This window comes from Saccopteryx leptura, chromosome 6, assembly GCF_036850995.1.
Source record: "Saccopteryx leptura isolate mSacLep1 chromosome 6, mSacLep1_pri_phased_curated, whole genome shotgun sequence".
In the NCBI taxonomy this organism is placed as follows: domain Eukaryota; kingdom Metazoa; phylum Chordata; class Mammalia; order Chiroptera; family Emballonuridae; genus Saccopteryx; species Saccopteryx leptura.
In genome coordinates this window covers 55,798,216-55,928,557 of record NC_089508.1, presented here as the reverse complement: position 1 = coordinate 55,928,557, position 130,342 = coordinate 55,798,216, and the positions used below count along the sequence as shown (strand labels likewise).

General features: G+C 44.8%; 2 protein-coding genes and 1 pseudogene across 3 annotated transcripts; 1 reads left to right on the top strand and 2 right to left on the bottom strand.

Moving 5' to 3' along the window:
* Positions 1 to 4,292: 4,292 nt before the first annotated feature.
* APH1B (aph-1 homolog B, gamma-secretase subunit) lies at positions 4,293 to 31,648 on the top strand. Of its 2 annotated transcripts, XM_066342019.1 has the most exons (6): positions 4,293 to 4,536; positions 6,220 to 6,390; positions 11,892 to 11,962; positions 13,151 to 13,273; positions 25,239 to 25,366; positions 28,425 to 31,648. In XM_066342019.1, the coding sequence occupies exons 1-6, from the start codon at positions 4,424 to 4,426 to the stop codon at positions 28,590 to 28,592; spliced, it is 774 nt and encodes a 257-aa protein (XP_066198116.1). In that variant the 5' UTR covers positions 4,293 to 4,423; the 3' UTR covers positions 28,593 to 31,648. The 2 variants fall into 2 exon arrangements, with proteins under 2 accessions (XP_066198116.1, XP_066198117.1); XM_066342020.1 differs by lacking the exon at positions 6,220 to 6,390.
* Positions 31,649 to 46,369: 14,721 nt separating this feature from the next.
* Positions 46,370 to 112,353, bottom strand: CA12 (carbonic anhydrase 12). The gene is made up of 11 exons (XM_066344296.1): positions 111,987 to 112,353; positions 105,419 to 105,439; positions 69,065 to 69,244; positions 68,093 to 68,235; positions 63,906 to 64,001; positions 61,548 to 61,611; positions 61,163 to 61,320; positions 59,854 to 59,980; positions 50,802 to 50,834; positions 49,868 to 49,955; positions 46,370 to 48,802 (listed from the first exon to the last, which is right to left on the bottom strand). Exons 1-11 carry the CDS (start codon positions 112,069 to 112,071, stop codon positions 48,730 to 48,732), a joined length of 1,068 nt encoding a protein of 355 aa, XP_066200393.1. The 5' UTR covers positions 112,072 to 112,353; the 3' UTR covers positions 46,370 to 48,729.
* Positions 112,354 to 129,380: 17,027 nt separating this feature from the next.
* LOC136376836 (glutathione S-transferase P pseudogene) lies at positions 129,381 to 129,998 on the bottom strand (annotated as a pseudogene).
* Positions 129,999 to 130,342: the final 344 nt, after the last annotated feature.

Below are 130,342 nucleotides of genomic sequence, written 5' to 3'. Positions count from 1 at the left end.
AGGAGAAGCGCCCATTTGCTTCTCCACCCCTCCCCCCTCCTTCCTCTCTGTCTCTCTCTTCCCCTCCTGCAGCCGAGGCTCCACTGGAGCAAAGATGGCCCGGGCGCTGGGGATGGCTCCTTGGCCTCTGCCCCAGGTGCTAGAGTGGCTCTGGTCTCGGCAGAGTGATGCCCCGGAGGGGCAGAGCATCGCCCCCTGGTAGGCGTGCTGGGTGGATCCAGGTCGGGTGCATGCGGGAGTCTGTCTGACTGTCTCCCGGTTTCTAGCTTCAGAAAAATACAAAAAAAAAAAAAAAAAAAGAAAGAAAGGAACAAAGAACTACAAAAACAATTGGAAACCAATTAATAAAATAGCAATAACTACATACTTATCAATAATTACTTTAAAGCTCCAATCAAAAGATGAATGGATAGCTCTTGGTTCTGCTGCCATTTTGGTTCCACATTTGTTAACCACACAAAACACCTGGTATAATCACCACCATACTAATATTACATGAAATGTTAAAGGGATATCTTGAAAAAACAAAAAGAAAAAAACATGAATAATAAAATGACAATAACTACATACCAATCAATAATTACTATCTATGTAAATAGATTAAATGCTCCAATCAAAAGACATAAGGTGGCTGAATGGAGAAGAAAACAAGACCCTTACATATGCTGCCTACAAGAGACCCACTTCATATCAAAAGATACAGACTAAAATTAAAGGGATGGAAAAAGATATTTCATGCAAATGCAAAAGAAAACAAAGCTAGGGAAGCATAGTTATATTAGACAAAATACACTTTAAAGCAGAAGCTATACCAACAGACAAAGAAGGCCATTTAATATATACTATAGTCAAGATATGGAAGCAACCCAGGTGTCTATCAATAGACAATCGGATAAAGATGATATGGTACATATATACAATGGAATATTACTAGGCTATAAAAAAAATAAAATCATATCATCTGCAACAACACAGATGGACCTAGAGGGTATTATGCTCAGTGAAATAAGTCAGACAGAAAAAGACAAATACCATGATTTCACTTATATGTGGAGTCTAAATAACAAAATAAATATAATAGTGAATGTCAATTATAATTGAAAAAATAAAAAATTTAATTTTATATATATACACATTTCCTTGACTTCCCCTTTCCCTCAATTTGTGTAGCTCTCACTAAATTCTGTTTGCAGAAACTCTAAATTTGTCTGCCATTCTTCAGATTCCTCCTATTTCCCCGACTCCGGCCACCATCATCTCATGCCTGCAAGTATGCTAAAGATGATCTACCTGGAATCCCATTTTCCATGTTTGTATCCCTCGCCTAGATAAACTCAGGACTTGAGGGAAACTCTAACCTGCTGGACTTCCCAGTCTTTTGTTCCTTTTCTCACATTCCTAGGACATCATGAACTATTTTCTTTTACTTGGAGGCCTTTTCACTTGTTCTTCCATTTCTTTCCTACTTCCTAGCTTTACTAACTTTGAAGATGAGACCTGAATGGGTGGGTGTTATTGTTAGCAAAACCTCACAAGTCTTGATTGGGTCCCCTTCCTGCATATTTTCATAGCACTCTTTGCTTGCCTGTCAGGCTTCCCCACTAGACTGTAAACTCCGTGGAGACAAGAGCACATCTGTTTCATTGGTGTATTCCCAATGTCTTGTATTGTGTCTGATACTTAGTAGGCATTCAACATGCATTCTGAATTAATGAATTAATTAATTAATGGTTGAGTAGATATACATCTCTCAGCATTGCCAGAAATAAAGCTCAAGTGAATTCATTAGTACATTGTGAATTACTAGTAGCTAGTCAAAGCCTTACTTGATAAATTGCTAAAAATTTATGGTATTGCTTTTTGCCCCCTCTCCCCCCAACACACACCCAGTTCTGAGGCTTTCTCAGCAGACTATATTTGTAGCTATAGTGTGTGTTTGCCTCCTTCTCCCAGTCACCTTTTAGGGATTTTGCTGCCAACTTCACTTAGTAAGTACCCTTATGTTTTTAGGTCTTGGGGGAAAACTAATAGTAAGTTCATAAAAATTTAAGGAGTCAATAACACCACTACTTAGCCTCAAATTCCTCACTTGTAAACACAATTGTTGACATCAGTGTAAAGTGGTTTTTAAACAGCAAGGTGCCATTATTCAGAGAAAACTTGCAGTAAGTTTTATTAGTAAATAACCATGAATGCTGAAGATAACTATTTTATTGGTTATTTTGCCAGTTTGGTCTAGTTGCTTTCTTCTTTTCTATTCCAACAGACATCAGTTAAAGATGTTTTCACAGATGGGGATGGGGGCAGACTCATTACATTTTGCATTGCCTTCCCATTTTTTAACTGGATTTGGGGACCAAGATTGAACTGAAATATGGTCAAGGTAGCATGAATACACATTCTCATGACAGCTCTGCGTGTTGAATTGCTAGAGATAGTGAACAATGATAGTGAATCAGTTTTATAAAATATGCAAGAAGAAATGTAGATGACTGTTTCTTGTATAAAAATCTTCATTTATGCCAAGGACACAAGCATATTATGCTTCTGTGAAGGTATTTCTGCATGGAACTGATATAATGGAATTGCATTTGATAACTTTGATTCAGGATAGAACCAAAAGAATGGTGAGACACTCCACCACTCTGAACTGTTGTTTCAACCTCAGTTCCAATAGGTGCTGGATATTTCAAAATAAAGAAATCTGTGGAATAAATGGAAAATATACATGTCTGTTTTAGATGGGCAAAGGTGATGTTTTACCATAAAAATTAAATACCATATTTTCTTGTATATAAGATGCACATTTCCCCCCAGAAAATTTGGGGTCTAAAAACTGGGTGCCTCTTATCCAGTGGTTGTAGATTTTTTTACTTACATTTTCCGTTTTTTCCTGCTTGTTTTTGCACTCATTGTTGAAGACAGTGATTCATCTGTCATCAGACACAGATGAGGACAGCTAATGGATGGGAGTTTTGACACTGATGAGTTGTATGAATTTTATGATGAATATAAAACTTGAGTTCAATAACTTTATGTAATATTTTTTTCTCAAATTTCGTGCCCCCAAATTAAGGTGCACCTTATACATGGGGAAATACGGTACCTGGACCTGGCCAACTGGCTCAGTGGTAGATCGCTGGCCAGGCATGTGGATATCATGGGTTTGATTCCCCAATTCCCCATAGGGCACACAGGAGAAACACCAGTCTGCTTCTCCATCCCTCCCCCTCTAGCTTCTCTCTCTCTCTCTCTCCCTCCTATGCAGCCATGGCTCGACTGGAACCAGTTGGCCTGTTCAAGGCACATACTGCAGAAGCCACTACAAGTTGATACTTCCTGCTCTTCCCCCACCTTTCTCTCTCTCTCCTTTCCCTAAAAAAATTTAAAAATCAATAATCAAAAAAATAAATAAATAAAAGGAATGCATAGGAATGGTTAACACTTATATAGCACTTATTGTGCAGGCACAATCCTCAAAATAACCCGTGAATTTATTGGATTAATATTATTACTAATAATATTATTATTATTCCCACTAAACAAGGAGAAAAATCTTAGATGTGAATTGATCAGAAAACTTAATTTGGTTTTAAATCTCTCATAAATTATTAAATTAATATAAAATAGCAAATGTTGATGAGTTCCATTTTTCAAATCATTTCATTAATTGAACAGATATAGTGTTTACCTTCTAGGTACTGAGGAAACCATAAAAGTCAACCATAAAGCCCCTGCCCTCCAAGTTTGCTTTTAATGGGGTAGACAAATGAGCAAGTAAAAACAGAGCAAGGAGATATCACTATTGTTACAGGGTGATCACAGAATGCCTTCAAAACTTTTTGAAGACTTGCCCAGCTCGCCAATACAACCCTGAGAAGGACAGCTTGTTCCACCGCTATTTCATTCTTTAACTGTCTCTGTGAGTTATCCTCTGGGTAACTTCGCCATATGGCAGCCAAGGCAGCCCGCACCGCTGGCCCGATCTCTGTGTAAGTGCAGTGAGATGTAAGGGGGGAGGTGCGGGTGGCGACTAAAGTCGCCAGCTAACGCCGCCCCTGGATCAGGAACTGCAGCTCCGCCCGGATGGCCTCAGACGCCGGGTGAAACCGAAGTCGGGCGGTGAAGCCTGATGCCCGCCCCGCCCTCAGCCCCGCCCCCGCCCCCGCCCCGTCGCCGCGCCCCGCTCCCGCCCCGCCCCGCCCTTAGCACAGCACGGCCCCGCCCCGTCGCCGCGCCCCGCTCCTCGCCCCACCTCCCTGCTCGCTCAGCTCCCGCCCCGCCCCGCCCCGCGCCCCACCTTCACTCCGCCGCGCCGGTCCCGCGGCGCCCCGCTCTCGGCTCGGCCTACGCTCAGCTGTATTTGCGTCCGGAGTACCTCCCGCCCCTGCGAGGCTCCCCCCGGCCGGCTTCAGCGCTCGCCATGACGGCGGCCGTGTTCTTCGGCTGTGCTTTCATTGCCTTCGGGCCTGCGCTCGCCCTCTACATCCTAACCATCGCCACAGAGCCGTTGCGCATCATCTTTCTCATCGTCGGGTGAGGCGGTTGGGCTGGGAAACCCGGACCCAGAGCTCCACTCCCCCGCCGGGAGTACCGGCGACCCCTGGCGTCCCCACCGCACGGCTCTACTTTGTTGGGCTGTGGAGAGGAGAAGGGTTGAGATGGGGAGAGCCGACACCTCGCTCCTCTGGGTGCCCGGCCCGCCTGCGAGGCTCAGCGTGTCAAGAACAGGAGTCCCGCGACCCCCGAGGGCGGGCCCTGGGAAAGGCGCTCACCCTGTAGATCTCAAAAACCCTGCTACTTGGCTCCGAGTTTTTGCCTAGGGACCGTGGGTGGGTTATAGTGAGTCGTGAAACCACTTAAATTGTGTGAAAAAAAAAGTGTGGATAAGTTCAAATATGCATCTTACATTTTTCTGGAGACGGGGGTCCCCAATTAACTTCAGATTCTCGCAAATGCAGCAATCCCAAAGGGTTTAAGAGCCATAGCACCTGGGCATCCGGCGCTTTAAAACATACCGATGCCCCAACCCTTATCCCAGACCAGCTGAATCGGAATGTAGGGGGTGGGATTCAGGCTAAGGATTTTTTTTTTAAGTTCCTAGGTGAGTCAGGTGTGCAGCCCAAGAGTGGGAGTCTGTACAAACACAGAAGCACCTGTCAGTGGGTTTTCTTGCAGGAGCTTGGTAAATACCGAACTCTGGTGGTGAATATGGTCATAATCCTCAGTTTTCCTCTGTCCGGCAGCTCCTACTGAGGCTTCCCACGTACCCCTAACACCCTTGAGTCCCACTTGGCACCGAGGGAAACAGCCAGGCTAGGCCAGTGATGCTCACTTTTTCCGAGTTTCTTCACCTCTTGCAACCATGTAGAAAGTGCTGCATCACAGTATCACTTAAAAAGCTATGGAGGTTTGGGCAAAAGGTTTGTAAAGCTTGTTATAATCACTTAAATCCACAGGAATGTTGTAAAAACCAGGCCTGGAAAATTGAGCTAGATCAGAGTGTAAATTTTCAACTTCTGGATTTTATACCAACTTCCTGTTATTAGAGAGGTCAACATTTTTCCTGGAAAATACACTTATATTTGCACATCAGTGAGCAAAGCATTAATTAGGAAGAGTAGTAAATAAAGTTTCCAGCTAGATAGCCCTTGGCAGATAGTCTGCAGATGTGCTTAATAAGTAGCAGGGTCACTGAAGAAGAGTGATTGTTAGGAAAATTCCCAAATTCCTTTTGGATTACACGTTCATTTCACCAGAGAAAATTCACCACTGATTAAGAACAATGGGTCCAGAGCATTGCTTTACAAGCACTTTTGTGTGTGTGTGTGTGACAAGAGACAGAGAGAGAGGGGGACAGAGAGAAAAACAGATAGGGACAGACAGACAGGAAGGGAGAGAGATGAGAAGCATCAAGTCTTTATTGCAGTACCTTAGTTCATTGATTGCTTTCTCATATGTGCCTTGACCAGGGGGCTACAGCAGACCGAGTGACCCTTTGCTCAAGCCAGCGACCTTGGGTTCAAGCTAGTGAGCCTTGCTCAAACCAGATGAGCCCGTGCTTAAGCCAGTGACCTCAGGGTTTCGAACCTGGGTCCTCCACGTCCCAGTCTGACGCTCTATCCACTGCACCACTGCCTGGTCAGGCCACTTACTTTTTTTTTTAATACTTCTTGTACTTATGTTTACTTGTGACCCCCCCCCCCCCCTAAATTTCAGAGCTTTCTTCTGGTTGATATCTCTACTGCTTTCCTCCGTTGTCTGGTTCATGGCAAGAACCATTACTGGCAACCAAGATGGACCAACACAGAAATATCTGCTGATCTTTGGAGTGTTAATCTCAGTCCTTATCCAAGAAATGTTTCGGTTTGCATATTATAGACTTTTAAAGTAAGTTAAATATTTGTTTACCTTTTCTGCAGTTAATCTGAGTTATGGATTTAGTAATTTGAAACATTAACATAGTGTGGTATTTGAGGGTCCATGCCTTCCAACATAGTTTGAAGTCAAGGGATTAGAACATTTCCAATGTGAAAATATTGAGTATTTTAGCTTGTAGATATTCCTTCATTCATTCATTCATTCAAAAAAATTTTTTTGAAAATTTACTCAATACCAGGCATTGTTTTAGGCACTGGGGATAGGTCATGATTAAAAGTGTCTGTCCTCATTGAGGTTATATTACATTGGAAAGCGACAGACAACAAAGGAATGAATAAGAAAACACATTGTATATTAGAAGATAATAAGTGCCAAGAAGAAAAATAAGCTAGAGAAATAGGCATTGAAACAACCCAACCATTCCACCTTAGAATATATATCAGCTTCCCTTTGCCACCGAATAAAATAAATAATTCTTATGAAGATTATGCCTGCCATTATTTTGGTTGTATTAGGGAAGATAGGGGTTAATTTTGAGATATTTCATGTGATTTCATATCTGTAATAGAAAAACACATATTTAAAAAGCCATGGGCATGAGTTCCCTTTAGGGAGCTTTAGGCCAGAAAGTATGTCATCTAGGATTCATGAGGACCTCACATGAAACCACTAATTTGAAACACAGCTTGAATTTAGAACCGTACTATCTTTCAGGCAGTCATGAGATTGACTTTGATTATGTGGTGAGATTTAGTAGAAGGATAAGTGAGCTTTCTTTTTCCCTTTTGGCAAATGAGATAGTTAGGCCACTCCATTCATTTCATGGATATAACCAAGACAGGTCCTCAACAATATCTCTTATAATAACTTCTGCTAATTTCTTCTTGCTGGTATGCTAGGCTTTCTGTATTTTTTAGTTGCTTTTATTTTACTTTTTTATTTAAATTGAATTTATTGAGGTGACACTGGTTAAAAAATTGCAGGTTTCAGGTGAACAGTTCTAGAACACATCTCTGTACCACTTGTTGCTTTCATTTATTTATTTATTTATTTTTCACTTGTTGCTTTTAATAAGAGATATTGAAATTTAATAATGAAGCAATTTAAATTACAAATCAAAAACCCTGAAGCCATTGCTTATAAGCAAAAATAATATCTTAGAAAAGGTTTAAAAATGAAATTTCTATTAGTTCTTGGAAATATTAAAAAGCAGCCCACAAATAGCAGAGATAAAAGGTAAGTTTCCACAGGGATATAATATCCTTAAGAGACGGGCAGTTGTCTGTGGTTGAAAGTCTCTGATATGCAGCAGTTTTTACCATTCCAAAATTTAATTTTAACTTTAGAATATTATTAAGGTAATCAAAATCTCCCTTTTTCTGACCTCTGCCCCACTAAAGAACCACATAGTCGAATGAAATCTCTGCCATGTAGTAGTTATCTTCTCTCTCACAGCTAAACGTTCCTCATTTCTTTACCTGGCCCTTAAAAGACACGTCTGTGGTTTCCAAACCTATTGCAGTCTTTGTTCTTTTATGTCAGTAGGCATGCGGCTTTTTGTCAGTGCCCTGAGTCTGCCTGTGCCGGGAGCCTGCAGAGTACCCTGCTGTGGTGGTGCTGGTGCCCAGGGCAGTGGCCCTTCCCGCCCTTGACTGGGCCCTGGACTCTTACGACCTCAGCTCAGGTTGCACTGGGTTTTCCTGTCAGCAGCATCTTTGGCTCGTTGCTTTTGTATTTTCACATACGGTAGTTCTAATCTTGAAGCAAAATTCTTACTAGATTTTCACAGGCTAGGACATGGATTTAGGACTTGAGATTCTAAAACCTGACTTACCTAGAGTGGCTAAATGGACATCTGCTTGTTTCTTCATAGTTCCCCCCTGAAATGCAACTCTTGATTGGCACTAACCTGTGGTTCCAAAGGGCTGCACACTGAACATTGGTTGACTTTTTTAATGAGGGCAGTGAGGGACTAGGGCCACATGCAGAAGGAATTATGACTGTCAGGCTATAAGCTTCTATGCTAGCAAGCTCAGAGAAGCCTCTCTGGCCTTCTGGAAGAACATGTTTACTGCTCCAAAAGGAACTTTGGAAATTTGCAAAAAGGTATTAGGAAAAGCCTGTATTAACAGGTACCTTTGGTTGCTTTTGCGAAATGCATCTTTAGCAAGCCTTGGGATATTGTACAATATCTTCCTAGCAGATTTCAGAAATGTTGGTTGTTACATAGTCATATTTTAAAAGAAGTTTGAGAATTATTTTTATACTTTATTCATGGCTAACATTTATATAAATACATTTAATTTTCTCATTTTACATTGCATTCAAATATAGGAACTTTGGTTTAATCAGTAGTTTAAGTATTCCACTGCCAAAGTACATTTTGAACATTTAAATTTAAATTACAGCTACATCAAATTTTTGCTATCTGAATTTGATGCCAAGATGAAAATGTGTACAGTTTGCACCAGTATTTTTTACATATATGGACTTGACTCAAAATATTTATAGTTGCAGTCTAATATACGTTTATTTTATGAGTCAAGGTTAGGAATAGTACTTTTTCTTGAATGAGTGAATTTAATTTAATTTCTGCCTAGCAATGAGTTGTGCTGAGAGAAATTGCCTTGTGGCCATAAGTGATAGCCTTTTCTACCTTAATTTCTTTTAAAAAATCCAAGTTATGGTCCTGTACATTGCCTAAAACATACATTAGAATTTTGGGGGCTTGTATCGAAGCCTTGCAGTTTAATTTAATTTTGTCTTCTAATGCTATTACCATAAATATTTGGTAACTTGGGGAAATCTTTCATTTATAAAAAAAGTTAAGATAATCATTGCTATAATTTCTTGAGAGGAATAAGTATATTTAATTTTTTTATTGATTTGAGAGAACAAGGAAGGGAGAGACAAATAGAAACATTGATCTGTTTCTGTATGTACCCTGACTGGAGATTGAACCCGCAACCTTTTTAAAATTTCTAAAACCATGTATTTAACTTATATGCATATTCTTTGGTACTGTGTCTCTCTGTTACACACATGTACAAAAAGAATCATAACAAATGGGAAAAGATAGAATGATTTATTAGTAGTTTTTAAAGTTTATATTTGAAAAGTTGAGGTTTTTATTTTTTGTTCTTGGAAACTATAATAAATGAAAACAAAGAATTTTCCACTTCAGTACAATAGTCATGTTACGAACACTGTCCCTTACATCCTCAGTCATGTGGTCTGTCAGGAACATGGAAGTTGATGGTGTTTTGTACTTTTTCACTTCCTGATCCTAACATGGAGAACTATTAGTGCCATAAAGCTTTCCTCTCACAAACTTGTAATGTAGAATGAGGAAGTTTACTAATTTTTAAAAGATTTTATTTATTGATTTTACAGAGAGGAGAGAGAGGGGTGGGGGAACAAGAAGTATCAACTCATAGCTGCTTCACTTTAGTTGTTCACTGATTGCTTGTCATATGTGCCTTGACCAGGTAAGCCCAGGTCTTTGAACCAGCAACCTCAGCATTACAGGTCGATGCTTAGCCACTGTACCACCACAGGCCAGGTGGAAGTTTACTAATTTTTGAATTTATATATTTAATACATTTTTGGTAGCAGTACTTTGCTATATACCAAATAGCAATAATCTTTTATTCATTCTAAGCAATTTATATAAAAAAAATCCTCCAAAATTTATTGACTCTATTATACCATTATATTCATGTGTTGATGGAGATTATTACTACTATGTTTCTAAGTTTTTGTTTGTATGTTTGTTTTACAGAGACAGAGAGAGAGTCAGAGAGAGGGATAGACAGGGACAGACAGACAGGAACGGAGAGATGAGAAGCATCAATCAGTTTTTCGTTGCACATTACAACACCTTAATTGTTCATTGATTGCCTTCTCATACGTGCCTTGACCGGGAGCCTTCAGCAGACTGAGTAACCCTTTGCTTGAGCCAGCGACCTTGGGCTCAAACTGGTGAGCTTTTGCTCAAACCAGATGAGCCCTCGCTCAAGCTGGCGACCTCGGGGCCTCGAACCTGGGTTCTCTGAATCCCAGTCCGATGCTCTATCAACTGTGCCACTGCCCGGTCAGGCTGTTTCTAAGTTTTAATTAACCTTTAACAACATTGTTGTGACAGATAAGTTTGTTGTTTTAGTAAAGTTGGACATTTTATTTGGTTACTGCTCCAGGGAAAGAAGTTGACAGTCATTGGTTCATGTCCTTTCTACCAAATGATCCTACCGAGTGAAGAACACTGAAGTAGCAAATTGTTCCTTTTTTTTTTTTGATTGATATTTGGAAAGGGGGAGAGAGAACAAGTGAGGGAGAGTGAGAAAGATGGAGGAGAAGCGGGAAGCATCTACTCATAGTATTAATAGTTGCTTCCTGTATGTGCCTTGACCGAGCAAGCCCAGGGATTCAAACTAGCGACCTCAGTGTTCCAGGTTGATGCTTTATCCACTGTGCTACCACAGGCCAGGCCGTTAATTGTTTCTTTTGCATTTAGAAAAATAAAAAACCTTTTTTCATTCTGATTATTACTGTTTTGGTTGAACTCTGCATTGCTTTTAATTTAATGATATTTATATTTATAGTAAATATAAGTTAAATATCCTTTGAATCAAGGATTGTTGCAGAGTTTCTAGCCAGTGAGGGTTAGTAATAATGACGATAGTGGAACCTGCCAGCCACACCTCACATTACTAACACATCAGTGCTGGGGACAGGGACTCGGTAAGTTGGTCAGTTGTCCACAACGGAAGCACAGATATGATCGATCACTCTGAGGATCATTTCTTATTAAGCAGTATTCTAATTTTTCATTCAGGTAACTCCTTTTCTGAGGGTAGCATTTTATTCTCCCCTGAAACCTATTTCATGGGGGGGATATAAAACAAATATGTAAAATATTTTAGAATCAGACGACCATATGATTAAATACCCATATAGGAGTTCAGACCATCAGTATTATAGGATTTAAGAGAAAGAAATAATGATCTCCAGTCGTTGGTAAAGGTGGTTTCTTTAAAAAATTGCTGCCTGGACTAGACCTTGAAGGTTGAGTACAGTTGAGGTTCTGAGGAGTGGAAGCCAGAAGGGAGGGTTTCACAATAAGTATAGTCCAGGTAGAAGTTAAAACAGTGTCATCACAGTGGGCTTGAAGCTGTATTTCTTTGGGAAAAGGGAGAAATTCAGAGTGGTAGATGCCATAAATTATTGGATTAAGTGTTTACTAAGTTCAAAAAGTATTGCTTCTTTTCTGATGGCTTGCTTACTTGTGTATTTTTTTATTTTCCTCTTTTATATGAAAGTCCAGTAAAAGGCAACAGTGCATTGGAAATTTTGGTTGATTTTAGGAAAATTTGCTGGGTTTTTGTTTAAATGGATTTCAGATTTAGAGTATAACTTTATCAAAAGCCTCAATAAGTATCTGAATTTTGAAGTATCTTGTGTATTTTCCTGATATACTATATTTTAAAAAAAATTGTGTGGTTTTATTTTAGAAAAGCCAATGAGGGTTTGAAGACTATAAACCCAGATGAGACAGCACCTTCTATTCAATTGCTGGCCTATGGTAAGTTAGAACTACATGTTGTCATTAAGAAAAAAAGTCAAATTTGGCATAAAAACCAGTTTTATATTTTATATCTTTGTGGATATCAGATAGTATTTTATTACTGTCTTGGTCTGTTGGTGTACATTGTTTCTTTTTCTAGGTTTTCAGGGTCCTTATGTAAAGGAAAGTGATTGCAGGCGACATTTATCTGTGTGCCCGTTAAATACTAGCCTGGTTTAAAAGTTAGGTTGTTTTTTTTTTTATCATTTTTCTGAAGCTGGAAACAGGGAGAGACAGTCAGACAGACTCCCGCATGCGCCCGACCGGGATCCACCCGGCACGCCCACCAGGGGTGACGCTCTGCCCACCAGGGGGCGATGCTCTGCCCATCCTGGGCGTCGCCATATTGCAACCAGAGCCACTCTAGCGCCTGAGGCAGAGGCCACAGAGCCATCCCTAGCGCCCGGGCCATCTTTGCTCCAATGGAGCCTTGGCTGCAGGAGGGGAAGAGAGAGACAGAAAGGAAAGCGCGGCGGAGGGGTGGAGAAGCAAATGGGCGCTTCTCCCATGTGCCCTGGCCGGGAATCGAACCCGGGTCCTCCGCATGCTAGGCCGACGCTCTACCGCTGAGCCAACCGGCCAGGGCCCAAAAGTTAGGTTTTTAACACTCTAATTAACAATTTCCAAGTGAGGTTACTGTTGCCTTCTCTGGGTGGTTACCATGACTTTGGCTGTAATCATTAGAATTGTGTTTTAAAGATTGGAGCTAGGTCTCTAGGTTGCATCACCCAGTTTGGCCCAGGGATCACTCCTTACAATGCACAGTCACCCTTACGTGCAGTTCCCAGTTCTAAGCCATCAAACTTAATTCTGCAGACTCTGTTATCAGAAACTAAAGCCAGAGCTTCAGCATCGTGTCCTTCTTTATCTCACCTATTGCTTCTCTGCCAGGCTAGATCTTTTTCTCTATTTTTTCATTTCTCTGCTACATTCCACTATCCATTTCCTGTTTTCTACCCCCTTCTCACTTGATTTATCATTTAGCCAAGCACCGGTCTTTTCTGAGCCAGCTTTCCACTCTTCCCCAATAGCATGTGCACCCTTTCAAAACCCTTCAACAAAATAGTATTTCCTAATCCTTGGAAATGTGCTTTGAAGACGAGTTATAGCAGGAAGGGGTTTAACAGTGTTTTTCTTCCTCTTTAGTTTCTGGCCTGGGCTTTGGAATCATGAGTGGAGTATTTTCCTTTGTAAACACCCTGTCTGACTCCTTGGGGCCAGGCACAGTGGGCATTCATGGAGACTCTCCTCAGTTCTTCCTGAACTCAGGTATGTGCTTGGTAGCTCTGAATGTTCAGACTTCTGGTCTAAATGCTCATCCTATCGGAATTTCCTGGCTTAGGAATTCAAATAAATAGAAATTTATGTTATACTTTTAAAGGCAAAACACTGTTACACACCCCAAAGAAAAGGCTTAGGAAAATAAAAAGTTAGGTTAGAGTATTTTGGAATTTTAGAGTGGAATTTAACTGGTATAAAGTTTATTTTTATTTTAATATATTAAGAATGTTGCTGTATAATTGATATACTACCAGTGAATTTTTATAGGCTATATGCTCTTTTTTGTTTTTATTAGTTTATCTTTAGTATAAGCCCTCATCTTTAATTAATTTATGTTGGCCCCTTTTTTGGGATAGGCAGTGTAATTTAATCTTGAAATTGAAAGGGAAAAAATGGTTCTTGTTTGATGTGAAGTAATGTCATATATCTAAAAGTGTATACTTAGCCTGATCTGTGCTGATGCAGTCAAGTGCTAACCTGGAATGCTGAGGTTGCCAGTTCCTAACCCGGGCTTGCCTGCTCAAGGCACACATGAGAAGCAACTACTATGAGTTGATGCTTTCTGCTCCTCTCTCACTGCCTCTCTCTCCCTCTCTCAAATCAATAAATTTAAAAAGAAATCTTAAAAGTGTATACTTAAACATATATGTATTGTTTAAAGAATAATGACCCATATTCCCTGTTCCTTAAGAACTAGAACATTAGTGGGAACTCCAAGTCCCTGTTCCTCATTATTCTTCCCTCACAGGTAACCATTGTCCTAATTTTGAGTTATTAATTCCCTAGGTTAATAGGGTTTGAAAATTAAGTTTTGTTTTTTTTAAAGATTTCTTTTTTTAAAATTTTTATTTATTTATTCATTTTAGAGAGGAGAGAGAAAGGGGGAGAGAGAGAGAGAGAGGGAGAGAGAGAGAAGAGAGAGACAGAGAGAGAAGGTGGGGAGGAGCTGGAAGCATCAACTCCCATATGTGCCTTGACCAGGCAAGTCCAGGGTTTTGAACCGGCGACCTCAGCATTTCCAGGTCGACACTTTATCCGCTGCGCCACCACAGGTCAGGCTGAAAATTAAGTTTTTAACATTTATACGTATTTTGTTTTGAAAGAAAATTAATACGTAGTTTTCCTGCTTTTGAACATTTAAAAATAAATTATACTATATTCTTAAAATAAAAAAATGATAATAGATGAGTTGACCTTTTTAACCAAAGATGCAGTAAAAGATCAACTCATTTCAAGTGCTTTTATATCCATCAGATAAAAATTGTCATGCCTGACCTGTGGTGGTGCAGTGGATAAAGCATTGACCTGGAACATTGAGGTCGCCAGTTCGAAACCCTGGGCTTGCCCAGTTAAGGCACATATGGGAGTTGATGCTGCCTGCTCCTCCTCACCCGTTTCTTTTTCTCTCCTCTCTCTAAAATCAATAAATAAAATCTTAAAAAAAAAATGTCGTCATGATGCACTGATTACACATTTGAGAGTTGGTAATGTATATTATATAATTAACATAAGATTTCTCCTAGATTTCACAAGAATCTTTTATAAGTAGTTTTAAAAAACCCCTCTTATGTTTTATTATCTACACAAGTTATGTAATTGAAATAAGTGACCCCATTCACATATTTTTAAATTCTTTTTTTTTTTTTTTTTTTTTTTTTTAAAGAGACAGAGAGTCAGAGAGAGGGATAGACAGGAACGGAGAGATGAGAAGCATCAATCATTAGTTTTTCGTTGTGCATTGCAACACCTTAGTTGTTCATTGATTACTTTCTTATATGTGCCTTGACCGCGGGCCTTCAGCAGACCGAGTAACCCCTTGCTCGAGCCAGTGACCTTGGGTCCAAGCTGGTGAGCTTTGCTCAAACCAGATAAGCCTGCGCTCAAGCTGGTGACCTCGGGGTCTCGAACCTGGGTCCTCGGCATCCCAGTCCGACGCTCTATCCACTGCGCCACCAACTGGTCAGGCTAAATTCATTATTTAACATCTACACTGAAGCAGTTTCTATCCTCAAGGAAGTTACCGTTTACTAGGGGGAGTAAGACCAAAAAAAGTGATTAAGCATATTAATACAGTTCAATAATAGAGAACATGTAAGGCAGTATGACCAAATTTAAAAATATATATTGCTGCAGAAGTTTAGAGACATTTCTGCATGTTGTAGTGATCCCCCAAACCGACTGGACACTTACCCACCACTTCAGTTCAGGCCTTGGCATCTCCTGTCTAGATTACTACCAGCAACCCTCAGCTGGTTAGTCTTTTCTCAACACACTTTCCATGGGAATCCATCTGTGACGCACCCACCAAACTAACCTTACCCATACAAAAACGTGTAATGGTTTTCCACGGTCTACAGAAGGAAGTCAAAGCCCTTTTTATCTTCTTTTTAAACATTCCATAATTAGAATATATATATGTATATTGCTTTTAGAGATGGAAGAAAGGTGAGAGAGAAAAGCATTCATTGTTGTTCCACTTTGTTGTGCATTCTTCAGTCGCTTCCCATATGTGCCTTGACTAAGGGTTGAACCCGCAACCTCAGTATTTCGGGACAAACTGACTGAGCCAACTGTCCAGGGCCATAATATTTTTTTAATGATTATAGTACTGAGTAGCTAGTGTTTTAGAACAAACTTAATACTAATACCTAAAATCTGTTACAGTCCTATGTAAATAAACAAAAACATAATCAGGAGGAGTATTACTGCTACGTTTTATATATTTTCTTAAATGGGCCTGTTATACATAACCCGCCACATCAGCAATTTCCTTTGGTTTTCAGGTAGCATTCTCTTAATGGAACTTATTTTTCTGCCAGTTTCTTTCACTAGATGGCGCTAATTCACTTTCGTGAGCTAGGCTGTTTTCCTATGACTAGCTTTAAATGATTCTCTTGGAAGAAAGTAAAAGAAACATATGCTAACCATTTGAGAATTATAGTTGTAATTTCTGTAAATTCATGAGAAAATGGAAAGAAAATAAAATATTTTACTGTCTAGCTAAGTTAGGATGGCAGGCTGGCCATGCCGTGAATACGTCCCTGTAGAGTAGCTGTTACTTTATCACATGCAAGAGCCTCTTATTTGTTATAACACTGTTCTTTGGAGCATAACCTTTGAATTGTACATTTAAGAAATTACTTTTTATTACATTAAAAAATAACCCCTAATTTGTATATATCTATGTGTGTTATTTATAATTTCTGTTGTTACCATTTGTTTAACCATGAGCTCATTTTTAATTTTTCAGTTAAAGCTATAAGTTTATGTTAGTTTAACATATCCAATTATAAATGCCTAAGTAATAATAATAAAAAAAGGAATGGGGTTCATTAATTAGTATATCTATGTTAATATAATATATATACTGTATGATACCTGTATATACATGAGTTTTCATGTTATAGATAGGTATAGTTTCTAAATAACATGAATATGTATGTTATTTTTTTAATTTGTAATTGTGTAATACGCTAGCATTAACTTTTATTAGAATTATTACCATTTTTTAGTAATGCTAAATAGAGGCAGAAGTATGGGAATTGGAGTCTTAAGTTCAAGTCTTATCTTGGCTCATTATTTTAGTATTTTGAATGTCCATTTGAGGCCCTGGCTGGTTGGCTCAGCGGTAGAGTGTTGGCCTGGCATGTGGAAGTCCCGGGTTCAATTACCAGTCAGGGCAACAGGAGAAGTGACCATCTGTTTCTCCACCCTTCCCCTTCCCCTTTCTCTCTCTCTCTCCCCTCCTGCAGCCATGGCTCGAATGATTTGAGCACATTGGCCCTGGGTGCTGAGGATGGCTCCATGGCCTCACCTTAGGTGCCAAGCAATAGAACAGCGGCCCTAGATGGGCAGAGCATCGTTCTATGGGGGCTTGCCAGGTAGATCCTGGTGGGGGCGCATGCGGGAGCCTGTCTGCACTCTCCTTGTCTCTCATTAAAAAAAAAAGTGAATATTTATTTGATCATTTAATTACTCATTTTACAAATAATTATTAAGCATTTTTATTCAATAGGAGTTATACCAAGCTATGAAAATACAGCCCAGTAAATGTCTATACCTTCCACTCATAGTAGGGAATAATGATAGCAGCTAATTATACTGAAGTGTAAATACTGTGATGATGAGGAACCACGAGCACACAGAAGGCAAGCTCTCACCATGCTCAGGTAGTATTGTACTTCTCCTTTATAGTACTTACTGCAGTTGTAGTAATTGGTCAGCTGTGTAGTTACTTATTTAGGTCTTTTCTCTCCAACCAGATGCTAAGGGCTGTCTGTCTTGTTCATTGCAGTACTGCCAGCACCTTGTGGAATATTTTGTTTTTAGATGGACCCATAAATATTTATTTTAAAAAATGAAAGCTAGGCACAGGTTATGGAGGAAGTGCTATTTGAATAGAGACTTAATGGATGAATATAGTCATGCACTGGGGAATACATTCTGAGAAATGTGTCACTAGGCAATTGTTTCCTTGTGCAAACATCAGAGTGCACTTACACAACCTAGATGATGTAGCCTGCTACATGCCTAGGCTATGTGGTACAGCCTATTGCTTCTAGGCTACAAGCCTGTGCAGCATGTTACTGGACAAAAACAACATGAGATTAAATCAAGCACAAGAGAAAATTATGCAATCAGGAGATGTGGTAAACACGAGGGGTATGAGGATGCCTCCAGCATAGCATGGCACAGAAAGACCACTAAACTTTTTTCTAGGAGAAATTAATACGGTCAGACCGCATGTGGAGTATTGTGTTCAGTTTTGAGCATTGTGACTTAATAGGAATACTGAAGAACTAAAATTGGTATAGATACAGGGGTCCCCAAACTATAGCCCGCGGGCCACACGCGGCCCCCTGAGGCCATTTATCCGGCCCCCACCGCACTTCTGGGAGGGGCACCTCTTTCATTGGTGGTCAGTGAGAGGAGCACTGCATGTGGTGACGCCACAAAGCGCAGCATCACTCACGTACAGTATTACTTCCGGTGACGCAGGACACACGCGTCACGGCTCTGGAAGTGCTTCATATCACTTGTTACGGCTAGCAGTGACAAATATGGAATGGGACATTGACCATCTCGTTAGCCAAAAGCAGGCCCATAGTTCCCATTGAAATACTGGTCAGTTTGTTGATTTAAATTTACTTGTTATTTTAAGAATTTTTTTTTTTTTAACAGGGACAGAGAGAGAATCAGAGAGAGGGATAGATAGGGACAGACAGACAGGAACAGAGAGAGATGAGAAGCATCAATCATCAGTTTTTCGTGGCAACACCTTAGTTGTTCCTTGATTGCTTTCTCATATGTGCCATGACCGCGGGCCTTCAGCAGACCGAGTAACCCCTTGCTCGAGCCAGCGACCTTGGGTCCAAGCTGGTGAACTTTTTGCTCAAGCCAGATGAGCCTGTGCTCAAGCTGGCAACCCCGGAGTCTCGAACCTGGGTCCTTCTGCATCCCAGTCCAACGCTTTATCCACTGTGCCACTGCCTAGTCAGGCTACTTATTATTTTAAATATTGTATTTGTTCCTGTTTTGTTTTTTACTTTAAAATAAGATGTGCAGTGTGCATAGGGATTTGTTCATAGTTTTTTTTAAAGTCCGGCCCTCCCAACGGTCTGAGGGACAGTGAACTGGCCCCCTGTGTAAAAAGTTTGGGGACTCCTGGTATAGAACATTGTCAGTATGGTGAAAGATCTGGAAGCTGTGTCCTATGGGGTATGAAGGAAGGAATAATATTGAGCTTGAAGAAAAATGAAAGTAAGAGGAGTATGGAAGATTTCATGTTTGTCTCAATTTGTCATTCCTCTGTAATAGAATTATACATACACATCGTTGCCTGGCCTCAGGCTGGTTGAAATGTACTTCCCTGCCCCTGACTTTGAGCTCACTCATGTGACTTTAATTGGTCAATTGTGGATGTGAAGTAAGTCAGAACCTTAAAAAGTGCATAGTTGGTCTTCCCTTTTGGGCTCTGGTCATGTGCCATGAGACATGCCCTCCATAGTTAATGCCCACATAGCCTGGACTCCAGAATGAACATGTGCAGAGCAGGCCTGGGTCCAGCTTGCAGTGCCAAACCCAGCAGCCCGCAGCAGAGCTGCCCTGCTGAGCCCAGCCTTGGTCAAAGCACAGTCAGCTTTAGACCACTGAGCATGAGAAGAAATCCTCTTTGTGTAACTCAGTGAGTTTCTTTTTTCATTTATTCACTTTCACAAAAATATTTTAAAATATAATCTCTACAATGTGGCAGTTTGTTAAATGTTTAGATTTTTAAATGAAAGCTCTTTATAAGCAAGACTATCTCAAATTACTACATTACCCCTACAAAGTGGTAGAGAAAATATAACGTCTGTTGATCATTCAGAGAAAATGACAGCCAACAGAAATTAATCTGCAGTTCTTACCCTTTTCTGAGTTTATTAGGGTCTTAATTTCTTATAATATTATCACAGCTAATGGCTGGCTATGACACAAGGATATTTTGTATGCTGTAATATGTCATCAACTTTATCATTAAATATATGTTTTCACTATTATCAGTTGTGTAATAGTCTGAGTCAAGCTGCTCAAATAACAGAATGGAAAATTGTACCTGTGGCATGTCCTTTTACTAACCCTTGGCCTGCCATAGACTGCAGCGGCCTGTGATGCGTTACCAAGTGTGCAGAGCACAGGCAGCCATCCTCGGGCGGCTCAGCTGAGAATGAGCTTCCTACAGTCACTGTTTCAATGAAATAAACTCCAGAAATGAGAGTATTAGAATCTGTGGGATCTACTTTTTCATTGCATAGGGGACTAGATCAAACAACTTCTAAGGGGCTTCCCACTGACTGACTCCATACTGAAGAGCTGATCTGAGAGAATTTCTTTGTTCTTCAACATTTGCTAGAGGAGCTTTAAACATAAAATTGTATCCTTGGCAGTCTTTTTGACTCATAAACATACTTGGGGAACACTGTCATAAATATGAAATGATAAATGCTACCTAAACACCTGTAGTCATCCAAATTGCTTTCAGGACGTCTCCTTTATGATCTGGTTGGTATTAAAAAACAGTACTATGCCTTCCTTATGCTATATAATATGAGATGATTTTCAAAGTGTATCTTTAATTTTGGAGAATGTTATTTGATTAGTAATATATGTACATTTATATTACAATAAACTAGATAAACAGAATTCTCTTAAATTTTTTAAAGCAAAAGTTTAAAGTTAAATAATCCCTATTTCAGGAAAGGCATTTTCAGAAACATTAATTTAGTTCTTTGGCCTGACTTCTACTTGGGCTAGGTCATTAGAGAGCACTCAAGAACCAAGAGAGTTTCACCCTGGCTGGTTAGCTTAGCAGTAGAGCATTGGCCCGGCATGTGGAAGTCCCAGGTTTGATTCCCAGCTAGGGCACACAAGAGAAATGCCCATCTGCTTCTCTACCCTTCCCCCTCTTCTTTATCTCTCTCTTCCCTTCCTGCAGCCAAGACTCCATGGAAGCAAAGTTGGCCTGGGTGTTGAGGATGGCTCCATGGCCTCCGCCTCAGGCGCTAGAACAGCTCCAGTTGCAATGGAGCAAGGGACCAGATGGGCAAAGCATCGCCCCCTAGTGGGCATGCCAGGTGGATCCCAGTCGATTCCATGCAGGAGTCTCTCTCTGCCTTCCTGCTTCTCACTTCAGAAAAATACAAAAAAAAAAAAAAGAACCCAGAGAGTTTCTGCAACCAAGAGAATTGGAAGCAAGTCTCTCCCTTCACAGAACCTTGAACCTTGATACCCCAGACCCTTTTCTTCCTTGGATAAATAAGGCAGCCCTGGCCAGATAGCTCTGTTGGTTGGAGCATCATCCCAATGCACAAAGGTTGCAGGTTCTATCCCTGCACATACAGAAATTGATCAGTGTTTCTCTCTCCCTCAAGTCAATCAAGAAAACGTTTTTAAAAAGGAAAATGAAGCCAGAAGCCCATTGTTAATCACATCCTGTCTGTGGCTGCCACCACCCAGCAGCAGCCCTTGGCTCTCTCTGGCATGGGCAGAGCTAATCAAGTTGTCAGGGGAAACCAAAAGATAGCAACTTCTGTGCTGGCAGGATCCAGTACTTGACTATTTAAGGCTGTCTTTGCAAGGTTGGAAATGTAGATATCAGCAATGAGGGAGAGAGGGTCAAATGTGAAAATGAAGATATTTATGAACCTGTGTTAGAGTATTTGGGGTATGTTCAGGAAGTATAAAAGAATCAAATAGGCCTGACCTGTGGTGGCGCAGTGGATAAAGCGTCGACCTGGAAATGCTGAGGTCGCCGGTTTGAAACCCTGGGCTTGCCTGGTCAAGGCACATATGGGAGTTGATGCTTCCAGCTCCTCCCCCCCTTCTCTCTCTCTCTCTGTCTCTCCTCTCTCTCTCCTCTCTAAAATGATGAATAAAATAAAATTAAATTAAAAAAAGAATCAAATAGTTAAATGTAGCCTCTTAAAGATAACACTGAAACATTTTGCTTACGTTAGATTGAAACATTCTGTACCAAGAGAATTTGATTTAAAAGATTACTAGAAGAGAAAGTCCATTATTAAGTTAGCCACAGTTTCACACAACAGTACTTATCTGATTTGTTCAGCTTTCTGATTGTTTCATAACATTAGAAATTATGGCCTGGCTAGGCAGTGGCGCAGCAGACAGAACGTTGGACTGGGATGCAGAGGACCCAGGTTTGAAACCCTGAGTTTACCAGCTTGAGAACAGGGTCATCCGGCTTGAGCCGTGGGTTCACCAGCTTGAGAGTGGGGATATAGACAAGACCCCATGGTCAGTGGCTTGAGCCCAAAGGTTGTTGGCTTGAGCAAGGGTCACTAACTCTGCTGTAACCCCTGGGGGAAGGCATATATGAGAAAACAACCAATGAACAACTAAGGAGCCACAACGAAAAATTGATGCTTCTCATCTCTCTCCCTTCCTGTTTGTCCCTATCTGTCCCTCTCTCTGTCTCTCTCACACACAAAAAAATATTATGGAAGCTCCTTTCATTAATTTGCATTATAAGCTAATTTTTATAATCTTATGATTAACTTACAGAAGTTTTTTCTACTTTTAAGAAATATTAAAACAAAAAAAATTTAGGGTTAGATTCATTGAAGGACTTTCAAAATTTTATATTTAAGAACATGAGATGAGAAAGGTTTTGTAGTTAAAAGATAGTACCCTAAAATACTATTAGCAAATCTTCATTTCTAGTTGGAGTTAATTCCATTTACTGGAGAAAAGTATTAAAATGGTTTGTATGTAGCTCTAGCTTTATGTATGTGGCAGAATAGTTTAGATATCCAGGTCTCGGTTTCTGTTGGACTTCTACCAATTGCGGAGAGAATAATCAATAAAATTCTAAACAGCACATTGTAATAGTAAAGACTTATGATGATCCTGGAAGCCAGCCAGAAATGAGTGCTAGCTGAATAAATAAGTAGCTGAGTAGAAATATACAGTGTTTTAATAATTGTCCAAGAGGACCCCTTAAGATATCCTGTTCATGTCAGTGGTTCCTTCGAGTATCCTGTTCATGTCAGTGGTTCCTTCGAGTCAAGTTCACTTATTAGATATTGTGTTAATAAGACACTAAACTGAAAAGATGGGGCAGAGTTCTAGAGACTGTGTTTTATGTACCATGATACCCCAGTGCCTGGAACAGTGCCTGGCATGAACAGGCATACACATAAACTTTACCTTGGAGATAGGGTCAGTCCATCAAAGTATTTTTTTAAAGCAGAAAAGGGCCTTTCAAACAGAAATATAGAGTTAGAATTTGAAAGAAAGTTAAGGGCTAATGATATCTTGAAGATCCTTGTCTGACACTCACAAAATTATGCTCTTTTGGAGGAGAATGAACTGAAAATTCCCTAAATTAGAGCATTTTCCAAGTAGCGGAACTCCTGGACTTACCCATAGTTTCAGTGTTCGTGGTGATGCATAGACAGAAGGGCAAACATGAGCTGACAAATAGACGGCACATTATGGTGTCATTGCTTTCTCTTTTGATTGACATGTAGGTTTTAAGGAAACCTTACAGTGTGAACATTTGTGCTTGTGTAGGTTGTAGTTTCTACCCTCGTCTTTTCTGACCTAAATTTAACTCCTGAGTGCCTTTAGTGGTCTCAACTCGACACCGTCACATCACCAGACATCTGTCTTCAGGGTAGCTTCTGCTTCCAGGACCATCACTGGGGTTAAAATATATCATTTTAGTTTAGTCTGCCATTGTCCCCAAGTTTAAACAACAGCAACCTCCCTCTTCTACTTTAGTTATTTACCATCATTAATGGAAATGATGGCATGCTGTATCACTAGATGTAACAACTTAACTTTCTCCAAACACAACAGTTTTACTTTTTAAATTTTGTTTTGTGTTTTTTGACTTTGTGTAAGTGACTAACAGTCATTTTTCCACAGTATACTTCTTTTCTCCACTCAGTCTTATATTCTTGAGATCGTTTATATTGTAGATCATAGTATTCCATGTGTGAATACACTGAAGTTTATGTGTTCTGATAACGATGGACATTTTTTGTTATTATAAATAGTGACATAAATAATCATATATCTCTGTGCAAATATATGAGAGTTTCTGTAGAGCAGTGGTTCTCAAACTTGACTGTGCATCAGAATCAACTGGAGGGCTGTTTAAAGAGATTGCAGGGCTCATTGTGTCTGATTCTGGAAGTCTGGGTGGGTCCCAGGAATTTACATTTCTAACAAGTTCTCAGGTGTCAGTGATTGATTGATTTAAGAACAAACTGCATCAGAATGTAGATCTAGCTGTGGAATTGCTGGAGTACAGTAGAGTATGCAAATGTTAAACTTTAGTAGGTAGTTATAGGGAACACAGTTGTAGGGAAAACAGGCTTGCTGGCTTGCACTTTGCATGATTAGTGTGAGCACGTGACGGAGCCACGTGTGCATAGCCTACAGAAGGCTACAGGTGCTATCCCTTGCTGCGGATTGCTTGCCCGCCACTGTGAGGGGCCGTTTTCCTGTTCGCTTGCCTGCCACCACAAGGGGTGATTTTCCTCTGCTCACCCGCTGCTGTGAGAAGCTGTTTTCCCCCTACCTGTTGTGAGACTCGTCTGCCCTTGTGAGACTCTAATAAATGGGCATAGCCCAGCGCTTTTCCGCTTCGCAGTTCCTCTACCCTCTGCCCGAATCCAATGGGAACCTGCCTGGCCTTGGCCACCTGCATTATAGTACTGTAACACTAGATTATTTTTCTACCAGCAGTGTAAAAGAGAATCACCAGACTTGTAGTTTTGCAAAACTAGTTGGTGTTAATTGTATTTTGTTACATGGCCAAAAAAGGAAATCTGTATGCCTATATGTGGAACTTCACCATTTTAAATAAATAATGTTATCCAGGACACACACACACACACACACACACACACACGCACATATACAGTATTCCACTGGAAAAGCTATGTGTGCTAATCAAATTCAATTTCAGTTGCTTAGGAAGAACCTTAGATAATTATTGAGATATTTAATAATAGTTTTTATTCTTCCATTGCCTTTTTAAAAATAATCCAAGAAATTTCACTTTAGTTATAAGACTTGTTTAAACAAAAGATGTTCTTTTTAATTGAGAAAAGTCTCTCTTAATTAGTGCAGAAGGCTAATTTAGAAAAAATTGATTAGCAATAGTTTTATTGCATTCCTCAGAGAAACTCCATGAAAGCCAGGTTCAAGTTGACTATCAGGTTCACTTTCCAGAGAAGCTGCTACACAGCTAACCCCTTGTGCAGGGATGTTGTTTTCCAAGTTAGCACGTGAGCAAATCAGGATCCTGCTTCTGCCAGATGCTAGTCGGGCTCGCCCAGCAGTGTGGAGTGCCCTGAGCGCCTGTGTGTCGTGGCCAGGTGGTCAGTGGGCTTTGGCATCTGTTGTTCATGTGACTGGGCCCTAATGGATGACTGTCTTTCAGCTTTCATGACTCTGGTTATCATACTGCTGCACATGTTCTGGGGCATTGTATTTTTTGATGGCTGTGAGAAGAAAAAGTGGTATGCCCCTGTTGCTGTTCTTCTGACGCATCTGCTGGTGTCAGCCCTGGTGAGTATTGCCACTGTGCTGTGTTTTTTGGAGCTCAAGTCCACGTCTAAAATGGTAGATTCACCTGACCTGAGGTGGTGCAGTGGATAAAGCGTCGACCTGAAACACTGAGGTCGCTGGTTCGAAACCCTAGGCTTGCCTGGTCAAGGCACATATGGGAGCTGATACTTCCTGCTTCTCCCCCCTTCTCTCTTCCTCTCTCTCTCCTCTCTCTAAAATGAATAAGTAAAATCTTAAAATGGTAGATTCCACTCTCAATGAAAAGTTGTTTAAAAGAATGGATGGCCTGACCAGGTGGTGGTGCAGTGGATAGAGCGTCAGACTGGGATGTGGAGGACCCAGGTTTGAGACCCCAAGGTTGCCAGCTTGAGCGTGGGCTCATCTGGTTTGAGCAAAAGCTCACCAGCTTGGACCCAAGGTCACTGGCTTGAGCAAGGGGTTACTTGGTCTGCTGAAGGCCCACGGTCAGGGCACATATGAGAAAGCAATCAATGAACAACTAAGGTGTTGCAATGAAAAACTGATGATTGATGCTTCTCATCTCTCTCCGTTCCTGTCTGTCTGTCCCTATCTATCCCTCTCTCTGTCTCTGTAAAAAAATAAAAGAATGGATGAACGATAGGTAGGTAAATCACCTAAGTTTTATTAGAGGAAGACAAAATTGTTTGATTTCATTAAAGATTTTTTAAAAATTTATTCATTTTAGAGAGGAGATAGAGAGAAGGGAGAGAGAAGGGGGAGGAGCAGGAAGCTTCAGGCCAGACACTAGAAAAAATTCTTTAATGAGCCTGACCTGTGGTGGCGCAGTGGATAAAGCGTTAACCTGGAACGCTGAGGTTGCCGGTTCAAAACCCTGGGCTTGCCTGGCCAGGCACATATTCCTCCCCTGCCTTTCTCTCTCTCTCTCTCCTCTATCTAAAATTGATAAATCTTTAAATAAATTAAAAAATTATTATTTGCCAATACACATGAGGGCAACCAGTAGGAAAAAGAAAGTTTGTTTTCTAGTATATTTTTCTTGAGAGAGACAGGAAGTAGGGAAGGAAAGAGATGAGAAGCATCAACTCGTAGTTGCTTCACTTAGTTGGTTTTTTTTTATTGATTGCTTCTCATACATGCCTTGACCAGTGGGCTCAAGCTGAGCTAGTGACTCCTTGCACAAGTCAGTGACCTTGGACGTCAAGCCAGCGGCCTTGGGCTTTAAGGCAGTGAGGCGCTTTGGAGACTCTCCTGCCCCTCGTAGGCAGAGCTGTGCGGTGACGAACTGACCCAGTCCGGTCCTCCTTTGTGAGGTGTAAATGCTAGGCTAGGTGGGAATCCGTCTCCCCACCTGCCACTGGCCCAGCAAAGGCTCCGTCCTTCTGTCAAAGGTCAGTTTCTCCACTAGGGCTCTAGACCGAATTCTTTCCTAGTTAAGCACTTCACTCCTTTGATTGTGTTCCCTGTCTACATCACTAGCCATTCCATCGTTTCATCAGCTAACAGACATATCTTAAAGAAAACTCTTCATTATTGCCTTCTCCCCATATCTGTCACCCTTTCATTTCCTGTTCCTTATCGCAGCAGACTTCTCAGTTATCCCCACAAATTCTGTCTTCACTTCTTTCCCTCCCATACTTCTACTGTCCAGTCTGGCTTCTACTCAACCAGCCCTTTAAAACCGCATTTGTCAAGGTCAAAAAGGACTTCTATTCCTCCAGATCTAATGGATGTTGTTCTTTTTTCATCTCAGTAACCTTTAAAAAGAGTTGCCCTTCTCTTTGAAATGTTTTACTCTTTTGACTTCTGCCTCACACTGTCCTGTGTTCCTCTCTCCTCCCTGTGTGCTCTTCTCAGACTCCTTTGCTGACTCTTTCTCAATGCGTTAAGTCCATAGCCTGGTGTTGACACTTCTGATTTGCTTCTGGGATACCAGCACAAGTAATTTATTTCTCAGGGTTGGGTCTTGACTTCTCTTTACCTTCTCTCTACAGTAGCTCCTTGGGTAGTTGCATGCATAGCCATGGTTTTAAATACCATCCATGGTCTGTGCCTCTATGTTCCTTCTTCTAGTCCAGGCTTCCCTCTGTCCTTCTCATGTACCTAACTGCTTACCTGACATCTGCCTTTTAAAATCTCACAGGCATATCACTCTTTGGACTTGATTCTCATCCACCAATCCGAGCTTGGTCTTCCTCAAGTCTCTGTAGCTGGCCCTGCCTTCCTCTCTGACCTCATCTCATGTGCTGCCCCTCCGTCCCTACACATGATTCATACGGACTCTTCTCAGGTTCTCAGATGCACCGAGCTCCTTCGGTTCCCTCCCTCAGTCTACACACGGCTGGCTCGCTCACTCCTCCTCCTGTGTGTCTCAGTTTAGTGCCACTGCCTCGGGGCCTTCCTTGACCACCCTCAGTAGATCACCTTATTCTTACCTACCCTGTCACCATCACAGCTATCATTCTGATCAAACATGCATCACAATTTGTAATTATTTAATTAGTTTGTTTCTTCATTTGTTACCTGTCTCACTTACTAGTATTTAAGCTTCGTTAGGATAGACACTGTGGTCTTCACTATGTATGGCACAGTACCTCTCGGCCATCTTATCAGAGTTTTTCAAAGGAACCTTTGGAACCCACAGCAGTTGTGCAGCTGAAAGAGATAGGCTGTTCCCGCATGTTCCCTTAAACACTAAAGGTTCTTACTAACGTAACTTGGACTTATCTGGCTTTCTTCCAGATTCTAAGAGCCAGTTAACCTAGAACTGATTATAAATTGGGCCCAGTTATATAATATGCATCTTCTGCTGGGCATTCCATTTGGTTTTGGCTTCTGATCACCTTCTAGGGTTGCCACTGAATACAGAAAAGCACAGAATGGGCCAGTGTCAGTTGACGAGGTTGGTCTACGTGTCTTTGTGGGTTCTGGGGCTCCTCAAGACATGACATATGTTGGATGTTTGGGAAAACGCACCCCAGCTATTAAAAGTATTTTATATTTTTCTTTATCTCTGGTTACTCCACGTGTTTAGTAAGCTAGCCATTATTACCCAAGCTGACTTGTTTTTTCTTTGCAGACCTTTATTAGTCCTCATTATGGAATCAGTCTGGTGTCGGCATACCTGATCCTGGTGGTCATGGGCGTCTGGGCATTCTTTGTTGCTGGAGGCAGCTGCCGAAGCCTGAGACTCTGCCTGCTGTGCCAAGACAAGGACTTCCTCCTTCTCAACCAGCGCTCCAGATAACCTCTGAGAGCCGGCACCTCGCAAACAGTAAGCAGCGTCTTTAGAGGAAGCACAACTGTGCCTTTTGATGAAAACCCCCTTTCTTGGTGGGATTTAGTAAAAAACAGAACTATGCAGATATGCTATGGCTTTCATGCAGCAGCTCTCTGAAAGGAGGTGCATCCTGACTGCACACGAGACTCACCTGGTGGGGAAACAGAGGATGCTGATTTGGGGGCTCACCCTCCAGACCTAATTGGTCTGGGCAGCTGGTAATTTTAAAAGCTTCCTAGATGACTCTGATGTGCAGCCAGGTTGAGAACATTAGTGTCCAAACAGGAATTTCCTGAGGCCACCGTAAGTGAATAAGGTAAGATGTTTAGCTGTCTCCTAACTCACCTGGTGCTGAGTGTCAAATCCTGGTCAGCCGTTGTCTTTTTTAGTTCTGAAGTCACAAAAGGCTAAAGGGCTAGCATCTCTCTCAACTGTTTTCATGTATTCCACTGGTACTTTTTTACGAGAACATGGTAGGCTGTGCTTTTAAATGCAATAATAAATTGTACTGACTTACTATGATAATTTAGCCAAAGTAAGCTATTGATTAACAAGCTGTGTTTGTCTGTAGTTTTTCTATCTTACATTTTGCTTTTTGAGGCATTACATTGTTTTTGAGCACAGATTCAGTTTCTTTAACTAAAAACCAATTTTCTGACTTCCTGAGAAAGAAAGTATTATAAAACCAAGAATTTTTGTGCAGTTTTGTCTTTCTGGAGGGTCAGGCTTTTCGTGGGTTCTGCCCACCCTGAGTGCTAGCTGCTGGGCTGGTCGAGGTGAGGCCATTGTCCTGTCTGCAGCCCTGTGGGCCGCTGCGGCCGTGCCCTGTGGCAGGCGGCACTGGAGCCGGAGGAAGTTCATGAGGAAAACAAACCCAGAGCGTGGTGTTGACATTTTTAATTTGCTCCTGTGATACTAACCAGCACTTCCCCTCGAGTGGTGTAGTATCAAATTAGAAATATGTCTTAAACCGCCAAATTCATACTTTTATATAATCTGTATAGTCAGTATGTCTAGTTTCTGGGTTTTGGTAGCAGATACAGCATTCCTTTTATAGAAATCCTAAGGTGTTTGGCCTCTAAACAATTCTTTTGATATCCTTTATAAAGAGGAAATACAATGAATTGTGCCTTGACTCACTAGAAATTGTTCCCAGTTGATGGCTTTTAGGAAGTTGATGGTATACAATGGAAATTGCCTACACGTTCAAGTGATAACCTCAGCAAACCCCATTTGTGCAGTAGAACATTCTAATGATACTGGAGCAGCAAAGGCAGGGCTCACCAGTGACATGACAGATGGAAGAATTTGACATACTAGAATGGGGAGGGGTCATAAACATGTTCAAAATGGAAACTTGGCCAATATTTTGGGCTGGCCCAAGTGGGGACCAGAACCTTACATTTGAACTAGACCTTTCTCAATGAAATCCCCTGCTGTGTTTAAATCACTAGACTTTCTCAATCCAGGGATTCAAGAGCAGTAGGATTTCTAGAAGGAAGACTGTAAATAGTCTCCTAAGCAATTATAGATTCCCCTAAAATACCAGAGCTTCTGCTGGAGTTTGCAATTTACCACTTTTATGCAAGATTTTCCTTAGACTAGAAGAGTCATGGAGAAAGTCAAGGACATAGAGACTAAACGGTGAAATTTACTGTGCAGTGTTGAGGGGAACAAGATACCCACTGCCCTGGGCTTTATTCCTATTAGAATATGGTGTTTTGTGATGAACAGAATAAGAAAAATAAGTAGTTGGTTAGTATTGTTGACTTACAAATCTCTTAATGGATAGTCTGATAAGATATTTGCTGATCTATAAAGTGTAGAGCAATCTGAGAATATTAATATTATTTATATTTGAGCTCTACAGATGTCTTCTGTGCATTGATAGTTTAATATTAAGTAAAGAAGCTAAGATGATAACATCTTAAACTTCTCAGGTGAGAAGAAAATTTTCTTTGATGGTGAGATTATTGTCTTAGTTCACGAAGTTATTTAATAATCCTTGATTACTTATGAATAAAGGAATTTTGTAATCCTGATTTCTCTTAGAATGTGAGCATTGCCATAGTTAGCTTAGGCCCTGTTGTTGCAAATAATATTTATAGCTTTACTTCGCCTGATGCCACGGAAGCCCACAGGGAGAGTATAGTCTTCCTCTGTTGCTGTATATATATTGAGATGCAAGTTTTAAAAATTTATTATCTATTGTGAGCTTTCTAAACCCTGATAGTATTTAGAGCGGCAGAGGGGGTGTTGATGTTATATGCTCCTCCACACAGGGCTTTCTCAGTTTGGAGGGAAATGTAGGTATAGGAAAATTGACCTTGGAATGTGAATTTTGTTGCAGCTCTTGAATATGTTTCTATGTGAATAATAGATATTGATTTTGTTGCTCTCCAATAAATTTGTATTTATTTTTAATTCTTTTGTTACCTCGATCCTGCCTAACTGGCAGGATGGCCTCTTGTAGTACATCTTAATGAAAATGTGGCTGAAAGGAATAGACGACATTCCTGCAGACTGCATAGAAAATGGCTTCGATTCCTGCACACAGCATAGAAAATGACTTTTGTTCCCAATGTTAATACCTTTGTTCTCAAACAAATTTCACTGTTTTCTGAGTGTCAAAATCACTCACAAATGCCAGGTGTTCTTATCCACAGAGTTGATAGCACTCTCAGGCACTTCTTGAGAGTGCTGGCTTTTTGTTAGCTAAGTTTTTTCTGGTTCCCACCATTCCTAACTCCAGGTAGACAGATGTCATAACAATTTTAAAGTGCTTTGCTTAGAGCACTTTATGATTGTAATAGTTACATTCTCTCATATAATAAAAGTCTTTTTACTTCATTCTATTAAATATTAGTGTTCAGAGATTTGAGTACTATCTATATGTACAATATATATTATTTTATGTGTTATACTGTTATCATATATACTTGCAACATCAGACCTTACATTCAATACACAATGCAATAGACTCTTTCCAGACCTGTATTTTTCAGTGCACAATAAAATGATTGTTTGACACTACTCACTTGCCATGTTTCCTCTTTTTTGGAATAATGTATCCTTTAGTATCTGTTATTATTGTATTTATCATTTACAAAACTTGGCTGTACATTCTGTTGTTTATGACTGGTCAGCTCTGAGACTTTTTTTGAAGATAAATCTTTGTTATCTTATTTAAAATCATAATGCTTGTTTCATTTCTGTGTGTTCAGAAACAGTGTGGTCCACAGAAGTTCCCTGCAGTGTCTTAAACCAAGTGGAGGAGAATCCTCAAAGATTCTGGAAGCTCACTTTGAAAACTCTAATTATAAAATAGCTAATTTATAAAATACCATATAATTATGGCTAAAGATGAAAATTGATTGACGAGGAGAGTACAGTTTAGTTTCTACCCAGTGACCCTGAGCAGCCTATAGAATTCTTTTGGTTTTCTTCCCCTTGTGTAGGAGGCCATGTAGCTAAGAGGCAGAGCTTGACCTTTGCCATCAGAAAGGCTGTACAGAGATTTGTTGTGGTCTGAGGCTCAAAACCATGTGATGCCTATTTGCTCTGGTTTGAAATGAGGCTGCTCCAGTTGTACATTGACTGGGTTGTTAGATGAAATATTCTCAGGGCCTTTGCTCCTAATTTATAAGCCAGTAGAAGAGATGTACATTCCTTAAGTAATAGCTCAAATTTGAGTATAATTTGTTGGTTTTTCCACACTGAAATTGTAGCTCTAGATTAATTGTTATTTCTTTGGTATTTGGTTGGAACAGGGATTTCCCTGTAACCAGCCTCAACACGTGAGAAACCTCCAGTGGAAAGACGTGTATATTTTATCTTCACCTCATTGAAGAGGCTGAATAGAAGGAACTACTCAACTGGCTTATGGTCTCATTCTCAGTAAAAGAATTGGGGTTTGATTTATTCTAAGGTCACCATAATAGATTAAGAACCCTGAGCAGATCCTGGCTTTAAGGCTCAATAACTTGTAGGTGGTACTTGTTGCTCAAGGGTGGATGACTGTAAACCTTGCTTCTCTTACTAGTACTAAAATAAGATGTTTTTTAATGCTTGAGCAAAATCAGAGATGGAGTTTACAGTGTTAATCAGGGCTTACCATGCAGAGACTTCTGTGTTAGATGCTTTAAAAGGATGGAAAAGAAATAACAGGGTGGTAGAGATCTTTGTCTTTGTGGAACATTTAATCTACCTGCCCTGATTAAAACACATAAGTATTACTTTAAGGCAACTGCAAAATGCACTACAGATTTTGAAATAATATATATAGTTCCAGTATATAAGATGATACTTAAAATTTTAGAAGTGGTGAAGGCACCTGGGTAATGAATGTGGGTCAAGAAGAAAAGGTGGGGACTGAGGACAACACTGATGCACTGCAGTTGAGAGGTTGGAAAGAGGAGGTGGACTTGTCACTTAGAAAAGAAGGAAAACCAGGGAAGTATGGTGGCCCGAGAGCCGGGGAAGGTATGTCGAATGCTGCTGAGTAATGAATAGGGTAAGGAGTAAGACTTGATTGTTGCATATGGAGAGATGGGTTTTCTGGGTGACCTTGATAAAAGCAATTTCAGTGTGGTCAGGAGAATACCTAAATAGAGTGGATTATAGAGATTGAGAGATAAGGAAGCAGACATGGCATATAGAGTACAGATGATCATATAATTACACTAGGGGAATGGTTTGATAGCCTGAGGAGGATGTGGGGGCAAGACAGTGTATTTTTCTTTTTCTTTTTCTCCTATATTATAGCACTGTAACAGCATGTTTGTATGTCAATGAGAATGACTCCGTGGAAAGGGGAAAATTGATGATGCAGGAGAGAGGAGGGATAGTTGCCAAAGCAAAGTTCCTAAGGAGGGAATAGAGTGGGAAAATTTGAGCATTAAATGCTTATTAGATAAGTAAAAGTATTTAAAATCAATGATTTAAGCTTCTACTTAAGAAACTAGAAAAAGAGCAAACTAAAGCTATTGATAAAATAAGCAGTAGAGTGGAAGTAATGAGAAGAGCAAAATCAAATAGAAAGCAGGAAAACAATAGAGAAAATCAATAAAATAAAAATCTGGTTCTTTGAGAAAATCAGCACACTTGATCAAGCTCTGGCCAGGTTGATAAGGGAAAAAGAAAGAAGGCACAAATGATGACTATCAGGAAAGGGAGGAGACATCACTACAGAGGCTACATTATTAATTCAAATTGGAGTATTATTTTTAAAATGCTAATATATAAATTAAACACTTAGATGAAATGGACAAATATCTATCATGCAAAAATTCTCAACAATATTTTAGCAAATTGAATCAGTAATATATAAAAGTTATAGTATATATGACCAAGTGGAGTTTATACCAATAATGCAAAGTTGGTTTAACATAAAAATATCATTCAGTTTTCTATATTAACAGGCTAAAACAAACAAACATCACATAAATAGATGCAGAAATGTTTTTAACAAAATCTAACAACTATTTTTTTATTAAAAATAAACTCAACAAACTAGGCATACAATAAAAGGTAATTTCTCTAACCTGAAAGGGGACATCTGTGTAAAACCTACAGCTAAAGCCATACTTCAAATGATTAACGACTGAATGCTTTCTCCACTAAGACTGGAAATAAGGCCAGGGTGTCCGCTTTTACATGTTTATTTACCATTATACTGGAGGTCCTAGCCAGTGAAAAAAGACAATAAAAAGAAATGTCGTGGCCCTGGCCGGTTGGCTCAGCGGTAGAGCGTCGGCCTGGCCTGTGGGGGACCCGGGTTCTATTCCCAGCCAGGGCACATAGGAGAAGCGCCCATTTGCTTCTCCACCCCCCCTCCTTCCTCTCTGTCTCTCTCTTCCCCTCCCGCAGCCAAGGCTCCATTGGAGCAAAGATGGCCCGGGCACTGGGGATGGCTCCTTGGCCTCTGCCCCAGGCGCTAGAGTGGCTCTGGTCGCAGCAGAGCAACGCCCCTGAGGGGCAGAGCGTCGCCCCCTGGTGGGCAGAGCGTCGCCCCTGGAGGGCGTGCTGCGTGGATCCCGGTCGGGCGCATGCAGGAGTCTGACTGTCTCTCCCCGTTTCCAGCTTCAGAAAAATACAAAAAAAAAAAAAAAAAGTCCTAACAGATTGGAAATAAATAAGTAAAATTCTTTATTTTCAGATGATATGATTGTTGGCATAGAAAATCCTACAGAAGCTACAAAAAGTTAACAAGAAATTAGTGAATTTCACGAAATCATAGAATTCAAGATCAATATACAAAAATCATATTTCTCTATACAAGCAGCAAAGAATTAGAAATTGAAATTGATTGGTTCTCTAGAACTAGTTTGCTTCTCAAACTATCTGAAATGAAGAGCTATTTTTAAGTTTTCTAATCCATTACAGATCAATGGTTTTGTATAATACAACAAAAATCAATTATTATAAAACTGACATTCAGATTATAAACCCAAAATTGTTATCTGAGTCAACAGATACAAAATTACATTTCAGTAAATAAAATAAGAATAGACATAAGGTAAATGGAAAGAATTACAGAAATATACATGTTTATTGGAAATGTGTTTATAGGCACTTTATAGAATCACTATTATACTCAAAACATTCTGTTCTGTAATAACTGAACAAAAAAATAGCATGAATGAAAAGATGATTCTTCATATTAAATGCCTGTTTAACCTGTTTAATACACTAGGAAAGAATACCCATGGCCCTGGCCGGTTGGCTCAGTGGTAGAGTGTTGGCTTGACATGTGGACATCCTGGGTTGGATTCCTGGTCAGGGCACACAGGAGAAGTGGCCATCTGCTTCTTACCCCTCCCATTTTATTTTTCTCTCTTTCTCTCTCTTCCCTTCCTGCAGCCAGGGCTTGATTGGTTCAAGCACATCTCCCCAAACTCTGAAAATGGCTCTGAGGAGCCTCCACCTCAGGTGCTAAAAATAGCTCAGTTGTGAGCATGGCCCCAGATGGGCAGAGCATTGGCCCCAGACGGATTGCCAGGTGGATCCTGGTTGGGAAGCATGTAGGAGTCTGTCTCTCTATTTCCCCTCCTCTGACTTGGAAAAGAAGAAGAAAAAGAAGAAGAATACCCAGGATATCGATATTTACATTTTTTAATGTGACAAATGGACCTGGGTCCTGCTTGTTGACTTCCCTCCTCGGGATTGGGTTGGTAGCAATGCTACATTTAGAGAATAAAGCGTATCTAAAATGTTTACTCTGCTAGATACCAGAGTATACCATCAACCTGCAATAGTGGATGTGGATAGAAAGTTCCAGAACAGGCCCCATGTTTATATGAGACTAGAAAGCCCAGTGGTTATACGAAATGACTGCTGTTCTAGATACTATAAATTGTAATTAAAATGATTTGTGCAAAGGTGTCTGCTAATTCAAACTGAATTACCCAGGGCAGGCGGCGAGGACGCCTCTTTGCTTAGTGCCCCACGGGGTTTCCTACTTGCAACATTGAGAAAATCTTTTCTTGCCACGGTCAAATCAATTAGTTTCTAACTTGAAGTTTAAGGACTGACAGTGTTCACATTTAATATTCATGTCACCAGAGGAATGCTCAAAAATTAAAGTTTCTCCGTTTGAAACTGTTTTAATCCTTTTTGCATTTGGGTCAGCATTACTCTGTTGTTTTTTTGCATTTCTCTCCTGCCTTTGTTCAAGGGACTCATTTTGTCGAGACAGGCTTTTTTGTCTTGCATCTGAGGTAAGCCTTGTTACTCTATGCTCATCAGTCTCATTTTGCCGAGAAAGACGCATTTGCTCTGTGACTGAAGCAAGCCTTGTCTTTCTCTGCTCAGTGGTTTCTTTTTCTTGAGAAAGCCGTTTTTGTGCAGCTTTAGCTCCTTTTCTTTCCTCTTCAGTGCTGTATTTTCTAGGAGGCATTCTTAAAAGAAATTACGTAGTTTTTATGTGAAACAGATGATTGCCAATGCAAACAAATGTTCACCTTCCCCCTGACGCGCTCAATTTGCGTTCAGCCTTAAATTGTTTCAAAAGCAGATGATTGCCAATGCAAACAAATGTTCACCTTCCCCCTGACCCGCTCAATTTGCGTTCAGCCATGGCAACTTCACCCCATTGGCTAGTACAGTTACGCAAGGAACCAATAAGCTATTGGCAACAAACAGACACTTAAGCCACATATAATAAAGAATCTGGTATATAATAAAATTGTCATTTTAAATCCATGGAGAAAAGGATCAGCTCCTCAATAAATGAACTGATGGTTTATTTGATTATATTTGGAAGGAAAAAAGTAAAACTAGGTCCTTTCCTCACTTTCACTATAAAACAAAATCTAGACATATTAAAAGTACAAATGCAAAAAATAAAGCCATAAAAGAATTAGGAAAAATGTTAAAACAATTTAATAATCTTAAGATGGAGAATATTTATCAGCACTGCGCTGAGGCTACAAATTACAAAAGGGGGAAAATGGAGTGATTTGACTACACAAAATTTAAAACTGTATAGCAGCCTGACCTGTGGTGGCGCAGTGGATCAAGCTTCGACCTGAAACGCTGAGGTCGCCGGTTCAAAACCCTGGGCTTGCCTGGTCAAGGCACATATGGGAGTTGATGCTTCCTGCTCCTTCCCCCTTCTCTATCTCCTCTAAAATGAATAAATAAATAAAAATTTTAAAAAAACTGTATAGCAAAAGATATGGCTAAACAAAAAGACTGGGAGAAATATTTTTGATATGTATTACAAAGAGTTGTCACCTATAATATATAAGAAGCCTCTATAATTAAAAAAAAGACTTAGTAAAAAATGATCAGGCCTAACCTGTGGTGGCGCAGTGGATAAAGTATTGACCTGGAACACTGAGGTCGCCAGTTTGAAACCCTGGACTTCCCTGGTCAGGGCATATATGGGAACTAATGCCTCTTGCTTCTCCCTTTTTCTCCCCCTACTCCTTTCTCTTCTCTCTAAAATGAATACATAAAGTCTTAAAAAAAAACCCGAAAAATATCTTTGAAAAAAGAATGATCAAAGGACAAATGTAATTCACAGAAAAAATGTTATAGTTAATAAACATAAGAGAAAATGCTAAATTATTAATAAAAGAAATGTAAACCAAGCAAATAATTTTTAGGTTACCAGATTGTCAAAGATGAAAAAGATTGATAATATCAAAGGTTGTTGAGCATATGGTGGAAACAGCATGATGTGAAAAAGCAAATTAGTACAACGCTTTGGGTGGTAATTTAGCAAAATCTATTACATTTATAAAATTTTGAGATGTGTGTGTTTTGAACCAGCAATTCCTTTTGTAGGAATTTATCCTATATAAATATATCCAAGCGCACAAGGATCTTTTTTTTTCTTCTTTTTTTTCATTTTTCCAAAGCTGGAAATGGGGAGGCAGTCAGACAGACTCCCGCATGTGCCCGACCGGGATCCACCCTGTATGCCCACCAGGGGGCAATGTTCTGCCCCTCTGGGGCGTCACTCTGCTGCATTCAGAGCCATTCTAGCGCTTGAGGCAGAGGCCACAGAGCCCACAGAGCCATCCCGAGCGCCTGGGCCATCTTTGCTCCAAAGGAGCCTCGGCTGCGGGAGGGGAAGAGAGAGACGGAGAGGGGGAGGGGTGGAGAAGCAAATAGGCGCTTCTCCTGTGTGCCCTGGCCGGGAATCGAACCCAGGACTCCTGCACGCCAGGCTGACGCTCTACCGCTGAACCAACCGGCCAGGGCCACAAGGATCTTATAATAGTCTTGCTACTGTAAGAAATCTGCAGCAAATGTCTATCTCTAGAGCTTTGCATCAAAAGAGCAGAACGCTTCACAGCCATCATACAGTAAGGGTATCTGGAATATGTTGAAAATAAAAGCAAGGTATAGACCAGGGGTCCCCAAACTATGATCCCGTGGGCCACATGCAGCCCCCTGAGGCCATTTATCCGGCCCCGCTGCACTTCCAGAAGGGGCACCTCTTTCACTGGTGGTCAGTGAGAAGACCGCATCCTGTGCTCCTGGAGTACTGTATGTGCCGCAAAGCACAGCACCGCTCACGTACAGTACTACTTCCGGTGACGTGGGATGCACGTGTCACGGCTCCGGAAGCACATCGTATCACTTGTTACGGCTAGCAGTGACAAATATGGAACCAGACATTGACCATCTCATTAGCCAAAAGCAAGCCCATAGTTCCCATTGAAATACTGGTCAGTTTGTTGATTTAAATTTACTTGTTCTTTATTTTAAATACTGTATTTGTTCCCGTTTTGTTTTTTACTTTAAAATAAGATATGTGCAGTGTGCATAGGGATTTGTTCATAGTTTTTTTTTATAGTCCGGCCCTCCAACGGTCTGAGGGACAGTGAACTGGCCTCCTGTCTAAAAAGTTTGGGGACCCCTGCTATAGACCATTCTCCCATTCAAGAAATATTTCTCATGTTAGACATTGTGCTAGTTTTGAGAATACAAGAGTGAAAATAGAAGGTATGGGCCTAGCTCTTGTGAGCATATAATACGTATGGTCCTAGATCTTGTGAGCATATAATATGTATCTATTGTTCCATTTTATTAAAAATTTAAAAATGAACATTAAAATATGCATAAAGTATAGAAAACTAAATTGTTAGCAATGACTTTGGGGAGATAAGATTATGAGGGACTTTTGTCTTTATACATAATTATTTTAATTTTTTCAATGAGCATATATTATTTACATAATCAGACAAAACCATAATATAGGCTTTTTAAAAAAAATTTATTTATTTTTTACAGAGACAGAGAGTGAGTCAGAGAGAGGGATAGACAGGGACAGACAGACAGGAACGGAGAGAGATGAGAAGCATCAATCATTAGTTTTTCATTGCGCGTTGCAACACTTTAGTTGTTCATTGATTGCTTTCTCATATGTGCCTTGACCGCAGGCCTTCAGCAGACCGAGTAACCCCTTGCTGGAGCCAGTGACCTTGGGTTCAAGCTGGTGGGCTTTTGCTCAAACCAGATGAGCCCGTGCTCAAGCTGGCGACCTCGGGGTCTCGAACCTGGGTCCTCTGCATCCCAGTCTGACGCTCTATCCACTGCGCCACCGCCTGGTCAGGCAATCTAGGTATTTTTATAATTTCTTGTCTTTATTAGAAAGTGTATGTCATTCAAAGCCGTTTTATATATATATATATACACACACACACACACACATATACATATATATATATATATATATATATATATATATATATATATATATATATATATATATTTTTTTTTTTTAGTTAGATGAGGGGAAGCAGAGACAGACCCCTGCATATGCCCTGACCAGGATCCACCCAGCAAGCCCACTAGGGGGCAATGCTCTGCCCATCTGGGGCCTTTGCTTTGTAACAACTAGAGCCATTTTTTAGCGCCTGAGGCAAGGCCATGGAGCCATCCTCAGCGCCCGGGGCCAACTTGTTCTAATTGAGCCATGGCTGCAGGAGGGGAGAGCGAGAGAGAGGAAAAAGCAAGAGGGGGAGGGGTAGAGAAGCAGATGGACGTTTCTCCTATGTTCCCTGACTGAGAATCGAATCAGGGACATACACACACCAGGCCAATGCTCTACCACTGAGCAACAAGCCAGGGCTAAAGCCTTTCACAATATTATTCCAACTACTTTTTCCTGCCTGTCACCATTCCCTATTCTCTCTTTCCACACATTCTCAATCACGTCCCCGAGGTTTCTACTTAAAATGCACAGTAGACTCTCATACCTCCACATTTTTGCCTTGTCTTTAGTTCCAACCAGGAAACAACCCAGTTCTCCTTCAAGATCCTGCTCAAATGTTACTGTTTGTGAAGTCTTTCCTGATAAGACTCAGAGAATCAAGTGGCTTTCTCCACTCCAATTCCTTAGCATATATATATATTTTTTTTAAATAAAGAATAATTGCATGTAGGAAAAGCACAGATCTGAAATGTGTAGTTAGATGAATTTTGACAAATGTGTACACTTCTATAGCCACCACTCCAATTAAGATATAGAACATTTCCCCAGGGAGTGTCCCCGTTTCCACAGAGGATCACAGGTTCCAACTTCTATCACCATAGATTAGTTTCACTTGTTTTGAACTTCATATGTATAGAATAACAAAAAATATACTCTTTTATGTCAGATTTTCCTCACCCAACATAATTTTATGAGATTCACCCAAGTTTTTGTGTATATCAATAATTTGCAACTTTTTGCTGAATAGTATTCCATCTTATGGATATACAATTTGTTTAGCCATTCTTCTGTCGACGGACACCTAGTGTTCTCTTCATACTGCTCTTCTATATATTATGATTGGTGGTTTCTGTTTCTCTCCCCAAGTGAGATTGTGATACCAATTATCACTGAATATGGGAACTCTATCGAAGTCATGGTTGCATCACCATCAATCTGTGCTTAGCAAACAGTAATTGTTCATTATATCTTTGCGTTTGAATGAGGTGGCATGAGAAAGAAAGTCAGTTGGAAATTAGTTCAAAAGATAGACATGAAATAAAGGAAAATGCCTTTTCCTTTATTCATAACACTTCTGACACCACATGTATGGATTTTCCCACACCAGGCAGTTCTCCAGTTCTTGGTGAACACGAACTGTGGATGTTCTACAGTTTAACTCAGTTCTGATACTACCTGCCCAAAGTTAGTGCAGACCCCACAAACTAAGGGCTCAGTTCCACAAAACTGTCTCTACTTAATTATTTTTTTAAAAGACTTTATTCATTTTAGAGAGGGGAGAGAGAGAAAGGGGGTGAGGAGCAGGGAGCATCAACTCCCATATGTGCCTTGACTAGGTAAGCCCAGGGTTTTGAACCAGCAACCCCAGCATTCCAGGTTGACACTGTTCCAGGTTTATCCACTGTGCCACCACGGGTCAGCTCTGTCTCTACTTTAGATACCAGTTGGAAGTCCCATCATTTATACTTCTGACTAACTGGTTTTCTTTCTTTTAAAAAAAATTTTCACATATGCACATAGTTTTATTTTTTATATTATTTTTAATCAACTTTATTGAGGTGACATTGGTTAATAAAATCATATAGGTTTCAGGTGTATAATTCTGTAATACATTATCTCTCTATATATATTGTACTGTGTGCTCACCACCCCAAGTCAAGTCATGTCTATCACCATTTATCCCCCCTCTACCCATTTCTACCTCCTCCAATCCTCCTTTCCCTCTGGTAGTCACCATACTATTATCTGTGCCTGTGAGTTTGTTATTTGCTTAATCCCTTAATCTCACCAACTGGCTTTTGTTAAAGCCTTTTAAATTGTGGGTTCTCAGCCCTGGCCAGGTAGCTCAGTTGGTTAGACTTAGAGCATTGTCCCAATACAAGGTTGTAGGTTTGATCCCCAGTTGGGGCACATACAAGAATCAACCAATGAATGCATAAAAGGTAGAACAACTTAATATTTCTCTCTCTTCTCTTTCTCTTCTCTCTCCCTCCCTCCCGCCCCCCCTTCCCTTCATCTCTCTCTAAAAATTAATAAATAAAATTTTACAAATGAAAAAAAAGTTGTGGGTTCCCAGGATGCCTCCTGAGGTCTGATAATTTGTTAGAACAGCTCACAAAACTTAGAACAGCTCACAGTTACTTATATTCACCAGTTTATTTTAACGGATATGACGAAGGATGCAGATGAACAGCCAGATGAAGAGGTGCAGAGGTCAAGGATGGGGAAGGAATGCAGAGCATCTGTGCCCCCGGCCAGGCGCACCACCCTCTCTGCACAATCCTGTATTGAAGTTCTCTGAGCCTGTAGTTAAGGTTTTATGGAGGCATGCTTGATTAAATCATTTGAAATTGGTAATTAAACTGATCCCCACCCCTCTTCCGGCCCTGGAGGTCAGGGAGTGGGGCTGAAAGTTCCCAACCCCCAATCATATGGCCGCTTCCTCTGGCAAGCAGCGCCCCTGTCCACGCACCACCTCTAGCATACACTTGGGTATGGCTTAGGCGCTTATTGTGGATAATATTTAGGAACACTGCCAGGAACTGGGGAGCAAATATGTATTTCCTAGTATATCCCAGTATCACAGATTATTCCACATTTCACCCAGTAGCTAGGACGGAGTGATAAGTTCCTGACCATGCATGGTCTTCACAGAAAAGATGTCCCATATTTGGGAAAGCTTTGCAGGTGGTTCTGTGTTAGGTGGTTGGGAAGAAGAAGCTGAGATGCGTGCGAGCTGTTGGATGTCTAGGTAGCTTAGGAAACTAGAGTCAGCCGATGAAGTAACTGGTTGTGTTACCTGCCTCACCAGCAGAGTCTCTGCCCCTTCCAGAGAAGGCGCTGGACCCCGTTATCGCTGACACAGAGTTGCTATAGAGATCTCAGTCTGACCTTGAACCCATAGGCCCTATGTTTGTTGTTTTCATTGCAGGTAACTAAAAGTTAATGTTTGAAATGAGTGAAGCCAGGCAGAAATAATGATTTTGACTTAGTGATTTTCAACTGGTATGCCGCGACACACCAAGAATTTTTAAAACGTGCAGTTACTAAGGGGAAAGAGGGGCACTGACCTCTTTCCCCTTAGTAATTAGTTGATGTGTGCCATGAGGAAATAAAGGTTGAAAATCACTGGCTTGAGTATTGAGAGATCATACCCAGCCAGGGGAATGGAGATCACGCTCCTTCCTGGGCTCCCCCAACAGGTTTCTCCCTCTATGGACCAGGAGGACAAGCTCTGAATGGAAATGCCAGGAGTGGGCAGGGTGCCTGGGCTTTGTGTGTGGCCGAGGGGTGGGGGTGGTGTTTCTTCCTTTTTTCTTTTATTCTTTTTTTGCAGCTTTATTGAGGTATCACTGATACAAGATAAATAGCACATATTTAAAGTGTAAAATCTGAACGGTTTGGACATATGTGGAGAAATCATCACCACAATCAAGAGAATGAACACATCCATCACCTCAACAATTTCTCATATGCCTTCATCCTCCACCCTGCCCCCAGCCTCATTCCCCAGGCAGCCACTGATCTGCTTTCTGCCACTATAGGTTAGTTTGCATATTTTAAGATTTTATACAAATAGAATTATACTCTGTGTGTGTGTGTGTGTTTATTCCTTCTTTCCAGTTCAGCCTTAGGAAAAGAGAAAGTTCAATGACTGTGTCCTTGGGAATTTGTTCTGCTAAATTAAGGGGTGAGGGTAACAGCCCAGGAGCTTAGCTGACTCCTCTCCTTACTTGAGGTTGTTAATTCTTGGTCAGACTTTCTCTGAACAGAGGCCAGGGTTTAATGTTACCAATCAGATTGGAGGCAGGAGGTAGTTGACTTTCCAGAAATCATTGGCACAGATGTCTTTAGTGTTTATAGCCTGTGGGGTTTTATGAGGTTACAGCATGGCTGAGATAAGCATAATAAATTCTATTATAAGAAGGTGTTTCCATGTCGCTGGAGCTGTGGAAGGCGGACCCCACACTGTCACTGTAGAAGCTGTGTGACCTTGGCTTAGCCCACAGCCGGAGCCCTTGATTAGTTTCCCACTTGGTAAGATACAGGCAGCGCTCCCTCTCGCCCTGTTGGCATGAATGTGCATTGGAACAGTCAAAGGTAAACAAATAGGAGGCAATGCTGAAGCCCTGGTTGACCTGCAGTCATAATGATCTGCTGCCTCGGTTGCAATACATTTTTACGGTGAGAATTCCATTCACAAAGCACTTCGGCCCCATCTCTGCCCTGCATCCTATGATGAAAGGGCATGGATGGGAATCTTCCTATGTGGCGTTGTCACACCTTCCCCCCTCCACCCTGGGCCATGCATCCCTGCCAGGCCATTTCCAATGTAGACATGAGTGGTGATGCCAAAACGGTGCCCACTGCCCAGCGGCCACCTCCGCGTCCCCACAGGCGACCCCAGAGGTCTGGTTTCCTTTTGTAAGTGGGTCTCAAGACTTCTCCCCATGCATTGAAGGAAGGAAGGAAGGTGACTTTTTAATAATTCAAGAGACTCAGATTTCAGGTGCTCACCCCCATGGGGCTGGCTGGCTCCAGAAGCGTGGAGATACCCTGTCAGGTGCGGGAATGTTAGGACTCTAAGGACATGCGGGTTGGTCGGATTGCAGTTAGCACTTGGCCAGGGTCCCACATCGCTGAGGTCTCCGCAGTTAACCAGATGCCCTTGTGTCAATAGCCCTGGCTCCCATCAGCCACTGGGACACCCCAGCCTGTGGTCATTGCTGAGCGCCTGGACCCCAGGGTGTGGCCAAGGGGCGTGGCCGGGGGAGGGCTGGGGGAGTGTGTCTTCCTGAGCCAGGAGAAGAGGTGGGAGGTAGCTGGTCTCAGCTGCTCTGTTCACCTTGGACTGATTTTCCATCTGCTCTGTTTCCTGCCACCCTCCATGTCTGCCTCCTTAGATCCCCCATCCTCTATCTCCCATCCTCCACTCCTTCCCCTCTCCCTAAGGCTTTCTGGCAGCGTTTATTTTTGTGTGAAAGTCCACTAGGTTTTACCCTCTCAAAGGGTATGATGTCCAAGGAAAGGGTTAGTATTCTGTGTCTGCACAGTGGCCGTGAGCACGTGGACTGTGGTTAATGACACTGAGAAACTCAGTTCATTTTATTTTGTTTTATTTTAATAAGTTTAAATTTAAAAGCTGATAATTGATTCAAATATTTGGAAAACTTTTGAGTGTATTTGGAGCAAATGTGTGAATTTGCCTTTTCAAACTGTAAATTTTATGAAGTCTAAATATAGATCAAATATTTTCAGTGACAATGTAGCATTTGAATTGAGATGTGCTAAAAGTGTAAAATATGTACCAGATTTCAGACTCAGTATGAAAAAAACAAGTGAAAATATTTCATGTCAAAATATGTTTACATTTTGAAATGATAGTATTTTGGACCTGTTGGGTTATATAAAAGATATGCGTGTCAGTGGTGTCTTTTACATTTCTGGTGTGGCTACTAGAACTTTAAACTTTACATCTTACACTATATATTTTGTTGTATTCCTGGTGCACTGTGTGCTCCAGATTGTCCATTTGGCTGGATTTCAACGAAGAGGTCATGGCCAGGCTGAAGGAGGACGCGGGTGTCCCCCGCCAGCCCATGGCTCTCGCCACCACACTTGCTGCTCATCCCTGCAAGTGTGAGCAAGTGTGTCTGGAGCTCAGGGAATGGGGGGAGCGGCTGTGGAGGGAGACGGGAGATGACTTCTGTCGTACCTGTCTCCATATGAGGGCAATCGAAGTGAAAACTAGACGCTTTTCTAAATACTCAAATGAACAATGATGGGCTGACATGGAACCTGTAGGGGACTGCCTCCCTGAGCAAACCTGAAGGTGAGAGCTGGAATTAGACGAAAGATTGTATGGAGGGAGATAGCATGTTTTGCAAAAGGATCCAAACCAAGAGAGGCTACCAGTATACTAGGTACAGTACCTAGTAAAGTAAGGAGACCTGAGACCCATTTCCTGTATTCCTGGCTCTTTGGTTAAGAACATCTCCCTCTTTTCTAAGTATCTGCTTAGATCGGACCTATTTTTCAAGGCCCTTTCCCTGATTGCGGTCAACTTCCCAGCTCCACTGTCAGCAGCTGGGTGGCCTGGGCCGCACACGCCCTCGGCCTCCATCCTCAGCAAAGTGACGAAGTACTTCAGCTTGTTTTCCTTTGGAGCCAGGCTCTAAGCTCGGGATGCAGACGACATCATCATGCATTCCGACTGGTCACTCATCAGCATAGACAGGGGACTACAAAGTGCTTTGCCAATAGTAGTGCTTTCAGCTCACCTCCAAAAACTCAGTCGTGTGAAAAGTCTTTTATTTATGATTTCGCATATTTACAGTATGTGTTCATTACAATCATTCTTACAATAAATACGGAAGTGCTAAACAGCCTTCGTCACAGTGGCGATGGTCCATCTGAGGCACAGGGACAGGGTGCTGCAGACCCCCTGCTGCCCAAGCGCCAGCCAGGGGGCCTTCAGAGAGCTTAGTGAAGGGGAGAAGAACTTAAGGTCTGAACTTAAAATGGGAGTAATAGTCAATGCAGCAAAGAATGTTAAGAAAACGGGTACAGGTTTTTACTATTTTTACCAGATGACAGTAAAGAAACAAAGCAGAGAGACTCAAGACCCCGTTCGTCAGAGGCAAAGAAGCCAGCGCCCCGCCCCCACGCCTTCCCCAGCACTGGTTTGCTGTGGTGCCGCTGGTGTCAGCCGACTGAGTGCAAACCAGAGAAAACCTTCCCAAGTCTAAAGGCAGAACCTTAGGAACCCCATAAGGATGAGCAGGAATTGACTACTGATTGTGGAGCCTTCTGTTGCTTCCCTGGCTTTGTTCTGTCTCGGCCACGAGGACCAGAAGTGAGAGCCTGGGCTGTACTGAGGGAGGACGCGCAAGAGAAATGCACTGCTTCCCCACCCAGTAAACCTTTCTTTTTATCAAAAGCTACTGTGCCAGGTACAGTGATCTCTCTGTTCTCTCATACAATTCGTCCATAAAAGATGTAGCGAGCTTCTTGAGTCTGTCTCACAGCTCTGGGGTGGTGTATATTGGTTTCTGATTGGCATCTTTGGTCCAAGGCCGAGAAAGCATTACCTAATTCACATGCTCGGTCACCAGGGTTATCCCTGCTGCCACTTGTTCAGCACCAGGTATGCTAAGGGCACAGTCGGGACGCTACACCGGGCCCCAGTGCTGTTAGTCTCGTGAACGGCCACGTCTCTGTGTCTCCAGTAGGGCCTTTGTGGCCTTGCCTAGCAAACAAGCAAGCTACAGAGACAGAGGGCGTGCATCACCAGGAAAAGCTGTGACAGTAGTGAAAGGCAAAGACCTCTCAGAGTCGAGAGAGGAGCAGAAGGAAAAAATGACATCAGGAACCCTGTGCTTCAAGAAGACATTCGTGCTGTCAGAGTACTGGGAGTGAGACGGTTCTCTGTGGACTGGGAGGTGTGGACCTGGAGAGGCTGGTGGCGGAGGTCCTTCTCAGTCCTGGACCTTGCTGACCTCCATGGGCTCTCACATCCGTGGGGGGAGAGGGGAGGAGTTAAGTTTTCTCAGAAGCTGTCTTTGGGACTTGGGGGGAGACCACGAGGAATCTTTGTAACATGCCTTTAGCTTGGTCCGTAAATACCACACTGCCAGCCCTGGCACAGAGAACTGCCCGCTGTTTATACCTTGAAAATGCATTTTTACTAAGCCATGGCTCGACATCCTTGATGTCAGAGAAGTAGGTGGGTCCCAAGTCCAGGTTGACAGTAGGGACCCATGAAGGTGGCAGAAATGAAATTTGGGCAAAAGAAACAAAGCTCTTTAATCATTTTGCTTCTGCAGATTCTTAGAACTCCTATCTGCTCTAAGAAGAGAAAGCAGTGGTACCTTTTCAAGGAAGAGCCTAATTATTTATAAATCTGTACTGTATAAAACTGGCAGGAGGCCGGACTTAGGCTTAATATCCCGTCCTTCTCATATTTAGACCTTCTGAGACCTCAGATCGTGTGTGTCTTCCCATTCTCTCTCTCAGACCTATTCAGTGCCTCTGATCCAAAGGACAGGATTCTGAAGAGGCCTCTACTATCTTTTAAAGGATTTCTCTTGTTGTCTCATGCACCTTGACCCTTCCTGTATCAGTGTTTCCCCTCTCCCTAACTCCCCAAGTGCCAAGGTCAGACCAAAAGTTTGTCACAGTAGAAGGAAATCAGAGGAAGACAGCAATGCCTTCCCTGAGGAAACAAACCTGAGTCTCAAAAGCAACACCTAAGCAGAGTGGCACATTTCAAAGCTTGGACAAAGAGCAGAATTTCCAGGACATTTGACACCACGCTTGAGTGACCCCCTGGATAAAAATGTTTTTCAATCAGTAACATCCCCCACCAGTCGACATGGTTTGTGTCCCCGGAATCCAGCCCTCTTCCGGGTCTCACAAGATGAAGCAGACAGACACTCAGAGTTCCTGCCTCTGTGGTGGCTCTCCCCATCGGCAACTGCATGGCGGGTGGCTGCAGCGTCAGGATGAGGGGCACCCAGCCAGAGGCCGCGAAGGTCCGGGGTGTTGGCAGGTTGAGCTCCATAGAACTCTCAGGTATTTCAAGTGTCCAGGGAGCCACTGTGTGTAGCATCCAAAGCAAAGTTCTTCCGTGGACGTGCCTGGAGTGCTGGGGCCTCAGGCGTGGGTCTCAGTCTGCTTCCGGATGGCTGGTTTGTATATGACACCTTTAGTGTTGTCACATTTTTTGCTACCGGAACAAGAACACACGAGCCTTATTAGTTAAAGAGGAGAGAGAGGCCGCGTGCAGCCTGACTCGGCCATGAAATGAGGCAAGGTTTAGGGGTCACATTCTTCTCTTGGGGACCTTCCCCCAATTCTGTTGGTATTAGGAGGGAATGGCTACAAATCAAGCATTAACCGACACGGGACCTGTTCATTTTCTAATGTCTGACAATAGTAGATTTGCATTTTGAAGAAGCTCTCATTACCACCCTGCTTCAAAGCTTTGATTCCATAGCGGGGTTCCTGGCAGCCTTTCTTTTTATACCAGGAAAAATAAATTAGGTTTTAGGAAAAAGTAAATGTGACAATAAAACACATGAGCAAAGGACATCAATAGCTAACGTGAGTTGAGAAATCAGCTTTTCCTTCACTGTCCTTTGTGTACTCAGAAAAGACAAATACCATATGACTTCGCTTATATGTGTAACCTAATGAACGAAATAAAATAGAAACAGATTCACAGATACAGAGAATAGACGGACATCTGTCAGAGACTGGGTGAAATTGGTGAAGGGATTAAGGAAAAACAAAACAAAGAACCTCCCAGACGCAGACAACAGCATGGTGATTAGCAGAGGGAAGGGGTGGGAGCAGATAGAAGAGGGTCCAGGGGGATACGTGGAGATGGGAGGGGACTAGACTGTGAGGGAGGGGTAAACACACAGTACAATATACAGTATATAGATAAAAAGAAGAAAAGCAGATGTAAAGATCTTAGAAGGAAAACAGCCTCCTTGCTGCTTGTATTAGGCAAATGGGACCCCCTACCCCAGATCCAGAGACTTGCCCAAGCTTTTGGCAATGGCAGCAAGGCCAGCAGACATACTTCCAGTTCTGAGCACAATGACCCTTGAACCACCAGGCCTCATGCAAAGGAGGCCTGAGCAAGTGGTGTGTGGGAACCAGCACTCCTAGGATAAGTGTTGGTAAAGGTGAAGGGGCCCTTATTGTGCAGGCTGCCTTCCCGGACAAATTAAACCTCATGGACACATAAGCCACCCACTCCCGTTTCAAAGCAAACCCAGCTCACCTTCTCTTCCTTCTGAAAAGCCAAATGGATACTGCCAGAACAATGCAGATGCCAAGAACACCAGCCAGGGCCACCGAAAGAATGATTCCTGGTGAAGAGGCAGCGGACACGTGTTACACTCCTCCCTTCCCCTTCATCTCCTCCCGCAGCACATGGGTGTGAAGTCAGATGACAGCTGCATACCCACCCACCGAAGGGCGTCATTTCCCCACCTCTTCTCAGGTTCTGGTCTTTGGTAGCAGGACTGGCTGGATTACTCAGAGGGGGCCATTTGCAAATTGTGGTCATTCTCCAGCAGGGGTTCTCAAACTTGCATCAGGATCATCTGAAGAACTTGTTTAAAATGTAGATTTGGAGTCCAACCCCAGAGACTCTTGATTCAGTCTGGAGTGGGGCCCAGAATCTGCATTTTTACCAGACACCTCTAGCTGATGCTGATGTGCGTGGTCCGTACACCACACTTTGAGAAACCCTGGGCTACTGAATAAGAACTTACTCCATCTTTGCCTGCTGGATTTAAGGCCCATTGGGATGCCTCTTTATCAGGGCTGCTCAAGTTCCATTGCACAGCCCAAAACAACCAGAGACCCATCCCCAAGGTCCCCTAGCCAGTCACCCGACCTCCACGTTGGGCTCAGGCATGTTTTTAGGCAATGGCTTTCCACCATGGCCAACAGAAGATCTTAGATAGGCTCTGTGAATGTAAGCATGCTGTTCAGAGTGATTAGGTCTTTCATTAGGGGAGCATTTGATTGGCAGTTCATTTTTGAATCAAAGAGTGACTTGATCAAAGACCCACAGTGAGAAAGAGCCAGGAGCCATAGCAACAGCACAGAGAAGCAGAGAGGGTGGGCCAGAAGTCTCACAGGCACGATCACACCGAGAATCACAGTGAGCACCCAGCGGCAGCATGCACGGCCCGCCGGCCACATACCCCGACTCAGTCCTGCGTAGGTAATGTCTTGCACTTCGGGAGAGGAGGAAAAGATGGGAAGTTAACTGAGACAAACTGGTGGGTGTGACCAATGTGTCGAAGCTCTCTACCTTTTGGTTGGAGGTGCTAGGCTTATACAGACGAGGTAGGAGGAACTGCCCACCTCGGAGATTCACAAGTGATCCCTCCTCCTAATGCCCTTTAACCACAGCGTACTGTACTTAGCTTGGGCAAGACTTCAGCTTTTAACACAAAGTGGCCAAAATGGGAGGTGAGGAAGGATAAGAACCAGAGCCTGTCTGCCTCTCTGGTACCCACCTTCTTCCTCAGTAAGGGGTCTGCCCCGTCTGGCTGGCTGGGGCTAGCAGAGCTTAGTTGGAACATGTCACCAGACTTCTGCCCTGCCCCATCCAGTCTTGTCATGGATTGGTTCTATTTTTGCCCTGGCCCCACTGGATAAACAGGGGAAACACATCCACCACCCCAGCCTTCCTTCTGTGCCATGTGGAACCAGGGGACTGTGGCTTCTCTCAGCACGTCATTGTTGTAGATAAATGGGGTGAGTTAGGAGTCCTCAGTGGGCTGAAATAGTGTCCCTCTAGCTAAGGAGAAATCCCATTATCAACCTGTGGGGAACCTCCCTGGGGGTGGGTCACAGGTGACTCCATCTTCAGGGAGACAGAGAAGCCCGATCATGAAGCCTCCCGGGGTCGCCCCGCCTGCTGCTGCTCCCAGGTTCTCAGAACTACTCCCCGGGCTCCCGGGAAGACCCTCCGTCTACACAAAGTCTGTTCATATGGACCCTCCTGTCTGATGGCTTTCTGACTTCAGTAGAAACTTCTAGCATGTGTGTGTGTAGGGGTGATTGTTTTAGTTGACATTGGAGGCTAGAGCTGTGCAGAAGGTGGCCACTCAGCCCGACACTAAGGAGAGCCTGTGTCCTTAGAGTTCATAATGGCAACTGAGATCCTAGGTGAGGCCTGACCAAGTATGAGATGCCAGGCGAGGGCCAGGAACTTATCCCTGGGTCACTTGACACCCTAGGGAACCAGACTTGAGACTGCAGAGTGAGGTTTTGCTTGCCCTTCTGTTGTGGCCAGAGTCTGGCTGATTCCCTTACAGCCATCAGCCCTGGGTCCTTTCCCTACCGCCCTTTCCTACAATCTCTCATTGAGTCTGCATCTCTCTGGCCCACGGCTGCCCTCTGCAGTCTGGTTTGGCTTCCCCAGGTGGTCCTGGACTGTTGTAAGAATAAACAGCAGGTATGGAGAGGAGCTATCCACAAAGAACAGGGTTCTCCGGGCTCTTTGGCCACCGCTAGCAGCCCATGGCCTCCCACGTGGCAGAGAGTGGCTCCCCTCGTCTCATTCCCCACCCCAGGCCCTCTCTTCTAACCTGAACACAAGAATTTGTCTGTGAGTCTGGAGACACTCAGGACATGAGGTCCCCCCTGGGGGGAGTGTCGGGTGTTTGTATAGCACACGCTCTGTTCCATGCATGTCTGTAGCCTCTGTACATTATAATTTGGTATTTGGAGTTTTTTCTTTTTAAGGTACCTAGAGGCGACTAAGGCTTCTAGGATCTTAAAAACAACAACAAACCAGAAAACCTCCGACTAGTCATGGTTTCCTTTTCACACCTTTTGATGAAATACACTTTTGTTCTTTGTTCCTAAAACTCCAGATGCTTGTACCAAACGGGTTCTCACCACATAAGACTGTTAGTAGTAAGCCTAACCACTGGGCCAAGCCATCCAACTGGACATTCCTAAAGTCATCACTGTCACAGTCACCTCAAACATCCGGACATCCACAAGGCCCCCAGACAGCTGAGCAGCCCACTCTGGGGCTGGACAAGGGCCCTGGGCCGTGGTCTGAGGGAGCTGAGCAGAGTCTGCATGAGCAAGGCCTCCAGGAGTGGGGCTTTCTCAGGAGCCCGGTGTGCTGACTTTCTGGAGAGAGTTTGGCTTTCCTGGCTCACTGAGCAGTAAACCCCTTGGCTCTCTGTCAGGCCCTATAAGTAACAGCCTAATTTTATCCAGGCCTATAGCTGGGTTCCTTGCTTCCGGCCAACTACTTGTCAGGCCTCAGTTGCCTCTCCTTGGAAGAGCGAAAGGAGACCCAGCGACCCCGAAGACAAGGGAAGCCCCAGAGATGGGACAGATGCTTTCAGCTAAAACTTTGATGCAGCAAAAACAAAGCAGTTTGACTGATCAGGAAAAGAGCATAAGCTACTACGGAAGAGGAATGGTGGTGAGGGCGGCACCTCCTTAGAATTCTGGCCCCAGGCAGGAAGCCCCAGGCAGGAAGATGCTGGGATGCCATCCCCTGCCGGTTGAGACAGCCCCAACCATCAAGGAAGCAGGGCTTCTCGGTGGGACTGGATGAAGCCCACAGGGCTAGCATCCCATGGGAGGCAGATACTAAAGTATCTACTAATGAAAGGAAGAGGGGAAGCCAGGGAGACTTTGGGGGCACAGGGAGAGCTGTTGAGGTGACTGGAGAACTAGGGCCCAGAGAGAAACCATCACAGCAGAGCTGTACAGAACAGGCATCACAGATGGTGCAGGAGAGATAGAGCTAGAGAAATTCACCTACAGGTTAAACAAAGAAATGGTTTGTGTCTGAAGGGCAGATAAGACAAGTAGTCCCACTGAAGATCAATGGGACAGACAGGAGCAATGGAGACAGGCTGGTTGACAGAGATGGCCCATGAGAGCCACTGGGTGAGAAAGCAACTGAAGGGCCCCTGAACCCCTGGGGAAAGGTTGCACACGGTACAGACATGGGGAAGCCATGCCATCCGTGCTCCATAAAGCGCTCTGGTACGTGCCAGGGCAGGCAGAGAGAAGGCAATATGACACAGAAGGGAACCACCCAGACACAGAAGAACTTGACTGTCAACATGCCTCGCCCAGGAAGGTACAGACCCCCAGAGAAGATCGGCAGGCCGCTTGCCCCAGGGGCACTGCTACCTGGTCTGGCTGGCTCAGGAGCTGTCTTCCACTGGCATCTTGCTGGACCGAGGGATGCTGGTTAACTGCTTTTGAGGTCTTCTGAAGCCTCAAGTGCAAACAGAAGTCCAGCCGGAGGAACAGTGCCTCTCTGACACAGCTTGCGGTTCCTGGAACACGTCTAGTATTTTCTAGTTCTATTTGCAATTCTGTTTATTCAAACAGAATTTTGAATAAAAAGGAATACAGCCTTTTTCAAAGTATTACTTTAAAGTATGGACTGTTTTTTTTTTTGTTGTTGTTGTTTTTTAATTTTATTTATTAATTTTTAGAGAGGAGAGAGAGGGAGAGAGAGAAAGGGGGAGGAGCTGGAAGCATCAACTCCCATATGTGCCTTGACCAGGCAAGCCCGGGGTTTCGAACCGGCGACCTCAGGGTCCCAGGTCGACGCTTTATCCACTGCGCCACCACAGGTCAGGCAAAGTATGGACTGTTTTTGTAGGTGACATGTTACATAGTGAAAATAGAGGCAGGGAGAGTTTTGGTAAGCCAGTTTCGAATGGTAAAACTCTTTACGATGAAAACACATGTCGTGGACTCAAGTAACTGACATGCTAGCCCTTCCTTTGGATGATGCTTTGGTAAGAAGAGCAAGGAAGATGCCTTCAGTAACTGCAGAACATTACTGTCTTTGGGGTACATATTTAACTGGGGACTTTTCCTTAGTAACACTGTAAAGAAATAACCCAGTAAAGAAATAATTTCTACAAACAAATCTTCCAACAAGATACCACCAGATTACATGAGGGAACTAAGTGGTTTTCTACAACCATGATCGGGACCGAGGGCTTTGCCTTCCAGAAGCAGGTATGCAGGCCCAGGAGAGAGAGCCACGCTGCTCTGAGGGACCTACATCCTGGGCGATGACACGGGTTACAGTGCCAGCCTGGGGCGTGTAGCACTGTCCGCTTGCTTTGGTGGCCGGGCTGCTCGTGCAGACAGAACGATGGATGGGCCTGGGGCGTCTTATCCCTGTCAGGCCAGAGCGCCAGAAAGCCTGAGAGCATCTCTAGGCAACTCCCTCCCGGAGCTTCAGAACTCGGCAGTTAAATCTGATCTTTCATTTTTCTTAAACAAATAAATTGATTTCAATGCTGTTGGCAAACTGATCACAGCAGAATAAGACAGAAGTAAAATTTAACAGTTGGTCAGACTTATGTTCAAATCATTCTGCAGAGAAGGCGCTGGTGAGGGGAAGGGGAGGAAACAGATTGGTTACATTCTTTCAAGCTCGTCCTGTGCGCCAGGCACAATGCCAGGCACAAAAAGTGAGTAAGATGGCAACGGTCCCTGTCCTTTAGGAGCTTGTAGTGTGTGGATAACACATATTTTTCCTTTTTCTGAATGGTAATAAATCTTATCCTGTGGTGCGCTAAGACTCAAAAAGAGAGCACACTGTTCTGGCCTCCCTGAAGGAGGAGACTGTGCCTCAGGGGAATGCGGAAGACTTCTGGGAGGATATGACGAGAATTGAGTCTTGCAAGAATTTTCCAGGTAGAAGAGGTGAGGCACACTCCAAGGGGAACAGTGTGAGCGTAAGTAAAGGGTGTGCATCCATGAAAGCAGCCGCCATGTTCAGGGGGGCCCATCGTAGTGTGGACGGTGCCGGGGATGTGGTGCTGGGAAGACCAGCTGGCCACCTCACAAAGGGTATTCCTGCTCTCTGCCCAGCCCCTCTGCCCACTGTCTTTTCCGAATATGGTCTGCTCTGTGCCAGAGGCTTGTTGTGAGGAGCAAGATAACATCCGTGCTGGACTCTGTTCCCCAGGGGGCCTAGCTGGGGTGTGCTCAGAAAGCATGTGGTGTGTTAAACTGCATTAGCTGAAGGGACTAGGACTTTGCACTTTGCAGCTTAGCATGTTTGATGATTACTCCTGACTCTTCAGCCCCCTGTATCCAGGGGGCGTTGGAAGGTGGTAACTCCTCTGATCTTTCATTTGGGTACTTTGGAAGAATGGATACATATATTTTATTTATAAACAGGAACTTTTAGAAACACAGGGTCAATAAGCACAAAACATACACTCTAAAAATTATCAAAAAAATAGATAATTAGCCATCTCAGCTTTGTAAGATTTTTTTTCTATCTCTTTTTTAAAGGTTTTTATAAAACTACCCAGTTCTCATAGGGTCAAGCAGATTCTAAGCATGCAACACCACAGATCTGCCGTGGGCGCCCTTGTCTAAGTGTGTCTCGGCCGGACCCCGCTCGCCGCGGGGTGACATGCAGCTGCTCAGAGCAGGCCCACTAAAGACATGATTATAGAAACTTTCTGGCTTGCTCTTGCCCCTCAACTTTCCCTTGTCTTGGCAAGGGAATAACATCAGTATTTAGGTTGGATAGGCTCTTGCTATATTGCCCATCACCACCTGGACCCAGTGTTGGTGTCTGTAGGTATGAAGGAACCGAGACTTGGATCCCTGGGCTGTGACTCTGCTCTGCGGTCACCCTCCTTCCTCACGTTGGGTGCCTGACTCCCTGCGAGATCTGCACGGTCCCAGAATGTGTTCCCTCTCTCCGGGCTCCTGCATTAAGGACGATGAGTCCCGTTTCTCCTCTTCAGCTCAAGCGTTCCATTTGTGCCACTTGGAAGAGGTGACTTTTAAGAGCTGAAAAAGGTGCCTGGTATGACTTTCACCTCTCCATAAAGAGCGGGCATTTTAAAGGCAACAAACAACAACATTTACAAGAGGAAGCCTTGTGCAAACGGGAGGGAGAAGAATGCTGAAGGGTTTCTGGAGAAAGGTGCTGCCTGGGAGACTCCAGGGCCCCGATGAAGAGCTCTGTAACCTTAAGGAGGAATACTTCTCTCGTACCCACTTCTCTCAGCCTGGGCAGGCCCAATTATATAAAAAGAACACTCACATTCTAAAAGAATACGGGGACCAGAGTTTCTCTTGGGTGTGACTGTTCTACATTAGTGACCCCAACCGTATTGTTTCAGGGGTCATCATCGCCAGACTGTAGATGTCATGCTGGAATAGGATAAATAAAGGCCAGGGCGTGTGATAAAACTCCAGAATGCTGTGATAAGAGTGGGAAAAATGAGTCTGGGCTGAGAAAAGTCATCGTACAACCCCTGGGAAGTAGTTCCCACTGAGGGGCGATTATGCTCCTCCTCTGCCTGAAACAGTCGGCTGTGTCTGGAGACATTTTGGGCGTTACACTGGGGGGATGCTACAGGCATGCAGTGGTAGAAGCCAAGGGTGCTGCTAATGCTACAGTGCACAGGACAGCTCCCCCCCCCCCCCCAAGAATTATCCAGCCTCCAAATGGCAATAGTACCTGAGCTGGAAAACCCTGCCCTGGGGCTAAGCCTTGGTTAGACTGTACCCCTCCTGAGGACAGAACCAGGTCCTGTACTCCCTTCTGAGTGCAGCAGAGCAGAAAGCAGGGTCAGGTCAAACAGTTCAGTCCCAGTTGCTCCAATTTGGTTAAATCCCAGCTCCTCCTCTCAAAGTCTATGTACTTTCTCTCCCAGAGGATTTCTTTAACATCACTTTTCTCCTGGTGAACATTTCTAACTCCATAGTTCCTGATAACTTCCAGAGAACACCCTGAGTAAACCACACCTAATTACAAACATGCGTCAGGGCACTGAGTACAATAGCTGAGTCCAGATTGCCCCAGGTTGACAGCGAGGAACAGGCTCACCGGTGCGTTTGAAATGGCAGGCCCGAGGCCGCTTCGCGGTGGTGTGTGAGGCCCTCGTGAGCGCAGGCGCCACGGCCGCGTGAGGTTTGGGTTCCACTCCTGTGGGGCTGCCACCCGTTGTCCTTTCTAACAGCCCTGTTTGTTGCCTGTATCTTATGGAAGTGAGAGGGAGGGAAGAATTCTGGTCAAGTTTCTATAATCAGCCTCCAAATGAACAGGTTTGCCTTGGACTGCCGTGGACTCTCCAGTGAGAGAGCTGGGCCCAGCCTGGGCTCCGGAGAGCAGCAGCTCTGGGTGAGCTGTGCAGGAGGGGCAGTGACAAAGCTGCATTTGGGCTTTGATTGTGATGTCCTAAGCAGGGACGTGGTCTATGGGCTTCTGCCTAGAGGCCCACAAGCTCCCTTAGCCAGACTGGGAGGGTCTACCAAAGCGCTCTGCTACACCCCTAACTGCACCGCCCACTCTATAAGCGCCAACTTAGACCTGAGCCAGTCTAAGAAGATGGCTAATTACTCCCAACACCACAGTTCATCGCTACAAGTAGGGGGTTACTCTGGGATGTCAGAATCATGTTTCTGCATGGTTTCTTCCGATCCTCTGTAACTGCCCTTAACACTTGCCCCTGCAACGTAAAGTCAGGATGGACAGTTGTTAGAGTCCACTAACATGCATCGTAACACGCTAGCGCTGGAAGGTCGTTAACACAGCTAGTCCAACCTGTTATCCTGTGGCCGAGGAAACCAAGGCCAAAGAAAGGACAGAATTTGCCACCTCATTCAGCCAGGAGGAAACAAAGTATCTGTCACCTTATCCCCTGTGACTTGTGTAGGTCAGCCCAGAGAACAGAGCTGATGATTATCCTCGAATCACAAGCAAACTTCTACTTGATCTATGTGGGCAAAGTCCCTTCTCTGCAGGCAGAGTTTTTTCTTTTATTTAAGAGTTGAGGTATTTCCATTTAACCTTGGACTACTATGTACCACGTTTTGAGGACAAGGAAAAGAAGAAGTTATATCCAGGATAGGTCAAAGGGACCAGGCTGTCCATTGGAGGCATTTCCTAGGGATGCTGTCATGGCCATCATCATCTATATTCACAATCTTTAGGAAGGTCTGTTCACAGATTCAGTTTTCAGAGCAGAAAATAGAAGGAAAGAAGGAAACTACCTTAACTAAGTGGTATCTGAAGAGGAGAACACAAAAGATACATTCTTGGGCAGTTCTTGATTAAATAATGGACAGAGAAAGACATAAGTGAGCCCAGATGTATGAGTCAATTCAGAAGGACATGTTTCTAAAGTTTCCTGACGAGGGCTTTGAAATATAATCTTCATATGTTCAATTAAGCATAGGAGGTGATATTTATAATCTCACACATTAAGAAAGGAACAAACAAGGTGTACCAGGAGAGACAAGGGGAGCTGGTTTTCTGGCAAGTGGATTAATGGCCACCTTTAACTATGAACACTTGGCCCAGTTTGGTCACAAATGATGTGTAAGAGGATAAAGTGGTACTTTCACGGACCTACCTGCTCTGAGCACTCCGGGCTCTCAAGTCGGGAGCAGCTCAATTATCTACAGTGAGACAGTAAACTTGGAGGTTTGAAGAAGGGTGTGAACCCCTTCCCCCCTTTCCCAGACCCCTGGCTTCCAGCAGTACTGATGTAGGTACTGAGCGAGTGAAGATGTTAAATGTCCTTCTGGGGAGTTATGGTTACAGATTGAAAGGAAGAACTGAGCTTCCATAGCATTAGAAAGAAAGCAAACAAGTTTCACTCAATATAATAGATCCTGTGTGCCTGTGCTTAAGCAAACTTCGAGGAGATGAGCCAACAAGGCAGTGAGTGCAGACGGGCCCTGCCACATTAGACCATGAGCTGCTTGTGACCGTGTATGTGACTCCTTTCAAAAGAGCATCCCTGGGCACTGATGGTACTGGTGGTGCCGTAAGTCACCTAACAAGGCTGAAGATGGGCCTGAAGCTAAGGAAGCCTAGACTAAGAAGTTAAGCATGTGATCTCATGAAAAGGGGGCTATCATATGCCTTAGGAGAAGGGGTAGGTCTCCAGAGAAGAGCAGTCCCCCCGAACATTTTTTCTTCCCTGTCCATGGGAGAGTCCCAGACTCAATGAGGGCTCTGGTCCATGTGCCCGGAGGCCTGGCCTGTGCTTCCCTACAGAGGCCCAGGGAAGTCGGGAGCAGTGATGGGAGACCTCAGTAAACCCACACATGATAGATCCTCGTGTACCCTGGTTCCCCTGGTGGCTAGAGTGCTCTTAACCCACCCAAGGGCATCTGGGACAGAGCGTGAGGGCAGGGCCCCGACTTCATACTGAATGGACGTCTTGCCCTCCCCACCCCCATACACACCCTGCATGTCCTCACCTGGTCGGAATGAGATGTACACCAACCTCTCATCAAACTTCTGGACCCGCCGGAAGTTGTTGACCATTGCTCTGGGGGATGAGTCATTCTCGTGTGTGCAGTACAGAGCTGTCTCCAGAGCCACCAGCTATGGGGAGAAGAGCAGACACACACCCTGTGGGCAGAGTGGCAGCTCCCTGCCTGACCTCTAGGAGGAGGACACTACCAGCTCTCACCCCCATGGCCTTGGTGGAGACACGGTAGAAAGTAGCTGGGAAAGCCATGGAACTGCTACCCTGCCCCCCGGGCATCTGGACGACTGGGCCTGGGGGAGCTGACCTGTCTTCCCGCCTCCCAGGCTTTGGGGAAGGTTAGTGCTGTTAGCTCCAGTTTGTGCCTGAAGTCTGCCCTGCAGGAAGGAAAATCCGGGGTGCTGGCGGGGCTCCTCAGCCTCTTCCAGAGCGTGATTTGGAACCAGAGGGGTTTGGGGTTCCTTATTCTGATGGTCCCATCAGAAGGAACAGAAAGAAGGAGGTGAGAATTTAACAGGTCATCTGACTGCCAGCTCCATGGAGTATTCATATACCCACATAGATTATATAATCTGTTTCCAAGGCAGTTTCTGGGTCAGGAGTTTACTGCTTCCCCCCAACATTTCTGCTCTTGATTCATCACATCTTTATTCCTGTCCGCCTACCTGCTGCCCTTGATCTAGGTTACTCAGATCAGTAGCTCATAGAAGAGAAGGAGCTGCAGGGACGGGTAGGTGGGCCGTGAGCCAGTGTGCAGTGCTGCCCCAGCTCTTGCCAGCCTCTTTTCTTCCTGACACACTGAGGCCGTGGAGTTAGAGGGACGGGCAGCGACCTGGAACTCTTAGCTCTGTCGCTAACCAGGAGTGATCCTGCAAGTTTTCCTCAACCCTCCAACCATCACTGTCCTCACTAGACTGAGCTCCTTGTGGGTGCAGAACCTCACTTCTCAGTGCTGCAGTCCCAGCTTCCCAGTTTGTGAGATGATGTAACCTGATCCTACCTACTTTATCCTGCCCTTGTCCAGGGACCATGTGCTCCCGGGGCGAACACCACCCACTGAGCGTATAGTAGGAAATGCAACTTAACAACTCTTTTTTCAAGAACTGTGGCGATAGATTCATTTTCCTATTTGACTTGCTGCCCCACACATAACTTCTGCTGCGCTTCCCAGGCACCTGTGACATTTGGAGAGGTTTTGCATAAGCTTGTCTACGAAACTCTAAGCTAGGAAAGCAAGTCATTGATTATGATATGGGTGATACCATGTGGTCTCTGACTTGGAGGGGTACGACACTTACCTGCTCCTTGGAAATCTGCACGGGGTTCCTGAAAACTGTCCAGAGCACATTGGGGTTGCAAGGAGGTGTGGTCAGGGACCCTTGGTAGCGATAGTACTCGGCAGGCCTCTGCGGAAGCAGCTCTTCAATGCTGAAACCCGGAATGTACACCTCTTGGCCTGGAGAGAAATGTTGGGGGATGGTGTCATCCTTGCTTCTATGGCAGTGGGGCAGCTGAGCATAGGACTGAGCCTTGAAATGGGAACCAGCCTCTTTCTGGGCCATCTGACCCAAGGACCTAGTCACAGACAACACTTGCCTTCAGCATTCATTTTTCTTCGGGTCACATGGGAGTCACTTCATCCTTTTCCTACAGAGGGTGAATTAATATCCCAGGACCCCTCACCTTTGTACTTTACATCTTGAAGGTGACTGAAGATCTTGTCGTAGGAAGGATTGAAGGAGCCCTCCTGCAACAGAGAAGGGGCGGGTTGAACTGGGACAAGGTTCTATAGGCTGGGCCGGGACTGACAGTGCTAATAAAAGGGCTCGGGTGGGGGTACATGGTCACCACTGCCAGGCCCTCCCTGAAGAATGCCCCGTCCTAGGACACATATGATGGGTCCTAGGCTGGTACAGAGTTGGTGGAATAGTCCCTGCCCTCCTGTAGCTCAGGGTATAGTTTCCAGCCCAAGGTGTTAGGGCCTGAGTGTCAGTGGTGGGATTCAGCCAGTTTGCATAGGTTTAGCAGAACCGATACCTAATTTTTTGTTGAGTTTGACGAACCGGTTGTTAAAATGGAAGTTGTAATCAGGGTTCTCTCTAAGGTGGGTGCCTGGGCAGCCGCCCAATGTGGAAATCACAAATTTACATTCCTTACTCTTTTTTTAACTTTCATCTGTGCAACAGCATATTCTAAGCACCGGTAGTGATGTTCATTCCATCCATAGGTGAAAAAAATTGCAAGTGAGGACGCCAATCAAGAAGCAATATGAGCCTCACCAGGTGGTGGTGCAGTGAATAGAGCGTCGGACTGGGACGCGGAGGACTGAGGTTCGAAAACCCGAGGTCGCTGTCTTGAGTGTGGGCTCATCCGGCTTGAGCAGGGGCTCACCAGCTTGAGCACGGGGTCACTGGCTTGAGCGTGGGATCATAGACATGACCCCACGGTGGCTGTTTTGAGCCCAAGGTTGCTGGCTGGAGCCCAAGGTCGCTGACTTGAGCAAGGGGTCACTTGCTCTGCTGGAGTCCCCCCCACCCCGGTCAAGGCACATATAAAAAAGCAATCAAGGCCCTGGCCGGTTGGCTCAGTGGTAGAGCATCGGCCTGGCGTGCAGAAGTCCCAGGTTTGATTCCCGGCCAGGGCATACAGGAGAAGCGCCCATCTGCTTCTCCACCCCTCCCCCTCTCCTTACTCTCTGTCTCTCTCTTCCCCTCCCGCAGCCAAGGCTCCATTGGAGCAAAAGATGGCCCGGGTGCTGGGGATGGCTCCTTGGCCTCTGCCCCAGGCACTAGAGTGGCTCTGGTAGCAACAGAGCGACCCCCCCGGAGGGGCAGAGCATCGCCCCCTGGTGGGCTTGCCGGGCGGATCCCAGTCGTGCGCATGCGGGAGTCTGTCTGACTGCCTCCCCATTTCCAGCTTCAGAAAAATACAAAAAAAAAAAAAAAGGCAATCAATGAACAACTAAGGTGCTGCTACAAAGAATTGATGCTTCTCATCTCTCTCTCTGCCTGCCTGCTTGTCCCTCTCCCTGTCTCTGTCTCGGTCACATACATACACACCCACCACACACACACACACACACACACACACACACACACACACAGAAGCAGCAGCAGCAATATGTAAACATCTTAACAGTTTTATTGTTTTTTTGTAAGGTATTATTTAATATTTTTAATTAATATTTTAGAACTCTTATATTCTAGTTTTGTGTGCCTCTTTTATTGTTCTTATTTAAGTATTAAATGTATGAAAAAATAAACTACCTTTCAGTATATCATTTCTTTATACTTAAAACAGTCATTAGGGGAGAGTTCTGGTTGCTAAATTATTTGAATCCCAGCACTAGTGAGTGTCCTAGGGCAAGGAATATAGCTGGTGCTCTTGATGACCTGGCTGTGAGCCTGAATGCATCTTCTCTCACCAGAACTTAAGGGAGCTTGAGTTCATGAAGCCAAGTCATGCAAGTAAGCATGTTGAAAAACAAGGGCCATGCCGTCTCATTAAGGAAAAATAATGCAAGTGAATCGGGAGATATTCCCACTTTCTGAGATTGGGAAAGAACTCATTCCAGGGTCCACAGAAAGGATGGAACTTGGATACCAGGAGTGCGTCAGGAGTTCCAGCATCTGCTGGTGCAGAACTGAGTGATTCCCATCCCCATCCCCACACACATACTCACACACATACTCACACACATACTCACACACATACACACACATACTCGCACACATACTCACATATCCTATCCAGCTGAACAATCCCATGTCTTATGCAACAGGGCTGAGAACTAGGGCTCAGTTTTCCAGTGTCACAAAGGACATGCCCATTTCTGCTGCCCTGCCACAGAAAGTGCTGCCTTCAGGCCAAGAGAGAAGGAACTCTATGGGGAACAGGACATGCCCCTGTTCTGGAGACAAGACAGCCAAACTGGGCGTGAACCATGCACATCCAACAGACAGGTGTGCATGGAACCACATGCCACATCTAATATCATCCAAGCTCCAAATTTCACGTAAAATCCCTTTTAACATCTCTTACCTCTATAAGAACAGCTAGGACAGCAAGGCCTTCTGACTTGTTACTGGCGCTGCTGGCGTTGGGGTACAGGTCCGAGTTATAATGGACAATGTGCAGCTGCAATAGGCAAGAAGTCACTTATGAGGGGGTGGGCAATTCATGGTAACCTTTTGCTTTTGCAGGAGACTGAAATCCAGTGGGGAGGACAGACCTCCCCCCAGGGAGATTACGCCTCTCAGACCCTCCCCTCCCGGCCTTCTTGGTTTCCCTTTCCCCCGTTCCTCCCTGCAGACTCTGCCAGGGCAGACTGTCCATCTTATTAATGCATTGCCTCTCGGGGTCTGATATGCTGCTTGGGAAGTACCAGGTGCACAATAGATACTGACTGACTGAATGAATGAATGAATGAGTTTTATACTAGCCATGAAAAGTCCTGGGTACTTTGAAGCACTTCTCCCTTCTGGTTTTTTACTTGTTTTGGAGCCTAGGGCAAACTGGTTTCTTGTGATCTGCAAGCAGTGGGGCTGGGGCAGTAAACCTCTAACTGTCGCTTAGTTGTAATTGTATCCAGAGTAGGACACACATTTATCCCTTGCAGGGGTCTCAAACTCACGGCCCGCTGCGGCCCGCCGAACAATTTTGTGCGACCCGCAGACTAATCCACGAAGTTCAAAATATTTTGGATAAAATTAAGTAAGCCTAGGGGATTAGTCTGCGGGCCGCACAAAATTGTTCGGCGGCCTCGAGTTTGAGACACCTGCCTTAGGGGGAGAAAAATCACAGCATGTTTTTATAAAGGTTTCACCAGCTATATTTTTTTAAAATTTTAATTTATTGTGTTGATATGCTTTCAAGTATCCCACTCAATATCATACCCTCATCAGCCATAGTTTAACTGGCCACAAAACAAAACCGTTGTTCCATGAATATAGACTTTTACCTTCACATGAGAAAAACCTAAACTCATTTTTTTTCAGAGCAGAAATTGTCATTATTTAAATGAGGAAAAGAGAAATTTTTGAAGAATCTTAGGTGTAAAAAGTCTAGGTGAGGTCACATCCTCTCGACGAGCAAGCTCTTTCTCCACCGTGTGAGACCCAGTGAGAAGACCACTACAGGCCAGGGACGGAGCTGTCACCACCAGCCCATTCTGCCGGACTGATACCTGGGACTTGAAGCTTCTAGAACTGTATTAGCTACTACAAGTAAATCCACTATTGGTCACTTGCGTACAAGCCTCTGTATGGACAAAAGCTTTCATTTCTCCATGATAAACAGCTAGGAGTGGAACAGCAGAGTTACAGACTGGCTCGGAAGTCCAAAGATGTTGGAAGAACAATGTAGGACTCTACAGAAGACGGTGTTTACATATGGAAAGGTACAAACGTCTTTGTATGAATAAGCTAAATTGCTGCGCTCCAATAAAGTGCAATAAATACACTCAAAGGCCACTCTCTACCCTATTCCCTACAGATTTTACTGTCATTTTAATAGTTGGATGTTTTTTTTCTAATTCCTCTATAACTGGGCCCAGTGATGAGGTAACAGTTAACACGGCGGAAGAAAGCTCAGTAGCTGGGACCATGACTTCCTGGAAGAAAAGTTCTGTATGGGTTCTGGCACATCCTCTTGGGAGCAGTGATGGTACAACAATTAACTTTCCCTTCTGGGTGTGGGACACTAGAGATAATGCTAGAGACAGAGGGAATAAGATCCAGGGAGCCAGTTCTACTGATGTTGTTTCACTGGGGACAATGCAATTGAAGATTGGATGACATGGAGATGGACATAATGCTGTTGCCAAGACAACAGCCCAAAGGACCTCCTTACAATTAGAAATGTGGAAAGAGAAGTATATAGAAGATACAGGGGTTCTCTTTATTGGGCTTAAATTCTTTATCTGTTTTCCTCACATGTATTAATACATTGTCTAATATTTGGTCTTAAGTGAAAAAAAAAAAAAAGCCTAAGTGAGCACTAAGACATAGTTATGACAAATTCTGCCAATGTTTAACTTGATTTTTAATCCTAAAGGTGGTACCACTTGTTCTCTAAAAAAACTGTATTAGTAAATAGATCTATAGATATAAAACATGCATTTTTTGTTGATTCTTTGCCTCTTGTGACTGTGATACATTGAAATTTTCTCTCTTGTTTTTCTTTATCCATCTCTTTTACTATTGTATATGATTATATATAGAATTCAAGAATATTTTATTGACTACAGCTCAATGTTCCCTACTTTTTAAGTGGCCCTTTCTAATTCTAATTTTTAAAAATTATATCGCCTGACTAGGCGGCGGCTCAATGGATAGAGCGTCGGACTGGGATGTGAAGGACCCAGGTTCAAGACCCCAAGGTTGCCAGCTTGAGCACAGGCTCATCTGGTTTGAGCAAAGCTCACCAGCTTGGACCCAAGGTCGCTGGCTCGAACAAGGGGTTACTCGGTCTGCTGTAGCCGACGGGCAAGGCACATGTGAGAAAGCAATCAATGAACAACTAATCCGTCGCAACGAAAAACTAATGATTGATGTTTCTCATCTCTCCTCTGTTCCTGTCTGTCTGTCCCTATCTATCCCTCTCTCTGACTCTCTCTTTGTCTCTCTAAAAAAAAAAATTAAATAAAAATAAATAAAAATTATATCAAATTATAATTATTGCTTCTTTTAAGTGGTCCTATTAGCAGCTCCTACTTCACCATCCTCTCCCCCCACCCCAAAGGACATAGCCTCCTATAGTGCCCTACGCCATCCTGGTCTGTCATCACTTTGACAAATGGAGCAGAATTCTATATGGCTAAAACCCCAGAAGTCCTAGAGCCTTATTTCTCTTTATAGCTGGCCTTTGAACTTGTACTCTGTCTTACCATTTTCCTCACTGTGTTGAGATTAAATCAAGAGCAGGTGAAGATTAATACAAACAAAAGAAATTCCCTGCTGAGAGGATTAAGGGTTTTCTTATATAGACTGAATCCAGAAGAACCTTTACACTCGGAAGGGCCCTCCATAGAGAATCTATCACTTTAGGGTTAACTTGATGTATTTTCTCTGTTACTGACACTTATGGCCCATCTTTACCAAACTCTTGGTCTGATGATGTCAGCAGAACGTACAATAACTAGAAATATTTTTAAATGTCCAAACTCTCCCAGCCTATACCCTAACTCCTTCTTTATTCCCCATGGGAAAGGAGGAGCCTCCAGATTGCAATTAGCTGGGAAGAACTCACAGTCTCGGAGATTCAGAGGGCGGTGTGCTCTGAAATATGTGCACCTCCAGCAGTGCCATTCTATTTGGCCAGAATTATAGTCCCTCATTTGTAATTCAACCTATAATTAGCCTGAGACATTAACCAGTTCAGCAATTAAGAACAGAGGAGAGTGATCATGTCGGTATTTACTATGGGCTCCACTGGCTAATCAGTAGTATTTATCTCCTTGTATTGCCCTGTAAACATTCAGAACACTCCCCCAAGTTCAAGCCCATGGGAGCTCTGAAATAGCAACTGTACCCCTCTGTCCCCACTGTATGTGCTGCGTCTCCCTGTTTTCCTTTGGCATCCTGAGGGGCTCCATAGCATAATGCTCTGTTGAAGTCCCAAGCTATCCTCAGTGAGACTCCGGTTGCCATAATACCCTGAACGTTATGAGGCCAGTCATCCCTTGATTTGTGGCCAAGGAGAAGAAAAGCCCTGGACCTGGGTTCCCAAGTTCCCAGCACAGCCCGTGTCCAGGGAAAGGAAAGATGGGATGGGAAAGACCTAGGCAAACAGCATGGCATGTGGCGAAAGACTGAGGCGTTTTGGGGAGCTATTAGCCTAGTATGACTCAGCAGTGGGGTGCATCAGCGAGACCCGCTGGCTGGATCTTACTCTGTGCCAACTGAAGGGTGATGCCTAGAAAAGGGGCATATGTGTCCCACTGTGCCCCCTGGGAGCACTGGCTCCTGAGCAGCACCGCTCAGTGAAAGACAGACACACTCAGCCTGTTTAGGAGATGGAGGGGACCAGGACACTGCAGAGGAGCTGCAGGGTGGCTGGAGTCGCTGCCCCTTCCTCGCTGCCGACGGGGCCTGTGTAGGTGTAGAGAGCGTGAAGGCAGTGCCCCCTCCCCCGCCCGTGCTCTGATCTTATCTGCACACCAGCCCAGTGGAAGAACGCCAGATCGCCTACCGCTGGGCAGCTTCTGCCAGCCTGGCCACCCGACTCACCTCGGCAGCGAAGTGCTTCCCACCAACAGTGTGCTCGGAGCCGTGGGGGTCGTTCTTGTTCCCCCAGTGCAGGTGCAGCTGGGTGGCTCTGTAGAGGGAGGGGAGGCCCTGGACATACATGCCCGGGGGCAGCTCCAGCTTCGCTGTGGGGAGTAGAGGGCACCTTCAGAGTCAGGTAGCCAGCACCTGCCCGGGGCCAGACAGGCGGCAGGTGGATACAGCAAGATGGAGACTACAGAGACACAGCCTGTGGGTCAGAAACCTGGCCTCCTTCCTGGAGGACGTCCCTAATTCACCAAAGCAATTCCAGCGGCTCCAGGACCTTCTTGGTCCCCCTTGGAAAATGGGGCAGGAACACTAATACTAGACCAGTGGACGGATGTCTGTTTACATGTCCATACATTGCATACCTGATTAGGAAGACACAACCTTTAACGAAGTACCTGCCAAGCTGCAGAATTTGATCACAACAACTAGTATAAATATAATAATAATTGCTATTTCTGAAGCATCTATAACAGATCCCAACATAGTAACATCTCATCTTCACAGTACCCACTAATATGCCCATTTTCCGGGTGAACGTTCAAGGAGGTCATGAGGACTCCAGCCAGAATGCAAATCCAGGTTTGACTCGAAGCCTGGATGTGTTGCGTGCTTGCAACGAACTCAGTGGCTCCTTGAAGTCATGGTGCCTAAGAATTCACTCCCGCACCTCAGCCAATGGCCAAATGGCTCAGGCCTGTCTCTTCCCCCATCCCAAAACACGTGCTTCTTCTGAGAGGTGCCATCCTGGCAGAAAGGCCTGAGCCCAGGGCCTTCAGCATCCCCTGGACAGATTGGCCTGGGCCTCCCCCACGGGCTCCCCTCGCCCCCTCCCCTCAGGCACCTCAGTGGTGCCCCTCCCCTGGCAGGCAGGGAGCTGAGGGGAGCTCACACATCCCCTGCAGATCTCTGAGGTCTCTCCCTCACCTGAATGGCCGTTGTTGGTCAGGATAAACTGCTCATTGTCAGACACGTTGTAGCCTAGGAACTCCAGGGGCACGAGGCTGGCGTCGTACTGGAGGATGTCACTGTGCAGGTCTATTGGGGACTGCATCAAGCCCCCACAGGATGGGTAGTTCTTGGGCCAGTTCTTCTCCCCGTCAGGACCTGGAAGGAGAGGTTCAAGCCCAAGATTTACTCAGTTTTCCTCACCTTTTATTTCTGTGTTCAATATAATTACTCCTTTTCTCTTCTTAACCCACAGAGGTAAGTTCTTCAAGGCTCAGAGATCTCAGCCTACAGAATCGGATCCAACAAACGCCTTAAGACGTTTGTTGCTCTTGACTTGATGTGGGAAAGAAGGACTAGAGCAGCCCCATGCCAGGGACTAGGGCCACTGAGCTAGCCTTTACTTTGTCCATTGTTCATATTTTGACACAATACACATTTTCTCCACACGAAGACCTACTGACTTTCAGCAATTTATCTATTATGAGCAGGGATTGCTCTGGGTCTTAAGGCTGCCAGGTTGAACACAACACTAGAGACCCTGCTGGCCCAACTTGCATTCTAGGGGCTGGAAAAATTGGTGTCTGACTGACTACAGCTCCAGGTAGGTCTCTGAGGCTAATGGGTTTACAGGTATGATCTTCCTGAGAGAAAACCCGAGAGCAGTGGTCCCTAACCTTTTCTGGGCCACGGACCGGTTTAATGTCAGAAAATATTTTCACGGACCGGCCTTTAGTGTGGGACGGATAAATATATCACGTGACCGAGACAAGCGTCAAGAGTGAGTCTTAGACGGATGTAACGGAATCTGGTCATTTTTAAAGAATAAAACATTGTTCAGACTTAAATATAAATAAAATGGAAATAATGTAAGTTAGTGCTTCTTTCTCTGCAGACCGGTACCAAATGGCCCACGGACTGGTACCGGTCCGCGGCCTGGGGGTTGGGGACCACTGCTCTAGAGGACATTGACTCCTGATACTCACATCCTAGGACAAGTATAGAACCCAACCTGATAGGGATACTTGAAAAATATCAAGTCATCATGAGCCAGGAATGACAGAGCAAAGTGCAAGGTTTACACTGAGAAGAAGTATGACAATACTATAAACTAATTATTACAATGTGACAAACTATCAGTGAGGGGGAACAGACTTAAAAAATAAACCCCCCAGATCTCAGGCTTCTTGGTAACTGCCAGGTAATCGTCGTTCCTCTGGAAATGGAAAACAATCCAATCCCGCATTCAGATAAACTTTCTTACTCTCATAGGGAAAAGTCTTTAAAGAATGTAAAGCTATGTTTAAAAGATTATCTCCCATGGTAATTAAGCAGATTTTCAGGCTGAGGTTTCTCCAGAAAGGCAAATAACCGGCACATCGTGGCTCATGGGAGGAGAACGGTGGTGGCCTGGCTCTCTTGGAGCTGGGAACCAAGCCTTCTGGGGTCCACTCATCAGCATTTCAGCCTGTTATTTCTGTGTTTATAACACCTTCAGAGAGGGTGTTAACTAGAGCAGAGGCAGAAGGAACACCACTTCTTCTGGGAACCCTTCCATAGACAACAGCACCATTCCACAAGAATGTAAGTGTGTTTATGGCAGGCCCACAAAATCCTGATTTCCTGCACTTTGTTCACTAAATAGGGGACCTCACCTGAAAGTGGGGAGAGTCAGAAGCCAAACTTGGTGCCCATGTGCAGTTGGAATGCTGAGAGGACTTGGTCCTAGGTCCAGATGCAGGCAGTAGACCGGGCAAGTTTTTCAGGCTGTCCGACCTTTGGATTTACCTTTTCAGAAATGTTAGAGCTTCAAGGGATTTCAGAATCTCCAGTCCAACCTCTCACTGGACCCCAGTTTTCTCACTTGCACATGTCAGATTTTCCACTGGACTATACTGTTTTTATATGCAAGGCCTCTAAGTCCTGGACTCAAAGCAAATCAACTATACCACGATGGTGACTGGGGGAGAAGACGAGGAAGACAGTTGTTCAGCTCAGGGCAAAACCAAAATCTTTAGGGACGGGAGGGAGCAGAGATAAAGCAATCCTGGGGTGTCATGCACACCTGAGGGGTTAGGAAGGTCTGGGTGGTAAGCCTTCCAGAGCAATGCTGCCGGCCTCTTCTCTGCTCACTACGCCGCCTGGGCACAAGGTCAGGGTGGCGGAAGCTGCCAGATGGGCATGAATGGAACTTCTCAGGAAGTAAAGAGGCTCTGAGAGATTTCTCCGTGCACACAACCAGAGGGCACTAGGTGAGGACTTTCTTTCCCCAGAACAGTGGTTCCAGAAGGCTTCATGAAGGAACATTTTAGTGATAGCTAAGCCAAGAGCTCCTTGGGGACTGTGACATCTCATTTTCATCTCTGCGAACTCATGTTATGGTTGGGGGTCACAGGAAACATTTTCCCAAAGAATGAAAGATCTCAGAGAACAGAGAGCTTGGGAAAAGTTATTAGGAAGAATTTTTCTATTATTTTGTCCCAAATGCTCTTTTTTTTTGGTGTTAGGCTGAATTAGGTATTTGGAGACAGGAGAGATTAAGGTTATAAAAGGCAATAGAGTCAGTGGTGGCAAAACCTTCTAGGAAAGAGAGGCAGCTTTATTGGACTGGGAGAGTCCAGAGAATGAGATTCCGGCACCAGGGGTCCGTGACCTCTAACAGGTCACATTCCCTGCCCGAGTCTCCTCTGCCCTTCGTACAAATGAGAGGATTGGACACTATGTTCTAGAATGTCCCTTCTGGCTCTTAAGCTCTAAGATTTATTAAGATTACTAGAACTAAGCGACTTCACCCTCTGAATCAGGTGAGTTTGAACGGGTTGGAGAGGGTTGCTCATGCCAAGGCAGCTCCTGGGCATGTGACCAAGTGCCTAGTGAGAACCAGCTAGGGGACTGAGGGCACAGGGTGCCGCTGCTCCTGGGCTGGCTGGAGAGGGACAGCGTCTGCATCAGGAACCTGCCGTGGGTCTCGTCTGCCATCCACAGGGGTACTCATCTTTAAGCGCAGTCACAGGCCCTCAGGTGAGAGGGTCTGAAAGCCTTTTCTACTGTGGCTGCTGATGCTTCTTTATTATTGTTGTTACTATTTTAGTGGTCTAGGTCCTTACAATGCTACAGTGTCAGCAAGGCAAGAGTTGCCTCATTTTATAGATGACAAATTGAGATGAGCCAATTTGCCCAAAGTTAGACTGGCTAAGTTACCTGGCCTGAGTCACAGGACTTGTGGCTCTTCTGCTTCAGTATTTATTTTATTTATTTTTTACAGAGAGAGTGAAAGTCAGAGAGAGGGATAGATAGGGACAGACAGACAGGAACACAGAGAGATGAGAAGCATCAATCATCAGTTTTTCGTTGCGACACCTTAGTTGTTCATTGATTGCTTTCTCATATGTGCCTTGACTGTGGGCCTTCAGCAGACCGAGTAACCCCTTGCTCGAGCCAGCGATCCTGAGTCCAAGCTGGTGAGTTTTGCTCAAACCAGATGAGCCTGCGCTCAAGCTGGCAAGTTCGGGGTCTCGAACCTGGGTCCTCTGCATCGCAGTCCGACACTCTATCCACTGCGCCACCGCCTGGTCGGTGCTTCAGTATTTACCCAGGAGATTTGTGCACCTGTCTCCTTCGTCTTCTGCACTATCCTTGAAGGCAAGAACCATGTCTCATTCATCCCTGCCTTGTCCACAATGCCTGGCACAGAGCAGGCCCTCACATGTTTTCTCATGCTAATTTAATGCTTGTTTGTCCCCAGGAAAGCACACACCTATATTAATCTCCTAGCCTCTCATTCCTCGATATGATATTTTTTCCCTCAAAAAAAAAGAAAAGGAAAATAGTGTTACTTCTTTAAGTTCAAAGTTTACCCTCCTCGCTTTCCAGATTATACACATGAGGATTTGTTCTGTCTGGGACCACTCATTAAAAAAGAAATCTGGGCCCTGGACGGTTGGCTCAGTGGTAGAGTGTCTGCCCAGCATGTGCAAGTCCTGGGTATGATTCCCAGCCAGGGCACACAGGAGAAGCGCCCATCTGCTTCTCCACTCCTCCCCATCTCCTTCCTTTCTATCTCTCTTCCCCTCCCACAGCCAAGGCTCCATTGGAGCAAAGTTGTCCCAGGCGCTGAGGACAGCTCCATGGCCTCTGCCTCAGGTGCTAGAATGGCTCCTGCTGCAACAGAGCAACACCCAGATGGGTAAAGCATTGCTCCCTGGTGGACATGCTGGGTGGATCCCAGTTGGGCGCATGCGGGAGTCTATCTGACTGCCTCCCCGCTTCTAACTTTGGAAAAATACAAAAAAAAAAAAAAAAAAAAAAGAAAAGAAAAGAAAAGAAAGAAAAAAAAATCTGGTGGCTGCCACTGTAGCCTGGGGGATGGCCTGCCAAGTATGGGGCATTATGCCAGTTCATAAAACCCTCCACCAGCGGATGATGGCTGGTGTTCCCTTCTTGCATGGCTGGGCCATGGTCAGAGCAGCCTCCATCTTTGTGGCTTGTAAGTGAGGAAGAAAGATGCCACGTGGGAGGGCACCAGAACAACCAGTACCAGGGTGGCAGCAAGATGCCTATTGGCCCCCACACTCTGCCTGGGCAATGGGCGACGTGCTACCATGGTAACCCTGCCTCTTCACTGGTGGCTGCAGTCCAGGCTGTCGTATTTCAATCCAGTCTCAGCTCTCACCCTCATGCCACGTGCTGTCCTGTCAGAACACCTTCCTGGGGACCAACTCTTCCAAAAGAAGCATCGGTTTCCAGCTACCTAAAAATGTGACTTTCCTCTTGAGTTTTGACTTTGCCTCTTCAGTTGGTTGGATTCCTTCCCTGATTGTGATAAAGGAGATCATGTATATCTCCCAGTTTGTTTTTCCACATGAAAGCAAGGCATTATTTCTTTCCAGTTCATGAATTTTTCTGCTTTAGGCAAAACAGACATGGGCTGAATTTCTGTTTTGAAATGTAACAAGAGATAAATGTGGCACAGCTCAGAATGCCTCTTGTGATTTCTGATTGGGAACGATACATATAAGCCCTAGGATGCAAGACGTGCATTGCCTGAGGCCCACAACTTTTGTGGGGAAAATTTCCCATCCACACAACAGTAGGGAGAAGAGCAAATGAACCCCACGGCCCCCAGCTTCACCAGCTACCACTCCGCAGCCAAGCCAGTGTTGCCTGTGCCGCACCCACGCTCCCCCGGCCCTGGATAATTCTGAAATAAATCCAAACACATGTCATCTGAACAAATTTCAGTATGTCTCTCCAAAGCATAAGGACTCAAACCATAATACCATTACTACATCTAAAAAGTAAACAATTAATTCCTTAATAGTATCAAGTCCAGGCAGAATTTTAAAATTTTACAACTATCTCATAACTTTTTCATGGCTTATTTGTAAAATTCAGGATTCAAATAAGGTCCACATATAGCAGTTTGTTGATGTGTTAGGGCCTAGATCTCAATTTAACTGGGCAATGACTCATCAGAGAACAATTGAACCCACTCTCTCAAGACTCAAAATCTCAGCGCTGCCTGGCTCAGTCCATTCTTTGTCCTCATTCAGTCATGGAGTCTAGTTTCCTTCTCCCCCAGCACCTCCACTGCCCCTGAGAGGCCCTCGCCACATCACACGGCAAAGGCTCCCCGCAGGGCCCCTGCCTCGGCCCTTCCTGTTAGCTGGCTGCCAGGATCCTTTCCTCTAACCCAGTTTAACCAGGTGTGGCCCTGCCCCTGTGGCAGCGCCCTGTCCCTCCATTCCCTTTCTCTTGCATATGCCCTGCCCCACCTCAGTGAAACAAAGCAGAACCAGAGCCATCTTGCACGGCCTAAAACGCCTCAGCCTGCCAGGCCTGCAGCGGCCCTCCCAGTCAGCCCCCACGCCAGGCCAGCTTCCCCGTCCTCAGAATGTGATATGCCCACCAACCTTCACAGATGTTCTTATGCTAAAGATTTGCATAAAGTGCTTTTTTTTTCCTCTTCAGCTTTCCGAATCTTATCCACTCCTCAAAGTCCAGCTCAAGTCCTGCCAAAGCTACTCCAGGGCTTTCTTCCTGCCCCGAAGGCCTTAGCTAGGCTACAAATACAGTGACTCGACTTGTCATTTACCTGTTTCACCTAGGACTGTTGTCTCCAGACTAGAACATAAACCCATTCCAGTCTAAAACTCCAAGTCTACAAGTTTTAAAGACCTTTCAAAGACTAGAGCCTCTGCTCACATCTCTCCCCCATGTCTGAACACACAGCAGCACTTATGAAACACTTAATGAATTGATTTGAAGGGTTTCTGAAGCTCATTTTCAGAAATCTAGCCATAAAGGGACAAGAGAAGAGTGTTCGCGTACGCGTGTGTGTGCGCACACATGCATTATAGGAAGATGAAGGTAACAGGAACTCTTTGGGTTTTCAATGGAGCGATGTGAGCATATTTCCATGACGAAGGAAAGGGGAGCAGAGAAGGAAGGCGGGCCCAGGAGAAGGAGGGGCTCATTAATGGAGTGTGACCCTGAGAAGAGAGTGAGGGTGGGGACCCAGCCGGCAGAGGTAGAAATGAACTCTGGGCTGAAGGAGGCACTCAGTAAATGTTTGCCGAATAGGTCAGACCAGAACACTGAAGCCTGCCTGGAAAGGAAACCCAGAGGGTGAAATGCCCAGTCAGAAATCCTGGGACCCAGCAAGCCGGCAGAGGTGATCAGAGAGAAGGACTGGCTATGGGAAGACCAGCAGTCTAAGTTTCTCATGTTCCGAGATGTATGCAGCCAGAGCACACCCATGAGCCTAAAAATGTCCATGGGATATTTTAAAAACTGAACTTATATTGGGTTATTAATATACATGTGCCTTGTTTTGAAATTTAATTACAGAAAATTTCAAAGCAGATACAAAAATAAAGAGCATGGTATGATGGCCCCATGTCCCTAACTATTCACGACTAGTTTGATTTCATCTATCCCCCACCTCATCCACTTCCCCTCCAATGGATTACTTTGAAGAAAGAAAAAAAATCTATGTTTGTTTATGTATAACTAAAGAAAAGAGCCCTTAAAAAATAACCACAATATTGTTTTTGCATCTTAAAACTGTTAACAATAATGTCTTAATGTCATCAACTATCCAGTTAGTGTTCACATTTCCCCAATTGTTCCACCAATTTATTTAACAGTTCATTTGACTCAGGGTTCAAATAAGGTCCATGTATTGTGATTCATTAATATGTCTCAAGTTTCTTCTTACCTATACCTCCTCCTTTCATCTCTCTCCAGCATGGGCGTATTTACTCTACCTATGTATGTACAGACTCACTACTTGCCTTGGGCAAATAATTTATGCAAGTAAATGAAGGATAATTTTATTATAACATTTTTTCAGGCATGATAATAGGGATAAGTAAAATTAAAACAATTTTTTTAATTACAATTGACATATAATATTATTAGTTTCAGGTAGTAAAAATTTTATGGGTTGAGTAATTTTTTAACATGACACATTGTAGCACATATTATAATAATAAAAGCACATAATGCCCGGGAGAAAACAAGAACTATGTAATTACCCATTCATTCTGATTACTCTTTCTCACTGACTGTGCATCCTGTGTGCTCAAGAATAATATATAAAAAATGTTAATAAAAGTAAAATTTTCATTTTTATTTGTTTATAACTTGAACTGTATTGATGAGTCTGGACCTCAAAAAAAAAAAGAGTACATTCATTATCCTATTTTGAGTTGGTTTTTTGGACACTTTTAAGTCCTTTAGATCTACCTGCTGCCACGGACATTCCTTGGTGGTCCTACTCTTTGAGGTGGAGCCCCTCAGCGTCCAGGTAAATGCAAGCAGCTGCCTGGGAGTCAGTCCTGGCCACTTGCTCCAGGGCATGGCACTTTGGACTGGCTACCGAACACAGTCAGGTCAAAACTTACTCCAACAGATAAACTTAGAGTGGCAAGGGTTATACATTCTGGATGTTGACATACCTTTAGTCAAAGTTTCAGTACAGTAAAACCTTAGGTCAGCCCTCAAAGTTTGTAACATGATCTGATTATAGTAAAAATGTAACTCGTCCTGGCATGTGTATTTAGATGAAAGTGATCACAGCTTGTGTCTCAAATTTGAATATACATTTAATGAGATAGATTACATTTGCAATAAAAATGAGTATTCAAATGCTCAGTAAAGGAGAAAATTGCTAAACACCCTCCTTGGAGTGCTATTTAATTTTGAAGTTAATCTATTCATTTTTTCAGTAAATGTGCCTACTATGTGCCAGACACTGTACTAGGTATTGCAGACACAATGGAGAACACAACAGATCTGATCTCTGTCCTCATAGAGCTTATAGTCCAGTGGAAGAGATTGATAGTAAGTTAAAAATAAGCAAACTAACATATAAATACAGCTAGTGCTCGACTTATGACCACAACTGGTTCCAACAGACCAGTCGTAACACGATTTGGTCGTAAGTTGAATAGACTATAGACTATATGTACAGTACTGTGAAATGATGTTATAAAAATCTTTAAGTCATGCCTAGCGTGCGGAGGACCCGGGTTCGATTCCTGGCCAGGGCACACAGGAGAAGCGCCCATTTGCTTCTCCACCCCTCCGCCGCGCTTTCCTCTCTGTCTCTCTCTTCCCCTCCCGCAGCCAAGACTCCATTGGAGCAAAGATGGCCCGGGCGCTGGGGATGGCTCTGTGGCCTCTGCCTCAGGCGCTAGAGTGGCTCTGGTCGCAACATGGCGACGCCCAGGATGGGCAGAGCATCGCCCCCTGGTGGGCAGAGGTTCGCCCCATGGTGGGTGTGCCGGGTGGATCCCGGTTGGGCGCATGCGGGAGTCTGTCTGACTGTCTCTCCCTGTTTCCAGCTTCAGAAAAATGAAAAAAACAAAACAAAAACAAACAAAAATCTTTAAGTCATATTTTATCATAATTTTCTTTCATTATTGTTATATATCATAATTTTCTTTGTTAATTTTATGCCATTTGTATCATCTCTACACCATTTTGTTTCTTATTTTTACATTCGTCAGGTTTAAGTAAAACACTACATTACCAGTATAACTGGTTTCATATTTGCAAAGACAATTTCCTCTTGGTAGACATCTTGGGAGGGGTTTGATGAAAAATATCCAAGACACAAAACACAAATTGCTGTACCAAGTCTGGGATAACAGTTGAAATGGTGCACGTGGAGATGGTAGTGCTGCCGGAAGCTGGTCTGCACTGTCGAACGCCCAGCTGGGCAACGCTTGCGCTGCCAGACGCGGAGCAGTCATGGCTAGCGATTGTGGTTGTAAAGTCAAATAGTCATAAGTTGCATAGGTTGTAAGTCGATCAATATTTGTAAAATTATCTAGTCAGCAACAGTGCAGGCAGGCTTCTCAGAGGACGTGCCATTCAAGTTGAGACTTAAAGGATGGGACTGAGCCATGAGTAAAACCTAACAGAGAGCACAGCATGCTCAGAGGCCCTGCAGCAGCAGGGTGCTTGTATATTTTGTGTGTATGTGATGTAAAGACTCAGAAAGAACACAGGATTCATCTGGCTTCCCCTTGGCTAGGCTGGGCACTGCCCTATGACAAGGCTGAGCAGGAATCATTCAGCACCTGCTCATGTAACCTCCGCTATCTGTTAGGTCATCCTTTCAGGGGGCTGGAACCCACTATTCTCTGGGGGTCATCCATCAGTCATGGTCCTGTGGCTGGGACCACAGAGAAAACGGCTCAGCCACAGGACCCCACTCACAGGGGAAGGCAGCCTCCATGTCCTCTCTCAATCCATTTCAATACAACTCCCCAGAATGTTGTTGGGATGTGGAGGCCACATTTTCAAAATAGATTTACTGTGTTCTTTATATCTCCTGAAGCACACTCTGGAGTTGATTAAACTATATACAGCTTCTCGTAGAAGTCCAGTGGGCTTCAGCCTGTCAGTAGTATGGAGTTTCCAGAGCGTCCACTGTGGCTGGATTCTGACCACCCACCCCACTCCCGCAGAAGGCCACATTCTGCTGACTCTGCCTGTTTTCCTGCCGGCCCAGTGGAAAAGCATCGCCATAAAGCCCATGATCCTGCCCAGAAGGAAAGGAGGGTAGCAGGGGTGTGGGTTAATGATTGCTGGATGAAGTTTTATGATTTTGTTATAAACAAACAGAAGCCAAGGAATCAAACTGGTGTTGAAACATTTCCCGTGTCAATGTTACAAATGAATCAGAGCCGGGGCAGTGAGCAAGGGCTCCAGGGTCAGGTTACTTATTACTGACAAAGCTTCAAGCAGGACTGCCCCAGCAGGCTCACTCCTCCTTGGATTTTATGTTATAGATCAATACAAGTAGAAAAGTTTTCTAAAGATGCTTTAATCCATACTTTAGATCAAACTTTTCTCTCTCTTTTTGTGATAGAGACAGAGAGAAAGACAGATAGGGACAGACAGACAGGAAGGGAGAGATGAGAAGCATCAATCCTTTGTTGAAGCTCCTTAGTTGTTCACTGATTGCTTTCTCATATGTGCCTTGACCGGGGAGCTATTGCAGAGCTAGTGACCCCTTACTCAAGCCAGCGACCTTGGGTGCAAGCCAATGATCTTGGGCTCAAGCCAGTGACCCCATACTCAAGATAGTGAGCCTGCACTCAAGCTGGTGACCTCAGGGTTTCGAACCTGGGTCCTCCACGTCCCAGTCCAATGCTCTATCCACGTGCCATCACCTGATCAGGCAAACTTTTTTCTTTCTTATGTCAGTTTTTGTCTGGGTCAGCTTGAGAAGGAGGACTGAGACTAGGATTGGATAAATCCTCCCAAGCCACTCTTGGCATCATTTCTGGTTTAGCCACGGCAGAGGGGGCCTGTTGTACAGGCTGGAAGTGAGAAGGCGGCTGCTGAAGACTGGGGCTGTCAACTTAACTCTGCGAGCCCCTGGCAAGTCCTTCCTCTCCACCTTACCATGTCTAGAGGGCCCTCCCTGTCCTATAATCTGTTGGCAGTACTGCTGGGGTGGAGGGGAGAGGAGAGGTGGAGGGAGTGGGGTGAAGAAGAGGGGACTCTGCCAGGTTCTCTCTGGAGGGAAGGTTTTTATAGGGGGGAGGGTGGGACCTAGAGGCTGCCAAAGGTAGATGGGTAACAACTGCTTGCTTCTGCTCCTGCGTCTCTGCCACCCTCTTAAAGAGTGTTTACTGGGGAGAGTTCTGCCCTCCCTCCGGGCCTCCCTGCACCTGCTCTCACCTCCACATTGTGTTGCAGCGATGCTGAGCTGCTGGCATTATTCAGACACACCAAGCTGCTTCCCGTCTCCATCCCCGGAAAAGCCCTCTCCCTGCCCGCCTCACCCCTGAAGGCAGGACAGGTGTTTCCCTCTCCTCCATGCTCCTGTAGAGCCCTTTGCATTTCTCTTTCCTAGCAGCACCTACACTTGTCAAAATAAGATTTTAGATCTTTTACTCCAGTAGACCAGAAGCTCCCCAAGTGCAGTCCCTGGATAAGCATCATCATCATCATCATCATCACCTGGGAACTGACTTGAAATGCAGGTTCTCGGGCCCTACCCCAGACCTGCGAGTCAGACACTCTGGAGGTGGCCCCGGGCATCTGTCACTGAACAAGCCCTCCAGGTGATTCTGGTGCTTGATGAATGCTGAGAACAACGGCACGAGGCTCTCAGCTCATTCATTCCTGTGTACCCGACTCCTCCCACTGAGCCTGGCAGACTGAAGTGTTCAGCAAATGGCTCTTGAACAATAAACAACAAACTACTAATAAGTTAGACAAGTTTCTAAAGTGGTAAGGAAACAGCCTAACCTGAAGAATGAAACCCAGCCAGACCTGGGTCACCAGCCAGGGCTCAATACATATTATTCCCTTTGATCTTCTCTGGCTCATTTTCAGAGGAAGCATGATGGATGTGAACGTGCCAAGTCCACAGTCAAGCCGGCTGTCCTGCTCTATCCTCTTTAAAAACATGGCTACTCATTGTTGACCATGGGAACATACCCTCCTTTTCTTTTTCTTTTTTTTTTTTTTTTTTTTTTTTTTGTATTTTTCTGAAGCTGGAAACGGGGAGAGACAGTCAGACAGACTCCCGCATGCGCCCGACCGGGATCCACCCAGCATGCCCACCAGAGGCGACGCTCTGCCCACCAGGGGGCAATGCTCTGCCCCTCTGGGGCGTCTCTCTGCCACAACCAGAGCCACTCTAGCGCCTGGGGCAGAGGCCAAGGAGCCATCCCCAGCACCCGGGCCATCTTTGCTCCAATGGAGCCTTGGCTGCGGGAGGGGAAGAGAGAGACAGAGAGGAAGGAGGGGTTGGGGGTGGAGAAGCAAATGGGCGCTTCTCCTATGTGCCCTGGCCGGGAATCGAACCCGGGTCCCCCGCACACCAGGCCAACGCTCTACCGCTGAGCCAACCGGCCAGGGCCATACCCTCCTTTTCTAAACCTGTTTTCTTGGCTCATTTCATCTTTTTTTTGTGTGTGTGTGGTAACAGTATTTACTACTTTAACCATTTTTTTTTTTACTTTAACCATTTTTTTTTTACTTTAACCATTTTTAAGTGAGTTCAGTGGCATTAAGTACATTTATAGTGTTGTGGAACCAGAACCACTATCCATTTCCAGAACTTTTTCCATCATCCCAAACAGATATTCCCCGTGGGAATATAAAATAGTACAACCACTGTGAAAAGTTTGGTGCTTCTTTAAAAAGTTAAACATGCAATTATCATGTGATTCAGCAACTCTACTAGGTATAGACTCAAAGGAATTGAAAGTGGGGACTCAAACAAATACCCGTACACCAATATTCATAGCAGAATTATTCATAACAGCCCAAAGGTGGAAGTAACCCAAGTGCCCGTTGACATGTGAGTAGGTAAACAAAATGGGGTATAGGCATACAATAGAATATATTTGATCATAAAAAGTTTCATCTCAGTTTAATGAACAAGTTCTTTCCCAAGAATCTAACCCACTAGATGTAGAGTCAAGTTAAGTCTCTGTATTTTCACAGCACAGAACCAACCTTCTGCTGGATGCTCAATAAACTCTCATTGGTTGAGGAAAACTTTCTGTAAAATACTTGGTCTAGACTCTGAAGAGTGGTTGTCAAACTTGAGTGTGCATTAAAATTCCCCGGGGTGGCTTGCTTGTTAAAAGCTGAATCACTGTGCCCTACCCACAGAATGCCAAATTCGGCAACTTTAGGGTGTGTAGAGGCCCTGAATAGGAAAATAAAACAGGGACAGAGGCAAAGGCCACAGTAACTTTACTGACAAAAGTACTGAACATGGTACTATGCTGAATGCAGCACAATAGGGATAGAATTAGCAATTCTGATTAATCAATAGATGGGGACATTTGAGCTACTTCGCTTGCCCTTTAATCTGCTCTAAAGAAGTTCCACTTCCTGACTTGTCATTCTCTTCTCCTCATTCTCTTCTCTGCTTCCTTACTTCCTCATTTGTCCCTGCTTTTATTTTATGTATATCAGTAAATACCCGTAAGGACTGGGGGTCAGGGCTGTCTCACGAAACCTGTATGGGGGATCGTGAGGCGGTCTCTCCTAGGTCCCTCGGTGCACACCATGTGGTCTCTGAGTAGTCATTATCTCCGTGACAAGGGCGGAGCCGAAAAAAATCTGCATTTCTGACACATTTCCAGTGAGGCAAATGCTACTGGTCTGGGACCACACTTTGAGACCCATGGGTCTAGAGCAGTACCCTATTTCCTCATGTCTAAGACACACCTTTTTCTGAAAAAATTTGGGGCCTAAAAATTGGGTGCGTCTTTATATAGTGGTAGTGGCATTTCAAATGCCATAGATGGAACTGAGGACGAGTCATCAGACACAGATGAGGACAAGCTAATGGATGGGAGTTTTGACAGGTGATGAGGAGTTGTATGAATTTTATGATGAATAAAACTTGAGTTCAATAACTTTAGGTAATACATTAAAAAAAAAATTTCGGAGCCCTGGCCAGTTGGCTCAGTGGTAGAACGTTGGCTTGGCGTTCAGGAGTTCCAGGTTTGAATCCCGGCCAGGGCACACAGGAGAAGCGCCCATCTGCTTCTCCACCCCTCCCCGTCTCCTTCCTCTCTGTCTCTCTCTTCCCCTCCCGCAGCCAAGGCTCCATAGGAGCAAAGTTGGCCCAGGCGCTGAGGATGGCTCTATGGCCTCTGCCTCAGGTGCTAGAGTGGCTCTGGTCGCAACAGAGCAACGCCCCAGATGGGCAGAGCATCGCCCTCTGGTGGGCATGCCGGGTGGATCCCGGTGGGGTGCGTGCAGGAATCTGTCTGATTGCCTCCCTGTTTCCAGCTTCAGAAAAATACAAAAAAAAAAAAAAAAAAAAAAAATTCGGGCCTCAAAATTAAGATGCATCTTGTACATGGGGAAATACGGTATTTCTCAATCCTGGGTGCATACTGGAATCTCCAAAAGCTTCTAACTTTGCTCCTGACCCAGGGCCTGAGAGCAGGTTTAATTGGCCTTAGGTGGGGTCCAGATACAGAAGGCTTTAAAAAGCTGCCCAGGTGATTCTAATATGCAGCCAAAGTAAAGAGAAGCTGGTGGAAAGCCCTTCTCAGCAGGTCGGCAGCTTCGTGGCTGGAACCAGGGCTTGTTTCTCTCCAGTGTCAGGTAAGATTGCTTTTTTTTCCAAAAAAAAAAAAAATTTACAGTTGACACTTGAAAACTTGGGAGTTAGGGGAACCAACACTGCCCCCTAGTACCCTATGCAGTTGAAATAACTTTTCAACTTGTATAACTTTTAACTTCCCTGAAACTTCAGTTACCCCTCGGTATCCTCAGGAGATTAGTTCCAGAACACCCCTTCCCCAGCCCAGTGTGTTTTTATCAGAAAAAATCCACATATAAGTGGATCTGGGCAGTTCAAACCTGTGTTGTTCAAGGGTCAACTGTAATTAATTTTTACTGTGGCAAAATATATACAACACAAATTGACCACTGGTGATATTCACAGGGCTGTGCAGCCATCACCACTGTCTAGCTCTAGAATATGTCCATCACCCCAGAGGAAGCCCCATACCCACTAAGCAGTCTTTTCCCATTTCCCTTCTTCCCCCCAGCCCCCGGCAACCACTCATCTCCTTTCTTTTTTTTTTTTTTTCTTTTCAATTTAGAGAGGAGAGAGACAGAGACAGAGAGAGGAGAGAGAGACAGAGAGAGAAGGGGGGAGGAGCTGGAAGCATCAACTCCCATATGTGCCTTGACCAGGCAAGCCCAGGGTTTCAAACTGGCGACCTCAGCATTTCCAGGTCGACACTTTATCCACTGCGCCACCACAGGTCAGGCTCATCTCCTTTCTGTCTCTAAGGATTTGCCTATTATGTGTATTTCATTTAGATGGAATCGTAGTTTGTGTCTGGCTTCTTTCATCTGGTATATATAACAAGGTTCATCGTGCAGTAGCATGTATCAGTGCTTCATTCCCTTTTATGGCTGAGTAATCCCATTGAATGGATATACCAGTATTTGTTTGTCCCCTTAAGGGTTGCTTTTTATTATAGTTTACATATTTGACTCTGGTTAAATTGCTATTCTCTTCTGTAAAATGGTTGTTGACTGAGATTAAGCATTGGCATTTGTCCTGTGTGGGTTTCAGAAAATAAGCCAGGGACAGAGCTGGCATGAAAGGAACAGGGAGGAAATAAGGAAATAAGACTCTAGGGGTTGATGAGGCTATTGTTTGTAACAGGCTCCTGCATGAAAAGGGAAATCTTCAGGTAGCAATGATAATAGGCCCTGGTTGGGTAGCTCAGTTGGTTGGCGTGTTGTCCTGAAATGCCAAGGTTACAGGTTTGATCCCCAGCCAGGGCACATACAAGAATCAACCAATGAATGCATAAATAAGTGGAACAACAAATTGATTTTTCTCTCTCTTGTTCTCTCTCTCAAATCAGTTAAAAAAATAATGATAATAAAAGCATCTTCTGTACAAGGTGATGTAGTAATGTTCTCTGACACTAAAAGGAACTTGGTGGGAGAACGAATAATGTGGACAGAGGCAGCCTAGTGACAGTCTCTTTCCCTGGCAAAGAGAGATTTGAAATTGTCACAGGTGCTTTTAATCGTTGGCATAGCTGCCTTTTCTGGCTGACATATCTTCCCTTCCCATCCACTTTCTCAGCACTCATCCTCGTTGACAGTGTAAGGCTGGCTGTGGCCATGAGGAAGCCGTGACTGGATCGGGCAGTTAATATGTCAGGGACGAACCCAGTTATCTAAGCTGAACGTGGCCCTGAACAAATGATTTAGTTGTGGACTTTTGCTACTTATTTACTAGGACGAGTAGCTGCCTTCCTCTGCTCTGATTTCTCCCCTCCTCTTTGCAGCCGAGCATCTTACAAGAGCCTACACTGCTCACTTCTGCATCTTTTCTTCCCATTCAATCTCGCTGTCCGGGATGCTGACTCCCCAGCTCATGTCCCACTGAATTCAAATAGGCTCTTCAGCCCTGTGTTTCTTGCAGCCCTTGGCCACGGTACCTCTTCCCCAACCCCTTCATTTCTGAAACCTCTCCTGGTTTCTGGGGACATGGCTTTGTCTGAGTTGTTCTACCATTTTTTCTAACCCTTCTAAGCTCTCTGTAGCTACCTGTCCCTCAGTGTCAGCTGTCCTGAGGTTTTGTCCTTGGCTCACACACATTCCCCTGGCATAGTCCCCTCCCTTCCCATGGCTTCAACACCACCTCTGCCCTGCCACGGTTTCCTCCTGAGCTCTAGACCAGTTAGTGCCTACTGGATGCCTCCACTAGTTAGTATGCAGACTCCTGACATCCGACATGGCTGGAGGGAGAGGCAGACAGGCAAACAAATAATTTCTTTTTTTCTGAAGTTGGAAACGGGGAGGCAGTCAGACAGACTCCCACATGCGCCCGACCGGAATCCACCCGGCATACCCACCAGGGGGCGATGCTCTGCCCATCTGGGGCGTTGCTCTGTAGCAACCAGAGCCATTCTAGCGCCTGAGGCAGAGGCCACAGAGCCATCCTCAGCACCCAGGCCAACTTTGCTCCAATGGAGCCTTGGCTGTGGGAGGGGAAAAGAGAGACAGAGAGAAGGAGAGGGGGAGGGGTGGAGAAGCAGATGGGCGCTTCTCCTGTGTGCCCTGGCCGGGAATCGAACCCGGGACTCCTGCATGCCAGGCTGATGCTCTACCACTGAGCCAACTGGCCAGGGCTAATAATTTTTTAAAATATGCAAACTCACCATCTTTTCTTCTCACTCACCTCCCTCCAAAACCTTCTCCAACTCCTTCAACATTCTCTGTGTCAGCGGATGGTCCCACCCACCACACCAAAAGCCTGGAATCGTTATCGACTCTTTCTTTTCCTCTCCTTTGCCCCCACTTCTAGGCACAGAGACATAACAATTTTACTCTTTTTTCATTTTAAGTAAACAGGAAAATTATAAGAATAGCACAATGAATTCTCATTACTCTTCATGTAAAATCACCAGTTGTTAACATTTTGCCACACCTGCTTTATTACCCTCTCTCTATATACATATATGCATGTGTTATTATTGTTATTTCTGAGCCCTCTGAGAGAAAGTCACAGACATCATGCCCTGTCATACTTAAATACTTCAGTATCCATTTCCTGATAACAAGGACATATTCTTAAAAATCACAATATAATTATCAAAGTCAGGAAATTTAACAATTAATACAATACTGTTATATACAATCAGTATTGAAATGTCTACACCCAGTATCAAAGGATCTTCCCACAGATTACCTATTATTTATAAAGGGGGAAATGGTACCATTTAAATGGAGAAAGCGAACAGACATCAATATTATGACCAGTAATGGGACAAGTGGCATCAAATGTCTCCTGATGTAATGCATGGCGAAGAACACATTATTTCTGTGGGATTCATGCCAAAATGTACAACCTGAATCTCACACCAGATAAATCCAAGCTGAGGGACAGTCTATCGGCTATCTGGTCCGTACGCCTCAGAACTATCAAGGGCCTGAGGGATCTAAAGAGACACCCAAATAAATGCAACAGGCTATCTAGACTGATTCCTGGATCAGAAAAAAAAATGCTATCAAGGACCATATAGAGTTAAAAAACAAACAAAATGGCCCTGGCTAGTGGGCTCTGGTAGAATGTCGGCCCAACGTGTCGATGTTCCAGGTTTGATTCCCGGGGCAGACAAAAGCGACCATCTGCTTCTCCAGCTCTCCTCCCTTCTCTTTCTCTCTGTATATATATATTTCTCTCTCTCTCTCTCTCTCTCTCTCTCTCTCTCTCTCTCTCTCTCTCTCTCCCTGCCTCCCTCCCTCCCTCCCCCAGTCATGGCTCAGTTGAAGCAAGTTGGCTCCAGGAGCTGAGGGTGGCTCCATGACCTCACTTCAGGTGCTAAAATATTTTGGTTGCTGAGCAACGGAGCAATGGCCCCAGATGGGCAAAGCATCACCCCATAGTAGGCTTGCCGGGTGGATCCCGGTTGGGGTGCATGCAGGAGTCTCTCTGCCTCCCTGCTTCTCACTTAAGAAAAATAAAACAAACAAACAAACAGAAAACTTGGCCTTCATTTGTCCTTCCCAGCACAGCCCTGTTCAGACCCATAGCTCCCTATCTATCCTCTCAGTAGTCTTGTTTCTCCAGGCCTCCCTCACATCCCTCTGCCCTCCACACGCATGTACACCAAATCAAGACATTTCATTGCTGAAAGTTTTTCAGTGGCCCCTTAAGCCTTCAGGATTAACCCAAGGTCTGAAGTGCAGCCCCCTAGATCCTCATGATGCCAGCCTCCTTTCACCTGTCAAAAACTGGGAGGTGGCCCTGGCCAGTTGGCTCAGTGGTAGAGCATCGGCCTGGCATGCGGAAGTCCCGGGTTTGATTCCCGGCCAGGGCACACAGGAGAAGCGCCCATCTGCTTCTCCACCCCTCCCCCTCTCCTTCCTCTCTGTCTCTCTCTTCCCCTCCCGCAGCCGAGGCTCCATTGGAGCAAAGATGGCCCAGGTGCTGGGGATGGCTCCTTGGCCTCTGCCCCAGGCGCTAGAGTGGCTCTGGTGGCGACAGAGCGACACCCCGGATGGGCGAAGTGTCACCCCCTGGTGGGCATGCAGGGTGGATCCCGGTTGGGCGCATGCGGGAGTCTGTCTGACTGTCTCTCCCCGTTCCCAGCTTCAGAGAAATACCAAAAAAAAAAAACTGGGAGGTGTGGGGGGTGTCCAAGGCTTCACTCAGATTAACAAATTAGCCCACCACACTTTTGTGTATTGTGGATGCTGGCGAAGACATGAGACTCCTTAGTCAGAGACTAAGGACAGTTTAATATAGTAAGTCCTCACTAAATGTCACTGACAGGTTCTGCAACTTAAAGCAAAACAACATATAACAAAACCAATTTTACCACTGGCTAATTGCTATAAACAAGAGTTTAGTTCTTGCAACATTTCATCAATGTTATAACAAAATGACTTTGAATGAAATGACGTTATTCGAGGACGTCCTGTGCTCATCATGAAGGTCTCAGAGCGACATTTGCGCCTGTTTCCCCAACCTCAATTTCACAGGACCAGGTGACGCTTGCACAGGCAAATTACTCGGCAAGTGGCTGAGGAACTCCAGCTTAGGAAACCTCAATCTTTTAAAGGGAGCAATTAGCAAACCTGCCCAACTTCTGCCTCCAAGGGAGACATTATCTTTATTTTACTGACAGGAAACAAATCTGCTCTCTGCCCTGGCAGGAGACAACATTCTCTCTATCTCATAAGACAGCTTTCTATATAAACATCCTTGAAAAGAGAGTCTGGAACAAAAGCCGGCAGTATCTCTGCTCACACACGTGATGCAACAGGAGACCCAGGGAGCACTGGCCCCCAGCATCCTGACTCTCTAGCTGGGCCGCACACTCTCGCCTGCTTTTTGGACTTCTATTGCCTGCAGTGGGGTGCTGTCCCATCTCTGTAATGCACACATATGAACACACACTCTCTTCTTGCCCTGCTAATTCCTTTGTTTTTCAAGAATCAGCTCCTTAGGCAGGCCTAATAGCCACCCTTGCACCCAAATTGCAGCTTTTTGTATCCATTCTGTGTCCACAGAACCCATGAACTTTATCATATAGCACTTAATTTTATCTGTTGTGATTAACTATTTACATGTCTGCTAGCCCCTCAACCAGCAGCCCACTGAAGGCAAATGCTGTGCTATCCTGTCGCTGATCCCTGCTGACCAGTCCACAAAGGCGATCACTAAGGACGGCTTGACAGAATAAATGAATTAGTGAAAAAAAACTGTTATTTTAAAGCAGCCAGCAGTTCCTTCCCATCACTTGAGGTATAGTAGGATGTAAAAACTGATGAAACTGGAAAACTGGCCTGGGGTTCCTCAGCATTTTCTACATTCTGGGGGAGGGGTCAGAACTTTGTCCTTGGGGAGGGGAGGTGCTACCCACGTTGTAGGAAGGAGCGCTTTGATAAGCCTTCTCAGTTACACAGGCGTGAGGCCAGTAAAGACAAAGGCAGCGACCCGGCGGCAGCAATCCGAATGCCGCGGCTTCAGGCTGGGAGGCTGAGCGTTTTGGTCAGCCGTCCAGTGATACAAACGGAGTGCCTCTTTAACAGATCCATGTCCTTGCAAAGAATGTTGTTTTTCTAAATATAAATTTTATTGTCCTGGACTGGAATGTTGTTGCCACCATACTGTTATTTTAAACTCAGCCAGTGGTTCTCAACAGGAGTGATTTTGTCCATCAGGAGAGTTGCCAATGTCTGGAGACATTTTTGCTACTGGTGTCTACTGGGTAGTGGTTGGAGATGCTACTAAACATCCTATGATGCTCAAGATAGTTCCCCACAACAAAGAATTATCCTGCCCAAGATGTCAATAGTGCATAGGCAGAGAAGCCCTGGACTAGATTATTGTGACTGTGTTGTCTGGACCACGTGTAAGGAAGGAACAGATCACACACACTGTGGAAGAGATTCTTTCCAAAGGAATTGGGTTCTCTTTCTGTCAGTAATCCTGGGGGAGGAAAGAGGTCCGGCCTCAGGGAAGAGGAAGCATAGAAGGACTCCAGGCCAGGAAAGCAAGGCTAGTGCCAACAACATGATACTGGAGGACCCCTGGGAAAAGGGATGGTTGCTGCCCTCAGGGAGTACTAATGACAGAGATATCTGTTTTGGATTTTCCTTTTAGGTTATATTTACTTTTTGTCATTCCAGGACCTCAGTCAAATTTTGTTAAACTCCAAGGCCTACTTAGCATAATGTTGGGTTTTTCTAACCTATCTTTTTAAAAATTTATTTATTCAGTGAGAGGAGGGGAGGCAGAGACAGACTCCTGCATGCATCCTGACCAGGTTCCACCCAGCAAGCCCACTAGGGGTTGATGCTCTGCCCATCTGGGGTGTTGCTCTGTTGCTCTGCAACTGAGCTCTTCTTAGTGCCTGAGGTGGAAACCATGGGGTCATCCTCAGGAGGCCATGTACCCCAGGGCCAACTTGCTCCAATTGAGCCATGGCTGCAGGAGTGGAAGAGAGAGACAGAAGTGAAAGGGCAGAGTGATGGAGAAGCAGGTGGGCACTTCTCCTGTGTGCCCTGACTAGGAATCAAACCCAGGACATCCACATGCCAGGCTGATGCTCTACCACTGAGCCAAACGGCCAGGTCATTAACCTACCATTTAATGAGAACTTATTATGTGCCATGCATCCTTCTGTATCAGAGGTTGGCTAGCATTTCCTGCAAAAGGCCAGAAAATAAATATTTCAGGCTTTGGGAACTATCCACTCTCTGTCACTCCCACCCAGCTCTGCTGTTATAGTGCAAAAGCTGCCATAGAAAATATGCAAGCAGATGAACACAGCTGTGTTTCAAGAAAACCGTTTTTCTTGGTAGACTGGGGACCATAGTTTGGCAACCCCCATTCCATATTAACATGTACTAATTAATTTAATCTGCATACCAACCCAACAACATAGGTACTATGTTCTTATTTAATAGATGAGGTGACTAAAGCCCAGAGAATGAGTAATACGCCCACTCCAGTCAGTAGCCAGGGCTGGGTCTGAGCCTGACAGCTCACGTTCCCCTCCACAGGCTTTGGAGGGTCAGACCGTGGGCAGTGGCAGTGCTTATGAGGTGGTGAGAGGTGACTAGGAGATAAGCCCTGGGCAATTGTCCAGAGCTAGAGGGGAGATGCAGCAACGGAAGGATATATGACCTTGTAAACATCCCCTGGGGAGTCTGGAAATAACATAAAGAAAAGATTGGATAAAAAGACACAAACTTTCTGCAGTTACCCCGGGTGGCACCTGGTCTAAAGTGAAGGCAAGCTGGCCCCTAAGCCAGCCGATGTGACGACCCAATTCTTCACTACCAGCTTTCACAATGAGAAAGTCCTTTCCGATATCTAATCTATAGCACGCTTGCTGTTATTTAAAGATACTTCCTCAGTTTTCCCTTCTAGGGAGAAAACTTGCTTTTTAATGGTTCTTCTCGCACCTGAAGACCGTCAGGCAGGCAGTCTCCTTTCCAGAGAGGCAAGAAGTACAGTGGGAAGGTCATGAAAGGCAGTGAGAAGAGAGCTTTGGAGTCATCTGACCAAGCTGCCAATCACAGCTTGTGACCTTGAACACATCTCTGAGATTTCCCTGAGCTTCACTTGCAGAATGAAAGTGGCACAGGGATGTGGTGAGGAATACACGCGGTAGCAAAGGTCAGATCCAGATGTGAGGAACTTCCAAGACATGCTGGTTCCCAGGCCTTTCTGAACTGAATGGTTTCAACTCTTCCTTTTTTTCTTAGGGGTGTTTTCCAATCCTTTAGAGAAAGTTCGCCCTTTTACCTTGCTGGAAAACAAATCTATGGTTCCCCGCGTCTCCTTTTACTTCTAATGAGAAATGCATGGTAATGCGGTGTTTTGTTTCAGACTGGTTTCCCCTCTGAAATCCTACCAGCCCAGATCAAGTGCCACCTTCTCCCTGGTGCCTTCCCTGGCTCTCAGAGCCAAAAATAAAAGAATAAACCATTCTTTCCTCATGCACTCAAGAAATGTCTCCTGAGCCCCTCCCCTGGGCTGGGCTTTGAGCATCTTACCCGAGCAGCCCCTAGGAGGGTATCACACCCACAGGATGGGCCTTCTGTCCTCTATCTGGATAACTCTCCTTGAGGCTAGAAACGTTCTTGGCTCACCCCTGAACTCCTTGGAGGCCCTAGAATGCCGACCGTCCTGCAATGGGTCCATGCTCAAAAACACCATCACGGGAACAATTCTCCAGTGATAACAGGTTAGCCCAAGCTGGAGAGATAGCCCTTGATTATTAACCCACAAGGTACCTACGCATCGTAAGGGCAGTTACAAGCATTCAGTTCCTGCAGTTGTTCTCATTTTTTTCCAGGGTATACCAAGTTTTCTGACCAGTCATCTTTGCACATTCAGTCTTACTTGCACACCCTGCGCACTCAGTTTTACTCAGTGATGGCACATTCCATACTTCATCCTCGCTGAGGGACAAGTTTCAACATCACACTAAAAAGTTTATCAAAAGCTGGGAAGAGGCCTGACCTGTTGTGGCGCAGTGGATCCAGCATCGACCTGAAACGCTGAGGTTGCTGGTTCAAAACCCTGGGCTTGCCTGGTCAAGGCACATATGGGAGGGAGTTGATGCTTTCTACTCCTCCCCCCTTCTCACTCTCTCTCTCTCTCTTCTCTAAAATAAATAAAAAATAAAAATAATTTTAAAAAAAGCTAGGCCCTGGCCGGTTGGCTCAGTGGTAGAGCGTTGGCCTGGCGTGCAGAAGTCCCAGGTTTGATTCCCGGCCAGGGCACACAGGAGAAGCGCCCATCGGCTTCTCCACCCCTCCCCCTCTCCTTCCTCTCTGTCTCTCTCTTCCCCTTCTGCAGCTGAGGCTCCATTGGAGCAAAGATGGCCCGGGCGCTGGGGATGGCTCCTTGGCCTCTACCCCAGGTGCTAGAGTGGCTCTGGTCGCAACAGAGCGACGCCCCGGAGGGGCAGAGCATCACCCCCTGGTGGGCAGAGCGTCGCCCCCTGGTGGGCGTGCCGGGTGGATCCCGGTCGGGCGCATGCGGGAGTCTGTCTGTCTGTCTCTCCCTGTTTCTAGCTTCAGAAAAATACAAAATAAATAAATAAATAAAAAGATTAAAAAAAAAAAAAGCTGGGACGAGTATTGGGGAACTGCCAATAGGAAGCACTGAGGAGTAACTTTAAGATTTCACACACACACACACACACACACACACACACACACACACACACACACACTCCAAGCATGAGATGAAAGTATCTATACCCAGAACTCAGAAAGCACCGAGAGGCTCACTGCAAGGTCATGGTGTAGGCAATGGGGGTGGGAGTGGGTGCGGGTGGAGGGTATAGGCAGTCCTGAGAGTGTGGATGTGGATGTGGGCATGTGTATGTGTGAATGAGGCCTTCCTGAATAACCAGAAACACTGAGCCCGGAGGCCAGGCGTTCCTCTCCACTCAGTCTGCAGCTGGGCTCTGTCTTGCAGTGTGCTGAGCTTACATGATGTGTGCTCACTACGTGATACTTCCGCCCTGCAGCCCAGCCCACTCACTTGGATCCGCTTTTCTGGCATGCTTCTTCACCTGTGCCTGGCCCCTACTCCCTGTTCTCCCCTCTGACACCGATCTTTCCAATTTGTACCACCACACTCCTTCAGCTGCCCGTTCTCTTCCTGAGAATCCGAAAAGGGTATTGATTTAGGATTGCCCCTGGAAGAATCCCGACATTCTCTCTCAGCCATGTAATGACAGGATTGATGTTGGATTCTACTGATTCTTTTCCATAGCAACCACATTGGTCTTTTATCCACATTTCCCATGGTTGTCTCACAAGGACCTGTACCAAACATTTATGTCAAGAGGTATTAAGTCTATTGTGTGTGTGTATGTTGTTTTTTTTAACCACTAAGCCTCTTGCCCTGATGTAGGAAAGTAAAGCAAGTTAATTTGCCATAAGTTGTTTCTGGAAAATCTATATTATTTACTTAAAAAAAAATTACTGTCTTTCCTGAATGGCTTTTACACAACCTCATGATGTGTAGTGTAAGGCACACAATGACTGGCATAAAACAAGCATTCACCAGATGTCCAGGAAAACGCACGTGATGGGCACAGGAGACCCGGTTCTGGTTCTGACTCGACTCCTCATGCTCTGTTTGGCCCACTTGACAGCTCTGAGTTTCTCCTGCCTCATTTACAAGCTGGGGTGGAAGTTTGGTTACATCAACACCTCCTGGGGCCCCACCTTGGTGATAATGTCACTCTTACTGATACTTCTGAATACTCCATGATGCCCAACAAGCAGAGCACTCATCCTCAATCAGGCTGCACTGGCCCGTTACAATGTTAGATGTCTACATTTCCAGCTGAATTACACCAAGAGGTCAGGCCACTATTGCCCCTTCCCTTTGTTCAGGTCCCGATCCCCTCCTCCCTTTGGTCTTTTTTCCTCCAGTGCTTCACACTCAATCCACTCTCCAACCTGCAGCCAGGCTGATCCTTCTAAAAACACATACCTGATCACCTCGGTGTTCTAGAATGCCCCAGCAATCCCCTGCTGCCTCAGAATGAGGTCCCAGCTCCTCAGTCTGACTCATGAGCTCCCCATACTCTGGCCCTGGCCCATCTCTCCAGCCCCTTCCCTCCTCACTGAGGTCCTGGGTAGTCCCCAGAATGTACAAGCCTAGGTGATCATTGCACAAATGCCCTTGCATCCCTTCCCTTTGCCTGGCTAGCTCTTATGTGTCCTCCAGTTTGGAAGTCTCAGATTAGACATCACCTCCGCCAGGAAGCCCGCTCTAGTCCTTTCCTAAAAACACCAGGTGAGGTCGCTCTCTTCCGTGCTTTGTCGCTCTGTGGTGTAAGACCCTGTCTAATTTACCGTCTCCTATGAGATTCTCAGGCCCATAATGACAGGCACCATATCTAAGTCATCATTTCCTTAGCAACTAGTCCAACACTTGGCACTTAGTGTTTACTTAATATTTGTGGAATGAATGTGTACCAGTTATCTTGGGATGCTCAAAAACTTGTTGTTTTTTTTTATATCTGTCTTTGATGAATAATAAATGTAGAAAATTAACTATTTTATTTGTATATTAATTTGTTAAAAACAGATCTTTTAAACAATGGTATCCTTGAAGGGGGACAGAAAAAAAGAAGGATAAGAATGTAGGGTGCATCTTCTAGAAATAAATTCCTGCAGTCTAAGCTGTAACATTTTGGCTCAGGACCAGGAAAAATCCCTCTAAACTAGAAGGCAAGAGAGACTCTTTAGATATGCAGGTCACAGGAGACAGTTACTCAAGTTGGGGCCACTGATTTGCCTCTGGGCTTCCTGGTGGCCAAAGCCAGAGGGCAAATAATCCTTTGCACGCCTCAGACTTGCTACAAAACCTCTTTGTTACACAACCTTCAGAGTCACCTCTTCTCCTTCCTCCTCTTCTCATGTAATTCTCAGAAGACGGGGCACAAAGGAGTCACCGCCCTATGAAAGTATCAGGTGCCATGTGCCAATGTAACTTTCCCGCTATAAGTAAATCTCACTTTCAGCATATCTAAGGAGCCTTTCCTGAGCCACCTGTCCTAGAAGGTGGGGGCAGCACAAGCCATTTGCCTTAAACCTGCAAGCAAATCTGGGAAGATCTCAGCCACTTCTCCCAAAAGTCACATAGCTGAACTAGTCAGTCACAAGTTAATGATTGCAAAATCATTTAAGAAGTTAAGAAGTTAAGATGAGCTGAAAGAACCATTTCATTCAGAGTTACACCAGTTATAGACACAACCTTTAGACAGAAGGAGGTGGCAGCTGCTATTTGTTCCTTCCTGGTTGGCATAAATCAGATGCTTGTCAGGTCATTGGAAAGCTTGTTCCTTAAAGGGATACTTTTGTTAAATAAAAAAGTAGCACTCAACTTGCTTTGTTTATAAACATTTATAATACTGATTGAACATCATCAAAAAGTATATATGAACTATGAATTGACTAAAGATTGGAAAAAGTTATAGCTCAAAATCTAATTTTTGGCCCTGGCCAGTTGGCTTAGTAGTAGAGTATCAACCTGGCATGTGGATATCCTGGGTTTTATTCCTGGTCAGGGCACACAGGAGAAGCAACCATCTGCTTTTCCCCCAACCCTTCTCTTTCTCTCTTTCTCTTTCTCTCTCTCCCCTTCCCATCCTCTCCCGCAGCCATGGCTCAGTTGGTTTGAGCAAGTTGACTCCAGGCGTTGAGGATGACTACATGGAAACTCCACCTCAGGTGCTAAAAATAGCTCAGTTGTGAGCATGGCCCCAGATGGGCAGAGTATCTGCCCCAGACGAGGGCTGCCAGGTGGATCCCGTCGGGATGCATGCGAGACTCTCTCTCTATCTCCCTCTCCTTTCACTTGGAAAAGAAGAAATAAAAATCTAATTTTCCCCATCTTTCTTGTATGCATGTTGAACAGTATGCAAACTAGTATTATTTTTACACTATTTTTTTGCCACCACTGTTTTCACTATTTAATTGTTGAAATTAATCATTTCAAGTACTTTCTTTGTGTTCTTAGCACCTAACAGGGTGCTTCTCAGTGAGTGAGTGTGAGACAACTACCATATTCCCTGGTTTCTAGATGCTACTGATGATAAGATATATCCCAAGTTCAGAGATGCTAAAATGTAGACAAAGTATATATCTGAGAACCAATGAAATATGATCTTAGTCTGCAACAGGTGCTCTCTTTCTTGGCCATAAGGCGCAGCCCGTAGAGGAGTCTGGCTGTGCTCCTGAGCTCCACCGCGGTGCCTGCGTCCTGCACCCTCCGGCTGCCACTGCACAGGAAGACAGTAACAGACCAAGAAAGGGGTCCCTACTCCCTCCAAGGAGACTGAAACAACCTCTGATCCATTCTCTTCCTCCTAGAAACCAGACTTTTTACTACCTGCCTGGAGCTGCCTTCACACACCTGCTTTGAATTCAACCTCCTTATTTTAAATCTTTCCTTTGAGCTGGTTTACCCCAGGGCGCCTCTCTGTGTGCCGGGGAAGGGCTACCGAGGGCATTAACTGGCACCTGGAGGGCTGTGCCCTGCCCTCACCTGAATGCCTGGGTTCCAGACTAGCAGGAAGCAAAAAGGGCAAGTTTGAGCACAGCTAGAGGCCTGGCAGGGCTGACTCCCGGTCCCAAAGCCAGCTCTCACTTTGCAGTTCCAAGGCTTTACTCTGCCTCTGGTCGGTGAGGGTCCCTGCACGGGGCTGGGCTTATGTAGCTCAGAGACCCAGGTTTCTTCCCAGGTTCAGGCCTTCACTCCTGAGCCCTAGGTCAAGGCTTAGCCCAGAGGCCCAGGTGTGAATGGGGCACAGCCACCATGGGCGAGGTGGGGAGGCTGGGGACTTGGCCTCCTCTCCCCTGACTTCAGTTGCATGGCGGAAGCGGCCATGGCTGTGGAACTGGACATCCAGTCCCTAGAGGCCAGGGAGGCACCAGGGAGCTTAGGTCTGACTTCACCCTGGTCGGATGGACAAGGCTAGAAAAAACATTGTGGTCTGCAATGCCCTTGTGAGGCTTAGAACTCGTCTTTTCATTCAACCCGTTTCTTTCTCGCAAAGGAACACCCTTTGTTCAGACTATAACAGGAGTATCTCCTTGCTGATAGAAACTCAGGCAATTCAGAAAAGCATGGAGTGCTTGCTTCGACACACAAGTACTAAAACTGGAATGATACAGAGAAGCAGATCCTTTCTAACAAAGCTCACGTTTATTTGGGATTATAGAGTATACATGCATTTTCCTACAAATTAGCTAATCTAATTTTACCATAACTTTGAGATGAAGGGAAAGATTAGTTTTACTGATTGCTTACAATGTGCCAGCCGTTAGCCTCTTTCTGAATACAGCAAGTCCTCACCTGACCTGGTGCATAGGTTTTTAAGAGAAATGACATATAATGAAACCAGTTTTAACCACAGGCTAATTGATATAAATGAGTTTAGTTCCTAAGGCATCTTATTCAATGTATACCTTATCTAATCCTGCTGTATTATTTAATCCTCACCACAACTCTATGAAGCAGTTAGTTCTCCAGCTTGAGTGAGCTGCAGTGGCCTCGTTAAACTAGATTACTGGCTCTGCCTCAGAGTTTTTGATCCATCTGCAACAGGCCACGAATTTGCATTTCTAACCAAGTCACACATGGTGATCTTACTTCTGCTGAAGATCAGGAGATGAATGGTTTGGCTTTTACTCCCAACCCCTTTAAATGTATTTCACTTCTAATGCTTAGTGTTTGGGAAGGGCTTCTGACACCCAGGTGATGCTGATGTTGCTGGTCTGGGGACCACAGTTTGAGAACCACTGAGATAGATACTATTACTCCCATGGTGTAGTTGAGAAAAACCGAGATTTCAGAGAGGTTGAGTTACTTTCCTAGGGTCATTCATCCAGAAAGTGACCTAGCAGATATTCCCATGGAGGTCTGCCGGGTTTGGGGCGCTCTACTCTTTACACTTCTTCCTCCTGGTTTTCTGCCTCACCCGGCCCCCCAACACCACGCCTGCCTTAGGAACTAGTGCTAGCTTCCCTATCTTTTTACCCAGTTGTTAAGGGATGGCTATATTTGGGCAGCTACAGGCCAAGATCCTCCAGAACTCACAAACCTCAATGCTGCAACTCAGGAAAGATGAGAAATAATTACCAGGGGGTGAATCACACTACATCTACTCAGACGAGGCACATCACCACTCCAGTTACAAGTGACTGGAACTATAACTCAGAGCTAATAAATGGTAGTTTGTTGGATTGCCAGCCACAGGGGACAGCCCCAAGACACAGGGCTAAGGATTTCCTGGTATGAAAAACACGCTCTGGTCTTTGCTTGCTCTCTCCCCTGAATGCCTGGGCCTCTCCTTATTCATCCTCAGAAGGGCAGCTGGAGTGGGAGAGATGTCACTGGGGTGTTTTTGTTGGTTCAACCTCTCTGCCTGGGGGAGAACAAGTGCCCTCCTTAATTCAAGCAGCCTTTGAATTGCACGTGCTGCCTGACTGCCGTTCTGAGTTCTCCCTTTAGGCTCTAACTTGGCCTGAAGCTCATACTGCATTTCAGTGTGTGGTCACATGGTCCCTTCATCACTTCTAAAGAACAGAAAGGAAAGAGTTTTTCCTCTCAGCCTCCTTCCATGTGTTTCGTGTCTGGTTCTCCGAGTTTGGGAAGGGCTTGGAAGGATGTCCCAAGTCCCAGGAAAAGGTCACTTGTAGCCATTTAATGTTCCAGCAGATTCAGGACAGAAGGTGGGGGGAGGTGGAAGCCAGAAGCCTGGCCAGCCAATAATGTTTGCCCCATAGAGAATCCTTTCCTGATTCCCAAAGGCAATTATCATTATTATTTTTTAATTTTTCCATTGATTTGAGAGAGGGGTCAGGGGTAAGAGAGAGAGAAAGTGAAGCATCAACTTATTGTTCCACTTAGTTGTTCCATTTAGCTGTGCACTCATTGACTGCTTCTCATGTGTGCCCTGACTGGGGATCAAACCTGTGACCTTGGACCGCGGGGACAATGCTCATCCCCTGAGCAACCCAGTCAGGGCCCCAAAGGCAATTAAAAAAATTTTTAAAGACTTTATTGATTCATTTTAGACTTCATTCATTTCAGAGAGGAGAAAGGGAGAGAGAGAGAGAGAGAGAAGGGAGGAGGAGAAGGAAGCATCAACTCTTATATGTGCCTTGACCGGGCAAGCCCAGAGTTTTGAACCCGCGATCTCAGCATTCCAGAGCTATGCTTTATCCACTGTGCCACCACAGATCAGGCCCAAAGGCAATTATTCCTTTGTGTGTGTGTGTGTGTGTGTGTGTGTGTGTGTGTGTGTGTGTGTGTGTGACAGAGACAGGGAGAGACAGAGAGAGGGACAGACAGGCAGGAAGGGAGAGAGATGAGAAGTATCAATTCTTCGTTGTGGCACCTTAGTTGTTCATTGATTGGTTTTTCATATGTGCCTTGATGGGGGGGGGTTTACAGCAGAGCGAGTGACCCCTTGCTCAAGCCAGCAACCTTGGGCTTCAAGCCAGTGACCTTTGGGCTCAAGCCAGCGACCATGGGTCATGTCTATGATCCCACACTCAAGCCAACAACCCCACGCTCAAGCTGGTGAGCCCATGCTCAAGCCGGATGAGCCTGCACTCAAGCCAGAGACCTCGGGGTTTCAAACCTGGGTCTTCTGCATCCCAGCCTGATGCTCTATCCACTGCATCAAGGCAATTCTTTAAGACAGAGAATCCACAGTCTGAGGGAAAAGAGAGCAGCATGAGAAATGCTGTGGCATTCCTGGGTCACATGGTGTCCTACCAGAGCTGAAGGCTGTCCAGCCACTGCTGAGCACGTGGGCAGGAGGGTCTGGGAGTGGCTGCATCCTGCTGCCTGGCACCCCCAGGCCAAGCCACCATCCTCCAGTGTTCCCTGCAGCAGGTGGAAGGGCTGGTCAAGCGGTTGCCTCACTGGGCCCTAACTAGGGGAAAGGTGAGGCTCTCTCACCATCCAGGAGGTGAGCTTGGCTGCCTTGGCCCCTTTTTATCCCTTCTCCTTTGAGGGTTTAAGGGTGTTCTTTGCCTCAAATCTCTAGAAAACAGTGATATTTGTTGATTTCTGAACTAGCTCACATCTGAGGAACACCAAAGTGATGTCTGGTCACCCTCAGGATGGAGCGTGGTACCCATTCTCTGCTCACGTGACATGTTCTTGGGTTGTTAATTCCGTAAGAGTCATTCTTTTTGGTTGCTCTGTTGTTTTGAACACACTAAGGGATATTTTTCATTTGCTAGTTTTCTTAGCCCTTCCCCAAGAAAAACGATCAGGGTAAGGATGACTCTCGAGCCAACTGGAATTTGTCAACTCTTTTATCGACTAGAATATACATACAGAGACATGCCTGGATCATAAGTGAGCAGCAGGATGGGTTTTCACAACCTGAACATGACCAGCACCTCTCCTCATGCCTCCTGCCAGCCACCTCCTGCCCTGAGGGCACCCACTCTCCTGACTCCTAAAAGAATAGTCGGCCGGAGGTTATCCTCAGCTCAAATGACAACCTGACTTACAGCTGCCCTCCGGTTCAGAGTTGATGAAGCCACCAGGGCTCCTTCAGAATTGTGAGCCTTAGGTAACTCCCAGCAGGACTGATTGGCACTGATTTCCAGGGGCAGGGCCCACTCAGCAGCTCTAAGCCCAGCAGCTGCCCAGCTGCCGCTTTAGCCACCCAGAAGGAGGACACAGAGAATGAGTGCCCCCTGCCCTTAGCTGTCAGAGGGTCCCCCTGTCTCCAGGGCGGGCATCTGAGAGGTGACTCAGTGTGGAGGGGCATGGGGGTAGAGTTCTCTCTCCATGTGCTTCTGGAAGCCCTGCCATGTGATCCAGGCGGCAGGAGGTCCCTGGATCAGGATGACTCAGCAGCATCTACACGCGAAGTAGCTGAGGTCTGCACCCTGGGAAAACCACATAGCATTGGTTGGACTTGCCCCATTCCGTGCAGCCCTTACTGCTTGGAAACAGATTTTTTTCCCAGTGCCTACGCTAGGTCCTCTGTTCACCTACGCGACTCTGCGCCCAGGTGCCAGCTTCCAGCCAGGACGTGTCTGCCTCCTCAGTTGTCCTCCCTCCGTGTTCCTTCACTGGCCCCCACTGAGGGCTAACTCCATATCACATGTGCTCATTTCACTAATGAAAAGCCAGATTTGCCTTTGTGTTCAATACCCCTCCACACTCATGGTGTGCATCATTAGACTCTGCCCTCTGCTTCCTCAGCAAAGAGCTGCTTTAATTGTGCAGGACAGAGGGACAGATGGCTGGCCAGTGCTAATAATCAGGAGGAAATGCTTCTGAACTAGTCAGTATGGCTGGAAAGGGAGGCCCTCCTTTGGGGAACACCATGTCACGACTAAGGGGCAGTAAGATCTTCCTCCCGTGTCGGCCTGGCGTGTGGAAGTCCCGGGTTCAATTCCCGGCCAGGGCACACAGGAGAAGCACCCATCTGCTTCTCCACCCCTCCCCCTCTCCTTCCTCTCTGTCTCTCTCTTCCCCTCCCGCAGCCAAGGCTTCATTGGAGCAAAGATGGCCCGGGCGCTGAGGATGGCTCCATGGCCTCTGCCTCAGGCGCTAGAGTGGCTCTGGATGCAACAGAGCGATGCCCCAGAGGGGCAGAGCATCGCCCCCTGGTGGGCATGCTGGGTGGATCCCAGTCAGGCACATGCAGGAGTCTGTCTGACTGCCTCCCCATTTCCAGCTTCAGAAAAAAAAAAAAAAAAAAAAAAAAAAAAAAGATCTTCCTCCCACAACTTCTTGACTCTACGTTCTCTGAATCTATCACACTCTGCCCTTGGGAGCGGGGTGGGAGCTGTCAGAGGCAAGGAGCCCTGGAGAGATTTGAGTTGTGTTTCCATTATACCTCAGAGGCCAGTAGAAAAGGTAGGGCAAGTTACCCCTGACTAGGCTAGAAAGGTCTTGGGAATCATCCCGTCAGTGGTTCTCCAGAAGAGTGTGAGTAAGAGTCACTTGGGAAGTACGTGAAATAGACAAGCTTTTCAGGTTCCCTCCCTTCCCCAGGTCCTGGCTAAGTCCCAGAAATCTGCATACTTGGAGAGCATTCCAGGTGGTTCTGATATAAGGGACACAAGCCATAGTTGGAGGGATACTGATCTTGACAGCGTCTTCCCCAGGTTATAGGTAGGGGAAAGTGAGCCCAGAGGGCTCCTGTGGCTTATTCAAGATCACATGGAATAAGGCCCAGGACCCGAGCCCCGCCTTCTTTCCGTGCCAGCACTGCTCTTGCCACCTCCCGCCCACTACACCTGCCCAAGCAGCCTAAGGCCCTGACTCTGTTCTTCCTTTGTGGGGCCTCTTGCCCTGCCCTTTCCTTTGCTCTTTCTGCTGTCATCAAAAAATGGATGTTAAAGCAGAATGATATTGCTACAAAGGCCAAACACCTTTTTGCCTCATCCTTACCTCCCTCTCAGCCCCCACCACCAAATTACTCTCCTTAAAACACAGACTACTCCCTGCCCTGCCCCTCCTTCTATGAGACGAAGTGGGAAGGTTCTGGCCTGCCTACAATGCCTCCTCTGTTTGACCGAACCTATCTTTTTGACCTTAGAGTCCATCACTCCCCTATAACTCCTTCTCTACATGATTTCCCTCAAATATCACCTTGTTCTTTCTTGCCTCTGCTCATGTGATGCCATCATCATCTTGGACAATAGCACTTCTACCCTGTCACACTGAATCCTCCCATTCTTCAAGGTCCAGGTAAAAGCCTTCCTCCTCCAGGAAGCCTCCCTTGACTATGCAGCCCTAGCATTCTCATCCTTCTCTGAACCATCAGAGAACTGAAGCATTTATTATCTATTATTATTACCTATTATATTCTGCTTTCTGTTGTCAGTCTTAAGTAATTCCCAGCTATAGACCACAGCCTATCCTTCTAATTACCCACCTACTTAGCAGCAATGCTTTCTACCTAATAAGTACATAAGGAATGTTAGTAATGATGGAGCTATAAAATGCTAGAGCCAAGAAGACCTTGGCTTGTAGGTAACTGATTGATTAGTTTGATGACTTTTCTATGCCTCTTATGCTACCAAACATCCAAAGGCTAACTTTTTCAAATCTAAGCCAGGTCTTTCTCTGTATTCTGCTCCCAACCAGGGGTCTTCAAACTTTTTATAAAAACCGCCCACTTTTGCAGTGCTGGTCAACCTGGTCCCTACCCCCCCCCCCCAACCAAACAGCCTGCGATTGGCCCACCATGAAAGCTGGACTGCCCACTAGTGGGCGGTAGGGACCAGGTTGACCAGCACTGCAAAAGTGGGCGGTTTTTATAAAAAGTTTGCTCCAAAGTTGAATTTGTGTGTAAGTTGGAACAGGTACATTTACCTATTACATGCACATTGGACAGATGTTTGTCTTAACATAAGTATTTATTTTTACCTTTCTGTTCATATAATTACTTGAACATTTTCAAACCTACAAAACCTATCTCATTCATAACCTGGAGACTGCCTGTAATCAACTTCCCTGGTTTGTCACCACCCCTCCTGAGCCAGTGAGCCCAGTTCTACCCTCTTGCTCACCATAACAAGCTATCTTGAAAGTCCCTTGTGACTCTGTCCTAACAGGACATTACAGCATTCCCTCCTTATTCATGGGGGATACATTCCAAATCCCCCAGTAGATGTCTAAACTTACACATAGTACCAAACCCTTTACAAATTATGTTTTTCCTATACATACATACCTTTGATAAATTTTAGTTTATAAATTAAGCACAGTAAGAGATTAACAAAAAATAATAATAAAACAATTACAGTACTGTATCCCATACAATTATAGTACTGTATCCAAAGTTATGTGCATGTGGTCTTTCCCCCCACCCCCCATAAACAAAGCAGCCACTGAGTGACTAACAGGCGGGTAGCACATGCAGTGTGGATGTACTGGACAAAGGAATGATTCATATCCCGGACGGGACAGAGAGGGACGGCTAGAAATTTCATCACTGTACTCAAAATGGCGCGCAATTTGAAACCGATGAATTGTTTATTTCTGGAATTTTCCATTTAATATTTTCAGACTGTGGTTGACCTTGGATAACTGAAACCACAGAAAGTGAAACTGCAGATAAGGGGGGACCACTGTATTAACGTTCCTGCACTTGCCGGAGGATCCAGTTGCTTGGCCTCCCATTCCCACTCTAGCTTATGACCAGGTTTCCAATTCACTGCAATACACCAGTTAAGCTGATTTCAAGCTGCTGGTCTTACAGACCTGCAAGTGGCCAATGTCACTCTTGACCCAAACCCACAGAAACCCTGTTGCACAATTGATATCATTCTCTCCCCATTTAAGACAAGTGTCTCTCTTTTACTAAGAACTGACCATCTCCACTTCGTCTATTGCTTGCTTACAAATAGGGCAAGAAGATGTTAACTCTAGACATACCGACAGCTTGAGTTCTGAGGCCTGAGCCAAACTTTCAGAAAGGAGCCTTTATTCTCTGTTTGTTGGAGGATAAATGTCCTGCGGAAGAGAAAGGCTCCCTCTTGCCCAGGGCCCTGGCAGTGTGGAAGTACCCAGGGTATCTTCACGTGGGAGGTTTGGTCAAAGTTCAAGTGCACAGAGCAGTCTCGTTGGCATGGGGAAAGCGCAGTCTGCTACCTGTACAGAGCCATTCTGTAGACAGGCCTTTGTGCCCTTTTAACCATATCAGAACTGCTCTCCTCAACCCCACAAAAGACTCTCCATAGATCATGACATTTCTGGCTGTCTCATGAAGCAAGGCCATTTCATAAAAAATAGTTAAGGTCTGTACTTACCAAAATAGGTCCACTTGGATCCTGCAAAGAACAAAACAAAGCAAAGTAAGTACAACTGAGCTTGAACAAGTTAGAGAAAAACAACCGATTATATTTTGAAATGGGTGAGACTGAAAAGGAGGTGGGAGCCCAGAACCTAAAGGTGGCGCTCCCGAGTCCCCGTGCGAGCAGTGCTTCTCCTTCGAGCAGCTGTGCTCACCATGGCGGCACAGACAGTACCTGTGCGCAGCGTCCATGGGGGAGGGGGGAGGCTTCCCCAGACATCTTAGAGAAGCTGAATTTTATTAGCTCAGTAGTAATAAACTTAGAAGGTTCTAACCCCAAAGCTGCCGAAGGGGAGACAGTACAAGCTCTTCCTCCCACGGGATCGCCCTGCTTGGAAACGGCCAGTTTCCCCAGTGGGTGGACACCCCTCACAGCATGACCACACGCTTCTGTAGTTGTAGTCTCCCCCTTCCTTTCCCACAGAAATGTTGGCTTGTTGGAAACAACGCTTTGCATCTTGCTTTTTCCCACTTGACAGCATACCCTGGAGAAGAGTTCACATCAGTACCCAGAGAGGAGAGCACTAATCTCAACAAGAGGGTGTTTCTGTGGGGGAGCCTCCGCCCTCCTCCGAATCACATTCTAGGGATGGCAGGAACTTGTAGGAAAAATTCTGCCAGGAATACAATGAAAAGTCACCCACCGCTTCCCAGGCTGCTCCCTGCGCACATAAAACTCCTTCATTCCTACATCAGAACGTGTTTTTTTAACCACTGGTTGCAGAGCTGGGCTCTCATTCCCCGCCACCTCTATCAGGATGTCTACGGGGACACATCACAGTGAAGGGACTATTCAACTCTTCTCCTGGAAGCAGCCCCTCTCTCCTGGCTTCTCCCAACGTTCCCGTGTTCTTAGCCCACAAGGAACAGCGGGAAGACAAAGGTTTTTACGCTTCCTTTCTTTTCCTACTCAAGTCCATGGTCGTTTTTAATTTTTTAAAGATTTTATTTATTTATTTATTTTGTATTTTTCTGAAGCTGGAAACGGGGAGAGACAGTCAGACAGACTCCCGCATGCGCCCAACCGGGATCCACCTGGCATGCCCACCAGGGGTGACGCTCTGCCCACCAGGGGGCGATGCTCTGCCCCTCCAGGGGGTCGCTCTGCCGTGACCAGAGCCACTCTAGCGCCTGGGGCAGAGGCCAAGGAGCCATCCCCAGCGCCCGGGCCATCTTTGCTCCAATGGAACCTTGGCTGCGGGAGGGGAAGAGAGAGACAGAGAGGAAGGAGGGGGGGGGTGGAGAAGCAAATGGGCGCTTCTCCTATGTGCCCTGGCCAGGAATCGAACCCGGGTCCCCCGCACGCCAGGTCGACGCTCTACTGCTGAGCCAACCGGCCAGGGCTAAAGATTTTATTGATTGATTTTTAGAGAGAGGCAAAAGAGAGAAAAACAAAAAGGGGGGAGAGGACCAGGAAGCATCAACTTGCAGTAGTTTCTTATTGTATGTGCCTTGACTAGGCAAGCCCGGAGTTTCAAACAGACGACCTTAGTGTTCCAGCTCAATGCTTTATCCACTGTGCCACCACAGGCCAGGCTATGGTTTTTAAAAATTAAAAGAGAGCTTTGTTTTATTTTTTTTAAGCTGGTTTAATCTCATATTTTTGTTGTTCTGTTTCATTTCTTTGCTTCAGTGTTTTTAATTATTTAATTCTCAATATTAATTGTTTTTTTTATTTTTTTTTTTTATTTTTCTGAAGTTGGAAATGGGGAGGCAGTCAGACAGACTCCCGCATGTGCCCGACCGGGATCCACCCAGCATGCCCACCAGGGGGCGATGTTCTGCCCCTCTAGGGCATCGCTCTGTTGCATCCAGAGCCACTCCAGTGCCTGAGGCAGAGGCCATAGAGCCATCCCCAGGGCCCGGGCCATCTTTGCTCCAATGGAGCCCTGGCTGCAGGAGGGGAAAAGACAGACAGAGAGGAAGGAGAGGGGGAGGGGTGGAGAAGCAGATGGGTGCTTCTCCTGTGTGCCCTGGCCGGGAATCAAACCCGGGACTCCTGCACGCCAGGCCGACGCTCTACCACTGAGCCAACTGGCCAGGGCTTAATTGGTAATTTTATCAAAATATACTTGTACATGGTTTGAAGAGTCAGGTGGTTCTACAAGGCTTTTTATTTAATAAAAAAAAAAACCACCAAAACCCGGTCCTTGACACTCCCAGTCATTTTCCTGACCCCTATGGCACCCACTTTGAATACACACTTTGAATAATTTAATTAATTCTTTGGTATTATCTCCACATCACTAAAAATCATGCCCCTATATTGCTCTTTCATGATTTGTTTCAGTTTAGTCATTTATTGACATCTTACTCCTAAATTCCCATGAACTTAAGGAATCTTTGAGTCTCTTCTCGGTCTTTGGGGGGCAGGAGAATCCAGACCGTTCCAAGTATCTGATGTATATAGTACAATGCTCACAAGCTTGGACACAGAAAAATTCATATACAATTAATTTCAGGAGGTCCACAGAACTCCTGAAACCTCCTATGGACCCAACCAGAGTTAACTGTCCCAAGATTAACCTCCCTGCATTACCAATTAGCTAAAGATATGCAGAACCATGGGTAAACCAAATTTGTATGTGACACCCAAATTTACACTAGCCTTTCACTAGAGTAATAATGAAAAGGAACAAAGAAAGCATTGCCTTCGAGCTAAGATCCAGAAGACGTCATACCTTTTCCCTGAACGTTTTCCTTCAGCATTTTGTTTGAGGAGTTCACTAGTAAAATGCAATCATGGATTTCAGACAGAGAAGCCAGATTATTTGCACTCAGGCCCTGGCCAGTTAGCTCAATGGTGAGCAACTTCCTGAAACACCAAGGTTGCGGGTTCGATTTTGAGTCAGGGCACAAAAGGAAAGCCACCAATGAATGCAAAACTAAGTGGAACAATAGATGAATGTCTTTCCTTCCGCTCCCTCTTTCTCCCTCTTATTCTCTATCCCTCCTTCTCCCTCTTTCTTCTACTCTCTGCTTCCTTCCTCTCTCTGTCTCTCTAAAACCAATCAATAAAAAAAAAAAAAAGATCATTTCCACTTAGCCAGGCAGAGCACTTGGAGGTCAGCAATGTAAAGTTGTACAAATATCAGGAGTTCCTCCTCGCTGCTCACCAGGAGAAACACAGGCCGCTCTGCTGATCCTCAAGGCCACCAAAGAAGAGCTGCTGCCTCTGAGCAGTCCTGCTTTGGCCAGAAGTTTTAGTTGCACTTCCCCCCAAATGAATCATACCCACAATACCCTGCATTTTCTGCTCTGCTCCCCAAAGCTTTCTAACTGAGGTTTTTCCTATTATTGTAGCGTTCAGCCTCACTTGAGGCATCAGCACAGTACTCTGGGAAGCTCAAGGAGACCAAGGCTGTAGAGTGTACATCTAAGGCTGTAGGGCCTCGGTGCTGACACAGCATCCAAGACTTGTTCTTGAAAAGCAGCAACATCCAGAGCAACTTGTCCTGCCCTCCTCTCTCGGAGCAAGCCTGACTGCTCCTAAAGACTTGGTGCTTTGTTTATAAATGGCAGTGTCTGGAGGGGCTCAGGAGAGGGAAGTTGGGGGAAATAAGCACCATAGAATGAAAGGGAGAGTGATCTCGACTTAATAAAGAAAAGTGTGAGTGTTTGCTTTATTTGGAAACACCACCTTCTGATTCTTCACCTTTAGCTTTAGGAGCAGGAGTCTTAACAGAGCCAAACTGACCCCACAAGACAGGTCAGGCCAAGGCTGCTGAAGCTACACCTTGGTGGCTTCCTGAGGGAATAGGACCTTCTGTGAGGGGAACTGTTTCCTTCCCAAGAAGGTCAGAGCCTTGGAAGGCCCAGCCAATGCCTGTTAGAACCTGCAGGCCCAGTGTGTACTGGGCAGGGGAGAATGCCCTGGGTTCTCACTGAGGGAGTGATATTTACAAAGATTCAGATCAAGGATTCAGGGCCCTGCCTGCTTCCTGTCCTGGGTGCTCAAATCTCCCCTGAGTTCTTGAGATTGCCCAGCTCTCCACACCAGGTCCAGACAGAGCAGACTCTGCAGAGTCAGGGGACACTGGACTTCACCTTACTTTGCTCCCTCCCTCCCTGACCCCAGATAGATTTTTTCAGACATGCACCAGTGCCAACTTCTGAAAATTTAAATGCCCCGGGCAGAGGACAGGCTACACTTTGACCCCAACACCCAGCTTAACCCCCCTCCAGCCCCAACCTTGGGTTAATACTGACCCTCTACACCTCAGTGATTTTTGCTTTGACCCTATCCCCAAGGCGGTTAAAAAACCAAGAATCTCATGAGAAATAACAAAATAAAAACTGTGTTTTTAGAATCCAGAGGTAGGCAGGTGGGTTACTCAGTGTGAGGTGAAAGTGGAGTCTTTACTACAAGCTTCCCCCATCCAAACTTGGAGGATGGGGAGGGGACAGGGTGGCAATGGAGAGAAAAGGAGAGAAGAGGAAAAGCAAGGAAGGGGAGGGTTATTGGGCAGGGAAAGAACAAGAGGGAGGAGGAGCTTCCCTCAGAGTAAGGGGAGTAATAGACGTTGACAAAAGAGAGCTAATGAATGGCTGTTTTTTTGTTTTAGAACTAAAACAGAGACTTCTAGTCTGACTGATGGTGGTGCAGTAGATAGAGCATCAACCTGGGACGCTGAGGTCCCAGATTCCAAACCCCTGAAGTCACCAGCATGAGGCTAGGCTCAGCAGCTTGAGTGTGGGGTCAATGGCTTGAGCATGGAATCATCAACGTGATCCCATGGTCACTGGCTTGAGCCCAAAGGTTGTTGGCTTGAAGCCCATGGTTGCTGGCTTGAGCCCAAAGGTCGCTGGCTTGAAGCCCAAGGTCGCGGGCTTGAAGCCCAAGGTCGCTTGCTTGAGCAAAGGGTCACTGGCTCAGCTAGAGCCCCTCAGTCAAGTCACATATGAGGAGCAATCAATAAACAACTAAAGTGATACAACAACGAGACAACGGTTCTCATCTCTCTCCCTTCCTGTCTATCTTTCTCAAATAAATAAATAAATAAATAATAAAAGAAATAAAAGGGAGACTTCTAGTGAAACTTGAGGTCTCAGTACAGCTTTCTCTAGAGGGGAATACACGTTAACGTTTGCAGTTTTAAAAACCAGTTTCCACTTTTATCTAACTTCTTTCTCCCACCTACCTTCTCTCTCTCCCTGAGGGAGACAATATTGGGTATATCAGTGTTTATCAACTGCTGGTCTGCCAGAAATGTTTTACTGGTCCATGAAAGAGTTAACCACCCTGATGTTGTATGAATATTATAGACCTAATGATCTTAGTAGAATTTGCTTATGCTCAGGGTGATTTCGGCCTTAGTGGTCCCCAAAATAATTCTCCTGTTTTCACCAGTCTCCGAGTATAAAAAGATTGAAAACCACTGTTTGTGCCAGCCAGAGGATTATAACTGAACTTAGCCAAAGCTGCTGACAGCCCAGCTCCCCACTTTCTCCGGCCCTGCCCTCCAGGCACAGTGACCTCCAAAAAAAAGCCGGGTTCAAGCTTTCACGCTGCTGAACAGGACAATTTCCCACCACCACTGCCCAGGCAGGGAGAATAGATTTTAAGCCAGTATGGTCCCTTTGGGCCCTAATATAAACGTTTCAATCTAACCTGGGTCCAAGAATCACAGCACCCACAAATGTCTCTACAGCTTGAGGAAAACCCTGTCAACAGCAGGAACCACAATCTATTACCCAGGAAGTTTCCACAAAAGTCACTATTTACTCTCTCAGAAAAGCATTCACCTAGCTGTTGGAGAGGCAAGGAAAAGCTTGGCATCTTCCTCTTGCTACAAAGGACTGACTAACCTGACCTACTCACCCCAGTTGACTGCACAGATCTGAGTCTACAGTGGCATCCACCCACCACCTTCGACACCTAACTCCACACCCTCAGCTTCCAGCCCTTTGGGGTTAAGAGCCCTAATTACACACAGAAACAAGGTGTGTATATTCATCTGAGTGCACATACACAGTGCATTCAGGGCAGTAGAGCCCTTCTAGAGAAAAACAATGATTAAGGATGGAATACATCATCCCGTTGACTTGTACGTAAAACTTAATGGCAGAGTCTCTCCTCCAAAGTAAAGCACCCACTGCAGGTCGCGGGTCGGAGGGTTCTGCACTGGAGCGACTGCAAACCCTTTCTGGTAGTGACACTGCTCAGGATGCCACAGTCACTTTACAATCCGCACGTGAACCGGAGTACAATATTTTAAATCCTGGTTCCACCTCCCCAGTGAGCAAGTTCCCAAGCAACCTCTCCGGAGCTCCAGGTGCTTAGAGGACACGCAAAAATATTAATACGAAAATAATGCGTTTCCCCCAACCAAAGCAGGTCGTGCGTTCCAAGGAAAAATGGAGCATCCCTTCAAAAAAAATGTGCCATTTGATACTATGCATGTCTTTCCCTGTTTTCCTCTAAATGATTTTAACTTTATTGTTAAAAGAGTCCCGCAGGAAATCCTTCCATCCAGGTGTGGCTGAGCGCTCCAGGACTGTTAGGAAAGAGGCAGAAACTTTACCGTTGAGTGGGGCTGGGCTGGAAAGCTGTTCCTTTAAGATCACGAGCAGTAGCATGGCCGCTGCGTGCAAGCTGCAGTGGGGCATCTTCGGGTGGCTCCTGCTGGGCAGACGCGGGTTGCCTTGGATTCGGGCACCTTCTGTTTCTGGTCCCGGAGCTGGGGCTGGCGGGCGTGCTCTGAACCGCGTGCGCAGCTCTGGCGCTGTGGTGTTTGCGCTCGCGGCTCCTGGCGAGTTGCTTTTATGGAGCAACTCCGCTCCGTGATGTCATCGTGCGGAGAGGAAGGACGCCCTGCCTACAGAAGGTATGGCGCCCCAGTTCCCAGGTGAGCTGTAGCCCTGACTTCAGCCGTTCTCGGTGGGGCAGTGGACCGGGCGCTCCTGAACGCGGCTGACCTGGGAACCCAGTTTTCTGTGGAAGCAGCTGGTAGGCGTGTGTGATCACTCCCATTGGGAAGAGAACGTGTAGGGATTCACTCTAGTGTCCTTGGTCTCTCACTGCCCTTAATGAGAAGCCCTCTAAGTGCAATGCCAAGTGGACAAGCCTCTCCTTCAGCGCTCTAGTTTCTGGACAGGGAACATATTAGGGACTAGAAGACAGCAGAGGGGCTGCATTCAATAATGCATAATTTCTGTGGATTGTATAGTGCTTCCTGATAAGGTCTTACCTTCGAAATTCAGATGCAAAGACATTATTTTAGAATAGGTAAATAGCACAGTAGTGTGCAAGTGAATAGCTTTACTAAACAATTAGATTTCCCCTAATAACAGATGAGCAGACAAGGTTCAGGGTTGTTCATAATCTGTTCATTCTCTGGGCAAGAGGGGTGTGAGTTGAGATGAGGGGCAGGTCCCTTCTTTGGGTAGCAGTGGAAGATGGAAGGAAGAAAGGGATTTACGTGATTTATCGAGTACCTAGTATGTGTCAAGCACTGTACTAAGCATTTTGCATCTTGGTCTAAATCAGTGTCTCAGTTCTGTTTCCAGTGCATATTATCATCACTGTTGCTTATTTCTGCCCACTTTTCTCACATAGCTACATTTATTTAGATATTTGAATACATACATCTAGTCATATTTGTGTGATTATGATCTCCTTTGTATGTAATCTATGTTGTTAAGTCCAAGGTCTAATTACCATATTTTCCCATGTATAAGACAAACCCTTTCTCAAAAAATTTGGGGTCTCAATACTGGATGCGTCTTATACAGTGGTAGATTTTTTTACTTGAATTTCCCGCTTTTTGTGCGGATGAGGAGTTGTATGCATTTTATGATGAATAAAACTTGAGTTCAATAACTTTATATAATTTTTTTTTTCAAATTTCGGGCCCCTAAATTAAAGTGCATCTTATACATGGGAGTGCCTTATACATGGGAAAATACGGTAACCTACTGTCCCCAATACTTCCTAAATCTTCCTGCTGCTGTTATCATGACTTGCTGTTCTCACCACTCTTGTCATTTGTGTTTTGACTTCCCTGGCCCACTGAGTTCCCCTGCACTGCTCCTGGTGCAGGGCTGTTTTCTTCCCGCTGTGACCCGGCCTGTTCTCTTGGCTCCCTGCTGCCGACGGACATTGTTCAGGCCACATGGTCCCGCTGAAGAGTGCCCACCCTGAGCACTGGTACATGACCCCCGGTTTCATGACCTGGTCTGTCTTGCCCTCTTCTTTTGACCACAGCGGCTTGACCAGCCCTTTCCTCTCTCAGGTCTAGGAGGACCCCCCAGCCTAAGTGGACTCTCAGGCTGGCCTCAGTGACTGGTGAGGCCACCAGTCTATGGTGGGTTCAGAGGGATAGAGAAAATTCTCTGCTGAGAGCAATCAGGAAGCACATGCCATCCCCATTTCAAGGGGTACAACTGTTCTTTCCCTATCAGTTCAGCTATTGCTTGGTTAATAAAGGTCTCTGAAGTCTGGTTAAGGAAGTAGTTACAAAGACAATCTTGTTACAAGTACTTCCAGACCAGAGTAGGCTTAAGGATGACCTTTTCTGCATGCAACTCCTGATAAAGAGCCTTGAGTGAGCTCCCGAGAGGTGAGTGAGCATTTCATTTGTGGTTTTAAAGACATTTGTGTCTCTAATCTGTCATCAAGGGCTTTAGAAGATGAATGTATTAGAGGCACCCAAGAGAGGGGAGGAGCCACTGCAGTTCAGAGATGCACATACTGAACCCATCAGGGTGAAATCACTTGCCCCATATCTCAGGACTAGTTAAAGGAAAACCAGGCCATGAACATGCATTTTGTTACTCCCACTCCAGTGGTTTTCCCATAACATCTGGCTAAACATTAAGTTCAATTTCTCCTCGAACATGCACCTCTAAGTGTTCTCCAGGGATCCCCAGAGATGGAGAGATTTTTAAAAAGTGGGTTGGATTTAATGGAACAGTAAGGCAAAATTGTGAACTGTGCTTGATGGGAAAAAAGGAGAGTGTTGGGATGTTCACTGCATATCTAGATCAGAGACCTGGTTAATGAGGAAGAATGGGTAGCAATTAAAAGAGAATGTAAACTTAGACTGATTGTGGTACGTGCTTTGGACGATTTTTTTTTTTTTTTGTTAGAGGAGCAAAGAGGAAAAACAAACAGAAATGTATGAAATGACCAAAGTATTGAAGCTGAAGGTTGAGCCCTCCCCCCCCAAATAGCACAAAGCTAACCTGCTTAAGTTCTCAACTCTGGAAACTTTCCTTGCCAGAGGCTTCACCGGAGGCTTGTGTGGCTGAACTTGTACCAGCTTGCTTTGCCGTCATCAGATGGGGCTGTTGTCAGCTGATAAGTAACCATTACTGAGTGGGTAAGGGTGGAAAGTAGACTTTCAGCATCCAAAATGAGGCGGTTGCCCATCAAATGACACACATGGACAGAAGGCTTCAGGGAACAAAGCTCCTCTAAAAGGTCATCACCTGATTGGAAGAGCTGATATTGTTAAAATGTCATACTATCCAAAACAATCTACAAATTCAGTGCATTCCCTATCGAAATTCCAATGGCATTTTTCACCGAAACAGAACAAACAGTCCTAAAATTTGTATGGAACCGCAAAAGACCCTGAATAGACAAAGTATCTTGAGAATAAAAAACAAAAGCCAGGGGTATCATACTCCTTGATTTAAAACTGTATTACAAAACTGTAGTATCAGAAAATTATTGTATTGGCATCAAAACAGACACATAGGTCAATGGAACAGAGAGAGATCACAGAAGTAAACCCATGCATAGATGGTTAATTAATCTATGAGAAAGAATGCAAGAATATACAGGTACAATGGAGAAAGGACAGTCTCTTCAATAAATAGTGTTGGAAAAACTGGAAATTCACATGCAAAAGAATGAAATTAAACTACTGTCTTATATCATACACAAAAATTAACTCAAAATTAATTGAAGACTTGAATATAAGATCTGAAACTATAAAATTCCCAGAAGAAAACATAGATAAATTCCTTGACATCAGTTTTGATGATGATTTATTTGGATCTGACTCCAAAAACAAAGGTAATAGAAAAAATAAACAAATGGGACTATATCAAACCAAAAAATTTCTTCGCAGCAAAGGAAACATCAACACAATGAAAGGACAACCTATGGAATAAGATAAAATGTTTGCAAATCATATATCTCAGTGGTCCCCAACCTTTTTTGGGCCACAGACCGGTTTAATGTCAGAAAATATTTTCACAGACTGGCCTTTAGGGTGGGATGGATAAATGTATCATGTGACCGAGATAAGTGTCAAGAGTGAGTCTTAGACAGATGTAACAGAGGGAATCTGGTCATTTTTAAAAAATAAAACATCATTCAGACTTAAATATAAATAAAACGGAAATAATGTAAGTTATTTATTCTTTCTCTGTGGACCGGTACAGAATGGCCCATGGACCGGTACCTGTCTGCAGCCTAGGGGTTGGGGACCACTGATACAGTGTTAATATCCAAAATATATAAAGAACTCATATACTCAATAGCAAAAAAACAAACAACCCAATTTAAAAAATGGACAGAGGACCAAATAGACATTTCTTCAAAGAGGCCATACAGATGGTCAACAGGCGCATGAAAAGGTGCTCAACATCACTAATCATCAGGGAAATGCAAATCAAAATACAATGAGAGGCCCTGGCCGGTTGGCTCAGTGGTAGAGCGTCGGCCTGGCGTGCAGGAGTCCCGGGTTTGATTCCTGGCCAGGGCACACAGGAGAAGCGCCCATCTGCTTCTCCACCCCCCCCTTCCTCTCTGTCTCTCTCTTCCCCTCCCCGCAGCAGAGGCTCCATTGGAGCAAAGATGTCCCGGGCACTAGGGATGGCTCCTTGGCCTCTGCCCCAGGCACTAGAGTGGCTCTGGTTGCAACAGAGTGATGTCCCAGATGGGCAGAGCATCGCCCCCTGGTGGGCGTGCCGGGTGGATCCTGGTCAGGCGCATGCGGGAGTCTGTCTGACTGCCTCCCCGTTTCCAGCTTCAGAAAAGTAAAAAAAAAAAAAATATATATATATATATATAATGAGATATCACCTCACACCTGTTAGAATAATTATTATCAAAAGACAAGAAATAATGTTTTGGCCAGGAGATCTTAGGAGAAAAGGGAACCCTGTTGCACTGTTGGTTTGAGTATAAATTGATGCAGCCACTGTGGAAAACACTATGGAGGTTCCTTTAAAAGTTAAAAATAGAACTACCATATGATCCAGCAATTCCACTAGTAGATATTTATCTGAAGGAAACAAAAACACTAATTCGAAAAGATATATGCACCCCTATATTTACTGCAGCATTATTTATACAAATATTGATCAACTTATGACCTATGCAACTTACGACCATTCGACTTTACGACCACAATCGCTAGCCACAACTGTTCCGTGTCTGGCAGTGCAAGCGTTGCCCAGCTGGGCGTACGACAGTGTGGACCAGCTTCTGGCAGCATTACCATCTCCGCATGCACCATTTCAACTGTTATGCCAGACTCGGTACAGCAGTTTGTGTTTTGTGTCTTGGGTATTTTTCATCAAACCCCTCCCAAGATGTCTACCAAGAGGAAATTGTCTTTGCAAATATTAAACCAGTTGTACTGGTAATGCAGTGTTTTACTTAAACCTGACGAATGTAAAAATAAGAAACAAAATGGTGTAGAGATGATACAAATGGCATAAAATGAACAAAGAAAATTATGATATATAACAATAATGAAAGAAATTATGATAAAATATGACTTAAAGATTTTTATAACATCATTTCACAGTACTGTACATTCAACTTATGACCAAATCGTGTTACAACCGGTCTGTCAGAACCAATTGTGGTTGTAAGTCGAGCACTAGCTGTAATAGTTCAGGTATGGAAATAACCTAAGTATCCATCAATAGATGAATGGATAAAGATGTGGTATATCTACACAACGGCATACTACCTTTTTACCTAGCCATAAAAAGAATGAAATCTTGCTACTTGTGACAACATGAATGGGCCTTGAGGAAATCATGCTAAGTAAAATAAGTCAGAGAAAGGTAAATATCATATGACTTCACTTTTATGTGGAATCTAAAAAACATAACTCACAGATACAGAGAACAGAATGGTGGTCACTAGAGGAAAGGCGAGTTAGGTGGGTGAAATGGGTTGAAGGGGGTCAAGAGGTACAAACTTCCAATTATAAATAAGTCATGGGGATGCAACAAACAGCATGGTGACTATAGTCAATAACATTGTAGTGCATATTTGAGAGTTGCCTAGACAGTAAATCCTGAAAGTTCTATCATAAGGGAAAAAAGCATTTTTTTTGTACCTTGTATGGTAACTAGACTTATTGTGATGATCATTTCACAGTGTATGCAAATATTGAGTTATTATGTTATATACCTAAAAATATATTATATGTCAATTATACCTCAGTTAAAAAAAATATGCTACCATCTAAATCAATAAGAGGGTAAGGCCGATGAGTAAAAGGGCAAAGGGGTGAGGAGGCCAGGAATGTAGGATTTGGTGTAGGAGTGCCTTGCCCAGTACTTACTAGATGGCCTTCACAGTGGTGCAGCCTCTGAGCTTCAGTTTCCTCTTCTGTAAAATGCAGGTTGTAGTCTCGGCCCCTGAGTCACCAACAGAGTTGATGTGTGACTGGAATAAGATGAAGCAAGTGGAAACTTCTCTGCTCATTCCCTCATTCACTCTCTATATGCCTGACATTCTGTTAGATAGTCCTTGTTCTTGGCAAATGTGCAAACAGAACACAAATAACCTCATAAATAACTATATCATTACAGTTGTAATAAGTGTGATAGGAGGTTGATATATAACCTGGAGGAAGGACCCATTCTGTCCTGGAGCACTGAGGGAAGACATCAGTGGAAGAATTAGTCTGTGACTTCATAAAACTTTTCAAGTGCACGGCTAATACCAAACTCTTCTTTCTCAAAGCTGGTGCCATTTGACAGTGTTTGCCCTAATTGTTGGCCTTTTGGGCATAAGAGTTAGAGCACAGAGAATTTCTTTTTTAAGGTAAGAATGAACTCTTCAAATAGTGTCACTCGATTGGGAATGCACCCATGCATGGGGCTGAAGAAACGACTGGGGAGAAAAGAACTGACATTTATTGAGTGCCTGCTGTTTGCGTGACACTGTGCTTAGCACTTCATCTTATAGCCTCTAGGGAAAGTGTTAGTTTGCCCTTTCACAGATGAGGAATGTGAGGCTTAGAGAAGTTAATTCCTTTTTGTACACAAGTTCACAAGGCTTCTGACTGAAATCTCAGCCAGAGGATTCTCTGTCTCCAAGGCCCATGCCGGCTCTTTTCACAGTTGTTCTAATAAATGCCTCAAATGGGAATGTTTTATTTCTGGATCCCTCAGAGTTGTAGAGTTCCCAGTTTTCCATGTGCTGTGATCAACTATCTATAGATCAGAACACGATGTGGCAGTTGCATAATGCTCAGCACAGGACAGGGCTGGGTGCTGCTCCCCAAGCCCTGTGGGGTTACTCAGGGACCCTGCACTCTGATCCAGGCATAAAGCAGCCAGATGTGGTGGGAGGAACCTGAGCCCACAGAGTTTTGGTTCAATGCCGTTCTCCAGTAAAGGAGAAGAGAATACGAGCCCAACCACATAGTTCCTTGTTAGATTAATGAAGTCTGCTTTGACCAAGGAAAGAGGGTGTGGAGGGAAGCACAGTGAGAGTTAGAGGGGATAGGAGGGGAGGGAAGACGGAAAGAGAAAGAAGGAAAAGACCAAGGAGTTTCCTTTGGCCAGTGGCTGAGGGAATCTCTAGGCCAAGACTTGAATGGACCCACTGATCCCAGTGCGAATTTCCAGGTTTTTGAAAAGAATAAGTTTTGTAGCATTATTCACAACTACTTCTGCAGCTGTGGCTTGGAGTCCTAACCTCTGTGTGAACCTCATAGCTTCCCTGCTCAGTTTCAGGCAGGATCAGTTGAAGGGCAATGTGACCAGCAGGAAGGAAGCCAGGCTCACGGCTCTGCCAGCAGCCAGCGCTGAGCCCTTAGCAAATCTTTCGCCAGGTATATGCTTCAGTTTTCTGATCCGTTACATAGGAATAAGAATATCTGACCTTACATGGGGGTTGTGGGTGTGGCATGAGATCTTAGCGTAAACATATTTTGGAAAACAAAAAACATTCCTAATAGTAGTAGACCTGAAACAAAAGAAAGGAAATTATTTTGATCTCGGTTTTGGTTTACTAATCTAAGAAAATGAAAACTGGATCCCAATAAGGGGCTGGAAGTTTTCACCCAGCCCCTGCCACCACTCACCATGGTTACTGGTGACTCCGGTCCAATTACTTATCCACTGAATCCTTTAGCTACTTTTTCTGATGAGTGGGGAATAATGGTTTGCCGGCAGTACTTTTATAAAGCACTCTGTGTAGTTAATTAAAAAATGACAATAATTCAAAATTCTATGCACAGGGAAAATTATAATTTTAAATAAAAATAAACTTTAGTGCAATATGCTTTATCCTTTCCAGGTAAACTATTCTGAAAACCGTAGTTAGCTGACACTGAAACTACTTAAGAGATATCATTAGCCTATAATAGCTTAAGGGCCCTCACAGCCTTCTCTCCTTTCACACCCGGTGGTTGGATCTGCTCTCCTCTAACCTCAGGGGTTGGGTCCAGATCCTGTTCTTCTTGTTCTTAGCCTGAAGCACTGTCATCTCTCACCCCTGTTTTTTAAGCCAAAACATAGTCACCGACCACATTCCAGCAAGCTCACAGGTGCCAACCTAGAGGGAGTAGTCCTAAGATCAATACTGACAACTTCCCCCCGAGGTTAGGGGGGCCAAGCGGGACAGGGCAGAGAGCTTTGGCATCACATGAACCTGGGTTTTGAAACTCAGCTCTACCACTTACTACTAGTGTGACCTTGGGCAAGTCACTTAACCTTTATGAGTCTCAGTTTCCTACTTTTTAAAGAGATGAGGGCCTAGAGTACATTTGCCCCAAAGAGCACTAGGGGGGATATAAATATAATAAATATAATAAACGAGGCATGTAAAGCAGTGGTCCCCAGACTTTTTTGTGCTACGGACCGGTTTAATGTCAGAAAATATTTTCACGGACTGGCCTTTAGGGTGGGACGGATAAATGTATCACGTGACCGAGACAAGCATCAAGAGTGAGTCTTAGACGGATGAAACAGAGGGAATCTGGTCATTTTTTAAAAAGAAAACATTGTTCAGACTTAAGTATAAATAAAACGGAAATAATGTAAGTTATTTATTCTTTCTCTGCGGACTGTTACCAAATGACCCACGGACTGGTACCGGTCCGCGGCCCGGGGGTTGGAGACCACTGATGTAAAGAACTTAGCATGGTGGCCCAAAATTAGCACTATATAAGAGGTAGTCCTCTGATGAAGAAAGGTCTTGACTGGCTGAAGGGAGACTATTTCACCGCATAGTCTCTAGTTTGGGTAACCCTACTAATATCCATGAACCCTAAGAGAAGAATGAGTGAAGACTTCCAGATCTCTTTCCCCCATAATTATACACAAAGAATGTAGCTTTTGTCACAACAAACCAGTCTTTTTACCAAAGCAATGTGCCTTCTAAACAAGTAGACTCAGAACTTTACTACTGGAGTCTCTCAGTCACTGGAGTCTCGATGCTGGGAGGTAATCCAGAGCTTAGAGATGCCATGCTATTGGAATAAGCTGGTAATTTCCTCTTGCTGAAGACTCCAGTTCTCTACAACTGTAGGAATTTATAAGCTGATCTCTCATTTCAGTTCCTTACAAGGAAAACTGGCAAGCAGCCTCCAGTTTGCTTGCATTTCAGTTTGCAATTCATCTCTACTGGTGACAGAGTACTGGGCTCACTCAGTGTGCTTCTTCTGCTTCTCAGCCGGCTGCAGTTTGCACACTGAGCCGGGCCACCCGGTTGTGGTTCCAGTGCCTGACAAAGCTCAGTAGGCTGGAGGCCTGGTGTGGTTAACATTGCTGACTTTGGGACATGGACAGGTGGAGACCGGGGAGCTTCCCAACAGATCATTCAAGTTGAGTTGCCTCTCTGGCCAGAGGCCAGCCCTGGCAAGGGTCCAGCTTCTTCTCAAGCCCCAAGAAAGGGCTCGGGTATATCCGGAGGCTGGCAGAGCAGGTAGGCAGCCAAGGCCTCATCATTCTCTCACTCAAGACAACATAACCCGCGAACTAGAGATATTTCCTGAGGAAAGGCTGCATGGTGAGCCCACTGAGACAAGTAAAGAAATCTTACCTATGAACTTTATGCCTGCCCCACTCCTGATCCTTAAAATAAGAGTTTGGGCTCACTATTTTTTTGTTTTTATTTATTGATTTTAGAGAGTATATATGTGTGTCTGTGGGGGGGGGGGGAAGAAATATCAACTCATAGTTGCTTCACTTTAGTTGTTCGCTGATTGCTTGTCATATGTGCCTTGACTGGGCAAGGCCAGGGTTTCAAACCAGTGACCTCAGCATTCTAGGTTGACGCTCTATTCGTTGTACTATCACAGGCCAGGCAGGGTTCACTTTTTAATGGAATAAATTGTAGCTAGACTACTTATGTCGGAATCTTGGTTTTTTAAAACACCAGTATGTAAAACTTATTTTTGATACTATATATCCATTTTTACTTGACAGAATTTTGTGAGTGATAAAAATGATGGCAAGACTCAGGCGCTAGAGTGGCTCTGGTCGCAACATGGCGACGCCCAGGATGGGCAGAGCATCGCCCCCTGGTGGGCAGAGCGTCGCCCCTGGTGGATCCCGGTCGGGCGCATGCAGGAGTCTGTCTGACTGTCTCTCCCTGTTTCCAGCTTCAGAAAAATGAAAAAAAAAAAAATGATGGCAAGATACAGTGAGAGTTCTTCAAGGATGTTCGAGGAATCAGATAATTAGGACCAAGAAACTTGGGCTGTCTCTTCAAATTGTATTTCCCCTGGAAGATGACGAAGGGGAAAGGCCTCAAATACCTCCACCATTCCATTTTTGTAATAGAGACTAGAGCACTTAATTCCAGTGAGAATTTGTAAAATTCTTTTGAGTTGTTTAGGAAGGACACCATACTCTATAATTATAAAACGTATTGATGCTTGTAACTAAGAGTTGTTTGTTTTTAGTGGAGGCATCAGACCTCTGTGATGAGAAGAATCCCTGGGCTCAAACACAAGTTAATACAGGCCCAATTCATAGGAAAGAAATCAAGTCAGAGATACTAATTAAGAGCAATCTCATCATACTTGGTCTCATATAATTAGCTGTCAGCAGAAGGGGAAGAGGGCAGAGAAAAGCTATAAAAGAAACAGTGCTAAGCCCTGGCCAGATAGCTCAGCTGGTTAGAGTGTCATCCTGAAGCACAGAGGTTGCTGGTTCAATCCCCAGTCAGGCAGGGCACACACAGGATCAGCTCGATGTTCCTATCTCTCTGTCTCTTTCTCCCTGCCTCTTTCTCTCTTTAAAAAAAAAAAAAAAAAAAAAAAGGAAAGAAAAGAGGGGAAAAAAAAAAAGAAACAGTGCTAACTTGTTGCCACTGTCCAGACAAAAAGTGAAAGATAACTTCTAGGTCTTCCACCAGGGGCATGAGCAGAATGGTGATTTTGTGATGATTCAGCAGAAAGTCTACTGCTGGATAGAGCATGCCTGGCCAAGACTGGAAACAGAACTTGCACCGTTGAACTAGAACAGGGAAACAGCTCAGCCAAGTGATTTTTATATACAAATGTAGTTAGAGGGAATTTTTGTGAGAGAAAAAATCGCCTCCTAATCCAGCCTACCCAACAATAATTTCATTCTCACACATTCTATTCTTGTTTTTGTCCATGACAACAAAAAAACATTTACCTGGTTACTATGGAGTAAATATACCATATTTTGCACACTGTTTAAAAAAAAAAATACCTGACATTGGACTATAAGCACTTAACCACATTTCTACATAATAGTAATAATTTTAACATTGACATCTTAAAACAAGTTTCAAAAAATTACAAAAACTGGGAAAACTAGTGATTTAAAGCAGGGAGTCAAGTTTCTTGAATGATTTCCTCAAGAGGTTCAGAAAACTCCTAGAAGAGCAACAAAGATATAGTGTAATGGATTCAGATAAATACCACAATGGGTAGATTGCCAGTAAGTCAGTGGCTTGGTGGCTTTATGGACAAGGGGACGTGAGTATGTACCTGGTGCTGGTTCCCTCACATGGGGGAAGTGAGCCCACTAGGATGGGTTCAAGTTCCCAGTCAGAGCAGAGGCGGCCATAGTGCATGACAGGGAGTCTTCATTCTAAGTTTACAGCTGAACAGTGTCTCATTAATAAGCCCACGAAAGAAGCTTCTGGACCTCAGAGCTTCTAAGAGACCAAGAGTCATGACTGAGAACCAAGGACACTCAACAAAGGGAAAAGTTTGGGAAGTTGTCAGATCTGTACATCCACGAGGGACATGTCATTCATTGTCCCACTCCCAGGTGGCTGCTCGCCATCCTCCTCACACTCACTCTGGCTCTGCGTTTGTTCTCTTCATGTCATCGATCCCTGACCCCATCAACTTTCTCCATCCTTCAGCCTGAAGTATCTACTGGCTGTAGTCTTCAGGTTCCCTAGAGTAAGTGCAGTCCTGGGGAGCCCAGGGAATGAGCTCAGACCTGGCGGAGGGATTAGCTAGGGCAGCAGGAAGTAATGAGAATAATAGTGTCCCAGGAAATAAGGAGATAGTTTTACTCGTTACACTTCTATATTGTTTGTTTGTTTTAACAGCAAATTTATTACAAATGAAAACAGTCACACAAGTTAAATTTTTAAAAATTAAAAGAAGTGAATGTTTTGTTTTTAAGAGAAAGAGAAGAACAGACTAAGGAGAAGAGGGCATCAATTGCCAACAAAAACAGCAGAAAGTTCACAAAGGGTGCAGAAAAGTCTGGGACAACAGGTGATCCTTGGAGCCTCTGAGAACTCTGGTTCTGCAAACAGTGGGTGGAAACTAGAGTGAGTCGTGTGTGAAAATGCTGAGAGGAGCGAGATGGTGATTGATGATAAGAGATGTGTCATTTAAAAACTGTAGTAGCCTGAGCAGAGATGGCGCAATGGATAGAGCAATGCCCCAGGACTCTGAGGGTCCCGGTTGGAAACCCTGAGGTCACCAGCTAGCGCCTGGGGTCATTGGCTTGAGTGCGGGATCATAAACATGATCCAAAGGTCACTGGCTTGAAGCCAAAGGTCACTGTTCTACTTCTGACCATGCTCTGCTCTCACCTGCACCACCCCATCAACTCTCCCCTGGCCTCTCCTATCCTAGATTCTCCTTCTTCATCCACCCTGCCAGAGTGACACACTTTCTCCGCTTCTCCATCTCATCCGTTCTCCTCCCTCCTTCCCTTCTCTCTTTCTGGATGAAGTACAGTGAGTGGAGTTTATGTCGCACTCATCATTGGTCTGTCTAAGGAGCTGCTCTTGTTTCATTTTATCTTCCCCCTCTTCATCCCTGACACTCACTTCCATTTCCATCCCTCCCAGAGGTCTTCACTCTCATGTTTCTGCTCCTATGTGTTTAAATACATAAGTGTACTTATAAAATGCATTGATGTTCTTTGGTATGATTTCTGTTTTTAAATTTAGCTACTACTATTGCTTTTCCATTCCCCTAGCAACCACCCCAAATTCCCTGGGACCAGTGCTACAGTGAATGAATATCTTTGTTCATGATCCCTTAGGACTTGTGCAAGTCTTTCTGAAGCAAATGCCCGGGAGTGGAATTGCTGAGTTATATTATCTATGCAGATCTGCACACTTAGTAGATGTTCGATAAATATTTATCAATTTAAATGATAGAGATTGCAAATTATAGGGAAAAGAAGTCATTAGTAAGATGAAGTAATGCTCTTGACTAATCTTGGTTTTAGTAGAATTGAATGTGAGCTGTGGTTATCTTTAGTAATATTCGGCAACACACAAAAGGAATGAGAACAGACACTAAACTCTTAATCATTCCCTTTATGATCTGATAAATCCTTAGAGTTCTATAATAACAGGTATTCAACCTGTGCAATGCTGAGAAGCTATTTAGAACAAAGTGTACCTGCGAAGTCTGACATACAGGGGCAATGGTGGAAGTTAGCATGTGGCTGGACATTCCTGGGTTTCTACTCCTGAATAATGTCCTACTTACACTGTTAGGTGGGTTAGGTGGGTGTCCCTACACACAGGCCTTGAAATGTACCTATTTACAGGTGAAGATTATGAGGCAAATGGAAATTTCTTTTGAAAATATTACCTTTTTAAAATTTTATTTTTAAATTACAGTTAACATTCAATATTATTTTATATTTAATAGGAATTTTCAATAAGTGGTATAGATTGTTTATGTTATGAAAGAAATACAAAAAAAATGTAAATAAAAAACCTGAAGTAAAATTCATGTTTATGGTGCTCCATTTTTTTTGAATACCATACAGCAGTTTTTCTGTGTTTGTTCTTTTTGCATCCCTGGGCAATCGGTAAAGAAAGTATTACTATCATTTTGGTAAAAGCTGAAATAAGGGGGAATTAAATTAAATTAATTTGCTTCAGTAGGTTACTATAGTAATGGCCCTCATTTTGTCACACCTCCCTGTATCCACACCCTTGGCTAATATCTTTCACACTGACTTCAGCATTAGCTATATGACTTGCTTTGACCAATAGGACAAGAGCAAACATGACACAAGCAGAAATTTAAAAGTGCTTGCATGTACAGCCTGCCCTCTCTTACTGATCTTTGGTATCCTGAGATCACCATGGTGAGACGACCATGTGGCTCCCATTGCTAGAGAATGAGAGATCACATGGAGCAGAGACAGGCCATCCCAGCTGAGTCCCCCTTGACCAACCACCTGTCAATCTCCAGGTACGTGAGTGAGGCCAGCTAACCCCATATGAGCCACCTACAAACCTCAGAGATCTGCCATACCAACCTAGATCAGAATAACTGTTCAGGTGACTCACAAAATCGTGAGAAATTATGTTGTTTTAAGTCATTAAGTTTTGAGGTTGTTTGTGACACAGTAAAGCCTAATTGGGTATATTCCCCAAGAGAGCCTACTCAGTCTAAAATCTAGAGGTCCTAACCAACAAGTTCATATTCAATTGCTGCTGCTACTCCTCTAGTCAAGGGTGAGGTTGAGATATGCAGAACTTAAAGATATTGTTTTGATTCTTAAGTGCAATCAAGCCTCTTCTTGAATTCCTCAAGGGCAAAGGCCATGACTTGATTTTCCCAGCTGGCTTAGTACATTGCTTTATTCATAAAAGATACTCAATGAAGGATATTACCTTTCTGAAAAGGAATGAAAGTTTAGGTCTTATGAGGATGAATAGTAAAACAACACATGGTGTGTCTAACTCTCAAAATTTATATCGGGCACAGATATTTCTAATTACAGAGAGAATTTTAGACCTACCATCTTTCCTAAGAGTGAAAACAGAGAGGAAGGAAAAAGCAGAGACCATGCTTTTGTCTCCATGGCCCAGACCAGAGTCTTGCAGAGCCTCTGAGCTGAACAACTTCAGGGAGCATTGTTCATACTGAGGTCTATGTGTGCAGAGTCTCCCTGGAACTGTTCAGTGCACAACTTACACAGCCGTACGTGAGGTCCCTGCCTGGCACCTAATAAATGCTCAATGAATGGCAAGCAAGTGAGTGAGCATGTGTGCATGCCTGTACTGCATGTTTGTGACATTTAGCAGAGTTGTAACTGGAAAAAAATATTAACCAAATTAGAATGAATGTCTTTATTTAGTGGGATCCCAGAGCACAAACCACTTTGCTTTTTGTGCTACAGAGTAAGAAAATATCAAATAAAATGTATAGATCAGTTATAAATTCAAAGAAGAAAACTAACTATTGCAGGTTAAAAATAAAATAAAAGGCCCTGTCTGGTTGACTCAGTCAGTGGATAGAGCATCAGCCTGGTGTGTGGGCGTCCCAGATTAGATCCCAGTCAGGACACACGTGAGAAGCGACCATGTGTTTCTCTTCCCCTGTCTCTCCCCCTTCTCTCTCTCTTCCCACTTGCAACCAGTGGCTCAACTGGTTAGAACATTGGCCCTGAGAGCTGAGGATAGCTCTGTTGGTCTGAGTGTCTGCCTCAGGCACCGAGGATAGCTTGGTTAATTCCAGCATCAGTCCCAGACAAGTGTTGCTGGGTGGATCCTGGTCAGGCACATGGGGGAGTCTTTTTCTCTATTTCCCCTCCTCTCACTAAAATAAAATAAAATAAAATAAATAAATAATCCATTTTGATAATGGTGACACCTAGTGGTGTATCAAATCTGTGGGTTTTCCTTGGTGTAAACTATTTTATTTTACACATTGGGGGAGGGGTGCTTGGGATGGCAGACCCCTGCTCCCTTCACAGACTAGGTAGTGAAGATCCGCAGGCCTCCTACGGTCAGTTCAGGTGGGATGTTGCTCAGAAGTAAGCCCCCAGAAGACGTTCCAGTGCTGCTGTTGTAGAAACCTCGGAATAAATGCCAGAGGTGGTGGGAAGCTCCCTTTCAGGGGAACAGAGTCACTCATTGTCACTTAAGACAGTTGTTCTCAGCTGTTTGTGCCTTTCCACTGTGTCCTTCTCTTTCCCAGCTCCTTCCCTCACTTCTTGTCGCTGTCTATTTTTTTTCTCCTCCTCCCTTTTCCTCCTCCTCTGGTAAACCAATGGCTCCTCTTTCTTCTCACTCTTCCTCTCTCCTTCCCTTCCTTCTTTTCTCTTCTGCTTTTACCTTCCCTCACTTATTCCCTCCCTCTTTCTTATTCTTCTCTGTGCTCATGGCTGCTCCCAAAGACCTTGCAAATCTCAGATCTGCACTGTCTAGTGTGAAAACCACTAATCCAGGTGGCTATTTAAATTCAAACGAATTAAAACTAAATGGACTAAACAAAACCAATCCCTCAGTCACACTAGTCACCCTTCTAGTGCTCAATAGCCCCAGTGGCTACTGTATTGGACAGCACAGAGCGTGGTCGCTTCCAGCACTGCAGAAAAGCCTACAGGAAAGCAGTGGCTTAGAGCTCGGTTCACCTACCTCCCCAGTCCTTCCTCTTTTCCTTCTCAGCACCTCTTCTCTAAGTGCTAGTTCTTGAGACAGTCTGCCTTCTGCCCCTTCCCTCCCCTCCCCTCCCTGCTTACTCCAGTTTATTTGGTGGCTTCTGTTTTCTGTAGGTTATTATGTAAACTCATTAAAATGACCTTGCCAAGTGAACACAAAAATATATGATCGTGCTAGACAGTTTATTTGGGACAGTCCATGATTCACGGCATCTTGTTTCCATGATTTGAAGCACATCAAAATATTTTTAAACTCAACACATCATTTAAAAAAATTATACCCCAGGCCTTTTTCTATATATATATATTTTTTGCTTTTTTTAACCCACAGGTTTCTACCTTTCTACCTTGTCTCGAGTTAAAAAATAGCTTTAAAATTAAACAGTATATCTTTTTATTAGTGCCTGAAAACATATTTTTATGTATAGAATGGCTTTGAAATAACACACAAGAAACTGGTTACAGGTTGGTGTTTGGCTCAGATGGAATGGATAGTTACTTTTTGATGAATACACTTTTATAGTGTTAATTTTTTACCACGTTAGTGTGTGTATATAACTTTTTAAATTAAATTGAATTTATAGCCTGACCTGTGATGGTGCAGTGAATAAAGCATCAACCTGGAACGCTGAGGTCACCGGTTCGAAACCCTGGGTTTGCCTGGTCAAGGCACATATGGGAATTGAGGCTTCCTACTTCCCCCTTTCCTCCTCTCTAAAATGAATAAATAAAATCTCAAACAAATCGAATTATAAATTACCTTTTTTCTCCCCCTTGGAAATTTTATCAGTCCAAGGGAAAGAGAGGAAGGCAGCCCCTGTCTCCTGCTGAGGGTACCACAGCCCTCACTGTTTCCCAGTGATGGGGAGGTTCATGTGCCCTACGGAGGCCAGGAAGGCCTTGAGCTTGGGCCAGGCACTGGGGCAAGCCACGTGGGCCATGGGCGGAGAGCAGAGGGGTGGAGCCAGGCAGCCAGGGCCAGGACCTGGTGATTCAGCAGCAAGTCCACAGGTTGTAGTCCACGAAGGAAATCTGGGTGCCCACAGGAAGGCCTGGCTCCCTGGCTCTGGGACAGCAGGGTCTCAGAAGGCCTCAGGGGCTCCCGTAGTTCTTTCACATGGTCTTCCTTGCCCGCCTTGTAGTTGGTGTAAATGAGGGTGATGTATTTGGAGCAGGAGTCCTCCATGCTGCCATTCCCCACGTGCACCGGGGCTGCCTCCCGCTGGTCCTTCCCATACAGGCGGAGGGCGGGGCCAGGTGTCGCGGGCTGGCATGGGACTGGTACAGAGTGAGGCCTCCACCTGGGAACTTGGGGAGCTGCCCGTACAGACAGGAGGCCTCCGTTACCAGGTCTCCTTGGTCGCCACCTCCTCTTTCCACCTCCAGCCCTGACCAGCCAGCAGCACACGCATGGCCTTGCTGCCCCCTCAGACAGGGAGGTGGGCAGTGGTGTAGGGCAGCATGGTTGTGGTGCAGACAAAGCGGTGGTGACGGTGGCAGAGCTCAAGCCTGAATTCTAAATTGCTTTTGAAATTAAAATAAATGTCACAGCCACGAGAGGATGGAACCAATGACAATCCAGGAAGATGAGCTCTTGAGAGAAGGTAATTTCTGAATGAGCCTGCAAGATTGGGGTGATGATGTGTCTCTTTAAAGAGACAATGCAGGCACAGGCGGCACTGCATTAACTTAAATTTACGTCCAATGACGATTTGCCGAGATGCAGCATGCCATGACAGATGGTCCCTCCTGACTGTTGCCAGTGGTTTACATTAGAAAGAGCCTCCTTTTCCTTCCCACTCATGAT

Excerpts from the sequence above, each read along its gene's own strand:
- APH1B (XM_066342019.1), top strand. The coding sequence starts at position 4,424 with ATGACGGCGGCCGTGTTCTTCGGCTGTGCTTTCATTGCCTTCGGGCCT. Across the intron at positions 4,537-6,219 it reads ATCATCTTTCTCATCGTCGG|AGCTTTCTTCTGGTTGATAT; the intron begins GTGAGGCGGTTG and ends CCTAAATTTCAG. Across the intron at positions 11,963-13,150 it reads TATTCAATTGCTGGCCTATG|TTTCTGGCCTGGGCTTTGGA; the intron begins GTAAGTTAGAAC and ends CTTCCTCTTTAG.
- CA12 (XM_066344296.1), bottom strand. The coding sequence starts at position 112,071 with ATGCCCCACTGCAGCTTGCACGCAGCGGCCATGCTACTGCTCGTGATC. Across the intron at positions 50,835-59,853 it reads GTACATCTCATTCCGACCAG|TGCAAGACATTACCTACGCA; the intron begins GTGAGGACATGC and ends CCTCTCCCGAAG. Across the intron at positions 49,956-50,801 it reads CTACGCAGGACTGAGTCGGG|GAATCATTCTTTCGGTGGCC; the intron begins GTATGTGGCCGG and ends CCTCTTCACCAG.